This window comes from Oncorhynchus tshawytscha, linkage group LG18, assembly GCF_018296145.1.
Source record: "Oncorhynchus tshawytscha isolate Ot180627B linkage group LG18, Otsh_v2.0, whole genome shotgun sequence".
NCBI lineage: Eukaryota > Metazoa > Chordata > Actinopteri > Salmoniformes > Salmonidae > Oncorhynchus > Oncorhynchus tshawytscha.
Window position 1 is genome coordinate 12,599,977 of NC_056446.1, and position 144,179 is coordinate 12,744,155.

General features: G+C 42.9%; 1 protein-coding gene across 5 annotated transcripts; it reads right to left on the reverse strand.

The window, feature by feature from the left end:
- Positions 1–25,379: 25,379 nt before the first annotated feature.
- On the reverse strand, positions 25,380–102,315 carry LOC112217514 (ephrin type-A receptor 7). Of its 5 annotated transcripts, none has more exons than XM_024377839.2 (17): positions 102,144–102,315; positions 100,402–100,466; positions 96,601–97,270; positions 79,527–79,682; positions 73,182–73,517; positions 42,503–42,627; positions 38,581–38,749; positions 37,765–37,873; positions 36,718–36,773; positions 34,648–34,761; positions 34,008–34,193; positions 32,242–32,303; positions 31,645–31,854; positions 31,174–31,323; positions 29,422–29,615; positions 28,511–28,666; positions 25,380–28,246 (listed from the first exon to the last, which is right to left on the reverse strand). In XM_024377839.2, exons 1-17 carry the CDS (start codon positions 102,235–102,237, stop codon positions 28,132–28,134), a joined length of 2,967 nt encoding a protein of 988 aa, XP_024233607.1. In that variant the 5' UTR covers positions 102,238–102,315; the 3' UTR covers positions 25,380–28,131. The 5 variants fall into 5 exon arrangements, with proteins under 5 accessions (XP_024233607.1, XP_024233608.2, XP_024233606.1 ...); XM_024377840.2 differs by having other exon boundaries at positions 37,765–37,876; XM_024377838.2 differs by having other exon boundaries at positions 25,381–28,246; positions 34,648–34,773.
- Positions 102,316–144,179: the final 41,864 nt, after the last annotated feature.

The window sequence follows — 144,179 nt, forward strand, 5'->3', positions numbered from 1 at the left end:
TTTTACCTATCCACCACTGTAAGGATAGTGGTGTTGCCATCTGACAGAGGGAGACCAGTGACAAAGTCCAAGGATATGTGGCACCAGGGGCGGTGAGGAACAGGGAGTGGTTGAAGGAGGCCAGCTGGAGCTGGCCGTGGAGTCTTATTCTGGGTACAGTGCAGGTGGCGACAAATGTGGAAATGTCAGGAACCATGGTGTGCCACCAAAAACGTTGTCGGATGAAAGCCAGGGTCCGACGGGAGCCAGGATGGCAGGTCAGTCTAGAGGAATGTGTCCATTCCAGTACCGGGGAACGAGCAGAGTCCTGGACAAACATCCAGTTAGCTGGGCCCCCCTTCCCCACCCCTGTACTATATATACCCCAGATGACTGCAGCCACTAGACAGGAGGTAGGGAGGATGGTCTCTGGGTCAGACAGTGTAGCAACGGGGCTATACAGGCGTGAGAGCGTGTCAGGCTTCACATTCTTGAACCCAGGGCGGTAGGATATAGTCAAATTGAACCGAGTGAATAATAGGGCCCATCGAGCCTGCCTTGAGTTGAGACGCTTAGCGGTGCAGAGATACTATGGTCAGTCCACACTAAGAACGTGCTCTTGAGATGAATGGGAAAAACAAGGATGTCGTCGAGGTAGACAAACACGAACTGGTTCAACATGTCACGGAGCACATCATTGAACAGGGCCTGGAACACTGTTATGGCCGAATGGCATAACAAGGTACTCGTGGTGCCCTCTAGCTTGTGTTAAAGGCCGTCGTCCAATCGTCTCCTTCCCATATCCGAAACAGATGGTTGGCATTCTGAAGGTCTAACGTTGATACACGGGTACAGGGTTTTGTACTCCTTCTCCACAAAGCTGAACCCTGCGCGATGCGGAGGGACAGATGTAGCTAGGGCCTTGTTGAAAACCTCCCAGAGGTTCTGGTATTCTGTGGGAATGGTGGAGAGATCTGAGGCTCCTCCCAAGCTGGCAGGAAGATGTCCCACGCAGGTTGTGCCGACTTCCCGCATGGCAGAATGGGCTCGAACCCATGATAGAACCAGTAGCCCAGTCGTTCAGGGGATTGTGCCTCTGGAGCCATGAAAACCACAAAACCACTGGTACATGAGGAGATTCAATGAGCAGGAACTGAAATGACTCACTGTGATTACCTGACACTTGCGGGTTAATAGGAACCGTATTGTGGGTAACTCTGCCAATAGAGCGCCCATCCAGCGCTCTGACATCCATAGGAATGGGGAGAGGTTGTGTGGAGTTTCCCACCTCCGACACTAGGGTAGCGTCCATAATGCTCTTGTCGGCCTCAGTGCCAATAAGCACCTGGAGAGATTTGGACTGGTCACCCCACAACAGGAATGGACTGGTAGATATGTTGTTCTTCAACACAGCTCTTGGTGCTGAGTCTGCATAAGCGTTCAGTAGGAGACAATCCAACCCTGCTTGGGTGACATCGGATTCTCCTGATGTTGTAGATGCTGGAGACTTCCGTGATTCCTCGGAGGTGAGGTGGGAGCCGTGGACGAATGAGTGTGCCTGAGAACATAACATAACGAGCTCGTCTTTAACCACCTCCGATAAGGAACGTGTCGAATAGAGATTCCGGTTTCCAGGCAATCTCGGGGGCCAAAGTGCAAAGATCTACTGCGTAGTCTGCCACACAAAGGGAGTTTTGATGCAGTTGAAGTAGGTTCCGAGCAGCCTCTCTCCCAGATAACAGAGAATCAAACACCTTTCTACCCTCCGCCATGAACTCCTCCAGACTGAGGCAAACGGTGGATTGTTGCTCCCACACCGCCATAGCCCAGGCGAGTAGCCCATCAGCATTATCATGTACACTCTTTGAGGGATCTGAGGGAATCAAAAAGGGCTGCAGCTCAAAGATAAGGGAGCACTGGGAGAGAAATGCCCGGCAGGTTCCTGGATCTCCAGCGTAGCACTCCGGAGGAGGTAAGCGTGGTTCTCGGGAAGCCAGGGCAGGCTGGAGAGAAGTGTCACTAGTAGCGGGATTACTGTGAGTCTGGGTGGGTTACTGCTCCAGCAATGCAGTGAAAGAGTAGTCATGGTGTCCCGCCAAGGTCTGGAGTCTATCCATAAGGGTTTAAAGTAACTCCTTGTGTCTTCCAATGGCGGCTCCTTTGAAGGAAACAGAGTTGTGGAGCTGGTCCGAGTCTGCTGGGTCAGTCATGGCCAGTTCGTACTATCTCGACTCAGGACATGACCCAGATGCAGACACAGGAGAAGGATAGTACGATTCTCTGAATATTTATTATAACAAATATGGCAGACAAAAGGCAGGTTGAGGGTAGGCAGTGGTTTGTAAACCAGGTCAGAGTCAGGCAGGTACAGGGCGGAAGGAAGGCAGACTCCGGGTCTGGACAGGCAGAAAGTTCAGAACCAAGAAGATTAGAAAACAAATACTTGATAACAGGAAAAACGGGAAACACGATGGTACAACCGGACAAGACAAGATGAACGCACAAGAAAATGCAGGTATAAATACACAGGGGATAATGGGGAAAATGAGAGACACCTGGTGGAGGCAAGCACAAGACAGGTGAAACAGATCAGGGTGTGACACAGATGTATCAAGTTTTGAGGGAGTGAGCAATTGGCATGCTGACTGCAGGAATGTCCACCAGAGATGCTGCCAGAGAATTGAATGTTAATTTCTCAACCATAAGCCGCCTCCAATGTCGTTGTAGAACATTTGACAGTATGTCCAAGCGGCCTAAGAACCGCAGACCACGTTTAACCACGCCAGCCCAGGGCCTCCACATCCAACTTCTTCGCCTGCGGGATCGGCTGAGACCAGCCACAAAGACAGTGGATGAAACTGTGGGTTTGCACAAATTAAGAATTTCTGCACAAATCATCAGAAACCATCTCAGGGAAGCTAATCTGCGTGCTCGTTGTCCTCACCAAGATCTTGACCTGACTGCAGTTTGGCATAACCGACCCCAGTGGGCAAATGCTCACCAACAATGGCCACTGGCATGCTGGAGAAGTGTACTCTTCAGTCGTGAATCCCGGTTTCAACTGAACAGGGTAGAGGGCAGACAGCGTGTATGACGTCGTGCGAGCAAGTGGTTTGCTGATGTCAACATTGTTAACAGAGTGCCCCATGGTGGTGTTGGGGTTATGGTATGGGCAGGCATAAGCTACGGACAACGAACAAAACTGCATTTTATTGATGGAAATTTGAGTCCACAGAGATGAGATCCTGAGGCCCATTGTTGTGCCATAAATCTGCCGCCATCACCTCATGTTTCAGCATGATAATGCATGGTCCCATAATGCGAGGATCTGTACACAATTCCTGGAAGCTGTAAATGTCCCATTTCTTCCATTGTCTACATACTCACCAGACATGTCACCCATTGAGAGTGTTTGGGAGGCTCTGGATTGAAGTGTACAACAGCGTGTTCCAGTTCCCGCCACTATCCAGCAACTTCACACAGCCACTGAAAAGGAGTGGGACAACATTCCACATACCACAATCAACAGCCTGATCAACTCTACGCAAACGAGATGTGTCGTGCTGCATGAGACAAATTGTGGTCACACCAGATGCTGACTGGTTAACTGATCCATGCCCCTAACTTTTTTTTAAGGTATCTGTGACCAACAAATGCATATATCTATTCCCAGTCATGTAAAATCCATAGATTAGGGCCTAATAAATATATATAAATTGACTGGTTTCCTTATATGAACTGTAACTCATATAGAAATCAACTGCCTACAAACTGGTTGAGGAAGACGAGGAAGTAGACGAGAAACACGCCTCCACAACCGACATCTCAGATCATACAACCTTTGAGTACAGCCCAAAATCTACACGGGAACATTCTCAGTGCTAGGGAGAAAAGAACCTTCTGAAGAAATTCTCCATTTAGGTCAGGGTGAATTGCCATTAGTTGATTTAGATCCTTTTCCAGACAGTTCCCTAACTGAAGTATGATTTACACTCATCTAAGTCATATCAGAAATATTAGTGGCACCCCACATCTCTCCCATTAACCCTGGAGGGCTGATCAAGCTGGAATCGGGGCATGATGGATGTTGGTGGGATTTCGACTTCCCATGACCCTTTGCACCCCATACCAAACTTCACAGGCAAAGGTGACTGGGAGCTAACTTATTTTACATTGAATAACACCCCACCAAGGTTATTAGGGAACAAGTACTCCATACATCATCGAGGCTACAGCTGTAAGCAGATTTTCCAACAGGAGCAATACACCAAATAGAGAGCAGCTTACTTCATGTATCATAAGTTCCTTCAACATAAATTCTCAATATTCGTACAAGTCCGACAAGAGTTCTGTTGCAAGGTGCCATTTTAAATACTCTCTACGTTGTTGGTTTATCAACTGGGAATCGATCTGTGAGATGGAAAATACAATGTGTCTAAGGCACAGCAACTACTCGGTACACTATCCAGGAACAAAACAGACCCATGTGGCCCTGTCTTTCTTTCCCCCCCAAGTCTTTCCCATTAACCCATGGGGAGAGTACAGGGCCTCGATCAATAGTGGCCCCATTAGAGACACCCATGGAGGGTGGGCTCATGGCATTGACTGGTCTTTAGCTATCATAATAAGAGTCTGGTAGCAGCAAGTGTGTGTGTGTGTGTGTGTGTGTGTGTGTGTGTGTGTGTGTGTGTGTGTGTGTGTGTGTGTGTGTGTGTGTGTGTGTGTGTGTGTGTGTGTGTGTGAGTTAGTGCATGTGTGCTAAGGTGTAGAGAATCAGAGCAGTTGGTCAGTCCAGTTAAAGTGTTTAGCAGTCTGATGGCTTTGTAGATACTATAGAAACAGTCTCTGAGCCTGTTGGTATCAGACCTCATGCCCCGATACTGTCGGTAAGGGAGAGAACAGCTCGTGGTCGTCCTGTGTGGGGTCCTTGATGATGCTGGGGCCTTCCTCAGGCACCATTCGAGTAGATGTCCTTGACTGGTAGGAGCACGTTCCCAGTGATTTACTGGGCCGTCTTCACCACCTGCTGGAAGGCCTTGAGGTCGTGGACAGAGCAATTCCCGTACATGACCGTGATGCAACTGGTCAGGAAGCTCTCTTATTTTGAGAGGACCCGGGGTGGCATGCCGAATTTCTTCAGCCGCCTTAGGAAGTAGAGATGCTGTTTTGCCCTCTTGACACGAGTGGTGGTGTGAACGTTGAGGAACTTAAAACTGCTGATTCTCTCTACTGCAGTCTCGGGCATGTTCCCTCCTCGGCTTCCTTAAGAGTTAGTGTGGAGCAGGTGTTGTTGCCAATCAGGAAGTCCAGAAAAAAATATGAATCAATAAAACATTTTCCTTTTTAGATAAAACTATACTAAATATGTTCACATCACCAAATACCCGATTAAAACACACTGTTTTGCTATGAAAGTCTACAGTAGTCTCAACAACACACTCTAGACTAGCACCATTGTGTAGCTGGAGGACAACTATTCCCCCTCTTCCTCTGGCTACATTGACTTCAATACAAAACCTAGGAGGCTCATATGCCTTACGCCCTTTCATAGATCTACACGGCAATTATGACCACTTCCCAGAGGACGTCCTCCAACCAATCAAAGCTTTTGTAATATGAACTAACATGTTGTCCAACCAATCATAGGATTAGGAACAGAGAACTAACTTAGTGTGGTGTATTGTGGTTGTGCCACAGAGCATTATGGGGGTTCTACGTGTTGAGAAGCTTGGTGAGTTGGTGACATATTGGATAGAGATTGAGAGTGAAGAATGATAGTTGAGCATTTTTAGGATATTATTAAATTCAAACTAGGTGAACATGCACCTGTGGAACGGTCGTTAAGACACTAACAGCTTACAGACGGTAGGCAATTAAGGTCACAGTTATGAAAACTTAAGACACTAAAGAGGCCTTTCTACCGACTCCGAAAAACAGCAAAAGTTAGAATCCCAGGGTCCCTGCTCATCTGCGTGAACGTGCCTTAGGCATGCTGCAAAGAGGCATGAGGACTGCAGATGTGGCCAGGGCAATAAATTGCAATTTCCGTACTGTGAGACGCCTAAGACAGCGCTACAGGGAGACAGGATGGACAGTTGATCATCCTCACAGTGGCAAACCACGTGTAACAACACCTGCACAGGATCGGTACATGCGAACATCACACCTGCGGGACAGGTACAGGATGGCGGCAACAACTGACCGAGTTACACCAGGAATGCACAATCCCTCCATCAGTGCTCAGGCTGAGAGAGCCTGGACTGAGGGCTTGTAGGCCTGTTGTAAGGCATGTCCTCACCAGACATCACCGGCAACAACGTCTCCTGTGGGCACAAACCCACCGTCGCTGGACCAGACAAGACTGGCAAAAAGTGCTCGTCATTGACGAGTCGCGGTTTTGTCTCACCAGGGGTGATGGTCGGATTCGTGTTTATCGTTGAAGGAATAAGCATTACACGAGGCCTGTACTCTGGAGTGGGATCGATTTGGAGGTGGAGGGTCTGTAGTCTGGGGTGGTGTGTCACAGCATCGCCGGACTGAGCTTGTTGTCATTGCAGGCAATCTCCACGCTGTGCGTTACAGGGAAGACATCCTTCTCCCTTGTGTGTTATTCTTTCTGCAGGCTCATCCTGACATGACCCTCCAGCATGACAATGCCACCAGCCATACTGCTCGTTCTGTGCATGATTTCCTGCAAGACAGGAATGTCAGTGTTCTGCCATGGCCAGCGAAGAGCCCGGATCTCAATCTCATTGTGCACATCTGGGACCTGTTGGATGGGAGGGTGAGGGCTAGGGCCATTCCCCCCAGAAATGTCTGGGAACTTGCAGGTGCCTTGGTGGAAGAGTGGGGTAACATCTCACAGCAAGAACTGGCAAATCTGGTGCAGTACATGAGGAGGAAACACACTGCAGTAATTAATACAGCTGGTGGCCACACTAGATACTGACTGTTACTTTTGATTTGACCCCCCCTTTGTTCAGGGACACATTATTCCATTTATGTTAGTCACATGTCTGTGGAACTTGTTCAGTTTATGTCTCAGTTGTTGATTCTTGTTATGTTCATACAAATATTTACACATGTTAAGTTTGCTGAAAATAAATTCAGTTGACAATGAGAGGACCTTTCTTTTTTTGATGAGTTTACAAAGAGCTTGCAGATGTAATTGTACAATGCTTTACTTGCTGGACATGTGGACGTTTCTACTGTCTTATCTGGGATGTTGAAATCAATTCAGAATTATTCATCCATTAAAAGTGAGATTAAAAAGAGAGTTTGATTTAGTGCATTTTTTTGGGCGCGAGCTTAAGTAGGCTTTTTACTTTCCTCCAGTATTTATTTACAAAGGTGATTTAGAAAGGTGATTTAGAAAGGTGATAACACATAATCACTCCTGGCAGACACAAACAAAAACTCATTACATAAATGTTGCAGCAGCCTAGACTGATTTTTCAGTCGGATCACCTTTAGGCCACTAACAATGGCAGCTGCATACAGCCAATGCGCCCTGTCCATCTGGCCAGGGTAATAAAATTGGTAACGTTATGCATTTATAGTCCATTTGTTTGTCAGGAGAAAATGTGAATGGGATCAAATTTGGTTTATATACAAACATGGGCTGGCTAGGCTGCCTAAAACTTTTAAATTCAAAATTATTAACTGGAATGAATCACTCAACATAATAGTTGCACAGGCCTGCATGATGCAAACGTGCATAAAGCAAGCTCAGCCATGTGGGTTCTATTGTCTATCAGTTGTTGTCTCTATGTCTGGGTAGAGGAAACCCACCTGTTAGCCTAGTCTAAATATAATTCATATGAACAAGTATAAGGTTGCTGCAGTTTGACAAGGTTGTCATCCCCAGACCTTGATTATTTATTTTTTTAACCATGTGATCTGATGAGAAAAACGTTTTTTTTTTTACAACTGATTAAATAACTCTCATACCCTATAGGGTCCAGAGTTGTCCTGGTTAGCTTACCAGATAAGGAACAACTCTGGGACCCAGGGGGAAAAAATTGCCCCACCACTCTGGGACCTATGGTGCCACCAGTCTGCTCGCAGTTGTCAGGTATGTGGAAGATCAGGGCATTGTTCAGGAACATTTCTTGTCAAGTGGGCGAGATGCTGTGTTTGACTTTGTGAATTCTGAGATATCTGAGTCTAACTTCATGGAGAGACTTGTTGCGCTGCTGTAATGGAATGCATCTGCTATTTGTATTTACACCTAAGTCCGATCCTGTTCCCTTATTAGAGGTCATGACCTCTCCACTCCACTACCATTGTCAACTCTCTCCTGACATGAACAGCAGCCATGTCTCATGTGCCTGCTCATCCACTGGCACATTGAATGTTTCCTCTCCAAGCACTATGAGTAGACCTGTCAATTTTCTCTCGTTACTGTATGTTGAGTCAATCTCATACACAAACACAATCACATTATCAAACATAAATGATTTACTCCTTGCTTGGACAAACTCATTCTTAGCTCTTTTGTCTAACTGTGTAGTGTATTGTGCTATAGTTTTTTGTCTTCCCAGTCCAATCCTGCCCTCAGTGGAGGAGTTGCGCTCTTCTCCAACACCATCCACCCAGGAGGAGTCTGTCCTGCACTACGAACACCTCAACCCCTGTCCTGCACTATGAAATCCTCAACCCCTGTCCTGCACTATGAACACCTCAACCCCTGTCCCGCACTATGAACACCTCAACCCCAGTCCTGCACTATGAACACCTCAACCCCTGTCCTGCACTACGAACACCTCAACCCCTGTCCTGCACTACGAACACCTCAACCCCTGTCCTGCACTATGAACACCTCAACCCCTGTCCTGCACTATGAACACCTCAACCCCTGTCCTGCACTATGAACACCTCAACCCCTGTCCTGCACTATGAACACCTCAACCCCTGTCCTGCACTATGAACCCCTGTCCTGCATGAACACCTCAACCCCTGTCCTGCACTATGAACACCTCAACCCCTGTCCTGCACTATGAACACCTCAACCCCTGTCCTGCACTACGAACATCTCAACCCCTGTCCTGCACTATGAACACCTCAACCCCTGTCCTGCACTACGAACACCTCAACCCCTGTCCTGCACTATGAACACCTCAACCCCTGTCCTGCACTATGAACACCTCAACCCCTGTCCTGCACTATGAACACCTCAACCCCTGTCCTGCACTACGAACACCTCAACCCCTGTCCTGCACTATGAACACCTCAACCCATGTCCTGCGCTGAAGTCAAGCCTCTGAACACCTCAACTCATGCCTCATACCCTCCTTCAATTACTGCTGTGATCCCTTCCCAACACTTTGTCAGTAGCCCTCTCATTCCCATTCTCCATAATATTGTACTATAAATGTCTTTACTAAATGCTTTAGGTTAAAATAATTCATGTTTGACAATTTGTTAAACACACTTTGTCGTGTCCGCGCCTACACCGTAGGTTTCCCATCCTCCTCAATTTTTTTCACCAGTCACCAGTCTCCTCTGAACTGTACTCATCCATCAGGCCCTAGTTTATCTCTCCAGCCACAGCCACCAACAGCTCCCTCTCCCAGGTACACAGCACTAATGGCGGCCTCTCATCTATTCCAGTGGGTTTCAGTGTTATTATCAGCTGTGATTATTGGCTACTTAGGCAGCGCATTTATCAGCTGTGTTTATCCAAATCAAGCATCCTGCGAGAGGACAGCCAAACAGCTGTTGACCACTTTTTGCTGCTGGACTACTATGCATTCACAGTGTATTATCTCAGGTCTCAACAAATTGTTGCTCATTTTATTTTAGTCCTTTGGAGATTGTCTTTTGTTGTTTTTCACATTCATAAGGGCTCAGGTACAATACCACTACAAAGGGATAGAGAGGGGAATTGCCGTTAATTTACATATCAGAGAAAATAAAATCTGCACAAGAATGTCATCGTTTTTATAGGGACGGGGTAGCATGCATGTATCGGTGCATAAACAATCATAAAGCAAGATTTTTTCTATATCACAAACCCTGGTCAATCACATTTACCCACTTACCCCTCTGCTGCCTGAGCCCTTGGCATCTCCTATAGTATCTATTCATTTTACCATGAATAATGTGGCGCATCTTGTGTGAGATGGAAAGATAATGGTGTCACAAAGCTGGCACACATCTCTCTATTGACAATGGGCTACTCTGTGATTTCACTGCCTCTTCATGCCGCGCATTGCTGGCCAATGAGAGGGCTATTTGCAGAGAAGATGCAAGATTGACCCTTCAGCTGACCCTCAGTAGGGTAGCACCCACGCAGCTCACAATACTTGACCTCTTGGTGCAGTGGATGGTAAAGATCAGGTCTGATTTCAAAGATTTCTTCCCCACTTCTCCCCCTCCTCTCATGATTCCCTTGAGGCGTAAAAACAGAATTGCATCGTTATTTTCCAAGGTTTGACTTATTTCTATCCTCCCTCCTTAGAACCCAGCTGAGCAAGTGGTACCAATGCTCCAAGTCTGGAACCAATAGAAACCTGAACAGCTTTTACCCTCAAGCCATAAGACTACCAAACAGCTACCCGGTCGATCTGCATTGACCCCCTTTTGCAGTAACTCTTTTGACTCATCACATACGCTGTGGCTACTGTTTATTATCTATCCTGTTGCCTAGTCACTTTATCCCTACCTATATGTACATACTGTATCTACCTCAAATACCTCGTACCCCTGCACATCGATTCGGCACTGGTATCCGTTTAAGCAGCAAAGTTATTGTTACTCATTGTGTATTTATTCCTAGTGTTCTGTTTTTTTTTTCTTCTATATTTTTGTCTGCATTGTTGGGAAGGTATATAAGTACACATTTCACTGTTAGTCTGGACCTGTTGTTTTACAAAGCATGTGACAAATACAATTTGATTTAATCAATGACCTTTGCACTTTAGCTGACTAACCCTTTAGGGAATATCTATGATGATGATGAGTAAACACCATTGACCTCTCTGAACCCAAGAATTCTGATTTATTGAGGTTTCATAAGAAGGGCGGCTGGACATAAATGGCATTTCAAATCCTCCCTCAGCCCCAAAAAATGTTATCATGAATATATTCCACCATACTATGTGCAGCTACATGGCTTTGTGAGGCTCGTCTTCACAGTCGGCCATTACTGGGCCAGAAATAGAGCCTTGACTAGCTCATGCCATATGAGCTGTCTTCGCTACTGACCAGCTAATGGCAGGGATGCCGTAAATCATTTCTCTCCACTGTGTCTTTGAAGAAACCATCAGATCTGCCAAATCCATCAGCCTTCTCCTCAGAGGCATTTGCCAGCCTGTGAAATTGATCATCTTCCCAGGGGATGGCAGTCCATAGAGGGGGAGCCATATTTTACTAGCCCCTAAATACTTAATGCTGCAAGGTGCCATGGGCCAGACCGTACAAAGGAAGCCGTGTGAATCCATGGTGTCCAGGCTATTCCCAATCAAATAGCCCGCGGTAGACTGATATGGTAAAGCATCTGAAAGGCTTTTCATACTCAAGTCATGCAACACTCTTCATAAAAAAACGAGATTTTTTAAAAGGTATTAAAAATAAAAAGGATTATGATTTAGTATTCTTAGGGGTAAGACGAATGTCAGATTTGCATCAAAAACGCAAGTGACAATTATCCATTTATCTGCCTTGAGCAAACCAGGCTTCAATCAACTTAGCATGAATTTGCGGAGGTTTATGTCTTTATTTTACCCTAATAAGGACTGATGATTTTTACCTTGAAGCGTTTGAATGTCAAGCAATGACATGACTCTGCTGTCATTATCTTAGGTGAGCAGACAGAGACTGTGGTTATTATCCAGAAACCTTTCCCTGCACTTTGTTAATTATTTCTCTGCGTTTCCAGGAAATATTATATAAGCAGAGAAATCATAACGTTTCTGTTTGTCTTCTGAAGGGAAGTCGTGTCTGAGGGAGATCAGTGAAATCGATGACAGATTGTCTCTTCAATTCATACAATCATTATGTGATTGACATGTTCTCATCAATTCAACTCGTATTTCTTAAAGCCAAATGTGTGTTTTTAAAATGTCCTTGTATTGGATTTTCATGCTTTTAATTTGCATACAATCCTGTTCATTTGTCTTTATATGTCAAATAAATGGAGCCCCAGAGGATACATTTCTTCCTTCGAATATAAATATACTTCCTGATGTAATGATCAAACCCGACTGATGATTAAACCTAAATGGAGACGTTTGAGTTTTGGCTCATTCTTCTTACCTGACAGAGTTGGTGCAATATCACGTCCACTGTAGTTTCAATGACATACCTGACAACAACAGACGACATATGTCTTAAAATAGTCTTCAATTACATATATTCACGTGTTTTGTGGAAAGACTAAAGACAGACTCTCAAACAATGCTATTAACGATCTCAAACAATGCTATTAACGATCTCAAACAATGCTATTAACGATCTCAAATAATGCTATTAACGATCTCGAACAATGCTATTAACGATCTCAAATAATGCTATTAACGATCTCAAATAATGCTATTAACGATCTCAAACAATGCTATTAACGATCTCAAATAATGCTATTAACGATCTCAAATAGCGCTATTAACGATCTCAAACAATGCTATTAACGATCTCAAACAATGCTATTAACGATCTCAAACAATGCTATTAACGATCTCAAACAATGCTATTAACGATCTCAAACAATGCTATTAACGATCTCAAACAATGCTATTAACGATCTCAAACAATGCTATTAACGATCTCAAACAATGCTATTAACGATCTCAAATAATGCTATTAACGATCTCAAACAATGCTATTAACGATCTCAAACAATGCTATTAACGATCTCAAATAATGCTATTAACGATCTCAAACAATGCTATTAACGATCTCAAATAATGCTATTAACGATCTCAAATAATGCTATTAACGATCTCAAACAATGCTTTTCATCATCTGCAGGCTTTGCTGAACAGATATCCACAAATTATAGTGTGTTTTTGAATGTTTAATCAAATCCTTAATTGCTTCTTTTTTAAATTATCTTTTAAGAAAATGTTATCGGTCTTTACCTGGCTAAAAGAGAAGGTAAAAAATATATTTTGTTTTACAGGAACTCAGTCTATACCTTTAGATGAAGTTCTATGTATAAAACAAAAAGGACGGGGGCGCTAAGAAACTCAAAAGATGTGATGATAATTAACAATAATTTTGACCTGAATGTGCGAACAGATCTGCAAGGAAGGTGGATCCTTTTAAATATGCTATTGGACCATAAGCATGCAGTTGAAGTCGGAAGTTTACATACACTTAGGTTGGAGTCATTAAAACTTGTTTTTCAACCACTCCACAAATTTCTTGTTAACAAACTATAGTTTTGGGAAGTCGGTTAGGACATCTACTTTGTGCGTGACACATACTTTTCCCAACAATTGTTTACAAACAGATTATTTCACTGTAATTTACTGTATAACAATTCCAGTGGTTCAGAAGTTTACATACACTAAGGTTACCGTGCCTTTAAACAGCTTGGAGAATTCCAGAAAATTATGTTATGGCTTTAGGAGCTTCTGATAGGCTAATTGATATCATTTGAGTCATTTGGAGGTGTACCTGTGGATGTATTTCAAGGCCTACCTTCAAACTCAGTGCCTCTTGCTTGACATCATGGGAAAATCAAAAGAAATGAAACAAGACCTCCACAAGTCTGGTTCAAACTTGGGAGCAATTTCCAAACACCTGAAGGTACCACGTTCATCTGTACAAACAATAGCACCCAAGTATAAACACCATGGGACCACGCAGCCATCACACCCCTCAGGAAGGAGACGTGTTCTGTCTCCTAGAGATGAACGTACTTTGGTGCAAAAAGTGCAAATTAATCCCAGAACAACAGCAAAGGACCTTGTGAAAATGTTGGAGGAAACAGGTACAAAAGTATCTATATCCACAGTTAAACAAATCGTATATGGACATAACCTGAAAGGCCGCTCAGCAAGGAAGAAGCCACTGCTCCAAAACCGCCATAAAAAAGCCAGACTAAGTTTGAAACTGCACATGGGGACAAAGATCGTACTTTTTGGAGAAATGTCCTCTAGTCTGATGAAAGAAAAATATAACTGTTTGGCCTTAATGACCATCATTATGTTTGGAGGAAAAAGGGGAAGGCTTGCAAGCCAAAGAACACCATCCCAACTGTGAAGCGGGTGTTGTAGCATCATGTTGTGGTGGTGTTTTGCTGCAGGAGGAACTGGTGCACTTCACAAAATAGATGGAAACATGAGGTAGGAACATTTGGTGGATATATTGAAGCAACATCTCAAGACATTAGTCAGGAAGGTAAAGCTTGGTTGCAAATGGGTCTTCCAAGTGGACAATAACCCCAAGCATACTTCCAAAGTTGTGGCAAAATGGCTTAAGTACAACAAAGTCAAGTTATTGGAGTGGCCATCACAAAGCCCTGACCTCAATTGAAAATTTGTTGGCAGAACTGAAAAGGCGCGTGCGAGCAAGGAGGCCTACAATCCTGACTCAGTTACACCAGCTCTGTCAGGAGGAATGGGCCAAAATTCACCCAACTTATTGTGGGAAGCTTGTGGAAGGCTACCCGAAACGTTTGACCCAAGTTAAACAATTTTAAAGGCAATGCTACCAAATGCTAAGTTCTGACCCACTGGGAATGTGATGAAAGAAATAAAAGCTGACATGAATCATTCTCTCTCCTATTATTCTGCCATTTTACATTCTTAAAATGAAGTGGTGGTTCTAACTGACCTAAAACAGGGAATATTTACTAGGATTAAATGTCAGGAATTGTGAAAAACTGAGTTTAAATGTATTTGGCTAAGGTGTATGTGAACTTCCAACTTCAACTGTAAATTATTCGGCTCATTAATCTATATGGTCCAAACAATGAAGATCCACACTTCTTTGAAAATATATATCATAATTTATTATGTTTACAGGCAATACATGAGTCAATTATTATGGTGTGAGATTATAATACGGTTTTAGGTACCTCAATGGACCGTAAAGGAAATCACACTACAATCTATCACCCTCATGCACTTAAGGATATTAAGAATATTATGGATATTGGAACTAGTGGATATATGGAGGTTTAAATATCCTGACCTAGTGAGATACACAGTACATGGCAGAGGCTCAGTCAAGCTGGTTGTCTTCACTACTTTCTTATGTCATTTACGCTGGCTCCAAAAGTTAAAAGATAGGAGACAGAATGTGGTCGGACCATCAAATAATTTGTATACACGTTACTCTTACAGAATTTCCGCAAGGTCGAGGATATAGGAAATTTTTTATCAAAGTCTACTGGAAGACAACTTGTTTTTAACCAAGACAGAAGAATTTATAACAGACTTTTCTCCTACATAACATGGGTACAGCATATCCACTTATTTGTTCTTAACTGATTTGCCTAGTTAAATAGAGGTTAAGTAAAAAATTTAATAAAAAATATTTGTATGGGACACTTTTAAATGTGCCTTTAGAGGCTATGCAATTCAATACTCATCATTAAAACAAAAACTATTTAGGTTATAATAGTTTCATCTTAACAAAGGAAATCGAGGAACTAACAGTACAGATAGATGGCAATAAAAGCTGTAACATAGAGGCATAAAACAAGTTAGAGGAAAAAGAAAAAAGAAATGGAAGAACTTATTCAAGAAAGATCAGGTGTAATCATATTATAAAAATAAAGCCAATTTGATGGAATATGAGGGGAAATGAACCAAATCATTTTTGTATGTTCAACATAGAAATGCTACCAAAAATAATTTACAGAATCTTGTTACAAATGACGGAGTCACCCATGATTCACTAAACAATATTTAAAAAAGAGGAAGCAAAGTACTTTAAGCATACGTTTTCATTTCAGTCTCCTCCATCTCCACTAAGTGAAGTTAATTGTAAGGATTTTTTTTCTAATAATAGTGTAAAATTGAACAGCTGTACAGAAAGAGTCACGTGAAGACCTAATTACAGAGGAGGAACTTCTAGATTCAATTAAAGCCTTCATAAGGCCTCACACAATTGGCCCTGCGTTGTCCGGGGTTAAGGTTCGGCCGGGGTAGGCCGTCATTGTAAATAAGAATTTGTTCTTTAACTGACTTGCCTAGTTAAATAACGGTTCAATAAAACAATTAAAAATGTTAGTTTTTTTTTAAGTCAGGGAAAACTCCAGGGCTGGATGGCATAACAGTTGAGGTATATCAAATATTTTTCAATGTTCTCAAAGGTCTGTTTTAACCGCTCCTACTGTTATACTCAGCAAGAAAATGAGATTTCACTGTTACTGAAACAGGACCCAGGTGGTAAAGATCCAGTCCACCTAAAAAAACACTGGAGACCCCTTACACTTCAGTGCTGTGATGCCAAAATCCTAACAAAATGCATAGCGTATAGAATTCAAAAGGTATTGTGTATTAGTCATTGTAATCAGACAGGTTTTTTTTTTTTACATAGACCATACATAGGAGATAATATAAGACAAGTATTGGAAACAATAGAATGCTCTGACATCTGGGAAGCCACGCCTGATATTCATAGCTGACTTTAAAAGTACGACTGGAATTTATATATAAATGCCTGGACTATTTTTTATTTTGGAGAATCTCTTATAAAATGGGTTAAAGTTATGTATACTCACCCCAGGTGTAAATAGTGAATAATGGCTACTTGTCAGAAGGTATTATATTGTCAAGAGGAGTAAAAGAAGTTTGTCCACTATTGGCATATCTATTTATTATGGCCATCGAAATGTTAGCTATTAAAATCAGATCCAACAATAATATCAAGGGGCTAGACATCCAGGGCTTAAAAACTGGTGTCATTATACACTGATGATTCATATTTTCTTTTAAATCCGCAATTTAAAATGTTTTACTTTTACATTACCTCGTAGTTTACTAATACAATTTTTGACAGTGATGTGAACATACACTGTATTTAAATTCCGAAATAAATTATTTCACTGTAATATATTTTAATAGAAAGTTAGCCAAATTAGATAAGATCTTGGTACCATGGAAAGGACAACACCGTCTATTTGTGATATTCCACTTTACCTGAAATGGCAAGCCAGACACAATTAAACGGGTCTAAAATAACTATACTTAAATCTGAACTGGTTTTCTAGCAGACTAGTAAGAATGGCTCACACCGTGTTCAAGAACGGCCTTTTTCCCTTTATTCAGGTTACAACCTCTCACTTTCGGTTATTATATAAAGAAATCATCTCCAAAATATTGCTATTTTTAAAACAAGACAGCTATATATTTTGGTTGCAATTTATGCTTAATCCACCAGAAAAGACAGAACAAATATGACTAAAAATATGATGCTTAAACACAAATATACTAATTGATAATAAAAAAAAAATATATACATTTTTTTTAAAGTTTAAAAACGGTATAATCTTTTAAAATCATATCATAAATAGGACTGGTGGAGTTATGTCACACATGCAGCAAAACAAATGACATGGATATGTCAGCTCTATCCAAAATTACAACCAACTGATTGCAGCATTACAACCAAAATGGAGGAGGCAAGTGGAAGGGGAGGAGATAAGAAACCTGTCTGTTGGCCCTGCATTTAAAGACCAATCTTGGCTAAGGAAAATTTTGATGATAACAAAAGTACACCAGTTTCATTTAAAACTTGACAGCTGCGCCATACAGGTTGCAAAATAGCACAGTAGAAACATTCATGGCAGCTATAAATCAACTGGACGGTCTTCAGAGATAAATGGGAGGGTTTGAGGGAAGCTGAAGGCAAAAAAACAGAAGAAAAAAGACAACTAATGTAAGCTATAATTAGAAGCATAAGTGTTGTTGTCCATTATTTTACTCAAATTCGGTGAGGGGCTGTAGGGTTGGGAGAAAATAACGAAGAAGCAAAATATATTTAAAAATATATATATTAAAAATAATATATACATATTTACAAAAATATATATATTGGGATTGGAAATGATGCAGACAACTACGTTGATAGAAGACACAATCTATCAGCAATATTGAATCTGATCTACTCCCTAATTTTTTATTTATTTATAAATAAATACATTTATATTTTGGCTGCATTAAAACCCCCACAAACAAAAACATTTGCATGCTCAATGTCATCATTATTTAGTGTTAACACACTGGGATCAGACATTATAAATAGTCCTGTACCCAGTCAATTACATTCCCAGATTTCCTTTGATGTAGTGTCCCCCAGCAACATGTACCTTTTCTTTGTTTGGGGATTTTATTCATGTGTGCAAATGACATATCTGCCCTTGTCTTTTTCATTCTGACAAGTCCACTAGCTCCAGTATACATATTTCAACCAGAAGTGGGTTATATGAGGCATTAAGCAGCAAGGAAGGCACGTTTTCTAGTTAGGCACCTAGTTAGGCACCTACTACACACCTGACTAACATCGTATACTACATAGAAGAAAACATAAGAATATTGAATGGTGAGCACTTCCGTTATAGACTTTATTGTATCAGAATGGAGTGTCGTTTTAGACTTTATTGTATCAGGATGGAGTGTAATTTTAGACTTGATAGTACCAGGATGGAGTGTAATTTTAGACTTGATAGTACCAGGATGGAGTGTAGTTTTAGACTTGGCTGTACCCGTATGGAGTGTAGTTTTAGACTTGATCGTACTAGGATGGAGTGAAGTTTGTTTCTTGAGTGTACAAGGATGGAGTTGTATGCATGCATTCAGTCTGGAATATCAGAGCAAGGAGGGCTGCAGTAAATGAATGATGAGCAGGTGAATGTGTATTTGCATTGTGTCCGAGAGCCCAGGATGACCCTACCCTGTCCTCTCTGTCCTTTCTACAGTTGATGGGAACAGGAGGTCGGTGACCCACACTGCAGGTGCCAGCCCACACAGGCCTGTGGCCCAGCCAGATGAGACTGAGGACCACTCCATGGCCAACCCAAGAAGACCGTGGAGGAGGCCAGACTACCTCCACCACACGTTTCTCAAGCTCTTCAAGGTCTGCAAGCCCCACAAGCTCCTTAAACTCCACAAGCTCCACAGAGCCCACAGTCTCGTGATAGGAGCAAGGCAGTGCCCCCAGTCCTGCCACAGCCAAGTCACAGTGAACAGGAGAGCCCTGTCAGTCATTGTGTAAATATTACTTAGCTATGTACAGCTATAACTATAGCTATAACTCTGGGCTCAAGAGTGGGGCAGCGGTCTAAGGCACTGCATCTCAGTGCAAGAGGCATCACTGCAGTCCCTGTTTCGAGGCTGCATCACATACGGCTGTGATTGGAAGCCCATAGGGCGGCACACAATTGGTCAAGCGTCGTCCGAGGTAGGCCGTCATTGTAAATAAGAATTTGCTCTTAACTGCCTTACCTAAGTTTTTTTTAAAGTACCTTTATTTAACTAGGCAAGTCAGTTAAGAGCAAATTCTTATTTACAATGATGGCCTAGGAACAGTGGGTTTGCTGCCTTGTTCAGGGCCAGAACAACAGATTTTTACCCTGTCACCAGGTAGCCTAAATAAAGGTTAAATATGTATGTAGATATTTTAAACCCAGTAGGCAATTTAATGCACATGAATCAAAACACCACATGAACAGCTTTGGACAAAAACCTAAAAAAGTTCAACTCCCTGTTCACCCAACTCAATCATCAAGTTTGCAGACGACACAACAGTACTAGGCTTGATTACCAACAACGACGAGACAGCCTACAGGGAGGAGGTGAGAGCACTCGGAGTGTGGTGTCAATGAAATAACTTCTCACTCAACGTCAGCAAAACAAAAGAGATGATGGTGGACTTCAGGAAACAGCAAAGGGAGCTCCACATTGATGGGACAGCAGTGGAGAAGGCGGAACGTTTTTTTAAGTTCCTCGGCGTACACATCTCGGACAAACTGAAATGGTCCACCTACACAGATAGTGTGGTGGATAAGGTGCAATAGCGCCTCTTCAACCTCAGGAGGCTGAAGAAACGCAGCTTGTCACCTTAAACGCTCGCAAACTTCTACAGATGCACAATCGAGAGCATCCTGTTGGACCGTACCACAGCCTGGTACGGCAACTGCACCGCCCACATCCACAAGCCTCTCCAGAGGGTGGTGCAGTCTGCACAACGCATCACCGGGGGCAAACTACCTGCCCTCCAGGACACCTACAGCACCCAATGTCACAGGAAGGCCAAAAAGATCATCAAGGACAACAACCATCCGAGCCACTGCCTGTTCACACCGCTACCATCCAGAAGGCGAGGTCAGTACAGGTGCATCAAAGCAAAAACAGCTTCTATCTCAAGGCCATCAGACTGTTAAACAGCCATCACTAACACAGAGATGCTGCTGCCTACATACAGACTCAAATCATTGGCCACTTTAATAAATGGTCACTTTAAACAATGCCACTTTAATAATGCTTACATATCTGACATTACTCATCTCATATGTATATACTGTATATTAAACCATCTATTGCCTCTTGCCTATGCCGCTCTGTCATTGCTCATCCATATATTTATGTGTATATATTCTTATTCCATTCCTTTACTTAGATTTGTGTGTATTAGATAGTTGTTGTGGAATTGTTAAATTACATGTTAGATATTGCACTAGATATTGAAGCACCAGCATTTCGCTACACTCGGAATAACATCTGCTAACCATGTGTATGTGACCAATAAAATTAGATTTGATTTGATTGTAGATTAAAGGTTTTGGTCAGCTGTGAAGAAATTTCATCCATTTGGTATGACTGCATATTATTCTGGTTGCCAGGATTTTGTCTGTGCTAGCAGAGAGCAGAAAGCCTTTGTGTGTTAGCTAGTAAGCGCAGAGAGAGACAGATTGAGCCACAGAGGAGTCTGATTATCTCATCAATGGCATGTACCTGTAGCAGCCCAGCAGGCACACGCACAGATCGGGCTGTACCTGTGCAGAGCCCAGTTATCTAAAAGGGTCATGATCTTTTAACCTGTGGTGGCATACTAGCATTTATCTAAGCCAAGTATATTCAAATACATTTAAAACTGCCTCTTAAACATTCATCTCAATATCAATGTTGACCTCAGTATTTGATGTGAATTGTATGAATAGTTGGAAACTAGTGCTTCAGATTATTAAAGAAATAAAGACATTTCTCCCCCTTAATCCTCTACTGGCAGTATTTCAGTTTTTCTCCCTCCCTGTCTGACGGTTGAGTTTAGTGCAGTGTATCTGGGAGACATAAGCTTTTCCTATTCAGACATGGAGAGAAGGCTTTTATAAAGAAGATCACTATTGTAACACCTCAAGCAACTGACTGGAAATAAAAACCTCCCCTTTTCCAGCGAGCTTGCACTTTGCAGAGCTCCTTTTCTTTACTTGTTCTGTTGGCGTTTGCATGTTTTCAGCATGAATGCTATGTCCAATCAGCCTGCAACCACTCAGTGTCCCCGTAGTTGTGAGAGAAAGAAAAACAACCTCTAGCAAAAATAGCTTTAACATAAATCTGACAAACTAGGAGCCATGAGGCTGGAAGAACACTCTGTGTTCCTATTAAATCAGTCCAACTTTACTGTGTATATCAAAATACCTAAACATTTTCCCATCCCTGTTAGATGGCAGGGTGATAAGCAGGCTGCAGTGTACTGTAGGGATTAGTGGTGACAGAGGAGTAACCATGGATCCTCTCTTCCTCTCCCAAAAATGCATGGATGGGGGCCAAACTCCCCTGGAAACATACATTATGGATCTGTCTTAAATGGCACCCTATTTGCTATATAGCGCACTACTTTGACCAGAGACCTATGGGCAATGGTGAAAAGTAGTGCACTGTGAAGGGAATAAGGTGCCATTTGGAACAGATATATGTTTTATGATTGAATTCCATCAGCCTCTGGGACGAGATGTTAAGATTCCACCAACTTAATAAAATAAATATTACAATAATGGGAGATATAATCTTTATAAATCCTTTAAGGTTCCTTTGTTTAGCCTAAGTCCCTCAGGATGGAGCTTAATTAGATTTTTGTGCAAGGTTGGAGGGCTGGTAATGTCTTTTTAATGACACCATCCCTTGCTGTCTTTCTTCATATATACTTTACCCACCCATGTCATTCACACACACACACATCACGCAAACACTCACTCACAACATCACGCAAACACACACACACACACAATCACACACACACACACCATCATGCAAACACGAAAAGGTCATGCATTCCATTTGTTTACATTCAATCAAAACAAGTTTGACCATATTCTTACTTTAACATTCAAAGGACACTGATTAATGATTTACAAAATGGTGCATGCTGATGGATATATGAAACGAGATCCTATGTAAAGACATGACACTAATTACGATGGAAAAGAGTCCAATGAGAGAGGATTTCTATAGAGATTGTATTATATTTCCAAAAATATATGTACAGTCTATTACAAAGGTTACGAAGCAACAAAAAAAAAGAAACGTCTATTTAACAAGAAATCGTCTAAGTAATGATTTTACACTTCTGCTGTTTGGGGAAAATACTCTTGACCAATGAATACTCTCAATACTCTCATCACAGAAAAATAAATAATAAATTGACAATTCGTATTACTGTACATTAAACTAAAAGGCAAAAATAAAAACAAAATGCAATTCTAAATGGGAAACCTATCAGCTGTCTTTGGTCCTAAATGAGAAGGTATGTACAACTGAAATCTTCTGGGTGACAGTAATCATCTGCAAGTGAGATAGAAAAATATAGTGCATTTTCAATGTATTCAGAGCTCACTACAGAGTAATGTGTGTAAAAAAACAACAACAACAACAACAACAATATAAATAAAATGTACACGTATTACAGTTAGAACATATACAACGTTTCCCTAGGGATCTCTGATCTCTCTGACACCATCAACAGTGCTGAACTCTTTGGAATTATCCACCATCTATGCAAAAGGCGCGTTCACAATTTCAGTTTGTCCAAAAGGTATGCAGAATATTAACCAGTCTACTTCAATATTTTTTTAAATGACATCTCATTCTTGAATCCAATAAACCCGCCACACAAACTGCCTTAAAAACTTAGTTGAAACACAATAACACCCCCATATATTGAGTTAAAACATCCTCAACTACAAAATGGGTTAAAAAAAAAAGTAAAAGCGAACAGTAAAAGGTGACATTTCCTGTGAAGGTTACAGATTATTTGTATGGCGGATCGATTGTATCCACGTCTTAATCTCAATTTGGCTCAAATTGCTGTCTCTACGGGACCCCTGACTCAGAGGGAGAGAGGGAAGGGGGAGTGGGGGGCCTCCAGCACCGAGGTGTGAAGGCCCCCAGGGGCCCGCTGTTTGAGATCAGAGCAGGGGAGAGTAGACAGAGAGAGAACGGGAGAGGGGCAGAGAACGAGGACTGACTGCTGCCTGCCTTGTGAACTGGGGAGTTTTGTGCTGACTGAATGCCTTTGCGCTGGTATTCAATTCAAAGGGCTGGCATAGACCCAATTGCTGAGCTTTGCTGTATGGATAAAGAGTGGCTCTGTCTGTCTGTGACACGGGGCCCAGAGCAGGCTGGGCAAGGTCTGATTCCCAGGTATCCCCCTACCACAGGGGTGAGTCCCTTTGGACTGAGCACAATGGAAATGTATCTAGGAAAGAATAGACAAAATCGCTAATGGCTTTACAAATGCTAAGCTTGCAGCCAAAGTCCATGATGGTGTTTCAGGGTTGGCTTTCCGAAGACCATTTCATTCTCTACAGGCAAATTGAAGGGCATCTTAAATAATCATTGGGAAAACTGCAGCTTTAAAAATCTGTATCTATGATGAGTCCACAGGAACAAAGACAGCATCAGCCACAGCCAAATACTCTAACATTGGGTACATATACAGTACCAGTCAAAAGTTTGGACACACCTTCTCATTCCAGGGTTTTTCTTTATTTTTACTATTTTCTACACTGAAGAATAATAGTGAAGATATCAAAACTATGAAATATCATACATGTAATCATGTAGTAACCAAAGAAGTTAAACAAATCCAAATATATTTTCTTCAAAGCAGCCATCCTTTGCCTTGATGACAGCTTTGCACATTCTTGGCATTCTCACAACCAGCTTCATGAGGTAGTCACCTGGAATGCATTTCGGGTTAACAGGTGTGCCTTGTTAAAGTTCATTTGTGGAATTTCTTTCCTTTGCAATGTGTTTTAGCCAATCAGCTGTGTCGTGACAAGGTAGGGGTGGTATACAGAACATAGCCCCATTTGGTAAAAGACCAAGTCCTTATTATGGCAAGAACAGGTCAAATAAGAAAAGAAAAAAGACAGTCCATCATTACTTTAAGACATGAAGGTCAGTCAATATGGAAAATGTCAAGAACTTTGAAAATTTCTTCAAGTGCAGTTGCAAAAACGATCAATCGCTATGATGAAACTGGCTCTCATGAGGACCACCACAGGAAAGGAAGAACCAGAGAGACCCTCTGCTGCAGAGGATATGTTCATTAGAGTTACCAGCCTCAGAAATTGCAGCCCAAAGAAATGCTGCACAGAGTTCAAGTAACAGACACATCTCAACATCAACTGTTCAGAGAAGACTGCATGAATCAGGCCTTCATGGTTGAATTTCTGCAAAGAAACCACTACTAAAGGACACCAATAAGAAGAAGAGACTTGTTTGGGTCAATAAACATGAGCAATGAACATTCAACCAGTGGAAATTTGTCCTTGATGAGTCCAAATTTTAGATTTTTGGTTCCAATCGTCTTTGTCTTTGTGAGATGCAGAGTAGGTGAATGGATGATCTCAGCATGTGTGGCATCCACCATGAAGCATGGAGGAGGAGGTGTGATGGTGCGGGGGTGCTTTGCAGGTGAAACTGTCTGTGATTTATTTAGAATTCAAGGCACACTTAACCACCATGGCTACCACAGCCTTCTGCAGCGATATACCATCCCATCTGGTTTGGGCTTAGTGGGACTATCATTTGTTTTTCAATAGGACAATGACCTAACACACATCCAGGCTGTGTAAGGTCTATTTGACCAAGAGTGCTGCATTTGATGGAGTGCTGCATCAGATCACCTGGCCTCCACAATCACCCGACCTCAACCCAATTGAGATGGTTTGGGATGAGTTGGACCGCAGAGGGAAGGAAAAGCAGCCAAGTGCTCAGCATATGTGGGAAATCCTTCAAGACTGTTAGAAAAGCATTCCAGGTGAAGCTGGTTGAGAGAATGCCTAGAGTCTGCAACGCTGTCAAAGGCAAAGGGTGGCTACTTTTAAGAATCTAAAATCTAAACTGTTATTTAACACTTCTTCGGTTACTACATGATTCCATATGTGTTTTTCCATAGTTTTGATGTCTTCACTATTATTCTACAATGTAGAAAATAGTAAAAATAAAGAAAAACCCTTGAATGACTAGGTGTGTCCAAACTTTTGACTGGTACTCTATGTTCAAAATACTGTGAAACCCCCCTATTTTTTTTTTACACAACTGCAGTTGGAAATATCTATATTTTCCTTACTTTTAATGAGAAAGAAATGAGTGAACCAACCATTCGTCGGAGAATAATACATTGCTGAAGACATATATGATAACATTCATTTTGTTGTAAAAGGTGAAGACTGATGGCACCATTAGGTTGGCTTTTTTAGCACATCTTTGCAGAGCCCATTCCTAATCTCTGTGCCCTGATTAGCATACAAAGGGGCAGGGAAGTAAAAAAAAAAAGGGGGGGGGAAGGGGGGAAAAAGCATGGAAACACTTTTATGCATGTTACATCACCCATACTGTTTGCCTGGCTCTCCTGAATGGCTAGGGCTGGGACGGTAAGTGATTTTCACAGTATGATCATCGTAATAAGGAGTATCAGGATTTTTCTATATATCATGATATTGGGTTATTAGATGCTGTAAGTACCTCATGCCAAACTGAAGGCCTTCAAATTAAGTGTGGTGCAATGGAAAGGATGATGTCATGACTAATGCGTGTGCCTCTCTGCTGCTTGAATGTCATTTCACCCCACGGTTACAGCCATATGTTCCAAATATAGTCATACACTGTGACCTTGTTATTAAGTCATTAGCATATTCGGGGATACCATTTCGTAAGTGGCATTACTATTTAATGATTTGATAACTTAAGTATACCGGTATATTATCCCAGCACAACAGGCATTTCTGTAAAACCTAGCACCTTCAAATCTCTGAGATGGACCATTTCTACATGGACTAATTATTGCTTTGTTTGGTCAATCATCAATCATCAATCGTGAAATTCAACATACGCAAGTGTGCATGATTTTCAAGTTCAGGATGAATGGAGCAGGTTGGCATTTACTTTCATGAGTCTTGCCTTGGAGGCAGCTCTGCAGGGTGGTCACTAGCTTGCACAACCACAAAGTCATAAAACCTGATTTTAAACCTAAACTCTAACCTTAACCCTAGCCTTGAGGGGTTGGGTTAAATGCGGAAGACACATTCCAGTTGAAGGCATTCAGTTGTACAACTGACTAGGTATCCCCCTTTCCCTTTCCTTTCCTTTAACCACACTGCTAACCCTAATGTCTAACCCGTACCTTCATTTAAGACCAAAAAGCGAATGTTTGTTTTCATGAATTTTTACGATATAGCCAATTTGGATTTTGCAGCTGGCCCATCTAGCGGAAACTGCTCAGTTCTGCCTCCAGGGAAAGATTCGTAACAATAAACGTCAACCTGCATGAAATGATACCACAAAGAAAATGGGGAACCTTTCCATTCAGACACAAGACCTGTCTCACTGAACTGCAAAAAACATTGCCATTGAATAGCCTAAAAAGAATGTCAATACATTAGTCTAACACATTTTAAGGCATTATTACTTCTAGAAAGTGCATACACAGCATTTCCTAGATTCACCCTCAACCACCGTATTCACTAAAATACAAAACAAATACCATTTGCTGCAACATTTTTTTTTGGGGGGGGGGCATTTCAATGGCAACACCATTTACAGTGGATCAAGTCATCTCATTAAGTTTCAATACAATCCTTCTGTAGAGCAATCTGTGGAAACGTTCAATTGATGAATTCGACAACGGAAATCAAAAGTTCAGATTGAAAGCACATTGGACAATACGATCAAATGATTCATGTGGTAAACATGAACATGTCAAGAATGTTGCCACTTTGATGCTTGATATTAGATATAAAAGTTGTGATCAATCTCAAATCAACTTGAATGATTGGCGTCGTACTGTTTCAAAATTTCGACATACAAATTTGAAATCCGATTTTCCATCACAAAATGGGAGCATCTGTGTTCAGGCAAATGCGTACAAGCAAAGCACTCCTGTAAGCTTCAAACGACCGAGAGAACACTACTATCTCTGAAGTCACTTATCTGAGGTGCAGCATACCGTTGTTCACTTCAAAAACATCAGGAAGAAAAAAAACACAACTCACTGCAAACAGTTAAAACAGCCAGTAGTGTCTCAAGACAAACTGGTCAAAGTACCTTGAAATCGTCTCCACCAAAATGTTCAGACCACCATACTCATCCTTTTGGATGTGAGCGTTTACCCTGTTGTCAAGTCCAAAATATATTTAAAAAAAAGAAGAAAAAAATTGTAAGGGGAAAATAAAAATGAAAGATTACTGTACGTACCACACCATATCACTGTGGCTCCTGACACTGACAAAATGAACAAACTGGTAAAGAAAATACTGAAAAACCACCGCAAGGGGAATAAACAAATTGTTTGTAATCTTCTTTCTTTTTCCTTTTTTTTAAAGTGAAATCCATTTTCATGGTGCACAAATAAAATCATTCACGAGGTTAAAAGAACAAGGTAATTACGTATCAAACTCATTTTCCAAAGCTCCATCTCTATTTTGATATGTTGTTGAGAGTTCCTCAGAGCGTTTTAAGTTCGGCATCATGTTCAGGTAGTTTTCTGTCTTTCTCTCCTTAGTACCCGTTCTAAAGAGGGGTTAAAATCCTTCGCCAAGGATCACAGGAATTATTTCATTCCGAAACATCCGGAAAAAAAATAGTCAGATAAGGAGACGACTTCACGTCACATGATTTTCAATGATTATCCTGGGAGGTTTTGCCTTAGTGCTGCTCTAGATAGCCCGTCCACAGGGGGCACTGTAGTCTGTCATCACACCTGGATTCCTGTGCCATGGAGATGCAGCATCTGGGCTCTCATAGTCTGTATGCTGCTCATGATCTTCTTCTGGTGGCCCACTAAACTGATCCCCAAGCTCATCACATCCCTGCAAGACAAGACGGCCAATGATAAATCACAGCAGTGGACAACAGAGAGGCTCAAAATATCCCGTGGCGTATAGCAGCACCAGGTATTTCATTAACGGAGAAATAGATCTGAAAACATGACAGGCTTGTTTATGAATCACAATGATGAAATAAAAATGCAGTACTGCCATGTCCAAGGATATTGAATGAGAAAATAATTCTATGACCGAACTGGCTATATTGGATTTGACCTCCACACGTGTTTTAAAGTTCAGGTTCCTTACTCAATTGACATCCTGGCCACAGAGTCCAGTGAGCTGTAGCCAGCGGCGGTGAAGTTGTCTCTGTATCTCTCCATCTTGATGGCCTCCAGCCACTCCCCCACCGAGCGGAAAGTAGTGAAGTCTGGTGTGCTCTGATCTAACAGGGGACTAATCGGCCTGTTGGATGTGCAAGAGGAAGCCATTAACGTCTCGTGCGAAAACTGAAACATTCCCATAATAACAAACACAAACTGAGCCGGGAGCAAGACACAAAAGACAGCCAAAGACATAACAGTAAATTGCATGTGAAAAAGAAATTAACACATTTTCAAAAAATTTCAATCGATGTCAAATTCAAAAGTGCCAATGCCATCTGATCCTCTTTTTCAAACAAATGTGTGTGCTAAGTAACTATCAAAAACCCTCAACATCATATGGATGGTAATTTTACTTCAAACCTCCACAAAATGGCCTTCAAAAATGGAAGCACTTTCTAACAGTTTTTGGGGGGGTAGGGGGGGTTACACTGTCAATCTCACCCAGGGAGATTGTGTTCTGAATGTAAATACAATTAATTTGACAAATGTCCCAGAGGGCTCCAGAGTTCCCACAGCACTTAAAAACCCCAGGAACTCATTACAGGGATTGATTTAAAAGCCCTGCTATTGACCATAAAGCCATGGAAGCTGCTTTGGCTTATTGATTCTCCGGGATTTATCTTTCATCTGTGAACTCCTGTGGATAAATCAACCCCTGGATGCTTTGGATTGTCCACTAATGTAGCTCCATAGAAAAGAAATATGAAGAAGCAATACATACTTCCATAGACTTACAGCTACTTTGGTCAAATGTTCTAACTGAAGCTGCTAATTTATTCCAGTGGAGTTGTGTAGTGCTCAGTTACAGGGTTTAATGAGACAAGCTTTCCTTACCTCGTGCAGGTTCCCACCGGGGTTTTCAAGGTATTGGGATTGCGAATCATCTTATCGAGGATGCCAACTATTTGATCAAATTTGGGACGATCGGCCCTGTCTTTCTGCCAGCAGTCCAGCATTAGCTGGTGCAGGCCTGGAGGGCAGTCCATGGGAGCAGGGAGGCGGTACCCCTCCTCTATGGCCTTTATCACCTGGGAAAACCAAAACACAGGCAAGTCTTTAAGGGCTATTACCACTACGATTACCACCACATTAACACAAGTCACCATTCACTACAGTTCTTTCCATTTCATTCTCTAATCAAGATGTTTGTAAACAGGAAGTGTCAGTACAAGTCTTGTGTGGTTCCCTATTTACAGAAGTGGTGCTTTGAGAAGAAACAGGCCTAACCAGATGTGATCACTCAGTTTCAGCTTGTTAAGATGACGGTGAGACCCAAGGACCCAGTGTAGCAAGACCCAAATTAGGATATATTGAGAGTAGCATCTAGTGGCCCTGTCTGGTACAGAGATGGGTCTCTAGAACACCTGCCCATGCCTGTCATACTATACAAATAGACCTGATTGTAATTAATTAAGCAAACAGTGGCTCTGTTTTCCCTTAGATGCATCCTTCATATTGTTTGTACTCTTTGTCCCATCAATAGACTGCATTTACACAGGTCTAATGAATAATGAAAACACACAAAGTTGCATATCTTCAAGCTACATCTATTCTCACTCTGTCAATAGCTAAAAACAAAGTCCATTGAAAGTCAACGGCGTGAGAACTTTAAACATTAGGGGCAATGGGCACCTTTGATTTGAGACTCAACCGTCTCTTCCTCTATTTCGGGGAATGTGAGTTTGTTTATTTTCTGCACATGTTCATCTGTTATTCCTGTCAGGGCTATTCAAACAAGACTGAGCTACGGAAGAAAAAGTGTCAAAGGAGCTGTTTGCCAACATCTTGACAGAGGAACTGTAATCTCTGACATTGATGCCTGTCAAGCTTCTTCCATAACCAATCATGTTTAGCATTTCTAACAGCTGATTGTTCAATCAGCAGGCTTCCCATTAGGAGGAGCTGAGCGTAATATAATCCTATTTAGTCTTTCTGCTGAGGAGAAGACTGTTTGTCCTACTGGATTATGTCATCTTTAACTTCGCCACGGGAGAAAACTACCACTGGAGCATCTTTCAGACAAGTACTTGCAAACAGCGGCAACTTAAACCCTTTTACCGCTTAAGTATCACCATTACTGACTTTCAAATCGGCGACCAAACCCCTCTAAAGCCACTTTTACGATCAGCACGGTGAACAGATTTGCAATGTGTCATCTGTTCCAATTTAGCCTGAAACAAAGCAACGGCCGCAGCTAAAACTGAGAGTTCTACATGACTAACTAGATAGCTCCGGCATTATTGAACTCTGACAAGTAAGGGTTCAATTATCATAACTCAGTATAAAGGTTCAGAGCCGTTTTGAAGTCCAAAGAGTATTTTGTATGCCAAGTATCCAGTCTGTTTCTTTATATTATCATATAACAGCATTCGATGAATATCAATCTCGGATTAAAACAGAATGAATTAATACCTAACAATCCTCCTCATTCAACTCTAAATAGTAATTGTGGCTCACGTTTGAATCAGTCCTAAGAATTCAGCTAATTCTGTCCATTCTGTAATACGATAGCCAGTCTCCGAGTAACATGCGAAACCTGACATGTATTTTTATGAATGATTGACTTTGTGTAACAGAGCAACTCACATCTTGATTTGACATGTCCCAGTAAGGCCGTTCCCCATAGGACATGACCTCCCACATGACAATGCCATAACTCCACACATCACTAGCGGAAGTGAATTTACGATACTGGATGGCTTCCATTGCTGTCCATCGAACAGGTATCTTTCCACCCTGTTCAGTAAAATGCAGGTCAGTGGCTGGAGTAAAGATCAAATTCATTATATCCTGCATCTTCCCCTAAAACATCAATTAGAATAGAGTTACAACTTTGCACACAGGGTCAGCAAAACTTCCAAACGTTCAAAGCTAAAACTTCACCAAAGAGACTGCAGGCCTTGCATATTGAATAACTAGGCCCAGACATGCATGGGCATGCATGCGTAGTTTATACTCCATTCCCATGCACTGGCTGTTGGCTTGATTTGAGTGTTCAGAGAGAGCTCAGGGAGTCTAGGCAGGGAAAGCAATACGGGGCTGGTTTAATTGACTCACCGTTGTTGTGTAGACAGCCTCGGGATCGTCATCGATCACTCTTGACAGGCCGAAGTCAGACACTTTACATACGAGATTGCTGTTGACAAGTACGTTTCGTGCAGCCAGATCTCGATGGACATACCCCATGTCGGAGAGATATCTCATCCCCGCTGCTATGCCCCGCAGCATCCCCACTAACTGGATCACTGTGAACTGACCATCGTGTTTCTGTACACAACAGAGGAAAACAGTCAGCTAAGCAAAATCCGCTCAGTTCACAAAGTCATTGCAGTGGTATTATTTATAGAATATGGAACTCTTAATGCGAACATACTGTATTACACATAACTGGTAAGGGAGTTGCAGTTGACTTTTTTTTATTTTTACAGTGAACCTTTCATTTAACTAGGCAGGTCAGTTAAGAACAGTGACAGGCTACCCCGGCCAAACCCGAACGACGCTGGGCCAGTTGTGGCGCCGCCCTATGGGACTCCCAATCACGGCCGGATATGATACAGCCTGGATTCAAACCAGGGACAATAGTGACGCCTCTTGCACTGAGACGCAGTGCCGCTGCTCCACTGGGGAGCATTGAACACGTTGAAAGGTACTCACCCTGAGAAAAGCATCTAACGAGCAGTTTTCCATATATTCAATCACAATCATCACCGGTTTGCCTGAAAACAAGGGTGACATCCATTATTTGACAACAACAACAAAAAATGGTTTATTAACGGCTTGCTAAATTACATTTCAGCCTTTAGTGTTATATTGAACCATTTCCTTCATTGGTTTGTAATTAAGTGTTAATATCTGTTCCTTATATTAGGCTGTCTAAATGAGACAATATAAACCAGGGAGCAAGCCTAACTTTATCAGAAACACTACATGTACAAAAGTTTGGGGTCACCCCTTCAAATTTGCGGATTTGGCTGTCTCAGCAAACACCCGTCGCCGACAGCTGTAGAAAACTGAGCATGCAGCCATGCAATCTCCATAGACAAACATTGGCAGCAGAATGGCCTTACTGAAGAGCTCGGTGACTTTCAACGTGGCACCGTCATAGGATGCCACCTTTCCAACAAGTCGGTTCGTCTAGCAGGGCAGATTTCTGAGCTGCCCCGGTCAACTGTGAGTGTTATTATTGCGAAGTGGAAACGTTTAGGAGCAACAACGGCTCAGCCGCAAAGTGGTAGGCTACACAAGCTCACAGAACGGGACCGCCGAGTGCTGAATCGAGTAGCGTGTAAAACTTCCTTTGGAAGCAAAGACAGCACAATAACTTTTTGTTGGGAGCTTCATGAAATGGGTTTCCATGGCTAAGCACCCGCACACAAGCCTAAGTTCACCATGCGCAATGCCAAGCGTCAGCTGGAGGGGTGTAAAGGTCGCTGCTATTGGACTCTGGAGCAGTGGAAACATCTGAAGTGGTGTATCATGCTTCACCATCTGGCAGTCCAACGAACAAATCTAGGTTTGGTGGATGCCAGGAGAACACTACCTGCCTCTATGCGTAGTGCCTACAGTAAAGTTTGGTGGAGGAGGAATAATGGCCTGGGGCTGTTTTTGAAGGGACATTTTAATGCTACAGAATACAATGACATTCTAGACGATTCTGTGCTTGGTTTGGTGAAGGCCTTTTCCTCTTTCAGCATGACAATGCCCCCATGCACAAAGCGAGGTCCATACAGAAATGGTTTGTCGGGATTGGTGTGGAAGAACTTGACTGGCATGCACAGAGCCCTGACCTCATCAAACACCTTTAGGATGAATTGGAATGCAGACTGTGAGCCGGGCCTAATCGGCCAAGATCAGTGTCTGACCTCACTAATGCGCTTGTGGCTGAATGGAAGCAAGTCCATTATTAATACTTTTGGTCTAGAAAAAAAAAAGTATGTGCACACCTGCTCGTTGAACATCCCATTCCAAGATCATGGGCATTAATATGGAGTAGGTCCCCCTTTGATGCTATAACAGCCTCCACTCTTCTGGGAAGGCTTTCCACTATATATTGCTACGGAGACTTGCTTCCATTCAGCCACAAGAATTTGACAAATTTGACAAACTGACTTGTTGGAAAGGTGGCATCCTTTGATGGGTGCCATGTTGAAAGTCACTGAGCTCTTCAATAAGGCCATTCTACTGCCAATGTTTGTCTATGGAGATTGCATGGCTGTGTATACACCTGTCAGCAATGGATGTGGCTGAAATAGCCCAATCCACTAATTTGAAGGGGAGTCCACATACTTTTGTATATATAGTGTATGTACATATTAAGAATGGTCTTTGAGTGCACTTGCTTTACTTTCTTGCTGCAGTTGTAGGTGTGTGTATGTGTGTGTGTGTGTGTGTGTGTGTTTGAGAGAGAATGCAGTCCTTACCTCTGGTCACCACTCCCTCCAGATGGACAACATTGGGATGGTCAAACTGGCCCATAATGCTGGCCTCACACAGGAAGTCCCTCCTTTGTTTCTCTGAGTAGCCCACCTTCAGGGTTTTAATGGCCACTGACATGTCCCGTTTCCCTGGGAGCTTCATCCGTCCACTACACACCTCCCCAAACTCTCCTGTGAGACGGACAAAGAGACAAAACCACTCATGGGTCATGAACCTTCAGAAAAACGAGCAAAGGAGCAAACGAGCACTTTTTTTTTACAAAGTGCTTAGTGTATGCTCAGAGAAAACAGCTGTGCTGCAGGAGATAATAAATTGGAGTAGAACATATTGTTATGCTCAAGCTGTGGATATATAGATACTCTCATTGACTGCATCTCTAAAACTGATGTGGCAGCAATTCATCAGCCGTGAAGCATCTTTGCTATTGTCGTACCTTTTAAAAAGATGCAGGCCCACACATTAACTGCAATGAACCCCCCCCCCCCTTTTTGCAATTGCCCTATCAATATACAGCGAGGATAAACCGTGTCCCCATTCAAAGTGTAAATATGTGGCTGTCATTGTGATGTATGAGTGTACGGTATGACTAAACAGAGAGAGCTGGGAGACACCAGCCAGACTCACCTGCCCCAATAACTCGCTCAATCTTAATGCAGGACGCGTCCAGCTCCTTGGCAAATTGATGGACAGCCCTGTTCGGGTCCTCGTAGGTTTCAGGGTCAATGTATGTTTTGGTGCCTGGAAATTTAACTGTAGAAAGGTAAGGGGATTACTGTTACGATTAAATATGCATACAGCATGCCGGGCCGACCGGGCGCTTGTCAGACACACCATAACCAACGGCAACCATTCAGAAGGAATTGCTAAAGCTCAAAAGCTCTTTTCTGCAAACACCCTTATACCAGACATTTACTCTTTCCCCCCCTTTTTTATTTTTCCTCCGATAGAAATGACAACGTCATTAATATTTTCTTCTCAACCTTCTCACAAAAGGACCAACAAAGATTTGAGCAGCCCAGAATGAGAGTTGCCCGCCAAGGTTGTCTGCTATACGGAACAGGGGGTTTGGAGCTAGCTCAGTCTATCAAGCTCTGCCAGCGAATGAAGAGTTTGTTAGACAGACCCTGATACACAGTAATGCCCGTCATAAATGCAAGTTATTTTCCTACGGTTGTTTCTGTGGCTTGATTAACCTCCTGGATCGTACGGCCCGGGTAATGGTGACTGCAGTTATATCACAGTTAGATCAGTACAACGAATACATGTTCCCGAATCATATATCGCCGTAAAATACGAAGTAACACAAAGATACTGGAATGACTCGTACCTATTCACGCACACGTAGGGCAAATGGGTAGTACAAAGAAACATAAGCATTTAGCTGACCGTGGTTTGAGAAAGAAATGTATATAACACCACACTCATAAATTACACTGTTATGGTACATGAGTGTGTTCCCGCTGACCTAATTTGTTCATATCAAATCCCCCCCTAATTACAACATAACCTGCCAACTTCCATACCACAAGCTATTTAATGAGATGCATATAGCTGAAGACAATAACATACAAGGAGAGAACAGACACACCAAAACACCATAATTAAATTACTAATCAGCTCCGGGCTCAATAACGACAAGCAGAAGAAAAAAAAATGCAATATCCTCTGTTTGCGTCCCGGAAAGCCATATTGGCCCATTCACTAACAAACACTATGCATTGTTTTCCAGCTAGGAGCTCCAGCGATGGCAGCTGATATTTCCCTCCACTCGCTCCTATAATTGCTTCGTCCATCCAAGCTGTCACTGGATCTGATAGGGAGACGTCTTATCACGACTGCTCGCGCTACACCGCGGACAAATTAAGCCTACATGTTGAATTCACGCACTATCTGGCTTCTGTCGCCCTGGCAGCGTTTCCTCATTTAATATTGTAGAGCAAGTCCCTCTATTAGGCCCAACAACAGCGGAGCGCTCTTGTTTGTGTTTTCATCACCCAGTGTTTTTAGCAAGAGGGCCTGTGCCTTCCTACAGCTTGATCTGTCAGATACTTAGCAGCCGAAGGACCGTGGAACGCCAACACAGCCCTCTTTCTACCGCTGTGGCCATGCCGACACCCTGAACCTTTGTTTCCAAATCGTCAGTTTGCCTCCAGCAACAGATCATTACGGCTTCGCTTGGGCAGATGTCTGCGGCTGCATCTCCAGGGGCATCGTTAGGACAGGGTGGTGTGGTGTGTGTGTGTGTCGGTTAAAGGAGTGTGGAAGGAGAACCTTAGGATAGAGTGAATGTATCTCTATCTCTACGCCGAGGAACACCGGGAGACGAACAGTATACGCCGAGCATACGAAAGAGCCTGAAAAGTTAGGGGTTTTTCATTTTTAATGAAGACTTATCACTTTGAGCTCAGCCCTGGCTCACGGCTCTCTCGCAAATCTCATACGCATGTATTTGCAGTTTGGAACTAGGCCTAATGTCCTCATCTCAACAGATTTGTCCATTAAATCGCAAACAGATGCTCGTGCGAGGGTTCCCGTCTTTCATTCGAATAAAAACCTATCAAATGAAAGGGATCAAACATTACGGCGCGGGGGGGCCTTGTTGTTGGACCCATTTCCCGTGTCGCGGCGAGGCCGTGCTGTAGTTGAGGTGTTTCAATGTGTGCGTGTGAGCTGGCGGGGAAAGAAGGGACTCACATTGGAAATACAGCTCCTCGTCTCCTTCCTGGTCCGCCTTGCTGTAGCCACAGTGTCTGACAGGGAGGGAGGTAGAGGGACACACAATCAACTGATTGGGCAGAGGCAGAAGGCAGTCTGTTTTGCTCAAATCTTAATGCAGCCATGACGCTGTCTATACAGATACAGTACCAGCGGAGAGGGATGGGAACAAAGTGTGGCTGCTGAAGTTGAACTAAAGTACCCTCGTGTGGTACTACTACATGCTGTTCTCTGTAAAAGACTGATCAGCATTCCTTGTAATGTTCATTTGCAACACTGATGTATTGAATGCACCCTCAAGCAGGTAATTAATTGCAATAGTGTTTGCTGGCAAACTGAAAAATGGATGGATGGGAAACATCCAAGTCACACATAGTTGACATGCAGGTTCATATGTCAAATGTATATAAAGATTCCATGTGCACAAGGCTCTACCCCCATGTAAGGCATGCTGTGATGAAATGCTATCCATAACAGTAATGAAGCATCATAGGAGGAGCGCACCAGGAAATGGCGGTAATGGTGACTGACACACAGGACGGTTGCTCTGGTAGGAGATGGCAAGAAGCACTGACAGACAGTACTTCATCCTACCTGAGTGATTTACTGCATATAAACACCACAGATGTAACACATGCACACACATACATACACAAACACATGGGTTATAACGGACAGGCACGCGCACACGGACACGCACGCGCCGTCACCCTCTCACTCGCACGCACACAGAAATATGAGCAAAAACCTTTCATTTTAGAGTCCACTTGTCTCTATAATGGATCCATTAGAACAACAACAAAAAGACATGCAAAAAAAGAAATACGGCCCGTTTTTCTTCACAGTGTGAGGACTGGGGAAAATGATGCATCACAAACCATTAGCACAGCATGCCACAGATGATGGGTGCGTGTGGTGTGTGGTGGCCTGACTCCACGGCTATGGAGGCCAGTGAGTGACAGTAAGGCTAATTGACAAGCAGAGACTCACAGCAGCGGAGAGTCAATGGGGCCCGCGAGAGCGTACCTTCTCCCAATGATGAAGCCGAACACCATGAAGACCAGGATGATGGTCCCCGCCACGGCCACCACCGCGATGATGATGACGGGATTCTGCTCGCTGGAGACAATGGTGGCTGCTTGGAGAGGGACACACACACACACACACACACACACACACACACACACACACACAAAGGGCACACAGTGTGAACTTTCAGCACATCAGACGTTGGAATCTACAGGGCATAATAGAACCAATGAGGAGTGAGCGGGGAGACTGATAACCCCCTTCTCGCCCTTTACCACAGAGACAAGGGTGTCTAGTTCTATTTCTAGCCTCCGCATGCACGGCTCCACTGTTTCAGAAAGTGGGCTTAATAGTCCCAGATGGTAATGCTGGTGCCCTTCTCCTGAAACAACGACACATTCAGGTTGGATTGTCTCCCATTCAGAGACACATTAAACTGCTAGACTATTTGCATTGACAAACCACCAATTGCTCAAAAGAATGGGTGCAGTGGCACTTTCTGTTGTCAGTGCAAACGGTGCATTACTGGGAGAATTCTTGCATTTTAAATCAAGTGAGTTCAGTTGCTATATAAACACCAGCGAGAGAGGACAGCAATGATTTCTGAGCCCTGCCACTTTAGTTGAGACCTACTGCTCCTTGTGGACGATCCTCAAGCATATTTCTAAAAGGAAAAATTGGAGCTATGAGATCAGCAGTAACTCGGCGAAGGTCTGAACACACTAATCATCTCTATAGAGTGTGTGTGTGCTCATGCGTGTGTCCGTGCGTGCCTTTCGTGTGTGCACGCCCATGCATGTGTTCTGCTGGTACCTGAGGCCTCCTCCTTGGTGGTGACCTCCAGCCGGGGTCCATAGGTGCCGTAGCCGGCCGCGGTGAAGGCTCGGATCTGGAACACGTAGGCAGTGCTGGGCTTCAGGTTGTTCACTGTGGCTGACGTGGACCTGGACTTCACTGTGGAGTAGATGCGATCCTTCTGGTCCTTTAGAGATGAACAGACATTGGCTTTGTGTTATGTTAAATTAGTCCTGTCAATCATAGACACCAAGATACAGCCATTTTTGTAACATATATATATATTTAAAAAAAATTTTTTTACCCCGTTTTCTCTCCAATTTCATGGTATCCATTTGTTTTAGTAGCTACTATCTTGTCTCATCGCTACAACTCCCGTACGGGCTCGGGAGACACAAAGGTTGAAAGTCATGCGTCCTCAGATACACAACCCAACCACGCCGCACTGCTTCTTAACACAGCGCACATCCAACCCGGAAGCCAGCCGCACCAATGTGTCAGAGGAAACACCATGCACCTGGCAACCTTGGTTAGCGCGCACTGCTCCCGACCCGCCACAGGAGTCACTGGTGACCGATGAGACAAGGATATCCCTACCGGCCAACCCCTCCCTAACCCGGACGACACTAGGCCAATTGTGCGTCACCCCACGGACCTCCCGGTCGCGGCCAGTTATGACAGAGCCTGGGAGCGAACCCAGAGTCTCTGGTGGCACAGCTGGTGCTGCAGTACAGCGCCCTTAACCACTACGCCACCCGGGAGGCCTTAACATAAATGTTTTGACAATGACAATTGAATCGCGACCCAACATTTATTGTGTGTGTGTGGCCTATCAGTGAGAAAGCTGGAATGTTTCTTCAGTTTGATACGTTTATTGAAACTGGGGTGATGGTTGACAGGTCAACTCGGAGGACATGCTGGCTGTCCAGTCTGTTTCTGCTTTTAGTTCTCAGCATGGCCCTAGCAGAAAAGCCACTTTCACACAGATGGGTAGTGCTGAACGGTAGCATGATTCTAATTGCATGAAAGGCGAGAGCAGGATACTCGTTTCCCGGGAGACGCATGCTCAGTCCGCAAACAATCGACAGCTCCACCAGCTGATCCTCTTCGTTGCTCGGCAACGTGACGCTTCCCATCTCCACTCGAAAGGGCTCCCGTATCCAGTCGTCTTGTCTCCTGTTCTCCTCCGGGAAGCAGTTGCAAAACTTTCCCTGCAACTTGACAAGATGCTGTTCAATGTTTTTTTTTTCTTCAGTGTGTCGCCGTGCGCTTTGTTGACCAGATTCGGAATCTCTACATCGGCATTGGGAAACATGTCAATCCTTCCGTTAGAAACGTGACTTGCCCAAACGGTGAGCTTCACCTTGAAGGCATCTACTTTGACCCTCTGTTCACATCGATTGTGCCCCCTCCCCAGCATTGACACACTGAGCGAATTCAGATGATCAAAAATATCTGGCAGGTAGGCTACCTGCACTAGCTATTCCTCACAATCGAAATGTTCAGCCAGAGGTGACTTGTTTTCCGAAAGAAACTCAGTAATCTCCGACTCGAAGATCATAAAAACGACCCAAAAATGACCCAACACTTTAGCCCTGGAAAGCCAGCGGACCTCTGCATGATAAAGCACCTGCTGCTGCTTTCCCGTAATGGCAGCTGCCCCATCAGTGGTCACACCGACACACCAATCCCACGGAGCCCAGGAGCATATCCATTGTGTTAAAGATATCCTCTGCAGTGGTGGTGGTGGGCAAATCAGCACTAAAAAGGAACTGCTCCTCGAAGTTATTACCCAAGACGTGTCTGACATAGACCATTAGAATTGCATGGTTGGCCACATCTGTGGATTCATCAAGCTGCAGTGCGTAATGGCCATTTGCACTGATGCGCTGTGATGTCTGGTGCATTGCGTCGTCAGACATGTCCTGGATTCTCCTCCTCGTGGTGTCATTGGATAGGGGTGTGGTTTTACGTTTGTTGGCGGCTGACTCTCCCACGATTTCAGTGCACATATCAACCACAGCAGGGAGTATGAGATCCTCTGTGCTGGTGTGGGCTTTTCTGCACTTAGCAATGCGCTGGGCCACAAGGTATGATGCGTGAAGTGCTTTTTCTTGTACCTTGCATATGTTCTTCAATGAATCTTGTGAGGCCTCCAGATATTGACATTTTCCTTTTTAAAAAGTCAGCTGTCTTATCTTTGTGGCTTGGATGCTTGGTGTCCAGATGCTTTTTCATTTTGGAGGGTTTGATGCTATCATTAGCTAACAGCTCATTGCATAGGACGCACTGCGGTCTACACTCACCCTGCCTGTCTTCTATACACAGTACCAGTCAAAAGCTGTCATCAAGGCAAAGTGTGGCTACTTTGAAGAATCTCAAATATAAAATAGATTTGGATTTGTTTAACACTTTTTTGGTTACTACATGATTCCATATTATTCTACAAAATATTATTCTAGAAAATAGTCAAACTAAAGAAAAACCATGGAATGAGCAGGTTGTTGGAAGCAGCAGAAGATGAAGTCGGAGCTGCATGTTTTAAAAAGTTGTCCATGATTTTACTCTGACAGCTAGCCTACATGAGTTAAGTGACAGCTAACTATCAACACGTGCAATGCCTGCAGAACACATCTGCATAGTTAGCTGTCAATCAAGCCAGCTGTCTGAAGAAAATCTGTATTATCTGATTGGACGTGTCACATTTAAAACAAAACAATGTGGCAGAATGAAATTTTTATTGGATCAGTGTGTGTGTGTGTGTGTGTGTGTGTGTGTGTGTGTCGGGAAATCTGTCATTTAATTGGATCATTGTGTGTGTGTGGGGCGAGGACATTATTGTATTGGTCAGTGAGTGTGTGCAGCGCGAAACCCTGCGAGTCAGAGTGTAGCTAGCCTTTTCACCACTGAGGACGCGCTGCACGTGTACAGTCTGCACCAATAAGCGGTGCGGCGGTATCCTTTCAAAATAAATGTTTTAGTGCAGCGTTTACCTAGCAAAGTCATGTTTTTTGTGTTTTATTATTCTATCTTTTATGTATATATATATATATATATATATATATATATATATATATATATATATATATATATACTTGCACAAGTCCCGCAACCCCTTAAAATCCTCCTGTGACCACCAGTTGAGTGAGAGTCACTGCTGTAAACGCTTTCTATCAAAGCCAATAGGCAGAAAAGAAACTCTGCGATGCCAGGCTCGGAATCCGTCTGGAATCTACAGACTGCGTGTACTGTGTATTTTGCTGTTGATCTGTAAATTATTTTGTCGGCAAAAACACCAAATGGAATGCCAAAGACTATTAGGAGAGAAGTCATGCTTGTTTCCAATTTTACAGCTGGGCAGACTACAGCCACAGTACGTGACACAGGAGACTGATTCCTGGCAGCCTGAGAGGTCGTGCTCAACAGGGTCTGGAACCTCAGGAGCCATGGAATCTAGCCCTTTGATTTGTTGTGTTAAACCCACTCTCCTCAACCTCATCAACCTCCTCACTCATCTGTTCAGAGTTAAAGTACACGGGAGCTCTATTATATATGAGGGGGCGAGGGAAGATACAGTAAGAGATTGTTAATGCTGGCAAGGTAGTGCAATGAAGTGTGTGCTGCCTGGCATGCGTGTGTGTGGGTGGCTGTGAAGGACCAGGGACTGATTAAAATCTTATGAGCATCTCATTCAATTTTGAGACAAAGGAACGCACTCGCAGAATCCTGCTGATTCCACTCGCAGCGTCTTGCAGATATAATGCAAAATGAAGAGTAGGCTAAATGAAACTAAGAAGAACAGGAGAGAGATAGGGGGAGAGGGTTGAGGAGAGCCAGAGTTGGTATGTGTTCAAAGCTACCACACACAATCAGACAGACAGACAGACTGTCTCTCTCTCTCTCAAACATTAATGGATTCAGCGGGGCATCACACACTCACTTTTTCGTAGTACTTGATCTCATATTCGGTGATGACCCCATTGGGCTGCTCAGGCTCCTGCCAGGAGAGCTGGATGCTGCGCTGCTGCACTCTCTCCTTGATGACTTCACTGACTTGGGAGGGAGCTGTTGGAAAAAGGAGTGTGTCAATACGTGATGGGCAAACATACTCACAACTCACATCGTGGCACCTGTGTGCTGGAGTCTTTCTCAACTAAGTATACTTCTTTTACTTTCTCAAACTCACATTGTCACACACACACACGCACACACACACACACACACACACACACACACACACACACCACACCACACCACACCACACCACACCACACCACACCACACCACACGTCTTGCAAACTAACCTTGTAGGGACACACAATTCAGTCCCATTCAAAATCCTATATTCCCTAACCCCTAAACCTAAATCTAAACTTTACCCTAACCCTAAACCTAGAAATAGCACTTGACCTTGTGGGGACTAACAAAATGTCCCCATTTGGTCAAAAAAAAATTGTTTACTATTCTTGTGGGGACTTCTGGTCCCCTTAAGTATAGTTAAACATGTCCACACACACACACACACACACACACACACACACACACACACACACACACACACACACACACACACACACACACACACTCCTCCACTAGCTGCTAAACAACAGTCTTTCTGTGGCCCTCGTGGCTTTGCCACCACTCTGATGAATATTCACATGGCCACTTTTAAAATGTTTACACCTCATAATGGAAATTTCAATTACTGTCGAAACAGCGGAAGATAGCGTTATCTCAACCAGTGTAAAACTGGAACGTGGGTTATGAATGACAATTAAGTTTAATTAATTCCGTTGATACTCCGGATGGAACAGGCAGCACTTATTCTCCCACATGGCAGAGGCATTCAAAAAGCATTTCGGAGAAATGTACCTGTTACCTTGTGACACCTAGTTTATAGCTGAGTAATTATCTGTTGCACTGGGCATGAACTCTGAAAGTTGGTCTATTTTTATCTACGTCTACTGCACAGACAGTGTATTGTTGCTGCACCTGGTGTGACGAGCTATGAAGTTACGATTGTAATTGTACATTGTAGCAGCTCTGAATATTGAAATTCTCACACATTTAAAAAAATAAATAAATAAATGTCCACAGTTAAGCAAGAGGAAGTAAACACATAGACGCCTTTCTTTAAGCAAAGATAATAAACCCAAGACATTGAATTCCGATATTTGTGCAGATGGGGCATGCATTGCTCATTGGTGGTGTGAGCTTGAAGACGGACAGATTGACGGCTGATACCCTACTCCCATCTACAGTATCAACCACACAGTCGTGCCTCAAGGCCAGCTGGCTTCTGAATGAAATTACGCTTTTATTTTCACAGAACCACAAATTATGACCGATGCGGTTCAACTCCGAAACTTCAACAGAAAATGGAAAATAGTCCTCGTTGAACGTTAAGTTATTGATATTGTAAGAATATGTCGGAAAATACACAACCCAGAGACGGAGGAAAAGAGGTCAAGAAGATGACAAGTCAATAGAATTAACAATCAATGGAAATAGTGTTTTTTTTCTGTAATGGGGAATTACTTATCAATGGGTCAGAGTCATGGCAGGAATTTGTCTATACAGTGAGCCTGAAATACGGTACTTGTTATTTGGCCATTGGCCCAGTTGTACTGCAAGGACTTCTAATTGGTCAACCACAGCCTAGTGCTGGGTAATAAAACAAGATCCTGTCCCTTTGTTCTGGGGAGATAATCACAGGAGAGAATCACTGGAGAGAACCACTGGAGAGAATCACTGAGAGCATCACTAAGGACAGGAGAGCATGACCATCTACTTCCAAGCTTAAATTGCTAACAATATTGAGCAGCCATGCTCAACTGGCGGACCGCAGTTCGGATTCGGCCCCAGAACGGGTTCAATATGGACCGAGGGTCCCGACAAAACACAAAAATCACATTTTTAGGAACTCAATTGGGCTTTTCACTTTCTGAACAAGGTTCAAATTTGAAATTAATTTGCTAGTGAACCGGCAGTTAACCTCTTGTTATGTTATTCACTGACATAACAAAAAGCAATTTTTAACCTGTCAGAAATGTCCATACACCTTAGCCAAATACATTTAAACTCAGTTTTCACAATTCCTGAAATTTAATCCTAGTAAAAATTCCCTGTTTTAGGTCAGTTAGGATCACCGCTTTATTTTAAGAATGTGAAATGGCAGAATAATAGGAGAGAGAATTTTTTATTTCAGCTTTTATTTCTTTCAACAACATTCCCAGTGGGTCAAAAGTCTACATACACTCAATTAGTATTTGGTAGCATTGCCTTTAAATTGTTTAAATTGGGTCAAACGTTTTGTGTAGCCTTCCACAAGCTTCCTACAATAAGTTGGGTGAATTTTGGCCCATTCCTCCTGACAGAGCTGGTGTAACTGAGTCAGGTTTGTAGGCCTCCTTGCTCGCACACGCTTTTTCAGTTCTGCACATACATTTTCTATGGGATTGAGGTCAGGGCTTTGTGATGGTCACTCCAATACCTTGACTTTGTTGTCCTTAAGCTATTTTGCCACAACTTTGGAAGTATTCTTGGGGTCACTGTCCATTTGGAACACCCATTTGCAACCAAACTGTAACTTCCTGTAACTGATGTCTTGAGATGTTGCTTCAATATATCCACCAAATGTTCCTGCCTCATGATGCCATCTATTTTGTGAAGTGCACCAGTCCCTCCTGCAGCAAAGCACCTCCACTCCCGTGCTTCACGGTTTGGATGGTGTTCTTTGGCTTGCAAGGCCCCCGCTTTTTCCTTCAAACATAACTATGGGCATTATGGCCAAACAGTTCTTTTTTTTGTTTCATCAGACCAGGGAACATTTCTCCAAAAAGTGAGATCTTTGTCCCCAGGTGCAGTTGCAAACCGTAGTCTGGCTTTTTTATGGCGGTTTTGGAGCAGTGGATTCTTCCTTGCTGAGCGCCCTTTCAGGTAATGTTGATATAGGACTCATTTAACTGTGGATACAGATACTTTTGTACCTGTTTCCTCCAGAATTTTCACAAGGACCTTTGCTGTTGTTCTGGGATTGGTTTGCACTTTTTGCACCAAAGTACGTTCATCTCTAGGAGACAGAACGCGTCTCCTTCCTAAGCGGTATGACGGCTGCGTGGTCCCATGGTGTTTATACTTGTGTACTATTGTTTGTACAGATGAACGTGGTATCTTCAGGCATTTGGAAATTGCTCCCAAGGATGAACCAGACTTGTGGAGGTCTACAATTGTTTTTCTGAGTTCTTGGCTGATTTGTTTTGATTTTCCCATGATGTCAAGCAACGAGCCACTGAGTTTGAAGGTAGGCCTTGAAATACATCCACAGGTACACCTTCAATTGACTCAAATGATGTCAATTAGCCTATCAGAAGCTTCTAAAGCCATGACATCATTTTTGGGAATTTTCCAAGCTGTTTAAAGGCACAATCAACTTAGTGTACGTAAACTTCTGACCCACTGGAATAGTGATACAGTGAATTATAAGTGAAATAATCTGTATGTAAACAATTGTTGGTAAAATTACTTGTGTCATGCAAGAAGTAGATATCCTAAACGACTTGCCAAAACTATAGTTAGGTTAACAAGAAACTAGTGGAGTGGTTGAAAAACGAGTTTTAATGACTCCAACCTAAGTGTACGTAAACTTCCGACTTCAACTGTATCTAAATATTGTAGTTTTCACAGCCAGATTATGTATCCAGTGACCTCGACCCCCAGGGGTCCCCATTGATTTCGTGGTATCAAAACACACAAGACATGGCAAAATGTGTAGAACTGGCGGAAATTTGCTTTAAAACTGCAAAATGTTCTATCTGCCCCATGGCATGGTGTTGAATTGCCGGGAATGAGTTTAAAAATGGCAAATCTTCTCCAAGCCCACAAGAGGGGTGGGAACAGTTTGAGGTCAAATGGGTTACGAGGTTGGGGTTTGTTACTACGCCGATAAACGACAATATTAATCCGAACCTTTGACATCTAAGAAAAATGTGTGAACGGACCTTCTAAAATAGTAGTTGACTACCCCGGATATAAAGTATATCCTTATATCCTATAAGATGAGATGGCAAAGGAATTCCTCATCGGAAGGAGGGGAGGAAAGAACCCTGATTGTGTGGGAAGGAAGGTTGGTGTTGGAGCTAAAAGTAGATAAAGTGCTGATGTTTCGGTGTCATGCTGCTCAGTGACCCGGTGGGAGAGGAGCTTTCGGCGCTCTCTTTGCCCTAACACGGCCTGACCCCAGATTTGTTTTAAGATGCCCTCCCCGCTAATGACTGCTGCTGGATTAAAACCTTGTTCGGGCTCATCTGCATTCCTGACAATAATGCACACGGTGGACAGTGGACACCAAAGACCCTGTCACAACCCCCTGTTTTGACATGTCACATATAATCCCATCAACCCAACCAAAACACGTGAACAATATATCCTTCTCACGATGGCCGGGCAGTTACAGGGACAATTAAGTTTTCCTTTCCGGAGTCACAACAAGTGGTTAGGGCAGCTTAACTTGGACCGGCTTTGATGCTTGTTCTCTGCACCCTGTCATGTGACTAGCCCTTTAATAAGTGCAGACAGCCTCCCTTCTCCTGATTGATGTAAGTCCTGGTTTGAGTTTAGAACTGCCTCAAGACACCTCTAGTGTGTGTTCCTCCCTGAGGTTCTGCTCTGGCATTTTGTTTTCATATAAACGTGTCAATTACCCTGGGAGGATTTCAGCAGCCATTGATGTGGGTAGATATATAGATAGATGCAATCTAAAGTGACATTTGTACAGCTGAAAGCACTTGTAGCTCAGTAATTGGATCTTTTTACACTTTACTGTCGGTTACTTGCCTCCGACTATTTGTTTGGAGGTTGAACGAAGACGCTGGCTATTGTGTGTCTCTCTCTCGCTCTCTCCCTCTTTTCAGCTAAACTAGGACAGCAGCAGCAGCTTGCGTGAGCCACCGTTCCTCAAAGAAAACATGACAAAGCCAATAAAATAGATTGAGACGTTCAGTCTCTTGTCTGAGATCTGTAATTATACTGAGGTGTTTCTATGATGAGTTGTAACACTGTGACACACACAACCAGACCTCATCATCAGCTTCACCTCATTTAGCCCCCTCTGGCCTTAGGCATTCTGCTGCTATGATTCAGTCAGTCACCCAGCAGCCCAAAAAATGTAACTCCTCCATCTCACCGCTCCCTCCCCTCCCTCGCCTCCCTCCCTCACCTCCCTCCCTCCCTCACTCAGCCATGGGTGACATAGAGACAAACAATTTGCAGATCAGTTCCACAGGAGAGAAAACCCTAATTCCAGGATAGTAATTCCAAAAAGTAAAGGGTACCATTGGCCTTTAAGAACCGGCTTCTCCCCTGTGGATTACTACTCAGGCAGCACCCTGTGACAGCCATTAACGACATACCTCAAATTATGGAGGCCAGAACCCAGTCAGCCACTCTGAGACTTTTAACATACCTGAGGGGCTTAGTGTACCAGAAAATGGTATAAGTGTTATGCCTGTCTCTAAGTGACTGTTTGGGGGAAAGCATTTGTGCAATCGCTCACTCTGCAATATTATAGATCTTATTAGTGACCCCCCCCAACACCTCCCCTGTAAAGCTAACTGATCCAGAAACCTACTCTCTCTCTCTCTCTCTCACGTGCCGCACTTGAAAACCTTCATGAATACATTATGCAGGGACATTTTAATATCCGCTTCTTTCACTCAGCCGGTTGGTTCTGAGTAAGTCTACAGTGGCGAAAGCCGTGTCAGAGGCAGAAAAAAAAAATGGCAGCTCGTTAACGAAGCTTCTTTCTTTCTGCTCCTCCGCTCGGCTTGTGAACCAAATCTAGGCTATAAACTACTCGTCTTTTAATTACCAAAACTACTGAAGTCACGCTTGAGTATCTTACGCCCACACTGTTGATTGATTATACTAGATGACTTACCGTATACCATCCTAAAAGCCACAGCTACTTGGCAGCATTTAAATCCAATACAAGGGGTAGATTGCTGCATCTATTCTTCAACAGGCTCTGCGCAACAGACAGGAAATCTTCTGACAACAGGGACATTTGAAATCAAATGTTTTTGGTCACGTGTGCCCGAATACAACAGGTGTAGACTTTGCAGTGAAATGCTTACTTACGAGCCCATTCCCAGCAGTGCAGAGTTAAAAAGTAAGCCACATATATGATGAATAAAAAAAGGAAAGAGCAACACAATAAACACAACAAATACAATAAATAACGAGGTCATATACAAGGAGTGTCAGTACCGAGTCAATGTGCAGGGGTATGAGGTCATTGAGGTAACTGAGGTGATAAAATATGTACAAGTTGGCAGGGGTAAAAGTGACTAGGCAATCAAGACATAATAAAATGAGTAGCAGCAACTTATGTAAAGTGTGTCTATGTGTGAGTGTGGCGTCAATATGCATGTGTTTGTGTGTTTTGTATGTGTGAGCGTATGTAGTGTGTGTTTGCGTGTGTGTGTGTGTGTGTGTGCGTGGTATGCGTGAGTGTGTGTAGTGTGTGTTTGCGTGTGTGTGTGTGTGTGTGTGTGTGTGTGTGCGTGGTATGCGTGAGTGTGTGTTTGCGTGTGTTTGCGTGTGTGTGTGTGTGTGTGTGTGTGTGTGTGTGTGTGTGTGTGTGTGTGTGTGTGTGTGTGTGTGTGTGTGTGTGTGTGTGTGTGCGTGGTATGCGTGAGTGTGTGGGTTGAGTCTAGTGAGAGTGCATAGAGCCAGCGCAAGAGGGTCAGTGCAAAACAATTCAGATAAATAAATAAGTAATATAGTGGTCAATGTAAATAGTCTGAGTAACCATTTGATTAACTGTTCAGCAGTCTTATGGCTCGGGGGGCAGAAGTTGTTCAGGTGCCTTTTGGTCACAGACTCGGCACTCCGGTACTGCTTGCCGTGCGGTAGCAGAGACAACAGTCTATGCCTTGGGTGGCTGGAGTTTTTGACCACTTCCTTTGACACCGCCTTGTATAAAGGTCCTGGATGGCAAGGAGTTCGGCACCAGTGACGTACTGGCCGTACACACTACCCTCCGTAGCCCCTTGCGGTCGGATGCCGAGCAGTCAAGTTGCTATGAATGGTGCAGCTGTAGAACTTTTTGTGAGGATCTGAGAGCCCATGCTAACCTTTTCAGCCTCCTGAAGGGGAAAAGGCATTGTTGTGCGCTGTTCACGACTGTGTTGCTGTGTTCGGACCATGATAGGTTGTTGATGTGGACACCGAGGAACTTGAAGGTCTCGACCCACAATACCATAGCACCGTTGATGTGAATGGGGGTATATTTTGCCCTCCTTTTCTTGTAGTCCATCTCCTCTGTCTTGCCCACGTTGAGGGAGAGGTTGTTGTGCTGGCACCACACTGCCAGGTCTCTGACCTCCTCCCTATAGGCCAGGTCTCTGACCTCCTCCCTATAGGCCAGTTCTATGACCTCCTCCCTATAAACCAGGTCTTTGACCTGTCTCCTCGTCATCGTGTCTTCGGCAAACTTAACGATGGTGTTGGAGTCGTACGCGGCCATGCAGTCGTGGGTGAACAGGGAGTACAGGGGGGGACTGAGCACAAAACCCTTGAGGGTCAGTATGGCGGATGTGTTGATGCCTACCCTGACCACCAGCAGGCGGCCCGTCAGGATGTCCACAGATGTGAATGGTTACAGATGTGAGTGCTACAGTGTGTTAGTCATTTAGACAGGTTACCTTGGTGTTCTTAGGTACAGGGACTAGGGTGATTTGCTTGAAATCTGGCCTCCACAATCACCCGACCTCAACCCAATTGAGATGGTTTGGGATGAGTTGAACTGCAGAGTGAAGGAAAAGCAGCCAACAAGTGCTCAGCATATGTGGGAACTCCTTCAAGACTGTTGGAAAAGCATTCCAGGTGAAGCTGGTTGACAGAATGCCAAGAGTGTGCAAAGCTGTCATCAAGGCAAAGGGCTACTTTGAAGAATCTCAAATATATTTTGATTTGTTTAACACTTTTTTGGTACCTACATAATTCCATATGTGATATTTCATAGTTTTGATGTCTTCACTATTATTCTACAATGTAGAATTTAAAAAATAAAGAAAACCCCTTGAATGAGTAGGCGTGTCCAAACTTTTGCCTGGTCCTGTACGTACGGTCACTGTGAGGACAACGTCTTCGATGCACTTATTAATGAAGTCGGTGACTGATGTGGTAACCTCCTCTATGTCATCGGATGAATCCCTGTATCCCTAGCATCCGCTTCATTGGACCACTTCCATATTGAGTGCGTCACTGGTTCTTCCTGTTTGAGTTTTTGCTTGTAAGCAGGAATCAGGAGGATAGAGTTATGGTCCAATTTGTCAAATGGAGAGCTTTGTATGTGTCTCTGTGTGGAGTAAAGATGATCTATAGTTTCTATCCCTTTAGTTGCACAGGTGGTAGAAATGTGGTAAAACAGATTGCAGTTTTCCTGCATTAAAGTCACCGGCCACTAGGGGCGCCACCTCTGGATGAGCATTTTCTTGTTTGCTTACGGCCTTATACAGCTCATGGAGTGCGGTCTTACTGCCAGCATCGGTTTGTGGTGGTAAATAGACAGCTACGAAACATACAGATGAAAACTCTCTTGGTAAACAGTGTGGTCTGCAGCTTATCATGAGGTATTCATACTCAGGTGAGCACAACCTTGAGACTTTCCTAATATTAGAGATCTGTTGTTAATAAAGAGACAAACACCACCACCCTTGGTCTTTTCAGACTCTGCGGTTCTGTCCAGCCGATGCATGAAACCAAATTGATTTACATTATCCGTGTCCTTGTTCAGCCATGTCTCCGAGAAGCATAGCATATTACAGCTCTTAATGTCCCGCTGATAGGATAGACTCGAACGGAGCTCGTCCAGTTTATTCTCCAGCGGTTGCACATTCGCCAATAGAACATTTGGATAGAGGCGATGTATTCATTCGCTGCTGTAGTCTCACAGCGCCGGCCTCTATAAGGCCTTGTCCGGGGTTAATCAATATGTCATTCGCCTCACCCTCCTCCTAATCGAGGTTAGCTATTTTCGGTCATAGGAAAACAATGGCGGAAACCGGTGGAGGCTGCTGAGGGGTGGACGGCTCATAATAATGGCTGGAACGGAGCGAATCGAATGGCATCAAACCATGTGTTTGATATATTTGATACCATTCCACCAATTCCGCTCCAGCCGTTACCACGAGCCCGTCCTCCCCAGTTAAGGTGCCACCAACCTCCTGTGGCGGAATCATTATGCACCAAAAAAGTTACGCTCAGCACCAATAAATACAAAAAGTAGCAATTGGTCAGGAGCCCGTAAAACGGCCGCCATTCCCTCCCGCGCCATTCTTTTCCCAACACCATAAACACCTACAGACAACATAGACCCGCATTGGCTTATGATATAAATATTAGACTACGGAAACGGATGTGATATCACACAGACAGCAACCACCTCAGACCTGTATTACACAAGTAAGTTGTTTTTCGTCTGACCAGCGTCCTCTGGATTTCATCCTTGTAGAGACCATCATTTTGATATTTATGACCCACTTTGTTAAGGCACTCAACTTTAATAGACTGGGAGCTTTTTTTAGACATCTTTTCCAGAAGTCTATGAAAACATCAAGATCGGCGACAGAATGGTCCCAGGGTTTACGCTAACGAGCTATGACATAATTCTGATGACTTCTCATTTGACATTGTGACTCCCATAAGAGAGAAAAACTCCCTGGTATTAAATGTTGGCGGCGCCCAGGAGAGAGAGGGACGCTGAAGCAGTGGGCCAGGGGAAGTAGAACTGGTGTGTGTGTGTGTGTGTGTGTGTGCGTGTGTGTGCGTGTGTGTGCGTGTGTGTGCGTGTGTTTGTGTGTAGGTAGTGGTTGAACTCTCTCATTGTTACACCTAGGTTCCCGAAGCTATATAGCTTGATTGGCTGTGAGGCAGTGTAGTGCTGCCTGGGCTGAAACCAGCCGGGGCCTAGTAGCCTAGTAGTGAAAGGTATTCAAATCACTCAGTAGGCTGCACACTGGGAGCAGACATGAAAAAGAAGAGCGAGGGAAAATTCCCTTTTTGTGTTCAGCGCAGTCAGTAGAGGCTCAGTGAGTCTGGAAATAAAAACCTCAGACAATGATAGGCTCGGCCTTTGATGAATGTGAGTGGAACTATCGGAATTGGCGTGACAAGGTTCTGGCTAGTGGGCCTCCACCCGTGAGTGTCCTCCGCCCGCCCTCTCTCCTGCTTGCCCGCCAAGACGAGCCACACACGGAAATGTGCTTCCCCATCTGCCGCTCACAGCTTTGTCGCCTCCATTTAGAGCCGGGGAGGGAGACAGAGAGAGCGACCACTGCCGATGTAAATCGTTCAGCCAGTTAAGTAACGCTTTCGTTTTTTTTGAGGGCTTCAGCTTTCACGTGGATGACATCGCTGAGGGGAGTTCTTTGTAACTGAGAAATGCCCAAGCTCTGCTCGGGCACCTTCAGCTAAACGAGTCTTGTCTCCTATCACTGCCATCACTTGGCAATCTCATTCTCTTTTCAAACCAGACATTACGAACAGACAATAAGGATCTATAAATTGTAGCTAAAGCTATAATGTCATATTATTCATCGGTAGGTTACACTTCATTGATCACCTCTATAGTTTATCTGATTCTAATTCAGTGTGAGTGCTATGTATAAATGAGGATGTGTGAAAATACCCCATTTTTATAAGTACCCTTGATGGGGTGTGATTCAAAATAGAGTTAGAAACGGCTCGAGGAAACTCACTGCCTGCATAATGACAATGCTGGAATATCGGACACCTTTGCAAGGGAGGTCACGGGGGAATCTGTTTCAAAGCAATTAGCAAATACTGATTTGGGGAGGCTGGCTCTTTCATGTTCCATCGGAGAACTGACAGCTCCACAACTGAGGTGCCAATGATGAATACATATCTAACACTTCAGTACTGACAGCTAGACGGGAGCCTTCAAAATGACATTTTCACATCATTATTTTCCCGCTCAAAGACCTTTTTAGGAAACCCAGCCTCCCTATCGTATATTAATTTGTATTCTCCTGGATCAGTGAGATATTGAATCCAAATTTCTTGGCTTCAGAACTTTTCTGAAAGTGTCACCGTCTATCATGTACTGTATGTTACTACTATTTTTTTTACATGTCATGTGACAATGATATACTATATCTTTTTCAAAAAAAATAGAAGAAAAGCTTTCGGGACCGGAATTTGAATCACCAATGAATAATTTCACGATCGCCCAATTTTATGTCTGCAAAGAAATGAGATTTAATGCGTTTCAGTAGGTCTCATGTGTGTCACCCTCCATAACAACATGAGTAGAGCTTTGTGCCGGGCTGTGAAGCTGCGTGTGTGACTCATAGCAGAGGGTCAGCGGGGAAAAAATTGCTTTAAATGTTCATGCTACACTGACATTATGCGCCATGCGCATCATTCCCCCTCCATCGCGTGCTGACAGGGAGTTCGTTCGTTCGTTCGTTTGACCCTGCCCCTCGATGGCCGGCCCATGCTGTGTGAACACTGTCCTAATCTGTAAATAGCATTCGGTTGTGTAACAGATGCATAAATCACTGGTCAACTTTGTTGCATAATTGTTTAGCCAGCAGGGACCCCACTTATTTAAAATCCACTCCGCTGCTCTGTGTCAGTGGCCAAATTAGGGAACAGGGCTAACCGGGCTGGCAGCCTATCATCAGCCTCTCTGAGACACACCCCGATTCCTCCAAGAGAATAAGGAGAGTTGAGGTTTTGTTTTCAAGGCCAGGGGCCATAAGAATTCTGTCTTCATTAGGACATTTCCCTGCTTATAATAGTCAACTGGGCTAATGTACTATAATGATGGCACAGACAATAATACATGTCTGAACCCAGAAAAAGAAAGACACTATAACATACGGAGTAAACAAAGGTTTGTGTACTACAGTACAAACCACAACACTACACCGAGACCATGCATTCACCCCTGAAGTCAAATTTGGCCTCTTTACATGCAATAACTTCCTCATAAAATGTGCACTTCAGCTACACATTTCTGTCAAATCCTCTGTTGCTCACATCGGGGAGTATACGAGAGCTCAATTTAACGCAATACATTTTACTAGCTGCCAAATGAGGGCTTTCGTTGACTTCCGTTGGCAATCAAAATTTCACTGACTATAAACAGAAGGCCTGGATGTGAGAGGAGAAAAATTTCATCGGCGCTATAAACGCAAGCGTGTTTCACGGCGGTCGTCAGAAGTCAATGACAAGGTCAGAAACGGAGTGAGAGCTCTGCGGCTTTGTAAATAAATCCTGGTTTTGTTGGGAGTCCATCTGAACTCACTTAATTAGATTAAATCCCAGTTGGAGAACAGAACAGAACAGCCTTCCTGGAAGATGTACAGTACCACATCCCGGATCCCGGCTCCTAATTGCAGCATTTCCCAGAGATCAACGGAATTCACCGCCCAATAATGAAGTCATAAAAATATGTCATGCCCATGCTCCTCCAAATCCCTTTTTTTCTCTCCTTGGGAGTCGTATTCTAATGATGATATCTAAGTCCTGCTCAGCACACTGAATGTCACAGGGAATCGTCTGTGAAACAACAGATGCGGCCCAGATGAGAAATGAAAGTAGCGGGACGGGCGGTAATGTACTAACGCAAGACGCTTGGTTCTGCTTATCGCCCGCCTCAATGACCTTTCTACTGCAGGCAGCTGCCGGGCATGTCTTTTCAGATACACTAACAGGCCTGAGCAGAGATATGCGTTTGCATACACAGTGGCGTCGTCATTTATCTTAATAAAACAAAGGGGCTCTGGCGTGAAAAGGCACAGAGGCAGATTACAGCAGTGGCTCACGCGGACAAACGTTCCTAAGAGTAGGTCTGACCGCGACTGTGGATATTTACAGGATCCGCTGCTAACCAGCCACAAGGCCCTCCACCTCCTCCTCACTTCTATTAAAGGTCAAAGCACAGCCCCAGGCCCCCGGCGCATGCATCTCAATCCTTGATTGGATATCCAAGCCATACAGGGATTGAAACGCAAGATAATTCATAAAATGCAGTGTGCTGGTGACTGATGGGGCCCTGCTTGGGTCAGAATCCAGGCATGGCTATTATATAGGGGTTTGGAGCATTATGGCTACTTATCTATGCCTTCCCACAGAGGCAGCTCTGCCTGCCTTAAACTGCCTTAACCCCGCATACTCATTCCCTTATCAGCTGCGAATAAATCTTGTGTTTTTGGCAACGCCTCGGCAAATATTAACATTTCAAATTAGACCTCCACACAACCGTTTCGCAGGAATAGGGGGAAAATGTGATCGCCGAGGCTTATCATCATAAACATCCATTCTAGAAATACCTCTGTCATCACCAAGATGATCATATTAATCAGAGTTCTTATGCCCTTAATCACAGTCCTGGACAGCATCCATCGCAGGGAAATCATATCCAGAGCCCCTCCAGCCAAGTCTGTAATTTTGCACTGAGCACTGGTTGGACACATTGTGCTGATTGCCAACAGATCCAGGCCAAGCCGACAGGCCTCTCCCTGTCTGCCTCTACCTTTTTGGAAACACTGAGTCAGGCCCATGCCTGTGGATTCCAGGCCAAAGGCAGACTATCGTTTCCCCCAGTGTGGGAAATAACCCTGCCTACTTGAAACAATTTGAACAGATGCAGGGGTGCAGTATGTTGGGAAAGAAAGAGATCATCAGCACCCCTGGTACTGTTGTGGCCAGAGTACCAGAGTCTGTCAAAAAAAAGATAAAGCAGGAGCAGCACAATCATCAAGGCTGTGTTTTCAAACACCACATATTTGCGGTAAAAGTGTTTTTTTTTTGTTCTGTCTGGCAAGCAGACAGGAAATGATCAGTGGAAAGAGGGACACATCTGTGCGAGTGGGGACATGGTACCAAAATTGGCATCACGGAATCACAACAGTGAGATGAGAGGCGAGCTGTATTCTATTCAACAAACACTTGAATGTCGACAAAAAAACAACAACTGAAAAACAGCTCAGATTACTAGCCCCCCCCCCCAAAAAAACCGACAACAACTACAAATATTTTAGCCAACCCCAGTAGTTTTCACCACAGCTCTGACACCCTCCAATTACTGCCAGCTCTTGATTCAGGTGATCTGGGTTTCCAAAGCCACAGGTCACGCTCTCGGGAGGGGAGGTATGCTGCTTCACAGCTCTTTCATGTCGGGCCCGTAAATCCCCCCCCCCCGCGCAAATCCAATAAATGCCTCAGCCACAACCCCGCCTAGCAACCCCGCCTAGCAACACCTCATTCTACCTCCTATTTCACCACGCCATCAATGTTACCTCCGCCGCTACCGCTGCAAACCACAACCCGGCTTGCGCTGAGGTGATAATGACCGTACATGGAAGTCGGAGGAATAGACCGAGTGGGCGTAGGACGGAGCATAACTCATTCCGCCCGTGACAGGCGAGCGTGCCTGTCCATGTAAAAAAAAAAACATCAGCTTCAGCTGTGCCCCATCCGGGAAACGAAGAGAGAAGAGAAGTGCATTACTGGAGTTAGTGTGCCTAGCGATGAGGGACAGAGCTGGCACGCCCACCCAACTCCAAGCAGCCAGTAATGACGGGGAAGGCCCCACATACTAGCAGCAGTCCCACACTGGGGGAAGATGACTAAACCCTGCCTCAGACACCCAGACAAACCTAGCCCTCAGCCCGCCCTCCGCTGAGCCATATAGACAGCTAAGACACAGATTGCGCAAAACAGTCTGCTTAGTCACGGCATAGTTTTGGAGGTCGGCTTTTTCAGTCTGTCATCGACGGTGAGCTGCACTATCATTCATCTGTCTGATGTGAAGCAAGCTTGATGTCTTCTTTATGTTCAGACAAAAACAAAATGACAGGCCATGACGAAAAACAGACACAGGCACACACACATACATTGACAGGGTGTGGCCCCCGTAGCTCACTTTACACTTCAACGTCATGCTTCAAACATAGTTCTCTAGTTCTCTATACAGTAGAAATGCACAGTATTGACGGTTCATCCATCTACAGTATATAGATGCGCTGATGACTTGAAATGTGACGATCCAACCAGCCACACTTTTACTATTACTTCTGTCTTATTAGCTAAACGGAAACACAAACTGATTGTGATTGTGAAACCCAATGTGTGTCTATGGGGCTTTCCCATATACAGTAACACCGCGAAACATTACAACTCCTGCCTTTTTTTGAGAGTCCGTTTGCCACATCTCCCCAACTTGTAACCATCTGTTTTAATCACAACTGTAACCATGATGAATAATACAATGTCAGGTAAAAGCTGTCTTTTGACATGCTAAAACTTACGTTGCTTCCACCCCTAATCAGTTGAACAGCCTTCCCTCCCCCCTGGGATTTCAAATGGCTGTGATGTGCTACCTGCTAAAAACAATAACCTCACTCAGGTTGCTTAGCCGAACCCAGAGCCGACTTAGAGAGGATCTCTCTCTCTCTCTCTCTCTCTCTCTCTCTCTCTCTCTCTCTCTCTCTCTCTCTCTCTCTCTCTCTCTCTCTCTCTCTCTCTCTCTCTCTCTCTCTCTCTCTCTCTCTCTCTCTCTCTCTCTCTCTCTCTCTCTCTCTCTCTCTCTATACAATGACCAGTCAGACAGTGTCCTTTTGTCCCTCCTCCGCCCTACCCAGCCAGCTTCCAGGACATGTGATTGGCCATAATTCGCTGGGCACAAATCGGATTCAGTTTGCCGTGAGAGGCGCAACACCACTGTAATACCCAGCAGATAACCAGGTTAGCTCATTTTCCCTAGAAAGCAGCCCCCTAAATCCTCTTCAACACTGTGCTGTGTGGGATCAGAATCACAATCAAAAACGAGAGTGTTTGAAGGTAGCCGCCCCACCTCTCAGCTGGTGGGATATTGGCTAAGCTGTACTGTCCACAACAGTACGACCCTTAACCAAGGAAATAGAGCCTCAGGAGGTTCTGTCTGCTGATGTAGAAGGATGTGGTCTGTTTGCTGTTGTTTTGCATTCAGTACCTGAACTGCCATTGGTTAAACTAATTCCCCCAGACCGCAGCTCTCAGGAAAATAACTGATCTCTCAACACAATAGCTGAAATGATTCTACTGCTACACATGTCAGGGAAATAATTAATGGGGGAATTATAAATGTAGTATTTTTTTGGTATTCTGACAATACTAGTAAGTGCATGTGTGACTGTGTGAATATGAATCTGTTCTCACATTTTGACATAGTGCCAGAGCCCAGGGTCCCTATCATTATGAGTTACATTGGCATCATTATTTCATGGTAATTATCCCTCAGAACGTTATTCAGTCACCTGATGAGAGGATATATTTGGTTACTAACTCTTGGACTTTGTAATGACTCTTTCCTCTCCCATCAATCTCTGACATAAAGCAATACATCGACACTATCAGTTAGGTAGCCTACGGCACTGTAACGGAATTCTTCGTCCTCCTCTGACGAGGAGTGTGAAATGTCGGACCAATGCGCAGCGTGGTATGTGTTCATGATGATTTATTTTACTGAACACTGAAAATACAAAAGAACAACGTGAAAATAAACAAAAACCGAAACAGTCCTGTAAGGTGCGTAAAACACTAAAACAGAAAATAATCAACCACAAAACACAGGTGGGAAAAGTATGATTCTCAATCAGAGACAACAAACGAACCATACCAGGCCAAACACATAAACACAACATAGAAAAAAAGAACATAGACTACCCACCCCATCTCACGCCCTGACCAAACTAACACAAAGACATAACAAAGGAACTAAGGTCAGAACGTGACAGGCACTTTGAATAGAATTACAAGGAAGTCTCTAGTATTGAATGACAAACGTTATAAAAGCTACGAAATCAACATTTTACTCAAGGTTGAGAAACGTTTTTTTTTTTTTTGTCGAGGACAGACCAGCTATATTTATGGAGTCCTATTTTAAATACCCGCAGAAAAGCAGGACAACTTTTTGTAATTGTTCCATTAGCTGTGTAATGTTTTCTGATTTGGGGACCAAAGCGAGACATTTGAATGGCTTTACGATTAAGTTATTGATAGTTGCTTAAAATGACACACCCAAGGAATGGTCCAATGAAACTCGGGCAGATGAATCCGTTTCTCTGGTTGTATGAAAGGAGGAACACGGCCAGCGGAAAGTATTGAAATGTAATAGGGGAATAGAAAGGCTGGCAAAGGTCTTTGAAGTCTGATTAAAGTTTGGAGCTTGGCTAGATACAACAAAAAAAACAATCTTACTCCAAATTTTCTCTCGGGAATTGTATTTTATTTCTCTCAAAGAGAAGGCAGGTGCAGTATGAACACAAGTTTCTTTCACGGGGGGGGACACACACACACACACACATTCCCTAATCTAGTACAAATGAAATCGCACTCTGGTCAAATAAAATTCTCAGTCCTCCAACTGGAACTAATCAGTAGTCAATGCCTTGAATCACAATCTCATTGTGTTGCTTCTTAGGGCGTTTTCACACGTGATTCTGAGCTATAGTTCCAATCAGAGTTTGATTATTTGCTACATTGTATTGTTGGTTGGTTTCACATTGCCACAGTTTAAACAAACTAAACTGCCTAGACAAAACTCTGTGTCCATGCAAGTCCATTTTGTTTATTGGAGAAAAATGCTCACGTTAAATCCATCTATGTGATCATCATGTAGCATCACTTACGTGTCCTAATCGTCATATTACTTTGGCTTTGGTCTTCCAACAACACGCAGGAGGAAAACAACGCAATAGACGCTCTGACTGCATCACGCAGTCAACACGATATATTCAGTTACCTTTAACCCCTGTATAGCCCTGGTTTCCTCTAATCTGTTTCAGAGATATCAAGTTGATAATGATAATGTGTGCATTTAATCAAACGCTCGCAGTCAAACAACAAATAATACTGTTCGAATCGAGTTATTTTCTGTGTGTTTGGTCCGCACCAAGGTTAGGAGCGAACCCCAGTGCGTTGTTTGATGTGCTCCTGATTCTGGACAGAGTGTTCACACCAGTCCAAACTAACGGAACTAAGGGGGCAGACCCATTCATATCCATATCCCACGCACTCTCCATAGTGCCTCAATGTGGATTTAGGACAGGCGATGAGGGGTAAGGGGGTTAAGGGAGCGTTTGTAATGCAGATAGATATTCTACACCGAGTCGGACCACCAGCAATGCAGATAGCACAAACACACCACTTTTACACAGATAGTAGATTTTTTTCCCCCCTAACAATGGGCCCAAGGGATAACAAAATTATCTGAAATTGGACTAAGACGGCTAAATGCTGTGCATATAGGGGGAGTTAGTGACCGAGGATCCCTCAATTGAGAGATCAAGTAAACCTTGTTGATGAAGATGAGCCAGGTGTCACTTCTATCAGCCGTTGCGTATTAGAGGGAAGGAATTGCCATTACAGTAATTGGTCATTTCTGTGCGTTGTGAGACAATAAGGAATAGGCTTAGGCCTAAGTGGGAGGGCTGGACAATCGTTTGCTTTCAGGCCGTTGAGCTTGTCCCGAACCCCGTTCCCAATTACCCCCACAGCACAGTGACAGACCGAGGCTTTCGCCTCTCTTTGTGTCACGTCGTATGTTTGTCTTTAGCAAATCCAAATCCACTTTGTCGCCAGTTAATTGGCGGACGTTGTCGTATTATTATGTAAATATCAGGAATGTTCATACAATTTAACACGAGCTACCTTTCAGTTATCTGGAGGTGACAAAACGAACAGAACTGCCAGTCTGGGAGATCAGCCTCCTCTCACCTGCAAGCAGCAAGCTTAGTAAAGCCATCGTGGAGCAGTATACCTTTACAGTATCAACCCATGTGCCAGTTACATGTACTGTTGTATCCACAGTGAAACAAGAAGGTCTTGCCAAAGTGTATTAGTCTAGCCACTATGTGAACATATTTTTTGGGGGGGGGGGCCACGGCTACTCAGTGGTGCGACAGCGAGGCAATTTGAGAGGAATTCAACACATTTCATTATGTCGGTCTCTGAGGACATCAGCTCCTCCAAGTTTCATTTAAATTGAACTTTTCCTCCGAGAATACTTTGCAGAAAACAATCCCCCCAAAAAAAACACAATCCTGGCTCTCTTCAAAGAAAAAGATATTGATAACTCCAGTCAGAAATATGGTCGTTTTATATGCATGAGGAACTGTGTGACCTAGAAAGCACTTTTTTTTTGTGTGCCTAAGCTTTAGGCACATCCACACAATCACAACAAACAACAAACACAAAGAATATCAAAAAGACTGAATCTGGTCATGCAAGAATAATGCATCCCCAACACAGACTATTGTCTAATGTACTACCTGAAGAAATATCCTGAGACACCACGGAGGGTAATTAAGCCATTTATCAAGCAGTGTTAAGTTGTGAAACCATGTTTTTGGCACCTGAGTATAAAAGTATTACATTTCACTGATGCTCAAGGTTAATTAGGCAATTAAATTCCCTACTACATGACTCCCTAGCTAATATGGGACACCGAACGGACCCTTCAAAATAAAGTCTTTCTCTAGATCGTCTTACAGAACTGTCGAAGGACTTCGTTTAAGACAACCAAAGATGACCACAGAGATGACTCCACTCTCTCCTCTGGGCATGGATACTGAAGAAAGGAGGTGGGGAGGAACGTTGGTTTCAAAGCCCACAGAAGGTCACTTCTCGACAGTTAGTCCCAGCTTCTCTCCATCCCAGATGTGTCCCATCTGCTCCACAATCAGTAACCAACTCTGCGAACTCTGCGGACGCTATAATCTTTTTACTGTTGTTTTTATATCAAATCATTCAAAGCAGCCTAGCAGATGGCTGTCATATATTCCCCGTGCTTTGATAAAAGACAATGTGTTGTTGTTACGGAGCTGCTGGTGTAGCTACGTTTGGGGAGGTGAGGGGCTCAGTTAGCACAGCTGAGGAGACTAGCAGCTAGTGAGATGAAACCAAGCCATAGTCGCTGTAAGGCTTTTGAGGCGACAGCTTTGGGGTCAAGAGGTCGACCATAATTACCAGCGGGCCTTTTCAGAGGTGGCAACTGCTGTTTGAAGGTTTCCTGGATTTTTGTTCTTTTTAATTTTTCCTCCCGTTCTGAGCCGAAGTGTTCTTCTGACTCAAACTCATTATTATTTCCAAGTGTGATGATCTGAATAAAGGGGGAAAGGGTGAAGCATGGGGTTGAAGACATAATTAGTTCCTCTCACTGCAGGAGACAATATGCTGATGAGACAATGAAAGAGTGAAACAACAGACCTGTCAATCTGCCTCTATTCTTTTCGTGAGTAATGCTCACAGACACAGAGAAAAATCTCTCTCTCTCTCACTGCTATCAAAATACATTGTTGTGTTATGCAACACACAAGTTCTGCCAAATCCCTTCCCATAAGACAATCTGTGGTTCTCCCGAAGCTGAACAGAAAAGAAGAAGAAAAGTAAGCAGGTAGTTGTTTGCTTGTTGCAGACATGTTGCAGCTCCTGTTCTGCCGCACAGAGTTGTTTGCTTGTTGCAGACAGGTTGCAGCTCCTGTTCTGCCGCACAGAGTTGTTTGCTTGTTGCAGACAGGTTGCAGCTCCTGTTCTGCCGCACAGAGTTGTTTGCTTGTTGCAGACAGGTTGCAGCTTGAATAGAACGGTTCTCTCTGTATAAAAGCCTTGGTGACAAGTTGAAATAGACTGCAAATGGATATCAAATGTCCTTTAACCTCAGGCTGACCGAGCTGTTTCCCAGTGTGTGGCAGTCTAAGCAGAGTGAAACTGAGTGAAACTGTCACCCTGAGTGAAACTGTCTGGTTCGTATGAAAGGTATCCCCCGAGTCTACACCCACAGCAGAGCTGGGAAAATACCCTCTGTAAAAGGAACAAACCATCAAGGTCTTGAGATTGGGGAATGGCTTCGTGGGAGTGTGTGTTTTTTTTCCTCTCAAGTCTATGGGGATTTGGCAACTATCAGGCACCTATGACATGCATCACTATTTAGGTTTTATTACCAAACTCCTTTAAGTTCTTCGGGCAGGAAATGAAACACTTGAATGGCTATTCTGCAAAGTGCTGGAGTCCTTTCCAGCCAGGGTATCTAGCATGGATGAGCATGTGTTCCATATAAACACAGTGCCTGGGAGTCACAGGTGCATGCTGTGTGTGTGTGTGTGTGTGTGTGCATGTGTGCGTGCGTACGTGCGTGCGTGTGCGTGTGTGTGTGTGTGTGTGTGTGTGCGTGCGTGCGTGTGTGTGTGTGTGTGCGTGCGTGCGTGCGTGTGTGCGTGCGTGTGTGTGTGCGTGCGTGCGTGCGTGTGTGTGTGTGTGTGTGTGTGTGTGCGTGCGTGCGCGTGTGTACATATCAGAGAAATAGAGAGAGTGTATGAGTGTTTACTGGGGCCTCTCAGTCCCCGCCATGGGCAGTAAAGGGAGTAGAGCCTCTGCATAGCATCACAGGCCAGCCTCGGCTTGCTCCACTCACTGGGGAACTGGACTCATCCAAAGGAGCTCGCTGGTCCATCGTAAACACAATTTCTGTTTCAAGCACTTTACCTTAATAAAGTTGTTACAACGTCACTTCATTCAGCCAAACCTCTATCTTTTGATCCATTTGTCGCCGTGGATGTGTACTGTATGTATACTTGTGTATTGTATACGTACTGTATGTATACTTGTGTATTGTATACGTACTGTATGTATACTTGTGTACTGTATACGTACTGTATGTATACTTGTGTATTGTATACGTACTGTATGTATACTTGTATGTATATTTTTGATTTGTATTTATTAGGGATCCCCATTAGCTCTTGCCAAGGGAGGAGCTACTCTTCCTGGGGTCCAAACACATCTAGACAGTTACAATACACATAAAGCAAAATGTAAAACAGTACATCATATAACATCGCTAAACCAACACATATCCGCAACACAAACTGCACAATAAACACTGTAAAATAAAACCACAATGTACGTGTGTGTAGAGCGTGTGTGCTCGCGTGTGTGTGCGTATGCCTGTGTCGGTACCTGTGTGTGTGTGTGTGTCTCTTCACAGTCCCCCGCTGTTCCATAAGGTGTTTTTTTATCTGTTTAATAAAGAATCTGATTCTACTGCTGGCATCAGTTACCTGATGTGGAATAGAGTTCCATGTAGTCATGGCTCTATGTAGTACTGTTAGCCTCCCATCGTATGTTGTGAAGAGACCTCTGGGTGCATGAAGAGACCTCTGGGTGCATGAAGAGACCTCTGGTGGCATGTCTTGTGGGGTATGCATGGGTGTCCGAGATGTGTGCTCGTACTTTAAACAGACAGCTCGGTGCATTCAGCTTGTCAACACCTCTTACATCTTGAAGGCGCCGGAGGTAATTACACACAAGAGTTTCATACTACTGCCGAATACATTCTCAACAACTCAGAGGTATACAAAAAGTGTGACGTCATTGAAAACAAAGGGATGTGCATTGCGAAATCCATTCCTCTGCATAAGAATGAAGGCATTGTCTTTGCGTTTCATTGTTCGCAGGTCATGCTGTTATTTATCCCAGCCCTCATCCGCTATTTCCACCCAGCCGTGGACTGCTTCATTTTAGGAGCTGTCAGTCAAAGAAACTCGTTAATAATAAGAGTCCAATCAAATTTTAAATGAACTATATTAGAGTTCCAGATATTTCTCAAGTAGACATTTACTTTGTAAGGACATTCATTTCACTGAGCTCATAATCTATACTACATGGAATGTTCCTATATACCAGTATCTCCTATATGCCAGTATCTCCTATATGCCAGTATCTCCTATATGCCAGTGCTCTTAAACGAATGAGTCATAGAGGGAAAATTTAGATTTCTTGTCCTAGACATAAAAAGTGAAAATTTGAATTGTTGGAACAGTTGAAAACTAGCTAGCTGGCTTAATCTGGCATATTTACAGAAATGTTGATTTGATGTGCATTGTCCCTGTCAAATGCATATAAAAAAGTATACAAATATGACAGGTGTAAATGTTCTGGGACAGTGAAGAGTTCAGTTGCTGTTGCTAAGGTAAACGATAGTTAGCCTGGGAAAAAATGTGTGGCCTCAAACTGGTTTGCAGTTTCACAGGCGTCTCAATAATGAAACTGGTTTCAAGCCTGAATTCTGTGGGAAACACCGGCTAGAAGATAAAACTGAATAAGAATCAGCGCCGTAGACTTTTAACTTTGACGAGATTCCCAGCTGGGCAAAACAACATCATAATCACAAAAGAATTGCAGTTCCCGGCAGTGTTTTCAATCCAGATATCAAATAACATTATTTTCTACAAATGTTCACGCATCACTGCAAACGCAACACGCTTAGACACACACACATAAACACAAAGGAAGTATAGAATGAGAGATTGACAGATACTGCTTTCGTCAACATTATCCCAGCTATGAACGAGTAGGGAACAAAAAAAAAAAACATTTCAAATGCTATTTAGTGGACGGTAACAAATGTGTTTTTCACAGCTCCTCAACACAGTCTGACCGTGTCTGTAAATGTGTCCTTTCCGAGGCAGAGAGAGAGAGAGAGAGCGAGAAATGGGTCTGTAATTCCGACAGAGTACATGGAGCGCTTAAACTCTGTGTGTTCTCAGAGAAAGGGCCCCTTTGCCACTGGGCTGTCCACTGGTGGTGATAGGCACCAAGTCAAGGGGAAAGAGGGAACACTGTGGGGCTACTGTGAGAGAGAGCTCAGTCATGAACGCCAGATTCAGGGGGATTTAGGTGGCTCGTCTGCCAGCAATAAAAGACTGAAACAGGATACTTGGGGAGATTAATTACCTAGATAGGCCACGATAATGCCATTTAAATAGGAAAGTAATTAAAGCGCACCTTCCATCAAAATTATTCATTGCTGACGGATTGGGTGACAGGCAAATCAGGAGGCATTTACAGAAAGCAACAGGTTAAGTGCCGGAGCGCTTGTGCTTCGGGGAGACCGCCGCTGTCTTATTGCAGCTGTTGAATCGGACTGCTTTGCCCAGCTCTCATCAAATTACTGCATGTGGAGGGACAGAGAAAAAAGAGGGGGGAGGGGGGGAATGGGCTCCCAGGTAACATAAAACCACTGACAAATGCAACAAAGGAGGATCCGCTTAACTTTAAAATGACACCGGCCGCGATGCTGGTGGTCAGTGGGGAATCCTCCGAATCAAATCCACTCTGTCTAAGGCCACCATGACACCACGACAGTGTAGGACATTAAAAATAATCAATCAATGGGCCTTTGTTTCCATAAGTGTTGCTCTCACCAACACATTGAGAAATATCCATTTTGCAGTGATAAAGTGGAGATAAAGTGACCATATACAGTGCCTTGCGAAAGTATTCGGCCCCCTTGAACTTTGCGACCTATTGCCACATTTCATGCTTCAAACATAAAGATATAAAACTGTATTTTTTGTGAAGAATCAACAACAAGTGGGACACAATCATGAAGTGGAACGACATTTATTGGATATTTCAAACTTTTTTAACAAATCAAAAACTGAAAAATTGGGCGTGCAAAATTATTCAGCCCCTTTAAGTTAATACTTTGTAGTGCCACCTTTTGCTGCGATTACAGCTGTAAGTCGCTTGGGGTATGTCTCTATCAGTTTTGCACATCGAGAGACTGAAATTTTTTCCCATTCCTCCTTGCAAAACAGCTCGAGCTCAGTGAGGTTGGATGGAGAGCATTTGTGAACAGCAGTTTTCAGTTCTTTCCACAGATTCTCGATTGGATTCAGGTCTGGACTTTGACTTGGCCATTCTAACACCTGGATATGTTTATTTTTGAACCATTCCATTGTAGATTTTGCTTTATGTTTTGGGTCATTGTCTTGTTGGAAGACAAATCTCCGTCCCAGTCTCAGGTCTTTTGCAGACTCCATCAGGTTTTCTTCCAGAATGGTCCTGTATTTGGCTCCATCCATCTTCCCATCAATTTTAACCATCTTCCCTGTTCCTGCTGAAGAAAATCAGGCCCAAACCATGATGCTGCCACCACCATGTTTGACAGTGGGGATGGTGTGTTCAGGGTGATGAGCTGTGTTGCTTTTACGCCAAACATAACGTTTTGCATTGTTGCCAAAAAATTCAATTTGGTTTCATCTGACCAGAGCACCTTCTTCCACATGTTTGGTGTGTCTCCCAGGTGGCTTGTGGCAAACTTTAAACAACACTTTTTATGGATATCTTTAAGAAATGGCTTTCTTCTTGCCACTCTTCCATAAAGGCCAGATTTGTGCAATATAGACTGATTGTTGTCCTATGGACAGAGTCTCCCACCTCAGCTGTAGATCTCTGCAGTTCATCCAGAGTGATCATGGGCCTCTTGGCTGCATCTCTGATCAGTCTTCTCCTTGTATGAGCTGAAAGTTTAGAGGGACGGCCAGGTCTTGGTAGATTTGCAGTGGTCTGATACTCCTTCCATTTCAATATTATCGCTTGCACAGTGCTCCTTGGGATGTTTAAAGCGTGGGTAATCTTTTTGTATCCAAATCCGGCTTTAAACTTCTTCACAACAGTATCTCGGACCTGCCTGGTGTGTTCCTTGTTCTTCATGATGCTCTCTGCGCTTTTAACGGACCTCTGAGACTATCACAGTGCAGGTGCATTTATACGGAGACTTGATTACACACAGGTGGATTGTATTTATCATCATTAGTCATTTAGGTCAACATTGGATCATTCAGAGATCCTCACTAAACTTCTAGAGAGAGTTTGCTGCACTGAAAGTAAAGGGGCTGAATAATTTTGCACGCCCAATTTTTCAGTTTTTGATTTGTTAAAAAAGTTTGAAATATCCAATAAATGTCATTCCACTTCATGATTGTGTCCCACTTGTTGTTGATTCTTCACAAAAAATACAGTTTTATATCTTTATGTTTGAAGCCTGAAATGTGGCAAAAGGTCGCAAAGTTCAAGGGGGCCGAATACTTTCGCAAGGCACTGTATATATTACCGTTCGAGAACCACAGAGTATCAGCTTGCATGGTTGCCCGTTTAAACACGTCTCACTCCCAACATTTATCCAACTAATTTCACTGTGTTAAAGGGGCAATCAGCAGTTGCTACATCCCTTTTTTGGACTTCAATTTAATGACATGTACCCATTGATTCTTGAAGAATATGACTCGCGATCAACTGTCGTACCCCCATCAGAACCCCAGATAAAAGCTTGTTTTACTCCAATGTTTGTAACAAAGAAAATGTAAACAAACACTATACCGCCTCAAAACACAGTTGACACTATAAGTTCGATATCATGGATGGTCAAACCTTGCGTCTATAGCTCGGCCAATGAATTTTTGAGAGTGATGACATTTCTCCAGCCCCTTCCCTCAGCTTTGTTAATGTCTCTACTGCTGATTGCCGCTTTAAGGGAGATTAATTATCCCATCACAGCACTAATACTGGTTGCTGTAGACCGTCATACAAATGACTGACAGCAAACAATAACGTAGTCCTGACAACACTAGCAGCCCAACAACTTGTGCTGAAAGGGAGATATTTGCTTCTCACGCAAGGCTAGAGCATAGAGGCTTCTCAGATCAAAGTGAAATGCTTAGCAGACACTCACGTGTGCCACAAAGCATTTTCTCGCCGAGTAAAATGGTGGCAAAGGGAATAGCCCGTTGTTCCCTTTGAGTGTTTAAATAGGTCTGCACTTGAGGACACTCTGATCTCATTCGAAGTAAATATGAAGTTACACAACGACAGTCCTGAAGGAGATGATCTAAAAATAAACCGGGAGAGCAACATTGTTTTTCTGAATCCATTAATCTGCAACAATTGATTTAAAAACATTTTTTAAAAGGCTATCAACGGTGCGATCTATTACAGTTCCAACCATGAAGGAGGATGAAAGGAAGAATAAAAGACAACCCCCGATTTTCATCGCGGTGTAAATAAAAACATATCGCTAAGTTATATCCCAATCCCACGCTGACTCATACTAGAGGGCTCTGAACACAAACAGCAACAGTAGACGTTTCTATCGGTATGTAACCTGTTCCCTGCTCCTGGCTAATATGAGCAGTCAGCATTCAAATCCATTTCCACAGCTACCCCCTTTCCCCCTTCAAAAGGTGCAATGTGCAGAAATCGCTTCGCCATTTCCTGGTTGTTCATATGACAAAACAAGCAATGTAGTCTATAGTGCAGATCAGTGTTTCTCAAACTCGGTCCTGGGGAACCCGAGGGGTGCAAGTTTTGTTTTTTTGGCCCAGCACTACACAATTGATTCAAATAATGAACTCATCGTTAAGCTTTGATTATTTGAATCAGGTGTGTAGTGCTATGGCAAAAAAAAAAAAAAAACTGCACCCCATTGGATCCCCAGGACCGAGTTTGAGATACGCTGGTGTAGAGAATACCATATCAATCGCTGTGAAATATCTTTTCAATGATCAAAAATATAGCACTTTCAGCTGTTTCAAGCTGCTATACAAAACCGAAAGTTAAATACGCGAAAAAACGAAACTCGACAACGGGAAGCATAGAAATAGCGCACATAGAACAGATCTACCGCTTCTTAGACTTCAATTGAGATGAACCTACAACTCACATTTCTATGCGAATTTGGTCGGTCGCCAAAAAAAGTGACACATTGCAGCTGTAATACATTGTTTACGCCACTTTATGCTCACACCTTAGCAGCATCATCCACTGTTCTGTGGCTGAGTGTCCCGTCACACATAGTGCTCCTATAGCCATTCCCCGTAACCAATTCCAATCATATTTCTACCGTGGTTCTCCACAGGGAATTTTCGGGTTGAGATGTGATGTGTTGAGATGTGATGAGATGACACACTCTCTTGAATAAATATGAATGGTTATTCCATCAGCAGTTCTCACTCACAGGCTTCTGAGAGAACAAAAAGTCCTTCTTTACAAGTGTAGCGTCATGAAAGCATTCGGAGTATGGAGGATCTTCGAGGGCAGCTCTCTAGAGTTGTCAAGCGACAATAGTGCCCTGATTGAAATGCACTCTCCGTCTAGCTAGCCTAACTTTTTTTTCCGGAAAAACTCCACCTCGTCAAGATGTGATGACAAGTTCATATTAATTCACCTGTGTATGAGGACGTGGTGAGGATGCGAGGGGGAGAGTCGAAGACAAAACAAGATGATGAACTTGCAATGCGCCGCATCTCCAACAGTAGTTATTTAAACACACTTATAGACAGAGCTGGGAGGTAAATTTGGTTTACCCGGGAACAATAAGCACTCAGCACCTTGTGCAGATCCTCGACTCATCCACGGCTGCAGACTGCCTCACAGCCTTACTCCTTACACGTCCTTTGGTATAATTAGGGGAGGTGTGAATTCCTAATCAGATGAATCACCATCTGCATTTTCGCAGTCACCCTGCTCCTCTATTTCTCTCCTCATCTCCTCTTCACGGGTTGATTATCCTTCAGCAGGAGAGAGAGGCACTACCTGCTCGATGGTCTCTCCTCTCCTCTCTTCCAAGACTTTTTCAGGACCACGGCTCACTCTCTCGCTAACTCCATCCCGAGGAACGGTTCATCAATTCTGGATGGTGAGGCGTAAAAGGGTTTATTATTGCAGTCATTCATTAGCAATGTGGCCCGACTTGTACATGCTTGCTCGGGAAGGGGGCCATTGTTTTAGGAAGCAGCCGACGTTCCAATTAAAAAGCGCTGGAGCGTTCCCTAATGGCCCGGGCACAGGATCCGGACACGATGAAGGCCCAGTGGCCAGTGCTGAAAAGCACCGCAGGACAGGGTTAACATCTGGGCTGCAACCCGCGCAGCAACACTGATTCTGCTCGCTCTCTCACATGAGGATCTCACTAACAATATGTGTTGGCACATCATCAAACTGAAGCCAAGCAGTCTGCTACATCCCCCAATTCTTCAAATGTGTCATAGTGTACCTAGGCTATAGGGTAACAAAACATCTATAAACACATCTAATTACACTAAATAGCAGTGAGCATCTCAAACTATGCAATTCTTGCTTCAAATAGTAGCCTAATGCTAGCTTTAAGACGTAAACCTAATTTCTTCCTCATCAAATGCTTCCCTCTATTTTCCACTATTTCTGATGGCTAAATATACCGCAGGGTTAACAGAGCAATTGTCTGTTGTCAACATGCCACGTGTAATTATAAGAGGCTCTGAGGGAGCCATGTGTTAATTGTTTCCCCCATCTTTCCCTGCAGGTCTCCCTCCTTGCAGTGTCCTTGTGTCCTTGGCAAGGCAACCCCTAGAACCATCCAGCGTGTGTCTCTGTCATGAACCGTGTCACGGAACATACATCATTCCCTACAGTTTAACCCACATTCATGCTGCTGCCTGGCCACAATTATCCATTCTCTCTCTCTCTGTCTCTCTGTCTCTCTCCTCTCTCTCCTTTTGACAGTCTTAGAATGGGGGGTTGTTGCGATATTTGTTCTTCCATTTTGTCTATTTGATATATATTTCTTAGTACACGCGAACAAACAACACAGTAGAGTATTCTAAACGAGTGCACTCAAAAAGGTCTGAAATAAAACAGATACCGTATGCGGATTCATCTTACTAGGAGAGCATCACAGGACATGGCTGCATGTTCAGGATTGACCCAATTCTTTCAAGGAAAAAAAAACGAAAGAGTTGCAGCTCTTCTGCAGTCGTGTATAGGGCTGGGTTGGGGTGAAGTCAAGTCTAAAAAAGACAACATCAACAAGTCTAATTTCAGGTCATCTGAAAGGTGGTTCAAAGTCAAACCTCAACATATACCACAAGAGCCTCAGTGTGCGCCACACAAGTCCCCGAATTCTCGTAGCTACTGGTTAGCAACATGGTTATGATGATGATATTCCCCAAACACTCTTTACAAGCTACAATGGCTGTGCAACCCTCTTTTAATGACCCTAGTTAGTATTCCCTTTTGACTCCAACTGCGCTTCATGGACGCTTGAGCATGAAAGATAAATCTTGTTTGCTGGATCCATAGAAATAATGAATTTAAGAAAAGGTGGAGTGCTGGCTTCAGTTGGAGTGTGTCACCAAGAAAATACAGCATTTTAATTATGCTAGGTTCCCAGGGGAGCTAGCGACACGCACTGTTTCCGATGGTACAACTCGCAGCAAGCCTTGCTATGCTACTAATGTTTTCCACCGTAGCTCTGACACACATATTAAATGAATCTGGGTAATATGCCAACTGTAAATGCTGCGTATCAGCCTATGGTCATTAATGCCAATGAGGTATGATTAAGGTACTTAGCGTGTTTTCAGTTGAACGGCAGACCTCATAATAGCCATTGGTTTGTATGTGAAATGCGCGAAAGTTTGTGTCGTGCAAAGGCTAAGTGCAAAGGTTTGACATGATTCTGTATCCTAAAAGGGCCAGATCTGTCTCGCTTATCCTGAACATCTAGGAGACCATGAAGTACTGCAAATGAAAACGTGTGTTTCTTTGTAACTTAATCATGAAGGCAATTCTAGACCACACCAGCGGAATATGAAAGTGCAAGGAATTTAGCCATCGTTATTAATTAAAGTGTACAGGAAAGGGTGGATGTTAGGACGTAGGACCGTGTTCTGGAATCTAGCCAAACCCCCAGAATTTGATCTCTCTGAGCCAATCAGACTCCTTACTTGCTTGACTGGTGGCGATGCTGACTGCGGCGAACAGCCTCTGGGTGCGGCTGAGGTCAGATACCCCGTTGACTGCCTCAACCTCGAAGGTGTAGTTGGCGTGGGCCAGCAGGTCCACCACGCTCACGTAGGTGTCCACTAATCCCGCCTGCTGGGGGGAGTATCCCACGTTCCCCCCGCACGCTACGCACTCCTCGGGCTCCCAGCTGCAGCGCCGGCACATAATCCTGTAGGTGACGTCGTTGCGGCCGCCCGTGTCAGCAGGCGGGCTCCACTCCAGGCTGACCGTGGTCTGGTTGATGTTGTAGACCAGGTTCTGTGGCGCCGAGGGAGGTCCTGTCAGGGCGGGAGGCAGACAAAGAGGGAGAGGAGGGAAGGAAGGAAGGAGGAAGAGGAGGGAGAGTTAAATAACGGAGTGCCAGGGAGGGAAAGTAACAGCCGACTGGGTGTGCGTACTGACTGGATATGCGGTTCACTGTTCTGCTCTGTTCTCTCAGACTGACTGGCACGGGACATGCCAGCTCTGACTCTTTGGGCCACACTGACACGCAATTATAATAGAGCTCAAATCTAAAAAGAAAAACTAGTGCAGGTAGGTAGAGAGGAAGTCAAACACCAGCAAAGCCAAGGTCAATGAGGAGTAGGCTGCGAAACTGAGACAACACATGGGGACAATTACAATGCATAACGACTGCATTCCTACCACTCTGATTTGATGCGGGTACATGCGAAGTATGAATGTGAAGGTGTTACGTATCGCTCATTTGTCATGTCAACTGTGTAATGGTATTGCCTTTCGAGTCTGCTTAGCACTGTTAAAGAACAGGCACCTGTTTAAAGGAGTGAATGGTTCGGGCGGAGGTGAAGGCAGGTCCCTTTCTGGATGCCCGTTCTGTTCATTCAATAACCATGCATTCACAAGTCACGAATTGTCCTTAACGTTCAAACGTGGAGTATATCAGAAATGTAACATTGGCAGGAATATCCAGTTGAAATGATTGAGATGTCATTCCATTGTAGAACTATTTATCCTGAACAGGGGATCAGAGGGAGGCAGATACGAGGCATTATTAGCTCTCCCTCAGTCCTCCCCAATATACAATTATCCCAGTGTGAGACAAAAGGGTTTCCTTTCCAATGAATCGCAGAGACAAGACACTTAAAGTTGATGTTTTTGAAAAATAGCCCCGGAATTTACAAGTGAGATTAAATCTTGAGTTATCGCCCCACAATAGCCTCTATATAGAATATCACTGGAAGCACACTACCCACGTGTTCTATAAATTATCCATCCTTCACTAGAACATAAACCATTGTCCTCTGAACAATAGCAAAGAATTACCCTCTTCTCATAAAAACAATGATTTACAAATTGCTGCTTTATTCACTCAAATTCAAGCCCTTTATGACCCAGATGTTTATATACTGTAGGCCTCCAATTAAGTGATTGTTTTATGTCCCTTTTAATGCACTATAGATTATGACTTGTATTCCTTGTTCATGGGCGTTTTTAAAAGCATCTTTCATTTTCTATGTGAAATACTAAACGACTCCATTTTCATCCAAATCCAAAGAGCTTCTCACCACATTTATTTAGACAAAAGTCTTTACAAATTGGTAATACTTATGCATAGAGCGAAAACTATAATTGTCTGAGTCATTATTTATATTATTTATTTAACCTTTATTTAACAAGGCAAGTCAGTTAAGAACAAATTCTTATTTTACAATGTCGGTCTACCCCGGCCAAACCCTCCCCTAACCCGGATGATGCTGGGCCAATTGTGCACCGCCCTATGGGACTCCGGATCACGCCAGTTGTGGTAGAGCCCAGGATCGAACAAGGGTCTGTAGTGACGCCTCTAGCACTGAGATGCAGTGCCTTTGTGCCACTCAGGAGCCCAATATTGCACATTAGGTTATTTTCCTAATTCCTCCCATTAGGAAGAATGAGGCAGGCAGAACAGAGCAATCCATATTCACGGCTACAGAGGGAAATGATGAGATGGAGCCAGTGATACTCTGGGCTCTGGAGATGAAAGAGACACATGTGGCAGCTGAAGAGGAGAGGCGGCACGACTCTCTAGCTAGAGCCGAGGCACGACTTCAGCACTGTCACCTACACTGGACCCGGGCTCATAAAGGACTAGTTCACTATTTTACAACTTGATGTTAGACAGTTTCTCACCCTGGAAGTCGTCTATGGGCCAGGTGTAATGTAATCCAGGGTTCAGTCTTCTTTAAACAGCCACTACAAATGTCTGCTAGCCTTAGCCACCACAAGCTAACAATCAATGGAAGCGATGGGGGCATGTGTTACTTAAAGGTGATCTGGCAACAACAACTAAAATGTACATGCTCACATGCCACCATCAACCCCAAACCATCAAACCCTCACATGCCACCATCAACCCCAAACCATCAAACCCTCACATGCCACCATCAACCCCAAACCATCAAACCCAAACCATCAAACCCTCACATGCCACCATCAACCCCAAACCATCAAACCCTCACATGCCACCATCAACCCCAAACCATCAAACCCTCACATGCCACCATCAACCCCAAACCATCAAACCCTCACATGCCACCATCAACCCCAAACCATCAAACCCTCACATGCCACCATCAACCCCAAACCATCAAACCCTCACATGCCACCATTAGCTTGTGGGGGCTAAAGTTAGTAGTGGCTGTTTAAAGAGAACTGAACCATGGATTACAGTTTCTCCTGGCCCATAGACGACTTCCAGGGTGAGGAACCAGCTAACGTCAAGTTGTAAAATAGTGAACTAGTCCTTTAATCCTCTTCAGGGACGAAGAGCGAGAGTCACACACATACACGCACGTGCACGCACAAACACACGCGCAGGCACACACTCATCTCTCAGGCGTTTGTTTGTACTGCATTACCATGGTCACGGTTACCAACAGACAATAGCTTGTTTTATTTACTCAGCCACTCTCATTGAGTCTCAGGTGACAAAGATCAGGGCAGTGATTTCAGAGATAACAGCTGGGGGAGGATATTGAATTAGAATGAATTTGAGTGGTCTGAGTTTTGGTCTTGTTTTGCGGACATGGAATACAGTGAGTGCTTCCCTTCGCTGTCCTAGACTAGACATAGTGCTTCCTGTTCCCTGGGTTGGCTTTGTTCCCCCTGCCACCACACAGTTCTCTCCCTGCCTCTGTAAGGTGAGGTGACACTGTCCTCCCCGTCTTACCTGCAGCTAGGAGAGGCGACATCCTGAGCCTCTGCCGTCTGTCTGCTGATCCTCGTAGCTCAAGGGCTTGCCGCCCTCGCTCTCTCTCTCTCTCTTTTTCCGTCTCTCACTCCTCTCCTCCCGGTGTCTTATCTCTTTACGTTTTCTCCTCTCACCCCCTCCTCCCGGTGAAGTTTCATTTCACGGATTAGCCTTCCATAGCCCTCACAGTCTGAGACGTCTCAATCACAAGCTTCTTCCTTCCAACGCCGCATTGTGTGTGTGTGTGTGTGTGTGTGTGTGTGTGTGTGTGTGTGTGTGTGTGTGTGTGTGTGTGTGTGTGTGTGTGTGTGTGTGTGTGTGTGTGTGTGTGCGCAAGCGTGTGTGTGGGTGGGTGAATGTGTCCTGTCACCTCCTTCTTATAGCGTAATACAGCTGATTCTCCAGACACTGGGTGAACCTGTGATATTGCTGATGAATAACCGCCTCTGACAGCACATTCACTCGTTAACCAAATCGAATGGACCTTTTTAACTGAATGATATGGCATAAACCAAGATGGCTGACTCTTTTTGGATAATAGCAATAGTTACTAGATAATTAGGTCATCTTGCTGAGCCTGTCTCTCTGTGTAGAGCTGAGAGACCTGAGTTAGTCAGAGGGCTTAGGAGAAAAGACTAATGTCCTGATTTGCTGTGAGAGAGAGCAGAGCTAAAAGAGAGAGGTGCTCTTGGCCGTCTCAGCCCTACACTGCCCTATTAGGGGGCTACACACTAATTGGAGGGATGGAGGGAAAGAGGGGAGGCTGGGGGTGAACGGTATTCAAATCAGCCAAGCACTCATCCTTCATCTGCAAACATGTGTCGTGACCTTTGACCTGGGTGGTTTAAAACCTGGCTGAGTGAAGCCATGTGGAAGAGAGGGAGGCCGTGATAGGAGGAAGAAAGGAGGAAAGGGACTCCTACGTTCCACTGGCCCTCATCCGTCCCCTAGCAACTACAGGCTCCAATCAGGATGGAATCTTTCTTTCTCTTTCTCTCTCTCTCTCTCTCTCTCTCTCCATTTCTCATTATTTCCTTCTCCCTCTCTCTCTCTCTCTCTCTCTCCCTCTCCCTCTCCCTCTCTGTGAGATGTCAACTTGTTGAGGTTGCAAATTTGAGTGGGACGACGGGGGCGAGATGGGGGAGAGGGGTGGAAGGGGGAGATGGCTGCTCACAACTGCCCTTTTCAGACCCTGCTAGCGCCAGCACTGCTCACAGCTGTCACATGATTGATGCCCACTCCCCAACCTGTCAGCAGCTTCAAGGCTTTGCTCCGCTTCTGGAAAAATGCTCCCAGCCTTCCTGCAGTGCCATCCCCATACATTTCTCATTATCTCCTGGCTTTGCATAAGAATGGAGTGAGCAAATATTGGAAAAACAATATCATACAATGTGTTTTTCCTTCTCTCTCTCTCAACACGCAATATTTGCAACAATGATAATGGAAAATATATTGTCCGACGGCCTTTCAAAAACTAGCGTCTTAATTTCCGTTTTTGCCTGTTGCAGTGAATTACCTCTCCCAATATATCCACGTTTCATCTTTATCTTCCTCCTCGTCCAATCTTAGTCTCATAAAGACATTCCTAATCCATGTGCTGCAGAGATCTGTCTCTCTGTTTGTACAGAGCCTAAGATAAGGGAGGTTTACAAGCGCCCATTTAAAAATCTGTCAATCAAGCTGTTTGCTCAAGCAATGTAAATTCACTTTCAATTACTATTGAATTCTACCCCCAGACCAGACCAGACCAGACCAGACCAGACCCCACAAAGGCTGGCCCACATTGGGAAAAATGTAGGGAAAATGGCGCAGCACACCTTCTACAAAAAGAGTCGCATTCAAACTAGGGATTTTGTGGCTAATTGAGGTAAAACAGTAATTATGTTCATAGATTATGCATGTATGAACTACACATTGAAACATCCAGCTCAAAGCGGGAGGTTTAAAAAATCAAATGCAGTAGTCGCCAAAGTTCCAGAGCTCGTCTTTATGTAGATAAACAGTGGAGTCTATTAAAAAGACAACTTGGCCATTGCCATTTCACATGTCTGTTTCCACCAAAGTGATTCTTCACAGAAAGAACAGACAAGAGGGCAACGGGAAATAACAGAATAATATAAAACTTCTTCGTGGTCAATTGCGTAGCAGTGAAAAGTTATTGTTTTCATCTTTCGACAGTAAACCCACAGGACAGGCTTTGGTGGGGAGCGAAATGGATCAGTCTTTCATAAAATCATCTGAGTGGTTACCGCGGAAATGTGGGCTTTTTGTTTACTACCGGGTTCTGATTGGAGTAGCTAGGGGTTGGGTAAGTAGAGTCGGTCCTGTCTTTGTTTCAAGTCAAGGACTGAATTAAGACTGGCCAGAACAAATATGGACAGAGAGAGAGAGAGAGAGAGAGAGAGAGAGAGAGAGAGGGAGAGAGACGCTGGGATAAATCAGACTTACAGAGGAAGTCCACTTTTCCACCTCTCCTTATTAGCCCAGTCCTTGTACCACCCTGCCCGCTCTACTGTGTCCTCCCTCCCTCCATCTCTGTGGAGCCAGTCATTGGTTTGAGCTGGTGGTGTAGCCCTGTAAAAGCCCCCCGTGAATCTACCTGTTTGGGAGCAACAGATGTGGATTTTGGAGCAAATGAGCCCCACCCTCTAAAATGAATCCCCTGGCCTGTGTAAACAGGTCATCAATGCCTGTCACATAATTGCAACACTGACCAGAGCAAATGGAGACACAGGGTGCTGCTGTTGACTGTAATTGCAATCTTTTAGACGGGAAATGGCAAATTGCTCCTCTGATCATTAACTACCAGCCAGGGGGGGGGTAAGAGGGGAAAAAAACACACTCAGGCCCATGAACATAATTATAAAGACATATTGGGAAGCAGAGGCAGGGGACTGGTATGGGCTCTGGAGTAGATTAGATGGTGAACAGATCTGGGCTTTTCACAATCCTCCAGATTGAACATTCTCAGTGTGGCCAGTGGAGGTCTGGAAGGGAGACTTGCATGTGCACGTGCAGGCGTGTGTTCATGAGAGCATAAATGCAGAATCTAAGACAGGTCCTTCCTGTATTTACCTAGCAACGCTCCCGTACTTACTTGTGCAGGCCACAGAGGGTGGGTCCGAGAGTCCCCGGTAGTAGCCGTCCTCACAGTCACAGCGCCACGAGCCCTCCCGATCATTGTAGCTGTGTGCTGGGCAGCGCGAACACTGCAGGTCCTGGGACGAGGACTTGTAGAACCCACGGCCACATGCTATAATCAGAGGAAGAAGGAAAGGGAGGGGGGGGTTAGTTCACACTTGAATTCCCAGAAAAGAGAAAGGGCATGATAGAACAGAGAATTACACTTTTGTTCACATCACAGAACAGCTGGTGTTCGGATCAACCTGCCCCTCTGGCTTCATCAACCAGCTTGACAAAACCCCACTTTAAAAAAAAAAGCATCACAAATATCACCATGTTAAAGCCTGCACTGAATGAGGGAGAAAAAAATGCCTGCTTTATTAACCTGAGAGGCGAAAATAGGGCTATTTATGTTCTGTTTTTTTTTTATCCCCTGGTCAGTAAATAAATACGTGTTTAGTTTATCAAAGCCCAGCCTGAGCGGGAGTGTTGTCCTAGTCAGGCATGCAGTGCTAAGTGAGGTGTGAATAGAGAAAACAGACAAGGTTGTAGAAACCCTTAATGGATTATTGGAGTGTTTCAGCTTCGTGAATATGCTCATATCCCGGGGATAAGAGACAGTGTATGAATTCTTCCCTACCTGTCACATGGCTGTTTGTGTGATGGGTAAGAGCCCTGTTTTTTTGGGGGGTTGGTCATGTCACATGACCTGGATTTGAAACTTTTCAGCCTTTTCCAGAAATGAGAACTACGCCCCCAAAAAATGAAAGCGTTTGTCTGAGGATGGCGCTGGACCATCTGACATGAAAAAAAAAGTTTGATGAAAGTAAAGTTTAAATTCCAGGTCACGCGACACGATCGACCAAACAACGGGCCCAACGGGCCCTTAGCGATGAGTTAACTCAGCCACTTGTGAGTTATTAGGGATCATTGTTTTATGCAACAAACCAAACACTAAATCTGGAGGGGGGGGGACAGGGACAGTAACTGACAAGATCCAGCAATAATGCAGCAACAACAACAAAAAAACAGAACAATTCCTGTATAACAAATGAAACGATTCATACAGAGGGCTTTGTGAATCACATGCATGTTCCAAATTCACTTTTAAGCATGAGTGAATAGGGAAATGTCTATTTTGGGTCTGGCTTTTTCAGTCTCAACACTTCAAGACAAGCAAGCCACAGTGACCCGCTGTTTGTGGAAAATCCAACGCTAAGCCTTGTGGGGAAGGAGAAGAAAAAAACTCAATCTAGGCCACATGATTTCTGTTCCAATCTGCAAAGGATTGTACATGCCTGTAAATAGCTCTGCATACAAACTATCAAATTATACAAAACATTTATTTTACATGAGCCGTTGGGGAAATGGGCAACGTTTTTTTTATACCGAGGTCCCCTCGTTTCACATCTCCGTTACACCCTTTTTTTCCCGGAGATTCAGGATATTTGGCCGTACTTCTGTGACAGGTCTAAAATAGAGAGGATAAAGGAACCTGGTTTCCCCTCATTCTAACACCTCCACAGCGCAAGGAGGAGACCGAGGGACGGGGTATCCCCATTTCAGCAACATGAAAGCCCTGTCACTCTCTATTTATCTCACCGCACCAGCCTCGTGAAACAAGACCTTTTTTCGGAAGAGGGGAAGAATAGACGATTTTATCTCGAATACTTCCTCACCTGAGAACGGCAGTAATTGAAAACAGGGTTTTAAAGCTGCGAGAGAAGTGCCTTGTGATGGGAGCTGTGTGCTGCCTACCGAAACATATTAATCACACAAATTCTCATGTACCAATCCACCGTAACGTTAGACATTAAGTGCAAACAATGTACCTACACGTATACCCACACCTAACGCACCACACAATCCTCTGATAAGACTACGTAAATATTCACATATGTTAGCTTGTGCCTGTGATAACACAGAGCAATCCATTTTGCAGAACGCTCAAGAATGGTCAGCGGTGCTGTTTGAAAGGCTGCTCTCTCCTCTCCCACCACGCATGGCTGTTTAAACACTCTTGTTTGCCTTTGGGTTTGGGTAGTGGTGCTCCGCTGGGTGGCCAGCAGTGTTGAGGGGAGGCCCAGCTCGCTCCCATTGCGCCTGCCATCTCTGCCTGCCTGGCTCTCAGGCATCCAGTCTCCAGATTAGTGCTATCTCAGCCACTAGGAACAACAGGGCTTTCAAAAGTAAACAGTACTCCAAGTTAAAGTTCCCATGCAACAATATGGTTTATTTCCCGTTTCTTTTCTTTTCTGCCCCTGTGTTTATCAATGTGTCTGACCGGCTGTTTACAGAAGCAACGAGGCGGCAAAGTAGGGCATCAAATCAAACAGCTGTGTGACATGGGTAACCATTTTTCTGGGCTCGCCTTGGCTCTCCCTCTCCCGTGCTCTCTCACAGTGCACTGAGTGACAAGGGCAAACACAGCCATCCCAGAGCCTGCATTCCATGTCCAAGCAGCGCAGACACTCTTGGCCAGTCCCTGGTCCTGGAATCATCAGCTGAAAACACACTCTGTAAACAGAGATGTTGAAGCATTAGATGAAAGCGGCTGATAGTGAGTGATTTTCCCCTCCTCTTTCCTTTGCAGCCACATATTTCTTCAGAGGGGGAGAAGGGGGAAAAAACTCTGCTGTATAATTACCCTGGGTTCACTCTCTAGTGCTTGTCTGTAATATCAGGGCAAACCTGGGGGCGCCTCTCGTACAGTACTTGAGAACTTCGCTAACAAAGTGTTACACTGACAGTGAAACACTCTAGAACACTGTACGCGTCTCCCGACTCACGATAATCCCTAGCACACCCTAGAATGATCACGTCCAACAGACAAACGTATAATTACGCGCATGTGAGGGGGCGGGGGGCTAATAGGCTGTGCTTGTTGACACAGGCGAAGGGGGAGGAAAAACACTGAAAACAACCAGCCTCATATACACTACACTGCGAATATAGCCAGTCCTTAGAGAACAGGGCTGAGGTTGGAGCAGAGAGAGCGAGGGAGGGAGGAAGAAAACACAAAATCTGACATTCCACCCTGCTCCTTAGCGAGGAGTAACAGAGCCAGCATCTGTAATTTTCCTTCCAGTGGTCAAACGCTCTCTTTCAGCGATGGGGGGAAAACAGTGTGCAAGTCAGCGGTTTTATGCACCGCACTGATAGAACAGAAAAGGCCTCAGTTAAGAATGACTTTGCCCCGACTCACTCTATCTCTTCTGAGGACGTTTAAATCACTCTCCGCATTGTGTGAGACAACGAGAGGATAAAACAAGAAGCCGTTATCTGGAACAGACACACACTAAGAGACGAAATTCTCAATATTTATTTTTCCTCAGAGTCTGGCTTCTTAACATTTTTGAATTGCATCCAGACAGCGGCTCTCACTGTTTGGCGATTAAATGACAATCTGGATAAAGGACACAGAGGCGGAAAGAAGGGAAGAGGATGGATGAGATTCCTGCGTTGACATTTTGTGACAGGCTGACATATCGCTTCCTGTAGCCTTACCAGACGATAATTATTTCTAATGTCCCGGCGCAATGGCACTTGAACTATATTTCCTGCGTTTAATCTTCCACTTAGATTGACAGTTTGCATTTCATTTCGACTTCTAGCTGGTGTTACCATTACGGAAAAGCAAAGGTTTTTACCTTTGTTTTAGAGAGTCGGTGAAATATGTAAACAACCCCTCTTCCACTTCCCAATTAACCCTCACAACTAATCAGGTTCTCCTTATCAACTATTGAGGACAGAGGGGACTTCAGGGTCTTAACAAGCTAGAAGTAATATAGAGTTTCTCCACATCGGTCTCATTGTACTATGGTAGGCCTTCAGAGGGACAGGCGTAGCCCCGAGAAGTAGTCCCAGTAATCCTGCCTCGGTCGAGAGTGGGGGGGAAGGGTGGTGGTGGTGAGTGTTGAGCTCAGTGCTGTGCTCCAGCTCTCCTGGCCAACAGTGCGATGAGATGGACTAGTGTGTGCCAGTCTGTCTCCATGGCATGCCGTGATGATCCCTGTCAGAGCCGGGCCTCCCCCTGGCCACCCTCCCATCTAGCTTGATTATGTGTTAAATCCGCATTGCGTGTCCCATCTAGCTTGATTATGTGTTAAATCCGCCTGCGTGTCTTTCAGGATGGATGTGGAAAGAATGCAAGAGTCGGCCGGCCGGCAAGAGAGGAGAGGAGCGAAGGCTACAGAGACCCGGCAGGAGAGAGAGAGCAGCGTGGAGAGGATAGCACGCCATTAGAGTGATAAAGGAGGCCGAGGGAGAGAACTGCAGCCGACAGGACCAACAGGCAGGCCAGGCTCTTGCTCGCTGATGAATGCCAGGTGGAGCAGGTCAAACGCGATAAAGGAAACAGTTTATTTTCTTATTTCAAAAACGCCATTTTGCCTTTCCTTAAACAGTCTCCGTCGCCACCGCCACTGCTACGATAGGGAAACGTCCTTATAAATATCAACTATAAACACAGGCCCCACGAAGGATGGGATTCTAGTCGACGCTGCTTTTTATTCATCCATTTCCTCCGGGTGTCTTTCTCTCCTTCCTTGTTTTGCTTTGTTCTGACCTTGGTGCTTAGTTGTCTGGCTAGACAGCATAAACACATCTACCTCCTATTCTCTCTGCTAGATATTGTTTCATCAACTCCATTATACTGCTAACTCAATGTTAATATTACCAGGGACATTCTTTGCCAGTAAATATATATATATTTTTTAAACGCCCTGTTTCTAAATGTTCACAGAGCCATGACATGCTATTTCAGAATCATTGCTTTGGATCCATGTTTGGGTTTGATTTCTAAAGCATAATTAAGCAATAAGGCATGTGGGGGTGTTGAATATGGCCAATATACCATGGCTACGGGCTGTTCTTAGGTGGCGATGCAACCCAGAGGTTGTTGCTATTATAAACTGGTTACCAACATAATTAGAGCAGTAAAGATAAATGTTTTGTCACCCGTAGTATGCGGTCTGCCATACCATGGCTGTCAGTCAATTAGCATTCAGGACTCGAACCGCCCAGTTTATAATATACAATTATGACCGTGACACTGTGTCGTAGCTGGAAAGGGATGCCAATAGCTCTGGAGAAGCTGATTTCTTATGCATTTACTTAACATTGGCTACAGGGTGTATGCTGTGTGGCTTAGATGTAACTTGTGTGCTTGCCTGAGTAAATAGTATGTGTTGGGACATCCATCAAGCTCTGTTTACTGACATGTTATGTATGCTACACTCTCTTTTATATGCTAATGAAATGTTGTTTTACTGCGTCCGCCTAGCAACAGGTGTTTTTACACTTCTCCACCTCTGTGGAAGAGGAAAACAATATTCAGGTAGCCTTCTGCGCTTTCTATTAAATCTCCCTTTTTTGAATCTATAAAGAAAGAAAAGAAAGAGAAACTAAGCTGAACAACTGGGCTTTTTCCCTGAGACGTGTTAATCTTTCACCTTTGAAAGGCGAGGCGCCTAACCAGCTCCTGGAAACAGTGGCACAACACACACAGAAGTGGAGGGAGACAGAACTGAGACCCTGCTGGAACCCTCTTCGCAGGGGACGCAAATTTAGTTTGAATGTCTAAACCCTTCCAAACAAGCTACTTTCAAACACCTACACCTCCTGTGGGCTTTAGATGGTGGGGGGGAACAAGGCTACAGGGAGCGAAAAACTACAAAATGATCAGATTAGGAGTCTTAGCTAGAAAGAACCAGATTAAATGGTTAAAACACCTAAAAACTATCATATTGTCGATAATTCTTCCCACATAGGCCCACCACGCACAGCTGGATTGGCTGGCTTGGCACATCCAGACAACTGCTCCATTCATCGGTGCTAACTGTGCTTAGGGGGAGATAAGTAGCTTTACCATGAGAAACAAAGAGAAGATTAGCATTCCCTTACACTGTGTTAGAGGGCGCACTCCCTGAGGAAGTGTCTGGTTAGATGTACCAAGCTAAGATCAAAACTAGCCTACCGATTTTTTTATTTTTTTAAATCTACTCTGTTCTGGCTAACCAAACATTCCATATAATTTCAGTCTTAAAGTATTTGGGTTGTAGAATTGGAAATATACACATCATTGGGAATGAAATCTAACAGGGAAATATGGTTTCAATTTCACAGCAAAATAGAACTGATTTAAATGATTTAGGCCGCTGATTTAGGCCCAGAGCAACAACAAAAAAATATCATGGGTTTTATATACTGTATATTTCCACACTATGGAACAATACTGTGAAATTGGGATTTTTTAAATGTAAGATTAATGTAAGAGCTGTTTGAAAAGACCGCCTGAAATTTCCACCTGTTTTGGTGGGAGCGAGTTTTGGCATTCCATGGTGACATCACCATGCAGTACATTAGTTAACAGACCAATAAGTAAGAGAGTTCTAAACCTCTCTGCCAATAACAGCTCGTTTTCTGTTTTCCCCTCCCCACTCAGACCACTCCCAGAGAGTCCTAGCGAAACTCTTGCTTGAGAAATGACTAAGAAGCTATTTTTGTTTCTTTTTGATGATTTGAATTGAAAACAATCACTGCAAGGTGCTTAATTGTTACCCAGAAATGATTTGATATTGAGATAAAAACCACGGCACTGGACCTTTTAAGTAAAATAGCAGGGCAATCTAATTACTACTGAATACATTATATTACTGACATTCCCATTTGTGTTGACTCCACTTTGTCGTCCGTAGTACCAAAGGAAGTATCTTTAGCCTCACTTGTAATTGTTCAAGTGTTAAACCTAAAGCCAAGACATCTATGTTAAAAAATTAAGTCTTGTATCGGATGTGGTGATAATCATGCCAGTACATCTGATTCAATAATCAATATGTACCGTAGTTTTGGTAAATGTCGCAACAGTTACAAAAGTCACATGATAGGTGTGAAGAAAACATAACATCATTTACTTATAACCAGTTCATAACTAGTTTCCAAACTTTTCAAAAGACATCTGCTCCTAATGCATTACAGCCTGTGCTGCTGCATGTTGTCAGAAATACAAATAAGCAACAATAAACTCCAGCACCTGTTTCCTCCCTCAGCTTTCATATTGATTTACTGCATGGATCTGCAGATGGAAAATGAAGGATGTTATCACATTAAATCAATTATATTACAGAATTTATAGCTCTGGTCCCGCCTGAGCAGAAACTGAACATTGCGTCCGGAACAAAACTATAGCCTCTTCCAGAGAAAGAGAGAGGTCTTCACTTCTTTAATTTATCATGCAGGGTAAAGGCTTTCCAAATGAATTTCCAGTGACATGGAAAATGTCCCTGCCTAATCGTCTTTTATTTAGTTCATTTAACTCGCATGGCGACGGGAGAGAAAAGTCTTAAGGGCAGCTAGGCCGGGCAGCTACATTTTAATGGAGGATGTGGTCAGCTCTGAGAGGACCTCTGCTGAAAGACTTCTAAGGAAAGGAGAAGAGACTGTGCTGCTCTGGAGATAAAAGCAGTGGGCCAAAGGTTTACCCAGACCCAAAGCCCCCTGCAGCCACAACGAATCAGCACTCAAAACGTCCCCAGTCAGCAACTAAGCATTATATCCAGATTGTGCCAATGCCCCCCCCCCCACTCTCCCCCTCCCTTCCACCCCACTCCAATCCCCATGGTCCCACTACTGTGACAGAAAGGACTGAAACACAGGGACAATGTCAAACCAGCCGCTAGTTTCCCCACCGTGGTCCAGCCCCCTTGGCCTCCAGTGACACAAAGGTGTCCATTTGCCCTCAGATGGCCGTGCTGCCGTGCACGCTGCTCCAGAGACAGCCAGAGCCCCTCAGGAGGCCAAGAGAACCATCGATCAAGATTTGACAACCAACCACACCAAGTCTAAACCCAGTTCCTGTCCTGACAACCAACCACACCAAATATATACCCAGTTCCTGTCCTGACAACCAACCACACCAAATATATACCCAGTTCCTGTCCTGACAACCAACCACACCAAATATATACCCAGTTCCTGTCCTGACAACCAACCACACCAAATCTATACCCAGTTCCTGTCCTGACAACCAACCACACCAAATATATCCAGTTCCTGTCCTGGCAACCAACCACACCAAATATATACCCAGTTCCTGTCCTGACACCCACTGACAACCACACCAAATCTAAACCCAGTTCCTGTCCTGACAACCAACCACACCAAATATATACCCAGTTCCTGTCCTGACAACCAACCACACAAATATATACCCAGTTCCTGTCCTGACAACCAACCACACCAAATATATACCCAGTTCCTGTCCTGACAACCAACCACACCAAATCTATACCCAGTTCCTGTCCTGACAACCAACCACACCAAATCTAAACCCAGTTCCTGTCCTGACAACCAACCACACCAAATCTAAACCCAGTTCCTGTCCTGACAACCAACCACACCAAATATATACCCAGTTCCTGTCCTGACAACCAACCACACCAAATCTAAAACCAGTTCCTGTCCTGACAACCAAACACACCAAATATATACCCAGTTCCTGTCCTGACAACCAACCACACCAAATATATACCCAGTTCCTGTCCTGACAACCAACCACACCAAATCTAAACCCAGTTCCTGTCCTGACAACCAACCACACCAAATATATACCCAGTTCCTGTCCTGACAACCAACCACACCAAATATATACCCAGTTCCTGTCCTGACAACCAACCACACCAAATATATACCCAGTTCCTGTCCTGACAACCAATCACACCAAATATATACCCAGTTCCTGTCCTGACAACCAATCACACCAAATATATACCCAGTTCCTGTCCTGACAACCAATCACACAAAATATATACCCAGTTCCTGTCCTGACAACCAACCACACCAAATATATACCCAGTTCCTGTCCTGATAACCAACCACACCAAATATATACCCAGTTCCTGTACTGACAACCAACCACACCAAATATATACCCAGTTCCTGTCCTGACAACCAACCACACCAAATATATACCCAGTTCCTGTCCTGACAACCAACCACACCAAATATATACCCAGTTCCTGTCCTGACAACCAACCACACCAAATATATACCCAGTTCCTGTCCTGACAACCAACCACACCAAATATATACCCAGTTCCTGTCCTGGCAACCAACCACACCAAATATAACCCAGTTCCTGTCCTGACAACCAACCACATCAAATATATACCCAGTTCCTGTCCTGACAACCAACCACACCAAATATATACCCAGTTCCTGTCCTGACAACCAACCACACCAAATATATACCCAGTTCCTGTCCTGACAACCAACCACACAAATCTAAAACCACCACAACCAAAAACCAAATATATACCCAGTTCCTGTCCTGACAACCAACCACACCAAATATATACCCAGTTCCTGTCCTGACAACCTACCACACCAAATCTAAACCCAGTTCCTGTCCTGACAACCAACCACACCAAATATATACCCAGTTCCTGTCCTGACAACCAACCACACCAAATATATACCCAGTTCCTGTCCTGACAACCAACCACACCAAATATATACCCAGTTCCTGTCCTGACAACCAATCACACCAAATATATACCCAGTTCCTGTCCTGACAACCAATCACACCAAATATATACCCAGTTCCTGTCCTGACAACCAATCACACAAAATATATACCCAGTTCCTGTCCTGACAACCAACCACACCAAATATATACCCAGTTCCTGTCCTGATAACCAACCACACCAAATATATACCCAGTTCCTGTACTGACAACCAACCACACCAAATATATACCCAGTTCCTGTCCTGACAACCAACCACACCAAATATATACCCAGTTCCTGTCCTGACAACCAACCACACCAAATATATACCCAGTTCCTGTCCTGACAACCAACCACACCAAATATATACCCAGTTCCTGTCCTGACAACCAACCACACCAAATATATACCCAGTTCCTGTCCTGGCAACCAACCACACCAAATATATACCCAGTTCCTGTCCTGACAACCAACCACACCAAATATATACCCAGTTCCTGTCCTGACAACCAACCACACCAAATATATACCCAGTTCCTGTCCTGACAACCAATCACACCAAATATATACCCAGTTCCTGTCCTGACAACCAATCACACCAAATATATACCCAGTTCCTGTCCTGACAACCAATCACACCAAATATATACCCAGTTCCTGTCCTGACAACCAATCACACCAAATATATACCCAGTTCCTGTCCTGACAACCAATCACACAAAATATATACCCAGTTCCTGTCCAATCAAATGATTTGGAACATGAACATGAACATGATCTGTTTTATAATTTTTTCTTAAATGTTCTATTTGGTACTAACCTAGCACAGAAACACACTCATTGTCTGCCTCACAAAGTAGCTTGTATTCCTCTGTGCAGTGCTTTTGCTCTTTGTAACCCCTAGTTATGAGAAAAGGGCAGTTTCTTCTGCTTCTCATTAGTATAACGTAGCATGGTTCCTTCCTCAGAGAAATGTAAAGAGCACAAAATGGTTGAAATTGTGAATTTGGAGAGCTTTTGAATTGTACATTTGGACAGTTAACAAGGCATTCATTTTAATGTTGGATCCAATGTCTCTCCCTTTTAAATATATACTACCACTTCCCGAATGAGAAACAAAATAATACAAAATAAATCTTTCCTCTGGATATCAAGTCTCCTAGCGGCATAATGCTGCCAGGCCTGACATTCTGCAGGAACGTCCACATGTCAAATTAAATGCAAATGCCTCGTTTTCCTAACAAAAAAAGGTTTTACTGGGCTCACTCTTTTCCATTCATTTTGGTTTGGTAAATATTTGTTTCAAAGTCATATGCAAAACTAGAATAGCCGATATGCATCGATTCACATGATTATAGGCCTTAATCTAACATTAATGCATATTGGGTTAGGGCAATATCAAACGAAAAGAAAACTCTATTATCTTTCATGTTTGCTCCTACTGTTTGTCATTCTTGCAGATATTATATTTATAGATAAAAGTGGATACAATGAGGGTATAAAATCCACACCTAAAAGTATCCGGCACAAGTCTCCCCACAGACAACACGTTGTTGCTCGCTTGCTGCCTGGTCATTGGTAAAAGGTTTTTCTTTCATCTCATTGATAAGCTGCTGGAACTAACTCATGTACATATGAATATAAATCACATAGTAAAACATAAACCACTTAGAACTTGTCGGGACACACCAACGTGTCCAGAAGACACAAATAGATTACATTTATTTAACCCCTTTCGCTGAATAACTGTTGATCAAATGGGGCAAAATCAAATATATTATCCCTCTGCTCTTTGAGTCATGCTAGTTCAAAATGGAGAGTAACTAACTGGCACACATTAATCATCTATAGATGTGTCACTAAATAAGAGCTGTCAGGACAAATTAGAGACCCAAGTTGAATTTCATGAATAGACAGAATCCTAGTAAACCTTCTCTGTTTTAAAGCAAACAAAGACAACGAGGAGAGATATGTGGGTAGACATTGTTGACCCTAAAATGGAGACCTTTGCTATTTTGTGTCAGATTGTGTCATTTCCAATGTGACACTGGGGTCTCTCATTGGCTATGCATAAGGTCAGGGAATATTAACTTCCTTTACACATGGCTACAAACAAGGACGGGCTGGACAATGGAGGCTTGCCTCTTGCGCTTAGTAACGTGAGCGCCCTGGATGACAGGACACTGCCAAGATGGAAGATGGATGATCGCAGCAGATGACCCTTGGTCATCAAAAGAGTCACCTCTCCGGCTCCCTCTCTCTCCGCACAACAATAGCCCCTTCCGCGTGCCTCAGCAGTCCTCATCTCCACTTGCACTAACAGGTTCAGACACCTCCATCGATCCCCAGTTCCATACCTCTTGAGATTGCGGGCTTTACTTCTCTTTGGCTATCTAAACTGTGGCACAGATGTCTTTTTTTGTAATTGCTCAGCCGCTGACTCTTGGGAGGCATGCTATCGGACAGGCGAACACGATGTCAGAAGACAACGTCTTGCCATTTAGTGGTACTGTCCCTGTGGGTGAAAGTGATATGTGACTGGGCCCGGGGTCTTAGCACCTAGCTGTGTGTCAGGGAGGGCCTTGTCTGTTGTCAGCGAGGCTTTCTCCTCTGGGAGCTCTGCAGACTGGTGGCTCTGCACTTCAATCTTCCTTTAAGAGGAAAATCAATAACTTATTACATAAGCTCACACTTTTTCCCACTTACACCCAGAGCAGGCAGAGGGGGGACTTAGAAATGTGCTTGGAAGTGCTCTGTAGCATGAAAGCCTAGTGTTTTTTTTCCCAGTGACTTGTTCTCCTTGTACAAAACAGGCACATGCTCTATTACACAGTAACTATACATTTGGGGGGTGTAAATAGGTGAGGGTGTTTACTATCTACGTGTCTCTCCAGCTACTAACAAAACTACAATTTCCAGCAAAATGAACAATAATATCCCAAACTTGGTCAACATGTATAAGCCAACATACTATTTAGATGAATCCGCCCAAAATAAAAAACAAATTGATTTTCAGATTCGATGTAAGCTGTCGACCATGTTTGTGTACAAAAGCAATAGATACAATGGCACATCTGTGCCTATATCACTCTGCTACCTGCCAGGTCAAACAAAAACAACAGGAACAACCCTGAAGCTGTGGAAGAATGCAGCTATTTACAGGAAGTTAGCCAACACTGGCGGTGACAAGACTAGCCACCATCTATCCCCAAATTACTTCAATCTTGAGTGATTTGAATCCAGTTGCGTCTCCTGGTGATTCCGTGTGTACCGTTATTTGCATAATTAAGCTTGGTAGCGGTTACAAAGGACCGCCATTTGGAGCATTCAATTCACACCTTATCAATCAGGAGGAGCGTCAAGAAGCATGGGGTCCCCTGACTCCTGGCTTCCTTTGAAATGCTAAGTAGTTGCCTGGGCCTGGAGCTGGGCTGGGGCCTCTCTCCCCTTCACACAGACGCACCTTGGCTTCTGTGGTCAACCTAGGTCCTTCCCTCAGGGGCATCGGCCCATCAATCAGCCCCAGACTAACTCCTGTCCGACTTCCTGACACCCCAAGATGGATGGTAATCAGTGTATGCAGGATGCTATATCCTTTCATTAATTCTCATGTTAGCATGTAGTGATAGCTCTGGGATAAGGTTTTGTTTTTACCTGTTTACTGGAGGTACCAGGCCTTTCACACTGGAGAAATAGTTGAGCAGGTCAATAGTTAATCCGTTTTCAGGATAGGCTACTAAAAAGGGCAACTCCGACACATTTAACATTTGGGTTGCTATAATGAAGTATTTAGCAATCTCCTACACAGTTTCAGTGTATATCATAATTTCATGTATATTGATTCTTTAGTGATGAGGAGGATCCCTGAGATGACAAATAAAATCTGTGTTTTTTTGATCATAGTGGAACTCCCTGCTATATGTTGCTCTGGTTGTCCAATAACATCTGGAAATATTTCAAACAGATGCTCAGAAACCTAATGACATTTACAGCCAGCTTACTCCAATATACTTCTGTTGTTCAAGGCTCAAAGTCCCATAATTCCATTCTGCAAAACCACTCCCACCATTACCGATGTAGTTGCGTGGACATATATTTTTATGGTTACTGCTATCCGGGATCCTTGAGACGTCACTACCCTGAACCCTAACCCCTATCCTTACCCTAACCTTAACCCTTAACTTAACCATTTCAAATGTCAACTTCAATGGGGTAGGCACGTCCCAAGGATCACTAATTGCAAGGAACATATTTTCGTAGCGAATTACTTGTTAACTTTTTTTTTATTCGTTCCAATAGGTCTTCAGTGTTGTTGGATGGATGCTTGGACAGTTCTTAAAGGTTGTATTTGGCTTCTTTTTTTAAAACACTTTATTTCAGATGCAGCCGGGTTAGCTATGTAGCTAGCTAGCATGGCTAATATTAGCACCAAAGATACAGGCTTCAAGCATTAGACTAGGATTCCGTAGTGATGTGCCTGTACATTTCATAACACGCCTGCATGTTTGTTGACTGTTGTTTAAGACAGTCACTAAGATTAAACTTGGCTGTAATTGTTGCAAACACAATTATTTCTGATATAGCAGTCGGGCTAGCTAACTATCAGATACAGTAACTTAGGGTTAGCAATCATTAGAATATAAATTCTAATTATTTTTGAGTGTAATGCAATTGATTGGTGACAATGACATGAACATATATTCAGCATGATATTCATGTAAACATTATAATATATTTACAACCCAAAAGTAAAGTGAAATGGACTCATAACTTATGACATAAGCTTCACCTGAGCTTGCTTGGAAGGTGAAATGCACTCTTGGGAGGTGAAATGCACTCTGGGAATTGTAGTATACTGTATGTGAGGGCAATGCCGATGATTAAAAAAAATACAAAAACAAGGAATTGTGCAATATGACTAACAAAAATGTATATAAAATCTTACAGTTGTGCATTTATACTAACATCATAATAACTGGTTCTAAAGTGGAGGAATTGTCCTTTAACAACATAATTATGTGTTAAAATTGGACAACATACAGGTCAATAGTTATTCAGCTCTCAGGAGTTGGTTGCTTAGGAACAATTATGTGATGTGTTAAAATTGGAAAACATACATTCCTGGGGTTCGAGAACAACTCAGGAAAAAAACACAAGGGCCCTCACTCCGTGGCTCCATTTCCGTGAGTGGGCCACTGCTGAACAGAACCTGAACATGAATGCCCACTAATTTTAACACCACACACATGTATGCAAATAAACCCTGCGCACGCTGCAGGACACTTCAAATGGGCCTTTTTCAAAACCCACAACATTGAATCTCCTAACACTGGGAGAGAGAGAGAGAGAGAAAGACAGGCATTTATAGTGCTGCAGATTGCCACACACAAAGAGTTAAACAGAGACAGAGACAGGGAGGGAGAGGACTGAAAGACATGCAGCTCTTCTCCGGTGACGGTGATGAATGAGCGGATCACAACACGTTCTGGAGGAGGCTGCTGCATCCACCGGGGGGGGGGCTGCTAGTCCTCGAATGACATGACTGACAGCTCAACTCACTTGCTCCTCCTTCAACCTTCTCCTCGATATATCACAGACGGCCATTTTATAGTTGGGGGATACCGTAGATATTGAAAATGGGACAGTGGGGGAACATATGAGGGAATGTGTATCTCTGATCTATATAGGGAGGCGCAGTATCCCGTTGAGGAGGCTAAAAGGGAGGCCTGGGTAAAGACTGTATGAAATCCAACGCAAGTACTTTAGCTGTACTGTTGTAGGGCAATGGCCTGCAGGATACGCTAGTCGTGGTTACAAGGGACAAAAAACATCTTCCATCCTAGGCCCCATTGCAGTGGTGTTCAACCGATGGAAAACTTGAGTATTTTCCCCTTTGATTTGCTCCAAGAGGAAACCCCTGAATGGGCAGTTTAATATCACCACATATCTGAGAAGCTGCTGATGCTGCAGTATGATGTTCATTTTATTTAGATTAACTACCCCCATAATACAATAGCCAACCATGCCCCAATCTAAATAAATCTCTTGTAAAGTTAAGGGCAAGTTTTGTTCTTCGTTGGATCAGTTCATTGCCTGGGATGGGCAACAGTTCAGTTCAAGCAGGCCATGTGCACAATGCTTTACATGCAGAAGAGCAGGAATAAAGCAGGCATTTTTTTAGACAAAGCTTTTATACTATATGCTACATTGTTTGCTCCTTTGGAAGTGAATCAGAAAATGGCCCAAATTGCTTTTTAATGTAGCTTTTGTCCCTGGGGCAGAATTGCACACCTACTTACCAAAATAACATAAACAACACCAGAAAAAAGGACTCTTGGGTGTTGAACGAGCTCTACCACATTTGAGGGAACATAACTCAAGAGGCAATTTTTTATTTCTGATAATATCACCTAAGTACACTTCACAGGGTAGAGGGTATATGCTGAACACGCTGGTGAAGGACCATGTTTGGCAGTAGTGGCCTAAAAGTGGCTGAGCCTACTTGGACTTCTAATTTGTGCTGAGACACATTCTCTTTAATTATTACTTGTCAGTACCCCTCATAAGCTGCTTTAATGGACATTGCGAGGGGGGGGGATGTTTGGCTGACAAGACAGGGCACTTAAGCTATGTGACCTAAGTAGTTCTCCTTTAATGCAACCTGATTTTTTTATTTTACAAGTCAGGTGGCCACTGAAAATAATCCTTTGTGCAATTATAGTGACATAAAGCATTTTAATGCTAATTGCCGAGGCTTGGTGCTAGGACCAAACAACACAGCCAAGCTTGACTGTAATTGCGTTTCCTGTTAGGTCCCTTCGTAAATATCCCGAGGCCTACATGCCACAGTATGGCGGCTATTTGTTTCCCTTTCTGTCAGGGTCGTTTGGATTGGGCAGAGGGATACTGAAATATTGGATGGACTTCCTTCAGACCTGTGTATTCTGCGAGTGATTGCCTTGGCCAGTAGCCATCCATAGAGGTAAGTGCTCTTGCAGAGGAGTATTGAGCTAAACTGAAGTGCAAGTTATCATTTAATCCCAGTGTCAACAGAACCACGGATATAAATTAAGAGCCCGCTAATCAAACAATTAACATGGATTCCAATTATAACACTGAGGATTTCGGGGGCCTCCATACTTTATCCATCATTATTATTGCCTTCAAATCAGCTGCTTTAATTTTATTTGCCACCACAACTATTCAATGTGGCCTAACTTGTAATTTGCATGCTTTGCATAATTAAAAACTAAAATGCTCAACAGATTTTTTTTCTGGTGTTTAGGCATGGCATGGGTGATTCTGTGCAATAATGATTCAAAGGGGGGGAAAAAACGATTCTAAACATGTACATTTGAATGAGGCACATTTTCTGCTTACCAATAAGTTTAATATTTCCCTAATTAAAACAATGTTTGGAGTATTTCTCAATATTGCAAACTGACGTCTTTGGAATGAGGATGGAAAAATCTATGCCACTAATGAAAATTGAGTATGGATAGAATATATACAGCGAGGTTACTATACTGTAACTGTACTCACGTTCACATGCATCGCCCTTCTGATGAAATCCCGCTTTGCATATACATTTCCCTATAGGCACCAGCCATTCCCCCTCTGCGCTGCAGTGCATCTTGGGAGAGTTGTCGGCCTCCTCCTCGGCGTCACTGACACACGTGCCCTCGACCTCGACCAGAGAGGAGAACTCTGACCCCGTCACTGTGTCTGGGAAAGTGGCCAGGTTCTCAATGATGGACCAGCACTTCTTGTAATAAACTTTGACAGAGACCAGTGCGATGCATGCCCCTACATCCTGGAAGGCCAGATAAAACCCTCGTCTGGACAGCGGCCCAATGATGCGCACTTCTGTATTCAGCTTCATCTTCCTCTCTCCCAGGTCCCCCTGGGTGAAGCTCTCGTCTGCTGCGATTGTGTCAATTTTCACGTACTGGTTCTCTCGTATATTCCTGCCGACTTCCGAATCGGTTTCCTGATAATACAAGTTGAATGTCTCCTTGCACGTGCCCACCACACCGGGTAGACTGTTACAATCCCTCAAGGTGAACTTCAGTTCCACAAAAATCCTCTGGGCATCGCCCTTCTCTATCCAGCTAGTCCGAAGCCAGTTGTTCTGATTCGGCTCCATGACCTGACAAACCTGGTATGTGCGAATGGGGGTGTAGTTTTCATCCAACCCGCTGATCTCTTCCCACTAAAAAAAAAAAAAAGAACAGAGCACAAGTTTGGTAAATTTATATTGATTGGCTCTCATCAGCGATATATTTTTTGCAACGAAATCAACACCCGACAATGTAAATGACGGACGTTTTTTTATGTCCTACTGTGGTATTGCTTCAACGCAGTGTCTTTTGTATGTAATACATGGTAATGAAGTAGTGTGAAAGCTGCACAAATTAATAATAAAGGTGCATAAAGGTAGTGCAGCAAAATGTTATTCCAAGTACATAGGGAAAGAAAAGACCTGTTATTGGAGCACTTTCTGAAAAATGTGTCATCCATCATGCTTTTAATCTATTTGTCAACTATTATACATAACCCATAAACGTATCCCTGTTATTCTGAAATCAGGCCCAAAGAAATATTAGGAAATACTAACAGAAACTAACAGAGTAAAATACAGTGCCTTCAGAAAGTATTCATACCCTCTCGACTTATTCCACATTTTGTTGTGTTACAAAATAAATCTACACGCAATTCCCATAATGACAAAGTGAAAACGTGTTTTTAGAAAGGTTTACAAATGTATTGAAAATGAAATACAGAAATAACTCATTTACATAAGTATTCACAGTCACATACATGTTAGAATCACCTTTGGCAGTGATTACAGCTGTAGGTCTTTCTGGGTAAGTCTCTAAGAGCTTTCCACACCTGGATTGTACAATATATATTTATTTTTTTATTCAAGCTCTGTCATGTTAGTTGTTGATCACTGCTAGACAGCAATTTTAAAGTCTTGCCATATATTTTCAAGCTGATTAAAGTCAATGTCACCTTGGTCAGCAACTCCAGTGTATATTTGGCTTTGGGTTTTAGGATACTGTCCCACTGAAAGGTGAATTTGTCTCCCAGTGTCTCTAGGATTTTGCCTGTGCTTAGTTCTATTCCATTTATTTTTATCCTAAAAAAACTCGGTAGTCCTTGCCGATGACAAGCATACCCATAACATGATGAAGCCCCCACATGCTTGAAAATATGAATAGTGGTACTCAGTGATGTGTTGTGTTGGATTTGCCCCAAACATAAAGATTTGTATTCAGGACAAACATTTAATTTCTTTGCCACATTATTTGTAGTTTTACTTTAGTGCCTTATTGCCAAAAAAATATGCATGTTTCCTTCCTCTCCGGCAACTGAGTTAGGAAGGGCACCTGTATCTTTGTAGTGACTGGGTGTATTGATTACACCATCCAAAGTGTAATTAATAACTTCACCAAGCTCAAAGGGATATTCAATATGCTCGACTGAGGGACCTTACAGATAATTGTAAGTCTTGGGTACAGAGATGATGTAGTCATTCAAAAATCACGTTAAACACTTTTATCGAGTGAGTCCAAGCAACTTATAATGTGATTTATTAATCTATATTTTTAATCCTGATCTTATTTAGGCTTGCCATAACAAAGGGGTTGAATACTTATTGACTGAAGACATTTCAGCTTTCCATTTGCAATTAATTTGTAAAAATGTCTAAAAACATCACTTTAACATTATGAGGTATTGTGTGTAGGCCAGTGACACAAAATCTCAATTTAATCAATTTCAAATTCAGGCTATAAGACAACATCATGTGGAAAAAGTCAAGAGGTGTGAATACTTTCTGAAGGCACTGTAAGTATACCTGATAAGCATAAAAACAAATGATGGCTCAATTGAGATTACTTCCATACCTGACTTTCCAATCACATTACTTAAATTTGTATTTATTTATTTTTTTAAATGTTTTTATTTATGAAAATGTAAAAAATATTTAGGGACAAGCTATTATGGAAAGTTGACTTGAGGCTACATCAAAAACAACATGAATATCTCTTCACTTAAATGCCGCCCATCCAATAGATTTTCAGGACTGCTCCTACTGACATCAATTAACATAAACAAACATCCCACCCAAATGGTCTTTGTCGAACTCAGTCCGACACTGTGGAAATTTGAAAAGGCTTGCCTCTGGATAGCGTGGCTGTCAATTACCGAGAGGCACATATGCATGATAATGAGTCAGCCAGATATAATTATACTGGACCGTGTTGAAATTTCCCATTCCAATTAGCCCTAGATTTTCCTCGTTAGTAGGTCTACAAACCCCATTCCCGACACCAATAAGAAAATCTGACTACGAGTTATGAGATAGTATGTCATAACTATTAGATAGTAAGTCATTATTATGAGATATATAAATCATAATTCTGAGATATATATAAGTCATAATTCTGAGATATGTAAGTCATAATTATGAGATAGTAGGTCTGGATTTTAAAGGGGCAATCTGGGATTCAAACCTAAACAAAAACAAAACTTAATCCCTGCCACTTTTTTGGTAAACAGCTGAGGAATGGTGCAGGAGAAATGTAACCACTCTCATAAATAGACAGAAGGACTCTCACATATGGAAGCAAGGACTGACCATCCATGATAGTTTAACCATGTTTTGAAGCTGTGCCGTTTTGTTTACAATTACATTGTTTACGAACAATGGAGTAAAATAAGCATATATTTGGGGTTCTGGTGGGGTAAGAACGTTGCTCATGCATTTCTAAGTTACATTCCTCAATAATAAATGGCTATACAGTATATTCATAATTTAAAAGTAAAAAAATCGATGTACCAATCCCAGATTTCCTCTTTAATTGAGGCACCAACTCACATAAAAAAACAAACATTTTAATACATTAATATGGAACAATATCACCACAAACTCTCTCTATCGCTCTCTCTCTCTCTCACACACACACACACACGACGTGTGATTGACTTTAGGACTACGTAAGGTTGTCCTTGAATGTTGCGGAGGGCCTGATGCAAAGTGCACATTGGATTCATGTAATACAGATCGCCTAAATGCATATCATTATAATGATTTACATATCTCATAATTATGACATGCTATCTCATAATTATGACTTACTATCTCCTAATAATAACATACTATCTCATAATAATGACTTACTTTCTCATGACTCGTAGTCAAATGTATTTATTACTTGTGGGGGGAAAGGACTTCCACATGGAGCATGATAACAGTGAGAATAATAGGGTTGATTTAAGTATTTTATGTGAATGTTCTCAGAAGTGTGCAGGCTAGTTAGTGTCCGTCCCACTTACCCCACTAGGAGGATATGATATCCACTCCAGCTCTGTCTGCTGCGCCTTGGAATCCAACAGAATCACTAGCGACAGGAAATAAAATGGTAAGAGCAAGCGATTAAATCTCTGAATGTCTGTTCGCTGAATATGACTAATAATCTATGAAAGTCTACTTTGCTGCTAGATGAGTAGACAGACGTATGACCCACTTTCTGCAGCCAGCTATTAAAATGAACATTTACAGGCTGAGCAGACGGGCATTGATGGCAATACCTTTCACCTAAATGACACTGCATGAGAATACTGCTATATATTCAAGACATTGCAGCACCAAACACTGGATAAACACATGTTCCTTCCTATAAAGACTTTGAACAACTTGTAACGTTATCTTCATTTATCTAAAAAGTAAGTGTTTGTGTGTGACAACTTTGTGTTCCATGTAGCCTGGAAACCACATAACATGAGGTAAAATAGCAAAAAAAATCACAATCGATCTGTGTGTCTTTTAAGTATGCATGCATGCTGGTGCAATAAGGTCAGACGAGAACACCTGCCTCTATACGTAAATCTAGCACATTAAAAATCAACGCATGAGTCCATGCTGTGCCCGGGCGACAGGCGTACGAACAACAGGAAAATTATCCCAAAACAGTTCAGATGTAGTCAACCAACGGCGACATGAATTTGGTGTAAAGTGTCACTTGTAAAATATATCGGTTATAGGTATTCAATAGATTATTAGCGGGTAGTCACGGCCGAACCATTCACCGAATACAGCCTGAGAGCGCACTGCCGATTTATCTCCATAGAACGAAGGGCCGTGAGAGAGTATGTTTGATAACGGCGTTATTATATGCTTAATATCTGTTAAATATATTGATCAGACATACGAGCATATATATAGCCCTATATGCTTTTAAAAAAGAATTTACACAGCCAGTTTCAAACTTCAGACGGACACTTCAGTAGACTACGTCAGAATCAATACAGTGTGTTTACGAACACAATAATCCCCGTATAAGTGAAGGTCATCAGCTTGGTGCCATTTTAATCTTATTTCTCTCCTTCCAATTGTATTAATTTACTAATACGCGTATTTCTTTAGCGAGATGAACGTAACAGCCTTTGGTTTATTTCAAGTGCATAGTGATCTTTCTATCGCTCTGTGTATGTGATATAGACTTTCCTTGCGCGCTCTGAGCATGCCAGTTTGTAGAAAAACGGATTTATTTAAGGTATTTCAAACATGAACTCCTGTAATGACAAGGAGGTTTACTGTGTACCATATTTATGGTGTCTAATGCGATAGTAATTAGCTTATCCAACGATCATATAAGTTCATTCCTAGTCGTAATGTATGTATGATATGACACTGAGTGGCATGACAGTCTTCCTAAATGTAGACTTGTAGCCTTGAAAACTAAAATGTAACCATCGTCCGTACGGAGCCTTATTTTTGATTGGGTGCCATGCGTAAAAGCCTGCTAAGATAGCCTACAACGGACCGTTTGTCACACAAACGCTGTGTGAATGCGCACAGAGACTGCGATCTACTGAGTAACAACACTCTAAGTCACTGAACTAATGTCATGATATATTGCACGTGACAGATTTCACAAATAAAGGAATGATCGTTCGTGCGCAAGCAACAGAATGTCAGGGTGTGCGCTGTCTTTGGATATCACTTCGCGCCATTGCCGATCAGTTTTCGGGATGTAGCCTGGATGATGAGAGGGCATCAAACTTTATTTACATACCTTCTTTCGCATTCTGTGCTTTTCCAGTGTCCATAAAACAACATAAATGAATGCAAAATGTAATCCACAAACACGGAATCGACGTGGAACCCATGTTGTAAATGGAAGTTAGCTAGACAGTATTCGCTTTTCCACCGTGGCGTGTGCTTCCCATTGACGACGCTAACCCCCCTGCTACTTTAGGTTAATGTACAAGAAACTGCCGTCTCTCACTCAAATAGCATCAGCAGCTGCTGGGCGGGGACTGTAACACAACCGATGTCACTAAACTAGACTGATAGAGGGATTATCCACTCACGGCTCGTAGAAAAAGATCATGTGCAAGCTTTGTGACCAATACATTCTTTGCAGATTCTGTTCTTAGACATAAGGCATAAAGTATGATTTTAGGAAATGTTACAGTCTAGTCCTCTTTGGCCAAGTTGGACATCTTTTGGGTAATATGATGGTAAAAAAGCTTTTATTTCTGTACAAGACAACACATATTTTTTATCAGCATACATTTCCTTAGCCTAGAACAAAAATATCAATAGGCCTATTTGACACCGTCTCTCTCTCTTGCTCGATCTCTCTCGCTCTCTCTCTCCCTCAATTCAATTTTAATATAAGGGCTTTATTGGCATGGGAAACATATGTTAACATTGCCAAAGCAAGTGAAGTAGATAATAAACAAAAGTGAAATAAACAATAAAAAAGTAACAGTAAACATTACACTCACATAAGTTCAAAAAGAATAAAGACATTTCAAAAATAATATTATGTCTTGTAACGATTTGCAAATAGTTCAAGTTCAAAGGGGGAAATAAATCAACATAAATATGGGTTGTATTTACAATGCAGTTTGTTCTTCACTGGTCGCCCTATTCTTGTGGCAACAGGTCACAAATCGTGCTGCTGTGATGGCACACGGTGGTATTTCACCCAGTAGATATGGGAGTTTATCAAAATTGGCTTTGTTATCGTATTCTTTGTGGATCTGTATAATCTGAGGGAAATCTTTCTCTCTCTTTGTCTCTCATATCTCGAAGAAAGGGTTTGAGGATGAGGGTTGGAAAAGGTAATATACTCAATGGTGGAAAAAGTACACAATTATCATAACCTTAATAGAAAATGACTCAAGTAAAAGTGAAAGTCACCCAGTAAAGTACTACTTGAGTAAAAGTCTAAAAGTATTTGGTTTTAAATATACTTCAGTATAAAAAAGTAAACGTAATTGCTCAAATATACTTAAGAATATCGAAAGTAAAAGTATAAATCATTTCAAATTCCTTACATTAAGCAAACCAGGCGGCGCCATTAAAAAAAAAAAATGTACGGATAGCCAGGGGCACCCTCCAACACTCAGACATCTTTTACAAACGAAGCATGTGTTTAGAGAGTCCGCCAGATCAGAGGCAGTCGATGACCAGCGATGTTCTCTTCATAAGTGAGTGAATTAGACCATTTTCCTGCCATGCTAACCATTTAAAGTGTAACAAGTACTTTTGGGTGCCAGGGAAAATGTATGGAGTAAAAAGTACATCATTTTCTTTAGGAATGTAGTGAAGTAAAGTAGTCAGAAATATAAATAGTCAAGTAAATTACATATACCCCCAAAAACGACTTAAGTAGCACATTCAAGTATTTGTACTTAAATACTTTACACCACTGGATATACTCTATATCAAAGCATGTGGTGCATTAACCTGAAATAACAACATATATACACTAAACTTAAGGGGCATCTGGGTAAATAATGTTGTGTTCATAACTTGTTACCATTGTTTACCATGTCACCGCTTGATTCTGTGCTGTGATGTATTGAATTGAAATCAATTTATTTGGGGAAACAAACATATAGAATATAATGTACAATGTGCACCCAGAGGATATCACTTGAAATGATCAATTAAAACGCTTGTTTCCAAAGTGGTCCTCGACTGTAAAAACAACATCACATATAATGCAGCTCAGAGTAACATGCTAGTCAGGAGCCTCCATTTTAAACTCCACCGTGCCATGTCTTTTTTTGTATTTGCTGAGAAGAGTGAGTAGAGACAGTGGGACACGGTTGCGTGCATCATCTTCAGAAGGTCACCTTTAAGATAGGAGGAGTCCCACTGAGTCTGGTCATTGGGAGGAGGAGAGTTTGACTCATTATGCTGTGTTGTGTTTCTGCATGAAAGACTGCTGCCATACAGATTGAACAAACTGCATCCTGGGGTTCTAAGTAGCGCTCTAGAATCAAGATAAACACAAAACACAATTAAAAAGTGTAAAGTTCATTTCCAGTCGCTCAGATGACTTGGCAAATCACTGATAAATTGCAGCATAAAAGAGAAACTCATTAGCCCTTTACATATACAGCATGTGTTTCAGGTCACTAATTAATCTCCATTTACCTCTTACCAAGTAAAAAACTGCTATAATTACGACTCACAAATATTGATTAATAAACGATGTACATCATGAATGGATGGTAGGAGACAAGGACTAACTTCAAGGTTTATTTACATCAATCTTTTGTTTGGCCTGTTTATTATGCAAATGACTGTTAATCCTCTTTACCCTTGATACATGTTCCACCATGGCATTATTCTGTATGCCGCATAATTAGAGAATTAAAATGTATTAAAGTTAACTTCATTATAATGCATTTGGTATTATTTATAGCTCAATTTAACAATATAAATGGTGCCTTTTTTGATTCGAAGAAGAAAAATGAAGGAAATATTAGGAGAAAATATCATGTTCAGGGGGGCCTCGTTTCAGACCTGTTGCATGTGTTGTTTTACTGTACCACTGACTGTCAAAGGTAGATAGTACTCTGCCACTTTGTGTCAAAGGCGTTTGAATATTCGTGGTTGTAATCCACTCTCCATCTTTTGCTTGATTCCCACGTGACAAACTAAGGCATTTACAAGGCTTCCTCTTCCATTTCTCTAGAATAGACTGAATCCCTGGATAATAGATTCATGAGGATATATACAAAGAGTAAGCAATCCATATATGTTTGAACATTTACATTGTACAATAGTTATGTGTAAGGCGCGATGCAGTCTTTTTATGATATTATTAACACTTGGGCATTGCTACATCATAGAAGATCTATATTCTGTATCATGCCACGGAATTGTCAAGCTAGGTCAGATTTCAGGTCATTACAAGCTTCTGAGATGAATTAGCTATATTTTCTTTTATTATCTGTTGCTTACTGTTACCATGGCCCTCTCTAATTGGGTCCTTGTTATTACACCATGCTGTGGTCAGGTGGAAGTGACACTCTGGACAAGGGAATACGACTGTATTAGTCGTGTGTTCAGTGTTTTCCAGTAAAGCTATCAGCAGCAGCTAGTCTATCCTTTGGTCTGGGTTGTGGATTGGTTATTACACAGGAACCCCTATAACCCATACAACATGTGACAGATGAATTCTTAGTTTTTCAAAGGTTTAATATTTAAATTATTGTGGGTGAGAGTTGCACTTGAATCTAATTCAGATTGAAACGGCTGTCCAACTGCCCATCATATGGGGAAACAATGATGAGGGACTGTCCGGAGGGAGAGATGCAGCTGTTGCTGCAAAACCAAGTGTTATTGCAAGCTGTGAACTGACAGACACTTACCGCTCCCATTCAGTCTGTTTGAAGACCCCCCTAGTTGTCGAGATATCAGTGGAAATTAATGTGAAATCATTAGGCAAGTGAACGTGTAGCTAGACCCACTCCCCAAAACCAAAATAAATCATAGAGCCTGAGAAAAAATGACCACCTGTGACCAATAATTCACAAGAGTAACTACAGGTTTAATGACACAGACACAATAGTTTATTATACGGTATTAAACATTCATTACTTTTCTGGTTCCCTCCCAGTGAAAGCCAAACCTCCACCAACCAGACTGTCCTCATCAGCAGGAAGTGACACGCCACTTCTTTTAAAGCTTCTTTCCCTGCAGGACTGAATGATGTGGTTCTCACCCAGAGCAACCTGAAGACTGCTGCGATGTAAAGAGGGTGAAGGACTACTTCTGTATACAGCTCTGTCTTGTTCCCATGTACCTCTTGCTGTGTTAGTAAGTAGTAGGAAACACCTTCACAGCAGCATGCTACAGGCTGATCCTGGCATCCTGCATGGCTGGGCGGGGGCAGTCTGAACGTCTGTGAGGCCCTGGAGGAACACACCACCCAGAGGTTTAATAGCGACAATGAGGAAAAAGCCACGAGGCCCTGTCAAATGGTGGTTGGATTGGTCTAGCAGGTAATTCAGTTCTTTTTATAGTTCCTTAATATGGAATTGTGGTCCCATAGGAAATCTCAAGTGTTGAAAATTCACTGGGGCTGTGGGGCAGCTCACACCCATTTGCACCTGACACCGGTTTGTTGATATAATCACATTCCTGTCGGAGTCTGTCTCTGTTAAAAAAAAAAATGCAAAGCACTGAAGAAACAGTAATCATGCCACCCAATTTCCCCAGTGCTAAAACAGATAGAAGCCTCATATTCATGCCTTGGGTCACAATTAAGTTCATATGAAAAAGTTGTTGTTTTTTTAAATAGGGAAGTATGCTGGAAATCCTAAATATGCAGTGATCCAATTAAACTGTTCAAATAGAGCGATATGCAAACATATCTTTATTAAGCATGTTCCTATCTGGCATGTATGTCTATTCCGAGATAACAGGAAGGATGTGGCAGGAAGGTTCCATTCGAGGCATATGTATAAAAGAGAGAGCATAGACTGTGTTCTAGGCTACTTGTTTAGGCCATTGGAACCACCAGTCCGGTGATCTGTCAGTGTATAAAGGCAGGCTGGTTAGTGTGACTAATTGTCATAGCCACATACAAAAAACTATTTGCTTTTTTATCTTTAATTTAATTACACGAAGAGCATAAGTCAGAATGGAAAATGACAGACACAACCGAAGACTAATGGAGCGTCAAATGACACAAGTGTCACCAGAGGAGGAAAAAATAACATGCATTGACCGATGTGCTCATATTAAAGTTAAGCAGCAACAAGACTTGTGCTCTCAATTTTGAGCATGTTATTTCATAGAGATTGGAGATGAATTCAAACTCTCAAACACTATCTGCACTGTGTACGCAAAAGCACTGCCTTGATGCAACGATTTCAAATGAATCTGACATTTTACCAACTCCAAGTGGGGATAGAGCCAGTTGCTCTGCTTTCCGTCAACATTTATAATTCAAGTTCCAGTAGTTTGAAGGGGAGCCCTTGAGATCTGCTTGTGTCCTGTGAGTTCTGCCTCTGCGTGTCGGTTCCTTAGAGGTCTTCCTTACTAATGACTGGGTCAGTGCCTGCACCATGGGTCTTTGGGCTAGCCCAGACATGGAGGGATTCTTCTAGTGACAGCTGAAGACATCCAGACATCAATATGTATGGAAATCATGTGGTTGGTACGTTCCTCCTTCATGTTTCAGGAGAAGCAATTTGATTGGCTCAGCCAGGATCATTAATGTCTCCCTGTGTATTTTGGCATTGTGAAAAAGACCCGCCTACACAGCCTCAGATGTTTACTTTAAACGTCTGCCACTTTGCAGCTGGAAAAATTAGGAACAATAAGGTAGCTTTGAGCCAAGAATAAATTCTCAAATCAACCGTTTGCATAAACTGTAGAAGGAAGGGTGGGGCATTGCTGTGATCAATGATTGAGTCGTTTTTTAAGTGTGAGAACATTGTGTTGTAGCAATGATATACATTACAATTTTTCTCCCTATACCTGACAATAAATGTGATCTTCACATCCTCTGAAACACAGATGAAAGCACAAGGTGAGAATTGATAAGGTTAGAACCGGATCATATTATAAGGCCGCTATATCTTCTTGTGATATAATGAACCCTGCGGAGTTTAAAAGTTAAGACTGAAAGGATGTGAAAGGATGAGGAGTCACAATGACACTAAGAACCTATAATCCTCCAATTACTGTCCATGTTGCATGCAGATCACTGTTCCACGAACTGTACACGTGTACACTATTCTTCTCTAATAATTCATGCAAACATAGTGTCTATGTATGTATTGTATAATATAAAGTGTTACCATGCATGTATTAATAACCTGCTGAAGTACTTAAGCATGGGGTGTGTGCTGCAAGGTTTATGTGGTGGAGACAAAGTCACAACTGAACTCATAATTTAGTTATCATTATTCAGCTGTTCATGCAATGATAAATCTAATTTTACCGACAAAAATAGGTACGGATTGCTGGGCTCAAATAAAGGGCACGCATCCCAAATGGCACCATATTTCCTAGATAGTGCACCCTATTCCCTACATAGTGCACTACTTTTGACTAGGGCCCAAAGTCTCTCTCTTTCAGGTATTGCAGCTCTGTCAGACTGTTACTGCACGTGTCACCAAGATCCAAACGTGGTAACAGTATAGCATTACTCAACTGTCTCTTATAAATCAACTACCTCAGAGAGACAAAAACAGCCAGGGATTTGGTAAGGCTTTCCATAGCGTGAAATAGTAGTCGGTGGCCCCTGTGAATCTGAAGGATGCCCAGCAGAAAGGTGTTTTATTTCACTGTTTCTCCAGCTGCCTGCTCCAAAATGCTGACGGCATCCACTTTGGTGATGGTTGGCTTGCGTCTCCCTGGCCTGTTCAGTCAGTCAGCCAGGCCAAAGGGGGCCCACAGCCCAGACAGAAGCCAAGCTCGGCTAGCTGCTGTCTGGCAGCCATGGCTCCTGAGAAATATTACATGTCCTGTCCTCCAATTATGGTTTAATCAGTTCCCTGCACAACATATTGACCAATTCTAATTCCTTTAGGCCTTTTTGTTTTGGATATTGCAACAGTATCCTCTTGTGCCATTGTCTCACTCTGTGGGGAAAGTTATTAGATGGCAAGGCTATTTTTTGGTCCAAATAACTATTTGTAATCCAATTGAAAACCCCTAAAAAATACAACAACAACAACAAAAATCCCCGAAAGATCCCGGATATTATAGTTTCGCCGGTTGGCACAACTATAGTATGGGATTGGTTGAAGCTCAATGTTAAATTCAAATATCCCTACCATTAAATTTAAGCCAATATGACTTGTCAATGAAAATGTGCAAATCAACTTGATTGTGGGTACACAAAACTCTCTTCGCCTTTCATCATGATCAAATAACCACTTTACCTGATTTTTGACAGTGTCATTAGCATTAGGGTTGCCAGACAATATTTTGCCCAAACCTAGCTCAAATTCTAGACGTTGGATTAAAACGAGGCTGCAGCGTCCATAAATTGACCAATAGACTTAGATACATTTGGACTAAATACATTTGTAGGTGCAACACATTTCTGCCCAATAAAAAACAACGATATGCTACCTTTTTGTAGCATGTATGACAATGCTAACATCTTTTCTGCCGAATCTCAGTGTTCTAAAACTGGGTTGAGCAACTTGGTTGCTGTGCAACATTAGCAGCTAGCTAGCAGAAGGATAGCAGCTGTAGCTAGCGAACACCAGTTGGATGAGAAGCAAAAGAAAGGTATATTCTGCGTTGGAAGGTTTTTCATAGTCATCGGTGTAAACTGTTGAGCTGTGGACAATTGCGTGTAATCAGAACACGAACAAATAAGCAAGGGAATGTCCTTGACTGCTATTATATCTGACCAGTTAGATACGCAAAACCTTGGGAAAACTGCCACGCTGCTAAATTCTGTCAGTACAATTTTCTTAATGTCATTAGAATCCAAATTTGCGCTGACTTTTCAACGTGCTCCCGAAAACCTGAAGTCGCCATCCGCGAGTAAAAAATAGCAGGGGTGCAGGTTGCACACGAAGCATCCAGGTAATACAACAACAGCATCATAATGATCATTGCTTGCTTGCGCAACGTATGCGCAGTCAAAAGAAAACGCCATGCTTGCTAACTTCGTTGGCTATGTGATCAAATGAAACTGTTTTCAACACGTCAACTGTTTTACACAACAACAAAAAATGACCAAACAAGATAAATAAACATTCAATCAGTACTGGGTGAATTAAAAATATATATAACTGGAACGAACAGGTGCTGACATCACCAGACTGTCCATTTAAATAGTGTCAAGTTGATAGGTGTTTGTAGAGTAATGTCAGTGTCACTGCCCTGGGATTTGGTTCTGGATTTGCCTACCAGAGGAGATTTTTTTTTTACCCCCTTTTTCGTCGTATCCAATTATTAGTAGCTACTATCTTGTCTCATCGCTACAACTCCCGTACGGGCTCGGGAGAGACGAAGGTTGAGAGCCATGCGTCCTCCGAAACACAACCCAACCAAGCAGCACTGCTTCTTAACACAGCGCACATCCAACCCGGAAGCCAGCCGCACCAATGTGTCGGAGGAAACACCGTACACCTAGCGACCTGGTCAGCGTGCGCCCGGCCCGCCACAGGAGTTGCTAGTGCGCGATGAGACAAGGATATCCCTACCGGCCAAGCCCTCCCTAAACCAGACGATGCTAGGCCAATTGTGCATCGCCCCATGGACCTCCCAGTCGCGGACAGCTGTGACAGAGACTGGGCTCGAACCCTTAGACCACTGCGCCACCCGTGAGGCCCCAGAGGAGATATTTTAACCATTCTCCTTCGTGTATAGTTTTTGACACCCACTTCATTTCGCGACACACACACATCGGCACCCACATATGCACGGTGTTTGCTTATTTCCATTTATTAGGTGCCTCTTAAAAGAGCCATTGGGTTTGTTAGGCATCATTGAGGTGGCAAGGGACAGGGAGTGTGACGTGTACTAGTAATAATGCATGTGTCTTGCTACTACGTAGGAGAGAATGGTGGAGAGACCAACTCTCAAACTATCAAGGAAGACTTCATTGCCCTCATCCGTCAGATGCACGCCATCCCTACATCCCTCGAGACAGTTGATTCCCCCCTCTACCGACATGCAGGGAAAGCCCCAGTCTGCTTAATGGCCAGGATAGATGCCATTTATAAAAGTGTAAACGTGTACTCTATGACCGGAGTTGGACAGCTGGGTACAGCATTACTAAGAACATTTGTAGCTAAAGGATTTAGAGCACCTATGCCATGTCATATTTGTATCTATGCATTCTTAAGTGTTTTGTACTTGTTGAATGAGTTTGTATTTTACAGGTGTTTCTTAGCAGTTTGTCATTTGTCACAGTGTTTGAATCAGGAGTTACCAAAATTGCTATGGACGAGCCACAGGGTTATGCATGTTTTATTGTTCAAGCCCAGTGCTACCCACACCTGATTCTACTACTCAGCTGTTCATCAAGACCTCAGCTGTTCACAGAGACCTTGAATAGTAGAATCAGGTGTGGCAGAAATGGGCTTGAACAATAAAGCCTGCATAACCCTATATATCTTTAAGTGCAATTGTGGTCTTTCCTGAATTGTATGACTCTATCTGATGAATATACGTTTGATTACTCACTATTGTTTACAGGTAATGAAGTACTATGCTTTTTTTTTAATGGAATAAACTAAACATACAGTCAATAATACAGTAGAAAAAAGTAAAAAAAATTTTTTTTATATATATACAGTGAGTGCAAATGAGGTAAGATAAGGGAGTTAAGGCAATAAATAGGCCATGGAGGCGAAGTAATTACACTATAGCAATTAAACACTGGAATGGTAGATGTGCAGAAGATGAATGTGCAAGTAGAGATACTGGGGTGCAAAGGAGAAAGATACATAAATACAGTATGGGGATGAGGTAGATAGATGAGCTGTTTACAGATGGGCTATATACAGGTGCAGTGATCTGTGAGCTGCTCTGACAGCTGGTGCTTAAAGCTAGTGAGGGAGATATGAGTCTCCAGCTTCAGTGATTTTTGCAGTTCGTTCCAGTCATTGGCAGCAGAGAACTGGAAGGAAAGGCGACCAAAGGAGGAATTGGCTTTGGGGGTGACCAGTGAGATATACCTGCTAAAGCGTGTGCTACGAGTGGGTGCTGCTATGGTGACCAGTGAGCTGAGATAAGGAGGGGCTTTACCTAGCAGAGATTTGTAGATAACCTGTAGCCAGTGCGTTTGGCGACGAGTATGAAGCAAGGGCCAGCCAACGAGAGGGTACAGGTTGCAGTGGTAGGTAGTGTATGGGGCCTTGGTGACAAAACAGATGGAACTGTGATAGATTGCATCCAGTTTGTTGAGTAGAGTGTTGGAGGCGATTTTATAGATGACATTGCGAAGTCGAGGACCGGTATGGTGGTCAGTTTTACAAGGGTGTGTTTGGCAGCATGAGTGAAGGATGTTTTGTTGTGATATAGGAAGCCGATTCTAGATTTAATTTTGGATTGGAGCAAACTTCTTGCGACTCTCAAACCCAGATCCGGGAGCGTAATCATCGCCTCAAACTAATTAGCATAACGCAGCGGACATAAATATCCCTAGAAAATCTTCCTATTCATGAAAATCACAAATGAAATATATTGAGACACACCTTAGCCTTTTATTAATCACACTGTCATCTCAGATTTTCAAAATATGCTTTACAGCCAACGCTAGACAAGCATTTGTGTAAGTTTATCATAGGCTAGCATAGCATTATGCCCGGCTAGCAGCAGGCAACATTTTCACGAAAATAAGAAAATAAATACAATTAAATAATTTACCTTTGACGAACTTCGGATGTTTTCACTCAGGAGACTCCCAGTTAGATAGCAAATGTTCCTTTTTTCCAAAAATATTATCTTTGTAGGCAAAATAGCTCCCGTTTGTTCTTCACGTTTGGCTGAGAAATCGACCGGAAAATGCGGTCACTACAACGGCAAACTTTTTTCCAAATTAACTCCATACTATCGACAGAAACATGGCAAACGTTGTTTAGAATCAATCCTCAAGGTGTTTTCACATATCTATTCGATAATATATCCTTCGGGACAATTGGTTTCTCATTAGAAGCGATTGGAATAATGGCTACCTCAGTACTTTACGCAAGATTTTCTGCGGGAGCCATCATGTGACCACTTGCTCCATGTGGTCCCTTACGGTTGTTCTTCAACATAAATGCGTAAAAAGACGTCACAATGCTGTAGACACCTTGGGGAATACGTAGAAAACGTAAGCTCATTCGTAGCCCATTTATAACCATATAAGGCGTCATTGGCATGCAGCGCTTTCAAAATATGGGGCACTTCCTGATTTTTTTTGTGTGTGTTTCGCTTGTAACATCAGTTCTGTTGCACTCACAGACAATATCTTTGCAGTTTTGGAAACGTCAGAGTGTTTTCTATCCAAATCTGTCAATTATATGCATAGTCGAGCATCTTGTCGTGACAAAATATCTTGTTTAAAACGGGAACGTTTTTTATCCAAAAATGAAATACCGCCCCCAGAGTTCTGGAATGAGAGTTTACAGTCTAACCAGACACCTAGGTATTTGTAGATGTCAGAGCCGTCCAGAGTAGTGATGCTGGACGGGCGGGCAGGTGCGGGCAGTGATCGATTGAATAGCATGCATTTAGTTTTACTTGCATTTAAGAGCAGTTGGAGGCCACGGAATGGAGTTGTATGACATTAAAGCTTGTGTTGTATTATTATAATGTTGTATAATAATGTTGTATAATCACCTAAAAACCACGAAAAATCTAAAAAAAGAAACAAAGTTTTAAGAGAGAAATAGGTATTGGTCTAAAGCCGAAAAATAAAGGAAATTTCCATGATCACCACAATGTGTACTTCACCCATGCTCTACCAAGATTTTCCAGCACAAAGCCTTGACCTACTACAGTAGCTATGTTAGTCTATTGTACTTCCAACAATGTGTAGGCAGATTGCTTAGGATACTAACCTTCTCAAAAAGCCCAATTCATACTCTTCAGAGTGATAATGGATTTTACAGTGTCCTGTTATTCAAATAAAGTATATACATATCTACAGTATATACTAAACAGTTGAAGTTGGAAGTTTACATACGCTTAGGTTGGAGTCATTAAAACTAGTTTTTCAACCACTCCACAAATTTCTTGTTAACAAACTATAGTTTTGGCAAGTCAGTTAAGACATCTACTTTGTGCATGACACAAGTAATTTTACCAACAATTGTTTACAGACAGTTTATTCACTTATAATTCACTGTATCACAATTCCAGTGGGTCAGAGGTTTACATACACTAAGTTGACTGTGCCTTTAAAAAGCTTGGAAAATTCCAGAAATTTATGTCATGGCTTTATAAGCTTCTGATAGGCTAATTGACATAATTTGAGTCAATTGGAGGTTTACCTGTGGATGTATTTCAAGGGATACCTTCAAACTCAGTGCCTCTTTGCTTGACATCATGGGAAAATCAAAAGAATCAGCCAAGACCTCAGAAAAAAATTGTAGACCTCCACAAATCTGGTTCATCCTTGGGAGCAATTTCCAAACACCTGAAGGTACCACGTTCATCTGTACAAACAATTGTACGCAAGAATAAACAACATGGGACCACACAGCCGTCATACTGCTCAGGAAGGAGACGCGTTCTGTCTCCTAGAGATGAATGTACTTTGGTGCGAAAAGTGCAAATCAGTCCCAGAACAACAGCAAAGGAACTTGCGAAGATACTGGAGGAAACAGCTACAAAAGTATCTATATCCACAGTAAAATGAGTCGTATATTGACATAACCTGAAAGGCCTCTCAGCAAGGAAGAAGCCACTGCTCCAAAACAGTCATAAAACGGTTTGCAACTGCACATGGGGACAAAGATCGTACTTTTTTGAGAAATGTCTCGTGGTCTGATGAAATAAAAATAGAATTGTTTGGCCATAATGACAATCGTTATGTTTGGAGGAAAAAGGGAGAGGCTTGCAAGTCGAAGAACACCATCCCAGTGTTGGCAGCATCATGTTGTGGGGGTGCTTTGCTGCAAGAGGGACTGGTGCACTTCACAAAATGGATGGCATCATGAGGTAGGAAAATTATGTGGATATATTGAAGCAACATCTCAAGACATCAGCCAGGAAGTTAAATCTTGGTCGCAAATGGGTCTTCTAAATGGACAATGACCCCAAGTATAATTCCAAAGTTGTGGCAAAATGGCTTAAGGACCACAAAGTCAAGGTATTGGAGTGGCCCTCACAAATCCCTGACCTCAATCCAATAGAAAGTTTGTGGGCAGAACTGAAAAAGTGTGTGCGAGCAAGGAGGCCTACAAACCTGACTCAGTTATACCAGCTCTGTCAGGAGGAATGGGCCAAAATTCACCCAACTTATTGTGGGAAGCTTGTGGAAGGCTACCCGAACGTTTGACCCAAGTAAAACAATTTGAAGGCAATGCTACCAAATACTAATTGAGACAAATGTAAACTTCTGACCCACTGGGAATGTGATGAAAGAAATAAAAGCTGAAATAAATAATTCTCTCTCTATTAATTCTGACATTTAACGTTCTTCAAATAAAGTGGTGATCCTAACTGACCTAAGACAGGGATTAACTGTCAGGAATTGTGAAAAACTGAGTTTAAATATATTTGGCTAAGCTATATGTAAACTGCTGACTTCAACTGTATATGTACTATAACAGTACCAGTTAAATGTTTGGACACTCCTACTCATTCCAGGGTTTTTATTTATTTTCACTATTTCCTACATTGTGGAATACTAGTGAAGACATCAAAACTATTAAATAAAACATATGGACTCAAGTAGTAACCAACAAAGTGTTAAACAATAATATATTTCATATTTGAGATTCTTCAAAGTAGCCATCCTTTGCATTGATAACAACTTTGCACACTCTTGGTATTCTCTCAACCAGCTTCATGAGGTCAAAACTTCTTTCCTTCTTAATGTGTTTGAGACAATCAGTTGTATTGTGACAAGGTAGGGGTGGTGTACAGAAGATTTGGTAAAAGACCAAGTCCATATTATGGCAAGAACAGTTCAAATAAGCAAAGAGAAACGACAGTCCATCATTAGTTTAAGACATGAAGGTCAGTCAATACGGAACATTTCAGGAACTTTGAAAGTTTCTTCAAGTGCAGTTGCAAAAACCATCAAGCTCTATGATGAAACTGGCTCTCATGAGGACCACCACAGGAAAGGAAGAACCAGAGTTATCTCTTACTCTTATTCTGGGAGCACCTCCTCTAAGAGTATGAATTAGGCTTTTTGAGAAGGTTTGAATCCTAAGCAACCTGCCTTCATATTGTTGGAAGTACAATAGACCAACATAGCTACTTTAGTAGGTCAAAGAGTTGTGCTGGAAAACCTTGGTAGAGCATGGGTGAAGTACGCATTGCTCATGTGAAGTTTTGTTTTGTGGCTTCAGACCAATAATAAAGTAAACAATACAAAAAAAATGGAAGGTGGTGAGTATTCAATGTATACCAAACAGTGGAATATGGGAGGAAAGAGGCCAACGGGCCTTAATTTTCATTGTATGCTTTCATTTACAACTCTACTATACTTCATTGCAATTTACCCCAGAAGTAACATTCACCAATTCGACAGATGGACACACACTGTCATTTTTCACTGCATTAAGCTGTGAGATGGTAAGTGTAATTTCAGAAATTTTGTCCTAAAAGGCCAATTAGTACTTACAGTACTCCCTATCCATCTCTATTATTAATTTAGTATGTCTTTACCCATGGAGAAAAATGGCCAAGGTCCTTAATCTGGTGAGTCAAAGTAAAATAATTCTATCCTCTCTAGATTTTGCAGAAGCCCTGAGCTTTCATATAATGAACGAGTGGCCTTGGGAAGAACCTGATATCATAAAAAAATAAATTGTCAGTCTGCCTTTCTTTCAGCCCTTTCTTTTTACTCAGAAAACCCATTTTCTAACCTGTATGCCTTAGCTCAGAAGGGAGACAAAATAAGGGACCAGGAAGACATCCTTTAACACCGCCTCTAACCTGTGAGACACGTTAATGAGATACCACTGGCTCGCTACAAAGTTTCTGCTCATCTCTGTCATTAAGGCACCCGACTTGACTTTTGACTTCAGATTTAGTTCATTTTTCCTGCAGGGAAACAAAAGGGATCATGTAAGCTTTAAAGAGATTGGCCCGCATCTAGCCCTGCTCCTCTGCTCCGTTTCATCTCCTGATTGGGTCAATTTTTGGTTGGGGTAAAAGAGGAGAGAGAAGTGCTGAGTGATAGAGAGAATGACTTTGAAGCAGAGCCAGACATGCCATGCTGCAACCATACATACACTGTTTTACCAGAGCCCTCTCTCTGCTCAGAGTACACAGGCTGAGGAGCTCTCTCTCTCTCTCTCTCTCTCTCTCTCTCTCTCTCTCTCTCTCTCTCTCTCTCTCTCTCTCTCTCTCTCTCTCTCTCTCTCTCTCTCTGAATTCAATTCAATTTAAGGACTTTGTTGGCATGGGAAACATTTGTTTACATTGCCAAAGCAAGTGAAGTAGATCATAAACAAAAGTGAAATAAACAATAAAACTCTTTGCATGCGTGTATTTTGCGGCAGCTCTCACTCTCTTTGCACGGCCCCCACTCCCCCTCTATCTATATGTACAGCATTATTTGAAACTTCCTCCTTTCCTCTACTGCTCCCTCTGTGAAGCCACACTCCTTCATTTCTTCCTGTGTACATCAGTTAGAGAGAGAGAGAAAGAGAGAGAGAGCGAGAGAGAGTCTGACTGTGCTTGAGCTGACAGCCATGCAAACCCCAAAGTCACATGCGCAAGTTAACAAGTGGCATATTTTCATATGCTAATTCAGGCGCCCTGGGTAGTGTGGGTATGCAACGGTGATCTCTCTCCGAGTCAATGTACGCCAATAGCATATTAATGCCAACATGAACATACTCCAGGGGTAAATTACACTAGTAGGGCAATACCTACATTTTAATCAATATGATGTATTATTTCACATTTAGAGTGTTTAAAATGTCCACTTACTGTAACATGAAAGGGCAAGAAAATAAATGCAAGATAAATTACGCCAAGCAAGCCCCTAAGGGTAGTACTGTATTTGCATTTTTGTCCCCACCCCAGAAAATACAACAATCATCACAAAGTGACCTCAAGAACCACCAGACTCCCACACTCACCTACAATCTGAGAGAAAAAAATGCTTCTAATCGAGAACCTAAAAGGGTTCTTCGGCTGTCCTCATATTAGAACCCTTTAAAGTAAAACCGGTTTGGGTTCCATGTAAAACTCTTTCCAGGGTTCTCCCATGGGGACAGCCTAAGTACCCTTTTGGAACCCTTTTTTTCTAAGTGTAGACAAGGCATCCTGAGAGAGTGTGTCAGGTGGTAAATGTAATAAGGTGCTAGACCTACCAAGCCAACATTGTCACAAGATTGGATAGATAACAGCTACAAGACAGATGAGGCACCTAGGTCATGAGGCCTGCTTTCCCCCGACACACCTTTTTACCTTTGTCTCAAATGACAAACACGGTGGCACAATACACATTACAATATTTTTGTATCAATGAGATACCTGTAGAAAGACCTAATACAACATTTTCCATGTGTAGCCAGAGGTTGACATACCGCCACAAACGGACATTGTCAAAACGAATATTATCGTATGTGACCAAAAGGAAAAAAAGCAGATAAAGCATCAAAAGATTTGATTTGAAGATAGACAAAAACACACCATTAACTTTATGACCCCGAGAACTGTTGGGAAAAGGGGAACAAAGTGTTTGGGCTCTTGTGAGGGTTGACAAGACAGATCCAGATACCTGGGATTTAATTGGAAAAGTAAACGTCTTTACAATGTTATCAGATAATTAAATCACGGAACAATTGTGTTTCACATGTCCTTAAATGTCTGATTCAACATGTGAAATCTAAACCGGCACTCAGAGACACAAAGCACAAAGAGAACAGACACTTTTCATTCCCAGCGATAGCTCAACATCAGAGGATTAGAAAGCTCAACGTTGTGAAGAATTACATTACCAATCATTCCCCGTTCCGAGAGCTTTCGCTTAATAATAGCCACTGCATAACAAAGAGAGCACTAAAGTGCACTTTATGGGTTTAAATGGATATAGTTATATTTGCTGTTAAAAAAATACATTCCTGTTCCCTTGACATAACAGATATGGCATTGAAAATAATAATAAGTCATTTTAACAGCTCATCAGCATTGCCCTGCTAGCTTGGGCTCTGCTCAATGGACATTTATGTCTCTTTGGCTTGAGGGGATAATGTACTTCCTGTCAAGTTGGTGGTAGAGTGATATTCTAAGACAGCTATTAGACATTCCCTCCTAAGCCTGTCTTTTATTAATGTCCTCAGAGTATGAAGATGCAGGGTGAGACAGACATTGTTTAGTGAAATGATCCTTGCTCCATGCTGCTTTCGCAAAATAAATGTTTTCTACTCCCCTGGGCAAGTCATCAGTGTTAGCGTCGAATCACCACATGACACTCATATTAGTTCCCTCAGTTACATAGCGGTGCACTACTAGACTTTATAAAACTGTTAACATTTCTCTCTAGGCCCATGCATCTGCAGCATATGATTGTCAGGTTCGAAATTATTGGCACTTGATAAAGATGAGCAACAAAAAAATACTATTAAAACAATTTTTCAAATACTGAGCTGTATTGTATGCTAAAAAATATGGTACATTATATTATTTTATAGTCATGCAATTGCTCAGAGAAATATATGTTATTAATATATTTTAATTCATATTTAAAATTTCTCACAAAGAGCCTTTTCCTGAAATGTTTTCTGACATTGGAGAACACGTTGGTAGGGATCTTAGACCATTCCTCCATACAGAATCTTTCCAGATCCTTGATATCCTTCATCTGCACTTATGGACTGCTCAATTAAACCAATGGGTTGGTTTTCCAATGGGGTTCAAGTCCGAAGAATGGCCATTGCAAAATGTTGATTCTGTGGCCAATTGACCCTATAAAAAAAATCAGCTTTTCATTTATCTGTATGTCCAGCCCTTATATTTAGCCTCACATTTAAGTGTTTTTACCATTTTCTTTTCAGGACAACAAGTAGAACACAAAACTATTTAACATAAATAGTTGCATTCATGAGTTTTATTGACAAATGTCCTCCAAAACAAACATCTGATAAAAAATGAATTTATATGAATGCTGTAAGTACAGAAACTGAATATCCAACTGAATATGAATGTCAGTGACAACTGTGTGGAGGTTGGAGTTTGTGACAGCAACTATGTGAGTGTCACGCCCTGACCTTAGATATCTCTGTTTTCTATATATTTTGATTAGGCCAGAGTGTGACTAGGGTGGGTACTCTAGTGTTGTATATCTAGGGTATTGTATATCTAGGGTTTTGTATGTCTAGGGTTGTTGTAGGTCTAAGGGTTTTTGTATTTCTATGTTGGCCTGATATGGTTTTCAATCAGCGACAGTTGTTTATCGTTGTCTCTGATTGGGGATCATATTTAGGCAGCCCTGTTTCCCACTTTCAGGGGTGGGATCTTGTCTACAGTAAGTTGTCTTTGTGCACTCCAGTAGCTTCACGGTTCGTTTGTTATTTATTGTTTATGTTCGGCATTCATTTAATAAATAGAGAATGTACAGATACCACGCTTAACCTTGGTCTCCTTCATATGACGAACGTGACAGTGAGCTTATTACAGTATGTAGACACTTACTGTATGTCCTGGGCTTTCCTATGACCTTCTATGACTCTTTCCTATGACCTTCTATGACCTTCTAACGACTCTTGCATAGCTTGATGTTATGGGGCTATTTTGCTTCCACTGGTCTTGGAGCCCTTGTTTAGGTCAACAACATCATGAACCTTACCAAGTATCACAACATTTTAGCCAAAAACCTGGTTGACTCTGCCAGGAGGCTGAAACTTGGCCGCAAGTGGATCTTCCACCAAGGCAATATTCCCAAGCACACATCAACATCCACACAGAACATGTTAATTGACCACAAAATCAACATTTTGCCGCCTCCGGACTTGAACCCCATTGAAAACCTGTTGTTTGAATTGAAGAGGCCAGTCCATGAAGGATAATCAAGGATCTGGAAAGACAATTTATGAAGGAACGGTCTAATATCCCTCCCAAAATGTTCTCCAATCTCATAAAACATAGAAAAGGGCCCAGTGCCATTATCCTCGTAAGGTGAGGTATTGAAAAGTATAATTTTGAACCCCATATTTTTTTTGAAAAGTATTATTGTTAAACATGACTGCTTAGTATGGCAACATCACCACCCTCGATGGCATGACGCTACAGAGAGTGGTGCGGACAGCCCAGTACATTACTGGGGCCGAGCTCCCTGCCATCCAGGACCTCTATATCAGGCGGTGTGAAAGGAGTGCCCGGAAAATTGTTAATGACTCCAGCCACCCAAGACACATAGAGCACGTGCCCTCATTGATTTTTGTTAGTTAATCTCACTCAGAAATCATTAACATGGCTTGAGACATGGCAAGATGTGCTTTAAAACTGCAAACATTTCCCTCGACCCCATGGCAAAATGTGTATAATTACAGGAAACTTGCTTTAAAACTGCAAAAATGTCTCTTTGCCCCATGGCAAAATAAGTAGAATTGCATGAAATGTGTTATACAATTTGCAAAATGTTCTCTCTAACTAACTCCAAAAATGTTGCCTGCTTGGTGGGGGTTCCTCCCAACCAAATCTCACAAAGGGCCTCCGAAGAGCCAGATCTGGCCCAATGCGACATGAGGAGCTCTCCTAAATTCAAAGTGTTTGTGTCTTCAATATTAAATGACTCTAGGCAAAACGGTGAAGTTGAACATGCAGAAGTTTAGTCCTGCACAGGCATGTCGTCGATCACAGCGTTGTGCTTTTCCCCATGCCTCTGTGTTGAAATACTGTTAATGTACAAAGGTCACATACATTCACATCTCTCTCACTGATCAGACAGAGCTGACCATTGTGGCTCACTACACACATAATGACATTTACCCTCTGGCCTTCACAAACATAGTCATCAGCTGGTAATTGCTTAATGGTGCCGGGGTGCTAGGTCAAAATGAATGTGTTGCTGTTAATAGCTGAGCCTCATGCTGTCTGTATGCACCAATGTAATCTACATGATTACCTTGACTCTGTAATAATACAGTGCATTCAGAAAGTATTCATACCCCTTGGCTTTTTCCACATTTTGTTGTGTTACAGCCTAAATTCAAAATATATTAAAAAAAGAAAAAATTCTAACCCATCTACACACAATACCCCACAATGACAATGTGAAAACATGTTTTTAGAATATTCTGCCTATCTATTGAAAATTAAATACATAAATATCTCATTTACATAAGTATTCACACCACTGACTCAATACTTTGTAGAAACACCTTTGGCAGCAATTACAGCTGTGAGTCTTTCTGGGTAAGTCTCTAAGAGCTTTCAACAACCTGGATTGTGCAACATTTGCCTATTCTTTTTTTCAAAATACTTCAAGCTCTTTCAAATTGGTTTGTTTATCATTGCTAGACAACCATTTTTAGGTATTGCCATAGATTTTCACGTAGATTTACGTCAAAACTGTAACTCGGCCACTCAAGAACATTCACTGTCTTCTTGGTAAGGAACTCCAGTGTAGAGTTGGCCTTGTGTTATAGGTTATTGTCCTGCTGAAAGGTGAATTAATCTCCCAGTGTCTGGTGGAAAGCAGACTGAACCAGGTTTTCCTCTAGGATTTTGCCTTTGCTTAGCTCCATTCCGTTTACTGTATATCATGAAAAACTCCCCAGTCCTTAATGATTGCATGCATCCCCAGAACATGACGCAGTCACCACTATGCTTGGAAATCTGGAGAGTGGTACTCAGTAATGTGTTGTATTGGATTTGCCCCAAACATAACACTTTGATTTCAGGACAAAAAGTGAATTGCTTTGTCACATTTTTGCAGTATTACTTTAGTGCCTTGTTGCAAACAGAATGCATGGTTTGGAATATTTTTTATTCCGTACAAGCTTCCTTCTTTTCACTCTGTCAATTAGGTTAGTATTGTGGAGAAACGACAACGTTGTTGATCCAGCCTCAGTTCTCACCAATCAAATCAAATGTAATTTGTCACATGCGCCGAATACAACCGGTGTAGGCCTTACAGTGAAATGTTTACTTACAAGCCCTTAACCAACAATGCAGTTTTAAGAAAAATACCTAAAATAAATAAGGAAATAAAGTAATTCAAGAGCCGCAGTAAAATAACAATAGTGAGGCTATGTACAGGGGGTACCGGTACAGAGTGAATGTGAGGGGGAACCGGTTAGACGAGGTAATATGTACAGTTGAATTCAGAAGTTTACGTACACTTAGGTTGGAGTCATTAAAACTTGTTTTTCAACCACTCCACACATTTCTTGTTAACAAACTATAGTTTTGGCAAGTCAGTTAAGGACATCTACTTTATGCATGACACAAGTAATTCTTCCAACAATTGTTTAAAGACAGATTATTTTACTTATAATTCTCTGTATCACAATTCCAGTGGATCAGAAGTTTACATACACTAAATTGACTTTGCCTTTAAACAGCTTGGAAAATTCCAGAAAATGATTTATAAGCTTCTGATAGGCTAATTGACATAATTTGAGTCAATTGGAGGTGTACCTGTGGATGGATTTCAATGTCACCTTTCAAACTCAGTGCCCCTTTGCTTGACATCATGGGAAACTCAAAAGAAATCAATCAAGACCTCAGAAAAAAAATAGTAGATCTCCACAAGTCTGGTTCATCCTTGGGAACAATTTCCAAACGCCTGAAGATACCACGTTCATCCGTACAAACAATAGTACGCAAATATAAACAACATGGGACGCAGCCGTCATACCACTCAGGAATGAGACACGTTCTGTCTCCTAGAGATGAACGTACTTTGCTGTGAAAAGTGCAAATCAATCTCAGAACAACAGCAAATGACCTTGTGAAGATGCTGGAGGAAACAGGTACAAAAGTATCTATATCCACAGTAAAACGAGTCCTATATGGACATAACCTGAAAGGCCGCTCAGCAAGGAAGAAGCCACTGCTCCAAAACCGCTATAAAAATATCCAGACTACGGTTTGCAACTGCACATGGGGACAATGATCGTACTTTTGGAGAAATGTCCTCTGATCTGACGAAACAAAAATAGAACTGTTTGGCCATAATGACCATCGTTGTGTTTGGAGGAAAAAGGGGGAGGCTTGCAAGCCGAAGAACACCATCCCAACGGTGAAGCATGGGGGTTGCAGCATCATGTTGTGGGGGTGCTTTGCTGCAGGAGGGGCTGGTGCACTTCACAAAATGGATGGCATCATGAGGTAGGAAAACTATGTGGATATATTGAAGCAAAATCTCAAGACATTAGTCAGGAAGTTAAAGCTTGGTCGCAAATGGGTCTTCCAAATGGACAATGACCCCAAGCATACTTCCAAAGTTGTTGCAAAATGGCTTAAGGACAACACAGTCAAGGTATTGGAGAGGCCATCACAAAGCCCCGACCTCAATCCCATAGAAAATTTGTGGGCAGAACTGAAGAAGTGTGTGCGAGCAAGGAGGCCTACAAACCTGACTCAGTTACACCAGCTCTGTCAGGAGGAATGGGCCAAAATTCACCTAACTTATTGTGGGAAGCTTGTGGAAAGCTACCCAGAATGTTTGACCCATGTTAAACAATTTGAAGGCAATGCTACCAAATACTAATTGAGTGTATGTAAACTTCTGACCCACTGGGAATGTGATACCAGGCAGTGACTCGATGGTGCAGCTGTAGAACCTTTTGAGGATCTGAGGATCCATGCCAAATCTTTTCAGTCTCCTGAGGGGGAATAGGTTTTGTGGTGCCCTCTTCACGGCTGATGTGGTGCGCTTGGAGCATGTTAGTTTGTTGGTGATGTGGACACCAAGGAACATGCTCCACTACAGCCCCGCCAATGAGAATGGAGGGCGTGCTCGGTCCTCCTTTTCCTGTATTCCACAATCATCTCCTTTGTCTTGATCACGTTGAGGGAGAGGTTGTTGTCCTGGCACCTCACGGTCTGGTCTCTGACTTCCTCCCTACAGGCTGTCTCGTCGTTGTCGGTGATCAGGCCTACCACTGTTGTGTCATCGGCAAACTCAATGATGGTGTTAGTCGTGCCTGGCCCTGCAGTCATGAGTGAACAGGGAGTACAGGGGGGACTGAGCATGCACCCCTGAGGAGCCCCCGTGTTGAGGATCAGTGTGGCGGATGTGTTGTTACCTACCTTTTGTACCAGCGGCCGGCCCGTCAGGAAGTCAAGGATCCAGTTGCAGAGGGAGGTGTTTAGTCCCAGGGTCCTTAGCTTAGTAATGAGCTTTGAGGGCATTATGGTGTTAAACACTGAGCTGTAGTCAATGAATAGCATTCTCACATAGGTGTTCCTTTTGTCCAGGTGTGAATGGGCAGTGTGGAGTGCAATAGATTGCATCATCTTTGGATCTGTTGGGAAGGCATGCAAATTGAAGTGGGTCGAGGGTTTCTGGGATAATAGTGTTGATGTGAGCCATGACCAGCCTTTCAAAGCACTACATGGCTACAGATGTGAGTGCTATGGGTCGGTAATCATTTAGGCAGGTAACCTTAGTGTTCTTGGGCACAGGGACTATGATGGTCTGCTTGAAACATGTTGGTATTACAGACTCAGACAGGGAGAGGTTGAATATGTCAGTGAAGACACTTGTCAGTTGGTCAGCACATGCTTGCGGTACACGTCCTGGTAATCCGTCTCATCTTGCGGCCTTGTAAATGTTGACCTGTTTAACGGTCTTACATCGGCTGTGGAGAGCATGATCACACAGTGATCCAGAACTGCTGATGCTCTCATGCATGTTTCAGTGTTACTTGCCTCCAAGTGAGCATAGAAATAATTTAGCTCGTCTGGTAGGCTCGTGTCACTGGGCAGCTCTCGGCTGTGCTTCCCTTTGTTGTCTGTAATAGTTTGCAAGCCCTGCCACATCCGACGAGCGTCGGAGCCGGTGTATTAGAACTCGATCTGAGAACTGTATTGACACTTTGCCTCTTCGATGGTTTGTCAGAGGACATAGCAGGATTTCTTATAAGCTTCCGGGTTAGAGTCCCGCTCCTTGAAAGTGGCAGCTCTACCCTTTAGCTCAAGTGAGGATGTTGCCTGTAATCCATATCTTATGGTTGGGGTATGTAGGTACAGTCACTGTGGTGATGACGTCATCGATGCACTTATTGATGAAGCCAGTGACTGATGTTGTGTAATCCTGAATGCCATCGGAAGAATCCTGGAACATATTCCAGTGTGTGCTAGCAGAACAGTCCTGAAGCTTAGCATCTGCTTCATCTGACCACTTTTTTTATTGACCGAGTCACTGGTGCTTCCTGTTTAAATTGTTTGCTTGTAAGCAGGAATCAGGAGGATAGAATTATGGTCAGATTTGCCAAATGGAGGGCGAGGGTGAGCTTTGTACAAGCCTCTGTGTGTGGAGTAAAGGTGGTCAAGAGTTTTATCCCTCTGGTTGCACTTCACAGCCATTTCTCTCTAGCAACTGGGTTAGGAAGGACTCCTGTATCTTTGTATTGACTGGGTGTATTGATACACCATCCAATGTATAATTAATACATTTTTATTTTCATCCATCTGCCAATAGGTGCCCTTCTTTGCGAGGCATTGGAAAATCTCCCTGGTCTTTGTGGTTGAATCTGTGTTTGAAATTCCCTGCTCGACTGAGGGACCTTACAAATAATTGTATGTGTGAGGTACAGAGATGAGTTAGTCATTAAAAAATAATGTTAAACATTATTATTGCACACAGAGTGAGTCCGTGCAACCTCTTATGTGACTTGTTAAGCACATTTTTACTACTGAAGTTATTTAGGCTTGTCATAGCAAAGGGGTTGAATACATTTCAGCTTTTCATGTTTAATCAATTTGTAAACATTTTGAGAAACATAATTCCACTTTGACCTTATGGGGTATTGCGTGTAGGCCAGTGGCAAGACATCTCAATTGAATCCACTTGAAATGCAGGCTGTAACACAACAAAAGTTGGGGAAAGTAAAAGGGTGTGTATACTTTCTGAAGGCACTGTAGGTCTCATTAATGCTGGACTGGAAGCTTTCGTTTCATGACTTCATTGGTGTTACCTTTTACCTTGAAGCTTTTCCTCTGCTTGTGATTTGTTATCTTTTCTCATCTTTCAGATCCTCCTGATATCTCTCCCTTTCAACGTTCTGCCCTTTCTTTACCTGTCAGATGAAGAAGTGCAAGCTGTCAAAGGGATGCATCCAGTCTTTGTCTTTCTTACCCAGGACACACTGCAATCACACACTCAGATAGGTTTTCCATTCCCCGCTTTTCTTTCACTTCGTCTGGAAATAGCAACTGTAGACTTCAGGTCAGGCCACCGGCCTATCCCATTTTGACAACAGACACGCACAATAATTTATCTTCTTAATGTCTCGGGAAAACAAAACAATTTAGACATTCCATTAGAACCCTGCCCATATAATTTCCCAATGTAGTTTTCTTCCGTAGAACCAGAACAGAAGAACTAAGCTAGGAAAAGCCTGAGTGCAGACGTCAAGTTATTTGACACTGACGACAGCCCAGATGACTAGATCTCCCAAGAGAATGCTACTGTATAGTATGGATAGGTGGAAAACTATATAACATGCTTTTGATGCAGTGTCCTCTGCATTTTGCAACTCAGCAACATTTTGATACAGGCTAGTCTAAAGGGATACTTCGGGACTTTGGCAATGAAGCCCTTTATGTACTTCCCCAGAGTCAGATTAACTCACGGATAGCATTGTTATGTCTATGCATACATTATGAGCCAATGCAAACTAGCGTTAGCGCAATGACTGGAAGTCTATGATAACAGCTAGCATGCTAACTGATTGCGCAAACACTAGTAGCAGTTGAGCTAACGCTAGTTAGCAACTTCCTTCAAACTGCACGCAGAGACATAAAAATGGTATTCATGAGTCTATCTGACAGTGGGGAAGTAGATAAAGGGCTTCTTTGCCAAAATCCCAAAGTATCTCATTAAAAACATATATCCAGCAAGTTCAAATATTTTAATATTACAAAACATTTACAAACAATTATATCTTATTACAAAAATCGAGCTTTTAAACACCAGCAATAACAAATCACATTCATTTCTGACACAGAAACCTCTTTCAGGCGCTCTAAACGATTACAAGAGGGCGTACAGCATTATCAAATTCAGACCTGAGACATGACATGAGCATCATCTGTGGTCATGTGATATCATTATGAAATGTTACAAATGGTTTTGGTGAGGAAATGTATATGGCTATTGCACCTGGTAATATGGGGCTAAACCGCAATGATTTTTATGGACTATCAGTGGCTTCAAACATAATTGAATGACCTTTATAATCAAGATATATCTCCAACAGAGTAGATTGTTGTAGGCTACGACATTGCAAACATTTGTTCGCAATTCTGTCATTGCCATTGGCAAAGACAATGACCAGTCAATGCAGTTTGTATTCAAATGCATTGGTCCTCATAGGATTTACTGTCATTCAAATGCATACAGCCTTCCACTTATAAGCCTAAACCCCCACCTCCCATTCTCATCCCCATCCCAACAGCTAACCATGATCTGCCTGAACATTGATACACACAATACTGCACAAAGCTAATTAAAAGTCACATGAGATCATTGCATTCCCTATCATTTTATCTGAGTCATCTGGCACAAATAATAATTTGACTCATGTTTGGATGATTCCACAGATGTGCCCCAAATGAATACAGTAAATGGGTATATTTTGGGAATCAAAGTAATTTAATTGTGATTTCCTGTATTCACTCACTCGTGAAAACACTACTCATTGTCTATCCCCCTTTAGATTGAAATCAGATGAGTCTAACATGAAAATATGAAATACAGTACTGCGTCATGAGCAATTGATGTTGTCTTTAAAGAGTGCCCTCTATCTTTGGAGCGTGGCCACCGGCTTTGGAATAAGGCGGTCAACCCCCCCCATGCTGCTGGGAGGCTTTTAGGAAGTCCTGCAATAAGCAAAGCCTTATGTCTCCGTGTGTAACGATCCCAGCACTTCCACTTTTTGTTTTGGGCATGACACACCCACCAATGAAAGCTCGTAGCCTGAAGGGAAAGGGCTTCAATCGGCTGTCTGTTTTGTGCAGGTCTGCAAAGTTTATATCAGAGGGCGGAGGAAAAACAGAGCAGATTCACAGGATCACTTCTGTTACCAGATTTCCCAGCAGGTCACAGGCCCAGATTGCTTATCTCCCCACTTGGGTGTTCTTTTCTTCCCATTCCCCTCTGCATTCCCAGTGGCCCCTGAGCAATGACGCCGTGTGGATGTTTTGTTCACGTTCTTGGGCTTGTGTGTTGTTTTAATGCACTGTACATGCTGCCAGCGCTTCATACAACCTGTCATTCGCACTGGCCTAACAGATTTGATGTCCTGCTTTTGGAAGAAAGCACTGAAAGACATAAGTGGTGTTCTTTCTCTCTGGGCTTGAGAATAATGTGGGTTTACTTATTCCCCGTAGTGCACCTGCATTGCAGTCCTGTTTCCTATGCCGGGGATACATTTCTGTGTTGTATTGTGTTTCGGACGATGTTAATATAATACAAGCCATTTCTCGTTTTCTCTTCTCTAATTCAGATCCGTCTGTCTGTGGCAAGTAGTGCGGGGGTCTTGCAGCACTCCCAGTGATCATTTCAGACACAGACCTGGCTTTGACTCACATCTGTCACTTGTATCTTCAGAGCTCCTTCACAGACGATTACCATGGCAGTACACGCAGACTAAGGAATGAAATGGGAACAGTGAATGTATGTTAATCAACCACACAATATTTGTCCCACTTTACGGTGCCTGTTCTCACCGAGTCAGTATTTTGTATTCTGTTCTCACTCCACAACATGCCTTAGTGATCAGCGAATCAACAGGACAGAGCATACAGTTCGGGAACTGCATTTTTTTGTCCCCCCCAATAAAATCACTACTTATGAGGTCCAAATAAGTCTGACTGAATAAATTGTGGAGGTGCTGTGCAGTAGTCTGGATTTGACATTCTACTAAATGGCTCTGTCTGGGCCCTTGCATTTGCAGCGAAGCATTTAAGGCACTGTGCACTGCTAATAGATCCACAGCTAGGGCTGGGAGACCAGAGCACGACGACGACAATGTCTGTGGGTCTGGGATCAGACGTTACGCTGAAGTCTTAACTCCCTCTGGTCACATGGCACTTATCTCAAAGAGGATTATCATTAACCTCTGCATACTGGACAACTTCTCTGCCCACTTCTCTCATTGTCTCCACCTAATTATCCCCAAGTTTAATTGGCTAAATAAATCACAGCCAGGCCTTAACAACTTCAGTGTCGGGGACTAGTCTGGAACCCAATGGGCAGTGTGAATCAAATCACCCAGGTGATTTAAACATAATTGGGAAACATAGGTCACTTCAGGGCTTTTGTCTTAGTGTACTATGGTGTTGATTGTGGTAGAATGCTAACTTGAACAGATATTGTATAGATGTTTCTTTTATTTAATAGATAGCCAGCATTCATGTCCGTATAAGAGAGTTGTAATGGAGTATCAAGTATGGTTCCCAAAGGGGTGCCATGTACTCCCTTTATACAAACCATGCAAACTCAAAGGGTTACCTGCAAGCGGTTTGATTAAACCATGGCTTGGTTCAGAACAAGGTACAAACGGTTTTTTGAATTGCAGGTGTAATGGTAGTCCGCTATTGAAGTCCCCCTATCAGGTGGTAAACATGTTGTCAAGCAGAACCTGAAATATCTGTGGTGGATTGAAGGCATAGCACCCTCCCCATTTCATGCTGCAACGGTTTAAAGAATTCTAAGCAGTCAATTCATGGCTCAGGTTAGACACGATCTGAGGTGCACCTCAGAAATAACTGGTGAAATCGGTCACAGATGAAAACCATGTTTAATAAAGCCACTGTGTTGTCAGCTCATAACCAGAAAGCTTTTATTCACACCATGCCATTTGATCATGGGGGATTTTCGTGCTCTCGCCTTTTGGTTGTTGTTGTTGTTGCAACTGCTTAACCCTGTGAGACCCAACATTGCAAAAAACGCATCCTAAATTGCATCCTGTAGAGGGCCGAAACCAAAAGGTAATGTCAAAAACACTACGTAGTGGATCTTAGACCCAGAGTCTGGGTTGTGTGTGCTGTGTGTCAGTGTGAATATGGTGGCCTCTGAAACATTTGAAACTGTCCTCTCATCTGACACCACACTTGTGCCCTGCACAAGCATATGTTGTCGGCCATCCATGTAAGTGCATGATTTCAACGACAAATACATTTAATCCCCTGTCTTCTCTAAGATGTAGTGATGGTGTAGAAAAGAAAAGAAATTGAGAAACAAACATTCTGAGCCAGAGCTAGATGTAGTTTGTAAGTGTTGCAAAAATGCATCATCGGGCTTAAGGACTGTTTGGAAAGACGGCCTGAAATTTCAGCCTGTTTTGGTGAGGAGGAGTGTTGGCCTCCCATGGTGGCAACGCCATGGGGTTTATTAGACCAATAAGACAGAGAGTTCCAAACCTCTGTGTCAATAACTGCACATTTTCAGTTTTCCCCTCCCCACTCAAACCACTCCATATTGAGAAATGTTTATTTTGCTAAAAAGCCATTTTTCTTATTTTTTAAATCATTTGAATTGAAAGCAATCACAGACCGGTTCTTAATTGTTACGCAGAAATGATTTGATATTGCGATAAAAACCGCTGCATTGGACCCTGTAAGCGTTCTCTCTCTTGGTGAGGTAGAAAGTGCAATGCAGCGGGTCAGCATGGGTCTCTTCTTCTGTGGGCAGGGAATGTATGATACTAGATTGACTCTGACACATTCTTTACCAACTATCTCTTTGTGATAGAAACCAATGAATAAAAATCATAAGCTATTTGTTGTCCAGTAGAGAACACTGAGGTACGGAGGAGGCATTTTTTAATCCATGTAATAGGTTATTGACTTTGACCCCTTGGGAGCTCAGTTTGAGGACATTGGTGTTCCTATTTTACTTACATTACAGTTCTGCAATGAGACAGTCAGAAAACACCTATTTACTTTCATCTGTTTAAGAATTTGAAATGCATTTGAAGCATTTCTTTTCCAAGGGTGAAACAAATTGCTTTCAGAGCCTATATATGTGTGTTTACTGCTTTGATTTATACACTCGTTTTCTCTGCGTCTCAGGCAGATCAGGAAGATAAAGGCGAACACATACACTTCTACAATTATTGTTCAAACACAAATACCATTTACATTTGTTACGACAGCTTTATACTTTTCTCAATTTCATCCGTGAATTTGACTACAAAATGGCATTTTATAAATGACAGTGAAGTCAAACGTCAAGAGATCTCTAATTGATCTACCTCAATATTCTAAAATAACATTTTCAGCAGCCTACATGTTCTATGGAAAACTGCCATGTTAACTATGTAGTACACACATTTTGGATGGACAAACTACAACACGAGGCAAAAACGATGCTATAGGTTTGCTACATCTTTTAATTAGTTGGGGAATGCGCATATGGAATATCACCTGTGGAAAGCCATTACCTAGTAGCGTAGAGAGGCATTTGTGATTATGTTGATTGCCACTGTCAAAATCTCATGTCAAAGTTTGTTTTAATTATACTAAACAGGTGTTGCTAAGCAAGAGACAGATAACGGAATCATGAACCACATTTGCAAAACAATGAACATAATGCAACAGATTTGGCTGTCATTTTAAAGACTTTGCATAATTACGCTCCCATTGAATAACTCTCCATAATTGCCCATGCACTAATGCTCACCAAGAATAACACACTATTCAGTAAACCAGAAACCAGAAGTGTGTTTGTCTTTAATTGCTGTCCATTCTTTTTAACCTCATCTTCAAAGGTCAAGTGTATTTAAATCTATTATACTGTGTTTTCATATATTTTACACGTGACATTGTCTAATAAAATGCATGAAATAATATTTAATGAAGATAATAGTAAAGAACGAATTCAAGGTGGACAAAGGTGTCAAATCAGCTATTCTCCCATAAGCTGTTCATTAATATTTTCAAAGGTGATTAATGTGTCCTTTCTCCCCATCCCTTCTCACTAACACTGAATGTGTGTGTGTGTGCGTGTGTGTGCGTGTGTGTGTGCGCGCCTGTGTGTGTGTGTGTGTATTGAGTTGGCCTGAGGAATATGCTAAAATCCAGGGTCCATACAGCCCATCTCCAGTCAGACTCTGGCAGCCCCACTGGGCCCTAAAGCTTCAGACAAGGTGATTTCAAACCCACTATTGTCCATCTCACATTTCTGCCTTGAAAAGGTAGAAGAAAGCAGACGTGAGTGTTTTTTAAAATGCATTCTTGGAAGTGCGGAAACCTGAAGGTAAACAACCTACAGGACGGCACGGGGGTCAGCGGCGTGTCTGGACCGAGCCTCTCCCCATAGACTGAGGCTGTCAGAGGCCTGGCTCGGCCCTGTTTGGCTGAGCCACCTGGGCTGACTGTTTGACACGCCGTCAAGCTCCGGGGCAGGGATTGTCATGGAGCAGAGCTGCCTCATGAATCCCCCCGCCCCTTTTAGCATGCAGGGTTCGTACGGCATGGCTCATGTTCTGGGAGCTCCCTCTTGTCAAAGGCCGGGGGTGGCTTTGGAGGGCTAAATGGCTGGCCAAATGAACCCATAATCCCTTGCAACCGTTCAGAATGTATGGGCAGAGAGAGAAGACAGGGGGCTCAAAGGGGGGTGGCCAGGTCTATCAGAGTTGGGGGACTTCTGGAACAGCACATCAGCAATCTCATCTGTCGCCCTGCAGGTAGCCTCCCACCCAGCCTCAGCACTGGAGACATGCAGAGCTGAAATAGCATAGAATGAGTTCCTTCTCTGTGCCCCTGAGGAAACAAAGTACAATGTCACCAAGTTAGTTTCAGGATCCGAGTTTGCGGAGATCTGTTCAAAGAGTGAACTGAGGGAATTATGTGTGGGGGTTGTTAAGTAGTCCTATCAACAATATCAAGGTTCACATAGGGAGATGTTTAATTAATAGAACATATTGTATAACTTTTCTCTTTTGTTAGTCACTATGAACTACTTGAAATGAGATTTTTCAAACTTCATTCAGTCTTTCACATATTGTATAACGAAGAGGACTAAGTAAGTAAGTGCAATGCCATCCTCACACTGTCTGACCTGTTTGAGCTGGAGGTTATTCAATATGGTCAGATCTTTAAACAGGCTCCCTTTTTAAAGTCACAGTGAATCACGACTGGTTTGAGTGTCTTTCACGTCAGTCGTCTATGTGTATGTAGCATTAGATTCAGTTAATTGATCCAGAGCGTTCTCAAGTATCATGTTGACGGAATCGTCATTTGAATTTGCCCTTGAGACATATAGAGGCTATGAATCTGGTTTTGAATGAGTCGGCAACATTGTAATATTTTCTATCCAGTCCAGATATGTTAAGAAAAATTAGAATCTTCCTGATGGATTTCTTCTCTTTGTGAACAAAGAGACCAAAACCATTTATGTAACTCACATTGGATGGCATCGTCTGATCACATTGAGACCCTGACTGTTGTGAAGTTCCCACCTCTATCCACTGAATCAAAACCCAGACAGTTTAGCTTGTTTAAATATCTTTGTTGGGAGAAAAAGAAGCAGTGAAACTTTCTCAGACCCAGCTGACTGGGAGCCCCCCCCCCCCCGTTTCAGGGAGATTAGTTTGCTTGCGTATCAGCTTAAAACAGGGGACAAGACAAGCACCCTGATCTGACCTTTTCACATCTGTAGTGGGCCTGAATGTCCTGCAAATCACTGACATGGGCGGAAGCATGTGTGCCCAAGAGCTTAGAGCTCAGTAAGACCTGCAGGGCCTAGGCACTTGACGACTTATTAAAAGCAGAAGGCATAGAAGAGGGAGAATGTCTGCCTCATCACCCCCCCCAATAAGGCACCAGATGTCACCCAGGCCAGCCTTGTTCCTATGGCATTTGATTAAACCATCATGACTTGTGGGGAGAATATTGGGTAAAACTTTACTTGACACCTACCGTCATAACACGTAACTTTGTCATAATATGTCATAACCCATCACAATATGGTCATAACACTGTCATGACCCATATATTTACACCTGTTGTGACATTGTACGGCTGGTTATGACACCAACATAAGAGTGTCAAAACCCACATTTATTCAAATGTGTTTTTTTCCCCGCCAAGAACTGTTCCTTTCATTTGAAAGTTTGTTTCTTAAATCCGTTGTTGTTGTTGCAATTAGTTCTTTAAAGTCATGTTTTTACACTTTATGACACTGTCAAGAAGCATTATGACCCTCTTGTGTCACTTTGACACTTTATGGCCCGCCACAGGACTCGCTAGTGCGCGATGAGACAAGGATATCCCTACCTGCCAAACCCTCCCTAACCCGGACGACGCTAGGCCAATTGTGCGTCGCCCCATGGACCTCCCGGTCGCGGCCGGCTGCGACAGAGCCCGGGCTCGAACCCAGGGTCTCTGGTGGCACAGCTAGCACTGCGATGCAGTGCCTTAGACCACTACTTCTGTGTTTTGGGTCGTTGTCCTGTTGCATCACCTAACTTCTGTTGAGCTTCAATTGGCGGACAGATAGACTAACATTCTACTGCAAAATGTCTTGATAAATTCATTTTTTCGTCGATGATAGCAAGCTGTCCAGACCCTGAAGCAGCAAAGCAGCCCCAAACCATGACGCTACCTCCACCATACTTTACATTTTTTTCTCCACACATAATGTTGTGTGTTCCTTCCAAACAACTCAACTGAGTTTCATCTGTCCACAGAATATTTTGCCAGTAGCACTGTGGAACATCCAGGTGCACTTTTGCAAACTTCAGACGTGCACCAATGTTTTTTTTTGGACTGCAGTGGCTTCTTCAGTGGTGTCCTCCCATGAACACCATTCTTGTTTAGCGTTCAACGTATCGTAGACTCGTCAACAGAGATGTTTGCATGTTCCAGAGATTTCTGTAAGTCTTTAGCTGACACTCTAGGATTCTTCTTAACCTCCTTGAGCATTCTGCACTGTGCTCTTGCAGTCATCTTTGCAGGACAGCCACTCCTAGGGAGAGTAGCAACCGTGCTGAACTTTCTCCATTTACAGACAATTTGTCTTATTGTGGACTGATGAACATCATGGCTTTTAGAGATACTTTTGTAACCCTTTCCAGCTTTACACAGGTCAACAATTGGTCATCTTATGTCTTCTGAGATCTCTTTTGTTCGAGGCTTGGTTCACATCAGACAATGCGTCTTGTGAATAGCAAACTCAAATTTTGTGAATTATTTTTTTAACGGGCAAGGCAGCTCTCACCAACATCTCCAATCTCGTCTCGTTGATTTGACTCCAGGTTTGCTGACTCCGGGTTAGCTTTTGGGGTTCACATACTTAATCCAACCTACACTGTGAATGTTTAAATGATGTATTCAATATAGACCACAACAAAAAAACACAAAAATGTGTGTGTTATTCATTTAAGCACACTTTGGTTGTCTATTATTGTGACTCAGATGAAGATCAGATTACGTTTGATGACCGATTGATGCAGAATTCCAGATAATCCCAAAGGGTTCACATACTTTTTCTTGCCACTGTTATAAGATAATGACGCATACAACGTGATCATACATAGACAGACGTATGCCAGGAAGACAAAAAAAAAACCAGATAGATATTTAATGGACCAACTTGCCAACAGCGCACACCGGCAAGCACTCAACCTTGACTAGTATCAGATCAAAGCCTGTGTGGCTCTTCAGGCCACCCGTCATGCTTTTTTCCTGTATACATTGTCTAATGAGAGAGCCCTCAACACACCATTTTACAAGTCAGCCCACAGTTTTATAGAGCTAAACTGCCATACTGCATGTCACATTTCAAGTACCTGGAATGGCGTGTTAGGCAGCAGAGCTGCACTCATCAGTGAGGAGAGGAAGACCCTCTGCTACTGTAGGTGGTGGACCCCTTGGCAGTGGTTGAAAAGTACTTTTTTTATTTCCCTTGCAGTCGGAGAGTAATTCAAATGCATGCCTCTTCATCACTTATCCAAAATCTCCAGATACTAAATAATAATCCTACTTTAAAGGGGTGTAACTTTGAAATATTCATGGTAGATTAATTAAATGCCTGTTTGTGTCGTCTTTTAAAGCCCATGGCACTGTTATGCACTTTGGCCGAACCCAACGATACCAGCAGTTTTACTTTGGGTCTGTATCAGCGAGATCAGTTTGTGTGTTTATTATGTGTGTGGGGCTGGGTGTGTTGGTGTGTTGTGTTTGTTTGAAGTAAAGTTCAACCCCACAATTAAAGTAACAAACAACCTCAGCATAGTGGGGGTGATGTTGATGAAATTAGATCTATGACTAGAGCCAGGCTCTTTGGTGACTAACGTCATTGCTTGTTATTTCAACTTACTCTGATCACTCCTTAAAGCTAAAAGTTCACCACAAAAATTGTCCCTAAAAGATCCAAGAAAAAAAAAGAAAAAAAGGCTTGTATTTCTTTTTGTAGGTTATAGAAGGTGCATACTACATAAATAGCTCATCTTTCATGTTGAACATATGTTAAATAAGCTTGCGACACATGCCTGTTTGTTGAAAGAAATACATGCCGTAGCCACAATTTCTCCTTTCCTTTCTGTGTGCGAACACAAAACTAGACATAAACTAGACACATGAAGAACATATCAAACATCCAAACCTGGCAAGCGAAAGAAGAAAATGGCGCAAGTGACAAACACATCTGAAGTGCTTTGCAAATCCCCTGCGAGGATTAGTGAGGGGATTGAGTCTCCCCTGCACCAGCTGCAGGTCGCTGGGCTTCCTGTTCTTGTTTCTGAGGCTCGATGCACTGCAGGAGACTGTGTCCCCACTGTGCTGTTTGTTACTGTAAGGCAAATGTTCTGTGTCAGAAATTTGTCCCTGGCACAGGCCCCTTCCCCACAGCCACAACGCAACACAGCTATGTGCCATGGCAGCAAGTCACCTCTGCAGGCCCTCCTCTGAACAACAAGTGAGAGAAGGGGGGAAAGGGGAAGGAGAGAGGGGGGAAGAGAGAAAAGGAGGAGGGAGGAGTGACAGAGAAAATAAGAGCACGCTAGAGTTCTATTGATCAGGTGCTGATTGAAATTTGCCAATTTGATTTATTGACCGTGATCATCATCAGTGTGGATATTTATGGGCTGAACTATCATTTTAAGAGGCTCTGTTGTCACGATAACAGCCATAAACTCTGATGCTGTATTTAAAATGTGTTTCTGTCCAGTGATCCTAGATTCATAGGACAGATAGAGGCGGGTTGTCTTCTACTTGGGAATCAGGAATGTATGTCCACCCAACCCAGCAGACTAGGGCTGGATACGCCATCGCATGACCCTTCCCCGCCCAGCTCTCTTCACTGGAGGACTGAATGAACTTGCAGCGTTATTCACGCTCCACAGATTTCCCCTCTGCTTTCTCGCTTTTCAGCTGTGATTGAGCGTGGCTGGGACAGGGGGAAAGTGTGTGCAAGTCCGGGCCACAGGAAACATGAAAATCTCAGTTTACACTCCGAGACACGTTTCTGTTTCACACCAGATACTCTTGATCTCCCGTGCAGCCATTTTAGTCTTCCCTCTCACTGTCAAGGGTCCCCCCAAGACTCTAAGATCCACTCTCCAGCCTCTAGCCTTACTGGCTCTACACGTCTAGTTCAGATTCACAAAGCCTATGTTCATATCTTCAACGGACTAAAAATTCCTCCATCTTTAAAGGAAGGACTATGAATCATGGATTTTTCTCTCACTTTATGTGGCCTTCTTTACACCACAAAGGCAGTGGTTGTAGAAAAGGTACCTCATTAACTTTTAAAACAAAGATCTCCTGCAGTTAACATTGGTAATCAATGGAAATTGTTTCCTCAAAGACATTTCAAGTTAGTTAACTAAACAATAAGTGGCCATGGTTAGACAGGTATACTCTTGGGAAACATAGATGTCACCTAGATGCATGCATATATGTAGCCTATGTAAGGGATTTACCAAAACAACACCTCAAAAGCCATCCACACCTATTATAAAGGTACAGTATGTGCTTAGACAGCAGTTTCTGCAAAAGCACATTATAGCTGCTCTGAGAAGTGTCATGTATAATTTCTGTAGCAGTTTACACAGTTCTTCCAATTAGCAGTCCGGTGTACACAGGTCTGGGGTCAACCGGGAAGCCTTGAGAGTGAAATTGGAGCTGACTGCTTCACATCAGCTCTCAGTGTGAGCCAGATTGATTTACTCACAAGCAAGCCTCCATGTTTTGTCCTATACGTTTTCTCACTGGTATTTCTGCTGCACAGCACTTTTGGAATCGATAACAATCCGCTTTGTCCTGGTATCGGTGAGCGTAAGGTGAGGATACAACATACTGCTTTTGTGTATTCCATGACTTAGATGAATGTTGTGGTTAGCAGCTTAAAGAAAATCAGTGCACAGATGGCGAGGTGTTAGATGTCCCCTTGACGGTGTCTTTTGACACAACAAACGTGAAGGATCTGATAGATTGACGGACAGATTCAACCTTCTGGAGTTCGCTTGTCATCTTTGTTTTTATCAAAAAACAATGTATGTGCCGACGTCTCGGTTCTGTCAACCTGAGAATCTTCCCTTCATCCATCTATCCATCCATCTCCTCACCTTACCTCAGATCCTCTGTTACTTCATGTCGTTCATAGGTCTGAAGTGGAGGGTAGTTTAGACACAAACTCTTGTCATCCTGTCAACATCAATTATGTGCAAAGCAGAGGCATGCAGATGCGCTTCAGGGTCAGTCACAGCACTGACAATCAACACGATTTGATGACATTGCGAAGAGCAAGGCCCCGAGATGTGATGCGAGCGTCTGCCGTCTGGTCTTCTATAGGTTATTGAAATGTGGGCAAACAAAAAAAGCCATTCTATATAGTCAAAGATCGTCAGATCAACAACAGCGTCAGAATGTCAAGGATATCCTGAAAGGCACAGAAAGTTTCATGATTTAAACGTTATTGTTTGTGTGTGTATATGTCTGCCTGTGTGCTTGCATGTGCTTGAGCATGTGTGTGTGTGTGCATGCATTTTCCAAGTCACCCTGAGAAAGGACTGTAATATACACAGAACAAAAATATAAATGTAACATGTAGTGTTGGTCCCATGATTCACGAGCTGAAACAAAGAGCCTATTTCTCTGAAATGTTGTGCACAAATTTGTCTACACCCCTGTTCGTGAGCATTTCTCCTTTGCCAAGATAATCCATCCACCTGACAGGTGTGGCATATCAAGAAGTTGATTAAACAGCATCATTACAAAGGTGCACCTTGTGCTGGGGAAAATAAAAGCCACTCTAAAATGTGTCACATAACACAATGCCACAGATGTCTCAAGTTGAATGTTCATTTCTCTACCATAATCGTTTTAGAGAATTTGACAGTATGTCTAATGAGCCTCACAACTACAGACCACGTTTAATCACGCCAGCCCAGGACCTCCACCTCCGTCTTCTTCACCTGTGGGATCATCTGAGACCAGCCACCTGGACAGCTGACGAAACTGTAGGTTTGCACAACCAAAGAATTTCTGCACAAACTGTCAGAAACCATCTCAGGGAAGCTCATCTGCGTGCTCGTCGTCCTCACCAGGGTCTTGACCTGACTGCAGTTCGGCATTGTAACTGACTTCATTGGGCAAATGCTCACCTTCGATGGTCACTGGCACGCTGGAGAAGTGTTCTCTTCACTGATAATTCCTTGTTCCAACTACCGGGCAGATGGCAGACCAGACAGCCTGTATGGCATCGTGTGGGCGAGCGGTATGCTGATGTCAACGTTGTCAACAGAGTGCTCCATGGTGAAGGTGGGGTCATTGTATGGGGAGGCATAAGCTACGGACAATGAATACAATTGTATTTTATTGATTGCAATTTGAATGCACGGAGATACCGTGATGAGATCCTGAGGCCCATTGCCGTGCCATTCTTCCACTGCTATCCACACATTTTTCAGCATGATAATGCACGGCCCCATGGCGCAAGGATCTGTACACAATTCCTGGAAGCTGAAAATAAATGTCTCAGTTCTTCCATGGCCTGCATACTCACCAGACATTTCACCTATTGAGCATGTTTGGGATGCTCTGGATCGACATGTACGACAGCATGTTCCAGTTCCAGCCATTGAACAGGAGTGGGACGACATTCCACAGGCCACAATTATAGCCGGATCAACTCTATGTGTTGCGCTGCCTGAGGCAAATGGTGGTCACACCAGATACTGACTGGTTTTCTAATCCACACCCCTACCTTTTTTAAAGGTATCTGTGACCAACAGATGCATATTTGTATTCCCAGTCATGTGAAATTCATAGATTAGGGCCTAATTTATTTATTTCAATTGACCGATTTGCTTTATATGAACTGAAATTGTTGCCTGTTACGTTTATATTTTTGTTCAGTGTAAATGATCACAACCCAAAAAATCGGAGAAACATTCCTCCACAGTAATTTTCAGTCTTTTGAGATTGATTAGTCACATAGTTTATCCCGGAGGTATCACTGTCTCCTTGACCCCTCAGCAGTCCCCAGTTGGAAGCAAAAGACCAAGTCTTCAAAAGAAGAATTTCAGAGGACATTCCTAGACCACAAAAAAGTTGAATAGAGAAGAATACACGGTCAATTCCATCTAAATATACTTTGGTATCTATTGATATCCTTTACATAATCCTTCTTTTTTTTTTGAAAATCCATTTTGGTGTCATGAAATGCATGCCAAGAAACTCTTTCTCCCACATAACAATGTCTGTTTTGGAGAATGTCAGTGCATTTCATTGCAGGCTCATATTGTGCCTGAGGGACAGCGCCTCCTCATTACTTTAACCCACACACCACTCGCTCGGCGCTGTTACAATGATTCCAGGAAAACAATGGGCTGCCAAAACTTTCTGTTGTCACCAAAGGGAGTGACTGCAGTGTTTGATTTCAGTCTGATAGGAGATCTTCCCGGGAGCAGACAATTAATATTTAACTCGATAGGCTAGGAGAGACAGGCTTGAGCAAAGTCAAGACGCACGACAATAGAAGCAATTTAAAACGTGCAAAACGAAACCATTCACAAGCTTTCGGATCATAAGTCATCTCCTGGCAATTGAAGGAGGGCCCGGGTTTGCTGGACTCAACATTCAATTAAAAAATGGCTTCTTTTTACCTGCTACAGTAACGGTTTGGCCTTTGTGAACCTGTCACACTCATCCGTTACTCAAAAGCAGAGGGAAGTAGGCTAATGTGCTGTTTCCATACTCCCTCACAAGGGTATGCCCTAGCTGCCATATTCAATTTAAAAAGTTACATTGTTTGGTAAATACGTGAAACACTTGTAATTCCCATTTAATTGATTATTCATCCTGTGTGTGACCTCTGCCCCGTTATCTCCTTTCGACTCACTCCTAAGTAAAAATCCAACCATCTCCCCAAATTATTCTATGAAGCCCCCCTTGGAGAGCCTGACATTTTGACCTTTCCATATCCAGAGAGCAGCATTCCAATGTTCACGTTACACCACAACACTCCCAATAGCAAACACACTATACACAAGCAATGTGATTGCCAGCGCATCCACAAATACAGTATATTCACTGGAGATGGGGAACGAAGAATATTTTTTGCATCATTAAACTAAAATAGTACACATCTCAAATAGAATACAAAGTTACTGCTTGAACATGAGAGTTGTTATTCCCCCCCTCAAATCTATCTCAAAGGGGTTTGCCAGAAAGAGTAGATTAGGGACTGTCGTTCTATCCAAGAATTTAGCAACTCATTTGCAATTGGGGCGCTAGGTCAATATTTGAATCTGCTGATGTATCCCTTTCTCTCCTCTCTCCCTCTTTGTGAAACTGTCAGACGTTGATGGCTTTGTTAGTGATTCCATTTTGGAGTCTGGCCTGAGTGTCTGTAGGTTTAGAAGAAGAGGTCTGGAGTGTAATTGCAACACAAGGAAGCTAACGTTGTTAGCCACTGACGGACAGCTAATTGATATACAGTCCCTTCCTCAGATATATATTCATCTTGTCATGTATTTTCATCTTTTACTGGTAGATATTCCTTTTGAAGGATATCATATGGATTTACATGCAACGTCCATTTCACTTGCTTGCTAATTAATTAGTCATTTCCGCTCAGTCCCAAGAGAGCTATATACGCTCACAACATGTAAAAATCTATGTGACTAATTGAAACACCAGAATGATGCCTTTGTGAGCCATTATTTATTTATTTAAACTTTCGATGTTGTCCATATCTTGTAGACTGCTCTAAATTGCACCGGGAGGCCGTAAATATTTTTGAAGCCAGTCTGCACATTTTAACTGTCAGCCTGCCAACCATTCCCACTCACATATAGCTATATTCCTGTACAGCTCTAAAAAATACAACGGCCATCGAATTCTCAGCCCTTTGAAGACCTGACTGTGGGGCGTGGAGAGGCTGGGAAACACACCATTAGATAGATTTGAGGAAGACAGATGACCAGCGTCGAGCTGCAGGTTGGAGGCAAGGCCCCAGCACTGTGTATTTGGGCACAGATATATCCGACTATCAAGGAGCCATTTGGAAGAGGCTGTCACTGGGAGAGAGTGCAATTCCACGACAGATAGGCAGAGGGGAAGACATTAGTGTGAGAGTGAGAGCAGGAGAGCAGAGGAGGAGAGGGAGTGGGCTATGTTTCGAAAGGGTTGGGAGTGAGGCTCCTCTCAAATGGAACACTAGGGACGATTAGCACATGACCACCGGCAGGGGGGTGAGAGCTCATGGGAGGGTGGCTGAGTGGCCTGGGGCAATAAAGGGGAGTTAATGACGCTCACCAGGATTACAGGGAGGTTTGGGGAGGCTGGTACGAGGCCACTTTACTACACGGAGACACGTACTCAACACCGGAATCAGCCTCGGATAGGATAGATGAGTGATTTGTCCATTTGGTTGCTTCATTATCAGCACCTCTGTCAATTGTGTGGACCGGTCCGGACTGAAAATAGCAGGGTGAATGTTTAGAATCCTCAGTCCACACAGACGTTCCCTAATAGGCTAGATAACCCCTCCCCTTACTTACAGGCACAAGCTCCCATT

Bases quoted from the DNA above. Each gene is read 5' to 3' on its own strand.
- LOC112217514 (XM_042300661.1), bottom strand. From the start codon at position 102,237: ATGGGTTCCACGTCGATTCCGTGTTTGTGGATTACATTTTGCATTCAT. The intron at 97,271-100,401 runs GTAAGTGGGACG...TTTTTTTTTTAG, and splicing joins TATCATATCCTCCTAGTGGG to TGGGAAGAGATCAGCGGGTT. The intron at 37,877-38,580 runs GTACCAGCAGAA...TCCCTCTCCAAG, and splicing joins CACCAAGGAGGAGGCCTCAG to CAGCCACCATTGTCTCCAGC.